This window comes from Triplophysa dalaica, chromosome 15, assembly GCF_015846415.1.
Source record: "Triplophysa dalaica isolate WHDGS20190420 chromosome 15, ASM1584641v1, whole genome shotgun sequence".
Classification (NCBI taxonomy): domain Eukaryota; kingdom Metazoa; phylum Chordata; class Actinopteri; order Cypriniformes; family Nemacheilidae; genus Triplophysa; species Triplophysa dalaica.
Genome location: NC_079556.1, coordinates 6,334,351 through 6,459,665, shown reverse-complemented (window position 1 = coordinate 6,459,665; position 125,315 = coordinate 6,334,351). Strand labels below are relative to the sequence as shown.

Genomic DNA, 125,315 nt, shown 5'->3' with positions numbered 1-125,315 from the left:
TGTTATATAAACATATGTCGGATTTCTAAAACACACAGGGGCTTTTTCCGTACAGGGATTAGTCTTAAAACAGGACTATGTGTTGGTTAGATTGGGATATTTAAGTAGTTCTTCAAAACATACATATAACAGTTAAAGGAATAGTTCACCCAAAATGGAAGATTCTGTCATCGTTTACCCACTCTCAAGCTGTTCCAGACCTATATTTTGTTGTTTTGTTGAACACAATTTAGTCATAAACATTTGGCACACACCTAAATCCAGCAAGTTACATTGAACTCAAGCTGCAAAACATTCGTAGCATGTGGAAAGTGAACCCTTGACCTTTATGTTGTGAACGAAATGCTCTTTCATTGTGTAGTTAGTAAAATTACAAAAAAAACAGCTTCAGAGTCGTGTAACCTGTCTTTGTATGAAATAATTCAGTGAGAACTTATATCTGAAAGCTTGCTACATTAAATACCGCAAAAGAATATAAACTGAAAAAGATGGTTTTCCTTTAAAAGAGAAAGATATATTCATTTAATAATTTAAATATTTCACCCTTTCCATTAAGGAATTTTATCGGTTAATACATTTCACAATGAGCGTTATCCTCTGAATGCTAATGACAACTATATCTGTCTACACCAAAGAACTGTTAACATAAAGGAACCCGAGGGGTCTGTTGACCCCTGAAACCCGCGTGTCTGTCTCTGATCCTCTGTAGCTTCTAGCGGTGGTAGAAGGTCATTCTCTTTATAAAAATCAAGCAGATGATTCGTCTTGATTATGGTGAGTGGCAGCGGGTCGCTGGAGTCCGGAAGCGTGTAACGTGCGTGTGTATTTGAAGATGTCACAGATATGAGAAGCAGGACCCCGAGGACAGGTCAAAAATATATTCACATTCTCAAATGCAGAATGACGTGGTTATAGTTAAAAGTGACCACAGCAAAAACGACGACCCATGACATAACACGTCATTAAGCAAAGGTCAAATGAATCCATTTAGTTCGGAAACACACACACAGACATGCCGTTATATGACTTAATGCGCGTTTCTTGCGTTGGAGCAAGCTGTTTTTTTCCTGCTGATTTCGACACAGTGGACTTCAATTTGTCAATTCCACTTAATTACGTTCAGTAGCTTTTTCAATGGCTTTCTCTCTCATGCGGGGAGGAAAGGTAATTACAGAGCCCAGATATGGCTGTATTGTAACACTCATTAACCTAGAGAAATGTCTGGCTGCAGGACCCAGAATGCAATGTGGACTTCCTTGGTTCTAATAAAAAAGATCTTGTACAAATGAAAATTGGCCCAAATCGTCAATTAATATAGAAAACGGGTTTCTTAAAGATTTTTTTGGCCTTTAGCATCATAAACAATCTTTTTTATATTGCAATTGGGTTTCGACTTTTCGAGTCATGAACTATATGGCTCTGAGCCACATTACAGCAGAATAGATATAGACAGAAGCAACATTAGTAGTGTCTCACATCAGTCACAACAAAGGTCAGCAGTGACGACCTCGTACCCTCAACTCCCTCAAATTAACTCAGTGAGGGCTCCACGTACTATCCACAGCTCCTGGAGACTAGGTGACTAAGCTTCATATTAAACTCAAGAGAAAAGCAACCCAAATGATTCAACCGCCTTGCCGAGGCGAAAGTGAAGCTCGGTCTTTTATCGCTGAAAACAGATACCTCATTATTTTTCATTCCCAGAACATCCATCTGCCTACTTCCTCTTGAGCTACATGATTATGGTGCGATGGCAAAATAAAGAACCATTTGTGCTTTATGAACATTTAAGATGTGTAGAACGCTTCTATTTCACAAAAAGGTTTTTTAGACTATTGAAGGTACCAGAAAAATTTAGTTTTTTAAGGAGCCTTTGATTAAATCAGCGGTTCTCAAATGGGGGTACTGCAGGGGGTACGGGAGGGAAACTGACATTTAGGATTACATAATGAAAATCAATAAATTATGATAATAGTATCTTTATATGAAATTAGGATTTCACAAAGATGCATAAAAAATAAATTAATAAAATAAGATATAATAACTGTTTGACTCTCATTTCACTAAATTTGTCTTGTCTGGTCAAGGGGTATTTGACTTGAAAAAAAAACATACAAAGGGGTACTTAAGCCAAATGTGTTTGAGAACCGCTGGACTAAATGGTATTTTGGGTAAGCAAAAATTGCCTGACAGATGATTAAATCTTATCATTTACATTTATAGAGATAAAATTTTTTTAAAACTATCAAAGCAACATTTTATTTTAATTGTTTAGTACTGCTGAACACAAAGGAAGATATCTGGAAGAATTTCAGTAACCAACCAGATCTCATCCCTCACTTAGAGCCATTGCAGGAAAAAGAAATACTATGGGAGTCAATCCGAGATCTTTCTTGGGTTCACTATTCCTTCAAACAAAATTTTAGGTTTTGCTCTCCATTCAATCTCAATGTCTAGAAGAAACAATTGAGAGATGATGGAGGTTTTTCTAATACACATCCAAACGTAAAAATCTAGTTCTTTCATTATATCTTAATTCTTAAGCTCTGCATCAATGTTTAGCAATAGTTGGGTTCAGCCTTTGAAAAAGCTGCTGGACTCATAAAACAGTATCCAAAAGGACCTCAGTGATTTATCTCAGCGAGAGTCTAATTTACCAAACTGTCAACTGGACAGCAGCTCTCAAATGATTGAAATCATTTTTCAAGGTCTCGCATCTGCAGTATTGACTGTTGCGGCTTGTTTGTAGAACAAAGGGAAGCGTGCCGCCCGTCCAACACAACAGAGCCAACACCTGCGGGGTGCAGAGAGCTGTGCTCAACACAAACAAGCCACTCCAGGGAGGCGCAGGAGAGACGCAAGGGAAAAAAACAGCTTCTAACACGCACAAAGATTAAAGGAAAAGAGCTCCTGGTAGACTGAAAGTGAACATCAATGCGCTGCCAAACTATCTCTGCTGAAAAAAGAATTCTGTTAATCTTAGTTTTAGTTTCACTGAATGCTGTTGTTTTTCTCGAATGGTATTTGTCAAGTCAAGCATCAGCATTATTATTGCTCAAACCTCCTAACACTGGTTGAAAACTTGACCGTATGTGTGTCATGGAAAAATACTTCAAATTCATCTGGCATATTGCGGGAAGGTGTTTCCTTTCTTTAAAGGTCTTTAAAGAGCGTTACGTTAAAAAAAAAATTGTTCAGCAAAGAAGCGAAAACGTTACATGTTGTCTTGTGTCAGCCACCGTAGTGCTTCAAAAGGGAGGGATGGTGTAAGGTGTTGGTTGCAATTCAAAACCTTTTTCTTCTATGGCATTGTTGAGAAGAACCTTTTGTAACATCTATTTTATAAGTGAAGGTTTGTTGTGTTTATATATACAATATGTTTCTTTCTCAATACTATCTTGCTAAAGTTTTCTTTTTGTTTCTTACTCTTAATATATATATATGTAATAAATAAAGGTGCTACAAAAGGTTCTTTATAGTGATGACTATTCAGTAAAAGAACCACTTCTTTCTTAGCTTTTTGTATTGTAAAGAACATTTTCAGATTTTGATTATTAGGGCACATGAATTTTAAAAAGAGAATGACCCACATTAATAAGCTATGCATTAGAAACAACGCAATATTCTACAAAAAACAGGAATTGTAATTTTTTATTTCCCTGCGGTTTTAAAGCGGCCCTGCAATGATGTGTCATGCACTCTGACTTCTTTACAATGTTAAACGTTCTGTCTTCTCATGATTAACATGCTCAACTTGTCAAAAAACGAGTTGGGCGCATCACATAGTATTTCTGTGCTCGACAGAGTTTTTTTCGAACACATAAAGCTGTTTTGTAACAATTTTTACTAGTTCCTCATTGGACAATTCTCCCGAAAAAGCGCTATGTGCATGTGCTTTAGTTCAGCCAACCCCTCCATCCCCGCTTGCGCCGTATGTTTTCAGAAACAATCGTAAAGCTGTATCTATCTTTTATAAATCTGATCAAACTAAATGCTCTCCGAAGATCCGAAGTATGCAATACAACTCCATAGGTACTCAAGATTAATATGGGATTGGCAGAAATAGCGTTCTATTCCCGCTTTAAAGGTTTTTATGTGGAACCATACAACCAGAAATGATTCTTATGGCATGATGTAGCACCTTCAAATAAAAGAATGGGCCAAATTTAAGAATGTACAGTCCACTACAAAGAACCTTCTTTGAAACCGAAGGGTTATGTGAATGTTCAAGGTTCTTTATGAAACCAATAAGGGTTCTTCTATGGCATCTTTCAGCAGCATCATTTTAAAGAGGTCTGGCAACATTGTTATACTCTTCATCATAATGAAAACCTCATTTGAATTTGCTATACGAGCCTCAAGCACACACCCTTACAGCAAGCAGGCATTAAGGACACACACGTAAAAGACAAGACTAATTAGTAAATGTCAAGGATTTCATGCTTGTCACAGAGCGGTTACATTAACTGCAAAACTTCACAGCTTAAACAAAACCATAACCTTCTCCTATTTAAAAGGTAAATACTCTCCAAGTGAAAATTATTTCTGTTGCATCCAGTAGATGACAACCAGATATATAGATGGGCAATAAAGGTTTTAGGAAAATGCTGAAACAAGGCTATGGGTTCAATATCCTTATGATAAATCAGAACAGAGAGGATAGATATAGCTCCCTGTACACACACTGCTCCCAGAAGAAACATCATGACCTTGGAGATCACAGCAGACTTGGGAGAATCCATCCAACTGCTGAGTGCATACCTGCGTATGAATACGCATCACTCCACGACTGCTCACGTTTATGCATCACAATCGCATTGACGCTCTGCGTTTAAATACACCAGTTCAATAATGCATAATGTTGGCATGCACAGAGCTTCATTCATTCTTTCATGTTTCTAAGCAGGATTGGTACGTATCTGACACTGTTAAGATGAGAAACGCTGCAGGAGGGAAACGATCAATATCTTTTCTAAGATGCCGAGTTTTGGATCAACTCCTCATGTGCCTGTGTTTTCTAATATATTTTGCATGGGACTTAGAGAGCTTATCTAGCTTATATGGATTTGATGGGATGAGGATTTTGTATAACGTTTTTTTGAATTATTCAGATTTGTGGAAATGTGTAAAATTGGATGTCACCGTTAAAAATAACCTTAAAGGGACACTTCACCCAAAAATGAAAATTCTGTCATCATTTACTCATCGTCAAGTTGTTCCAAATCTGTATACATCTCTTTGTTCTGATGAACACAGAGAAAGATATTTGGATGAATGCTTATAAGCAAACAGATCTTGCCTCCCATTGACTCCCATAGCAGGAAAAATTACTTTATCATTATTTTGTTCTGTTGCATCCTGCTCTTATTTGACGGAAAGGGTTAGGTACTTCTGACTACCATTGTATTTTTTCCTACTATGATAGTCAATGGGCGGAAAATCTGTCTGGCTATAAGCATTCTTCTAAATGTCTTTCTCTTTGTTCATCAGAACAACTAAATGTATACAGAACTTCTCGAATGTGAGTAAATGAAGCTGTGATTTTAATTTTTGGATGAAGTATCCCATTCATTTTCCTTAAATATGTTTTTAAGTTAATAGTACCTTCACTTCTCTTTAGATTCAGCCCCTTTTCACACTATCCTTTAGTATCTATATTGGTACACATCTGAAATGCTCATTCTTATTGCTTGGTAAAACAGTAATGATCTCTACACGTTGTGACAAACTGCTGAAGAGAGATATTAAGCGTGACATCTACACACACACACACACACACACACACACACTCACCACAATTTGCACTCTACAGACCCACATTAATGTATATTTCCAAGCAAAGTAAAACAGGTTGCATTTATTAAACTTGCACTTAAAAGCAGAGAGAGGGCAAAAATAAAACGTGCTATTGATCAGCCTGAACGAGAGCATTCAGTCACCAGATAATTTCTGAACGTCCGTTTCAGGCTTTATTATTGAAGTGTACACAAGTCTGTAGAAACCAAAGCACTGGCAGAGGGACACCAGAGGATTGTGGGTAATCAGAGTGGGTATGGGCGTGTTTGTTTTGTTCTTTTTTTTTAAATAATTCGCTTTAAGTATAACCAGTATATTCTCACTTACAACTGTCCTTGCACTTACAGCCCAAATAAAAGAAAGAAGACAAAAAAAGAGAAAACATTTGGTAAACATTCTCCACGAAAGGCAGTTCCCTTATATATACTGTGATTTTATCTTTCATTTTGTTTACATAAACAAGTTTTATAACATATCGATCAGTGGTTATTTAACAATTTGGGAAAATAAAGAAACTAAATCACAAAAAAAGTTGAGACTCTTTTACATGTAAATAAAAATAACTTTTTCGTTTCCTTTGTTTTCTTTTGGGGCGCAGGATAAAGTTCAGCGGTTCTTGTGTGGATGGGTGTTTTAAGCAATTTTCCTTTCTTTGCGTTCTCTTTGTTTCTCTGTCCTCTCGTTTTAAGCTAATACATAATTAGATTCTTACATACAAATATTGACAAAAAGATGGCTTAATCACCAAAGCCATCCAGTCTTTTCAATATCAATGGATAGTCAAAGGCGGTGGGCGGGGGTTTATGGGGAGGGATCATAGCTGGCCGTCGCTGCAGTGGGCGTCTTGGCTGTCGGTCTGCTTCTCAGCGCCTTGACTGGGCAGCTCTTTGACCATGAGCGAGGCGCCCTTCTCAGAAAACTCTTCCCCATCTGGCTCCAGGCCTTCCGGACAGGGCAGTTTCAGCAATTCCTCTCTGAGCTGAGCGGTGTGCCTCTGCAAAAATCCCCCAAAATATGTCAAATCCTTAAACAGTTGGGAAGCAACAACACAATCACCAAACGATGCATGTTTATACATTTTGACAGCTTTCTAGCGCATGTTTACATAAACCAACTAAAACAAAAAATGGCCGATTATTAAACTAGAATGTATATTTATTACCTGTTAAAGCACACAAGTTATGAAAGTATTTTTGTGCCAATAAAAATGTATACAAACTTTGAAGAAACAAACAAAAAAATACAATGAGAAAGAGGAAAAACATTCTGAAAATGAAAACAAACTCGTTTTTTTTTAATAAACTGCAAATACCAATTATTAGCTAACTAAATATGAGACAAATTTTTGGTGCACACACTAAAAGGAAACAAAAAGATAGCCGCATCAAGATTGCTCTCTAAAATCCACTCTACTGATTTCAGTATCGACTTTCTAGTCAGAGAGCTGTCAATGCAAATCTCACCAGCTAATGACAATAAAGTGCTCTTAAGTCCCCACACACAAGGTTTGTGCCAGTAAAACAAACGTAAACTTGAAAAGCGTAAACAAACAGGCTAAATATTTGCAACAGAGTTCGTTGTGTTTTTCTCCTCTCACTGTATATTTGTGTTCGTTGTGTTATCGTTCATTTTTATGGTCACAATAACAATGTCCTCCCAAAAAATAGAGAAAGCAGACTTGCTGATCCATCGAATTTGTTACAAAGGCAGAGTTAATAGCTGCAGCGCATGAATTTAAAGACACGACTTTCCAAAAGGGTTTACGGTGCTGACAGTCTAATAACACGCTGACGCACAACAAGCTGTCAGTGTGCTAAATCGACTTAATTCATCTCCTTTAAAACACCTCCGCTAAAACTATTGAAGCTCAAACAAAAATGAAAAATCCTTCAGGAGGACGTCTAGCCGCTGATCCAGATCCGTTACTTTAATGTATTTTAAAAGACCTTTATCTATAGTTTTGGCAGAATTACAGACAGAACATTCGAAACTGTGAGTATTACCTTCAGCGCAGCTGCGTGGTGAGACATGGTTCGGCCCACTCTCTTATCACTGCTGTACTGCTGAATATCACTGATCCAGCCCTCGCACTGGGCTATAATCTCTGCTCGCTTCATATAGAAGTGCCGATGAATCACCTGCCAAAAAAAACGCAACGTTAAAAAGAAAATAAATATAACTTGTGCATTGTATAGAAACTACATTTAGCTGTGGGATGATCTTTAGGATTGACACTCCAGATGAAGATACTCCAGAATTGATCATACATGAATGCTGCCCGTATGTGTTAATCAACAAACTAAGTGACGTTTATATCGACACACAGAGAAGAGTGATCTCAGACAGACACAAATTTCCTCACCGACCCTCTAGTCGGTCTCTATCTGAACGCGAGAGCTTACCAACTCCTTCATTCTGCATTTGGATCCCTTTTCTCTCCACCTACAGAACAGTTATTCAGTTGATCTTTCAACGTCATAGAGTGATGTGTCGCTGAATTTACATCTGCCGACACGAGGAGCTAAGAACCACAGTTTGATCACTCAAGTTTAACGCTCATCCACCACAGTTTGATCACTCAAGTTTAACGCTCATCCACCACAGTTTGATCACTCAAGTTTAACGCTCATCCACCACAGTTTGATCACTCAAGTTTAACGCTCATGTCTTTGTCTCTCAAAGACGTAACGCGCACTCGTCACGCTCACCTGTTGTCTTCACTAGAGCGCGTAATCCATCTACATGTCTGAGACTTGCACTTTAGCCTGATTGTAAAAGCAAGACGCTATACAGATCAAACTTCTGCGGGGAAGGCATGAGGGATTCAGGAATGAGTGCGTGTGATCGATGGTCTTGGAAGTGTTGCCATGGAAACCCCGGTGGCTGCTGCACGTCGCTCGCTGGCTCCAAGCTCACCGTCACCAATTTTATATCTCTCTTTTTCACTGTCTAGCTTCATCCATCCTTCATAAATCTATCTTCCCCTCAAACAAACAAAGGTCACCAGCGAGACATGTGACAGCATCTCCCGTGATGCTGAGATTGGGAAGAGAATAAATATAAAGGAACATATGTAATGATGTGAGAGAGAGAGGCAATGCAACTATACTTAATAGAATTCAGTACTCATGGTCATAAACGAAAGCAAGTGTGTGTGTTGTGTTTTCCTCTCCCTGCTCTGACGTCAACAGCCTTTCATTCATTACCCTGCCTGACTGCCTCTGTGTGTGTGACAGAGAGAGGGCGAGATAGCTACGTGTCTTGCCTTATATAAAATTGCATGCGTGTGAATCCGCATGGACGTGCCAAACTCTAAATGTCTGTCTGTGCGTAGGTGTGTTTTTATGTGATGATAGTTCAAAATCTGCTGCACGTGTCTGACAAATTCGATGTTCTACCTCCATGTACAATGACGTCACAATTTCCTCTCTTACGCTCAATGCTAATGTGTGTGCGACAGAGATCCCGATTCATCGCTAAACATCAGCGATCGATGAGCAGTCTGGCTCGGTTCGAACCAAACGACAGCACCGGAGCCCTTTATTCCTTTGAACGATGTTTGGTTGGCATGGAAACAGCCTGTTATATGTTCGCTTTGGGATACAGGGGTAATCTACCAGCCTCATAACTGCCTGGCGAGGATCCAAACTCACAAATACTCAAGAGCCACCGAAATGTCCACAACAGAACCAGAACGACACGGACGATGCCCGTCAGTTAGGACCTAAGTGAAGATGCTGTGGTAGAAGCTTGTGTACAGAAAGAAATGAAAAAAGATTTCATCATTTGTTCAAGCTCATGTCATTTCAAACCTGTATGACTTTCATTCTTCTGCAAAACACAAACAAAGACATTTTGAAGAACTTTGGTAACCGAAAAACATTGGCCACTATTGACGTTCATTGTTATGAGACGTTTCACAAAATATCTTCTTTTGTGTCCCACAGATAAAAGATAGCTATACACATTTTGAATAACATGAGGATGAATAAAAGATGACCGTGATTTTTATTTTGGGTGACCTGTCTAAGTATGTGGACTAGGGTTAAATTGAACTTCATAATTTGAATGTATTAATGATTAACTACCCCTTATTTTTATAAACTTGCAATTTATATCCTGATCTGGGTCCCCGGTCCATTTTCCTCTTCATGCAGGGGGAATTTGATCTAAATTGTGTTATGTGAAGAATACCCTCTGACCTCTTTAAAGCAGGGTGAAGGGTTGCGAATCTGTTCTAGCATGGCCCACTTGACGGTAGCCTGCCGGATGTTTCCATCGTACTCTCTGGAGCTCTGGGTTCCGCTCGGCGTGCCCCGGGAACGCTCGTAACCCGGCTCGTTGAAGTACGGCTCGGTTACCAGGATCAGAGACTGGATTGATACCAGCACCTAAACACACACACACACACACACACAGAACAAAGACGCAAGGAACAGTTGAGAAGGTGAAGAGCACACTGGGTCTCTTTGACCAGAGCACTCCTGTGCCCGTGCCCGTTCCATTTATTGATCGGCTGGTCGCTAACTGTAGCACTAATCAATGGAGACATTTCTATGAAGTGCTGGCAGCAGTACATGAGCACGAACTGGAGGAGACAGTGAGTGGGAGAGGGAGAGAGAGAAAGAAAGGAGGGGAGCCTGTACTTGGATCAATATTACAGGGGAAAACAGCTCCCCTGCCTATTATACAGACAGGTATGATGGAGAGAGAGAGAGAGAGAGAGAGAGAGAGAGAGGAGGGGCTCAGATGTGGGCAGATAATTACTGCAGGGAAATCGGTATGGGAATGTTGTAAATGTCTGCTGATGGTGTTTGTGCGCCTGTGTGTGTGTAAAGCAGTATGATGAAATATTCCCTGAAAATTATGAAATGAGATATTTCTGCTGCTTTAGGTCTACCAGGGAACAGCATCGGGAGAGAACCTCCACCAGACTAAAGATCGTGAGCGGGAGAGAAAAGGGAACGGATTAATGAATACAGAAAGTGACAGAATTCGACTCACCTGTAGAAAACTAGAGGTATGAGGGTTCCATTTTTCCTCGGGACGGCCGTGCCAGGTGTTCAGGATGCTTAAACACACCTGATGTGGTGGACGGGATGAGACATTACAAAGAAGAAAAACAAGAACAATGCAAAAAAATTCAGTTCAATATCAAACAAGTAACACATCTTGTAGACAGCGGATTCAGATGGTTTTCTACTAGTGAATAAAAGTCTCTCAAATCAAGTTGTGAAGTCTATGAACAGCCTTGACAATAAAGGCACAAAATTTCAGCCAAAAAAACAAACAGTACTTGTTGATCCCTAGTGCTTATTGTAAAGGAAAATATGCCAAAAAGCAAACAGGGAGCGACACGCACCTTGCCATCATTATAAAGGTTTGGATTGAAACGGACACTGTGGCCTCCTGTCGTCTCCAGATTAACCAAAGGAGGGGAGTTCGGGTAATCTTGAGGGAAGTAGACATCAAATTCAAAGCAGCCATTGGCATACGGTGTGTCTGCAGGTCCTGTTATCAACACCTGAGAAAACAAGAGGAGAAGCATCCGTTAAAACAGAGCAAATCCGCCGATCAAAGATGATAAGCCTCCCGACAGCTAAGGCTGAAGAGCGAGAACCATTTTAAATGTCTAACCCACGTCTTGACATAAAGACCGGAAATTAGAGTGAGATATGGAAAATGTTGAAGTGATACAAGCACAGACACATTTCTTTCCTGCCATAGAACGAGGGAGTAAGAAAGAGAGAGAGTAATGGCACCCAGTGAGGCAACAGTCTCCCTCCACTGCGGGCTGTAGAGCTGCACTCAGGCGTTAAGACTGTTTTGACATGACCATTCAATCGCAACACTAAACACACACACACACAGAGAGCTGTGCTCTCACACATGCAGGGTTGGTTAAATCTGGAATGCTCAGTTTACTATTAATGTCCATTAAGATTGCACAATAAAGTGCCCAAGATTCAAGAATGGGGAAGTCTTGGCCTGCTGTTAGGGATCAGTGAAGTACTTCGGCTCTACCTGTGGTGAAGCCTACAGCTGAGGCCAGACACATTGACATTTACACGTCAAAGGCAGCACTCAAAGTGTGTGAGCACTCGTGTGGTTGAGCCAATAGAAGAATAACCGGGTTTGGCTATAGGTGTTTTGTCAGTGAACGGATGTGCTTGAGAAAGTCATGGTCTGATTCTAGATTTAGTCAAAGTCTGATTCATACTAAGGGAGGGCAGGGCTTTCAATGAACCAAATAAAAAAATCGATTCACAAATTTAAAATGTAATAAGTAAATATAATATGATGTCATCAGAACAAAAAAGGCGGAAGTCAAGCTTTTTCTCTGCATCTGCATCAGGGAGAAACAGCGCATTCAATTCACCATACCCCAACTGGACGGCCAATGAGTGCAATATAGCGTTTCCCAAAACCTGTCACTGTTAAGACTTAAGAACATGATCATACTTCTGTAAATATGCAGTTTGAGAGCCAGCTCACATGCGCTGCATGAGACAAATACAGTATATTGCCAAAAGCACCTCTCTAATGTGAATGATGATTTTTTTTACCAGAGTATGTGTCATTTCGTGAAAGTGACTGCCGTTTAAGATGTGACACTAATAAATCGCTTCCATTTACTATTATACACTTGTTTTTATGTCTGACAACAGATAATGGAAATGAGGATGGCTTTATTGGGCACTCGGTTTTATTAAAATACAACATGTGAAAGTTCAAAGACTAGAAGCGAAAGTGCCATCACTAGTCTGACTGTGAGCGCAAATGCGACGTAATGACGTTTTCTGTATGCTAATTAGTACGTCAACAATTGATTCTGAATCGAATCGTGACCCTAGGAATCGATTCTGAATCGATCGTGAGGGACCAAAGGATTCCCACCCAAACACATAGTATACATACATATTTACAAAACCTGTTATTGACATTTTTATCACATAGTATGCATGAATTGTTTAAAAACCTATCTTTATTGGTTCAGAAAACCAAAAGAGTTAAGCCCCAACTCTGATAAAACACCTGAAGAGGCTATTCAGTGACTTCAGGAACAGATGCTTTAAACTTAATGTTGGGCTGCGCAGATTGTTGGGCATATTGCATGAAAGTACAGCAAGAGTTATTCAAATGCATACCGAGGAATCTGCACTTGAATCGCTCTCGTGGTACTTAAATGTCATACGCTGATAGATTTGCGCAGCGTCACATTAAGTTGAACACATCAATTCCTAAAGACACTGATTAGCTTGTTCAGGTGTTTTATATCAGAGTTCGGGCTAAACTCGGCAGGAAAATGGATCTCGTGGGCCGGAGTTGAGAACCACTGCTTTATAACATACTGCTTTATTTGATTATCAATGACTAAGCCTGACATTGGTCTACAGTTCATGTCAATCCATTTTGAAATGAAATTCTCAATCTGTTTGAGGAACTCAGGTCACACAGGACATATATTATATCTGCAATTTTTAAACTCAGGGCAAAAAAAATCACTTTTTTTACTTTGTAACACTCATGCTCCCAACTTCACAAAAGAGCACCCACCCAAAAATTAAGAATACCATGGTCTGTCTGAATACTAGAATACAAAATACTTACAATTTTACTATTTAAACATGCATGTGGTGTCTGCTGTGTTTTACATACCATGACTTGGTGATTTTCGTGCAATATTTTTTTTATCATAAAACCACAAACACCCAGCATGTTATACACTTAAATTCGTTTTGTGAGAGGAAAGTGATTGTATCACGCAGTCGATAATCCTTCCATCAACGACTGAACCCTCCTTTCTCATCATAGCATACAGAAAAAGTTTAAACTAAATAAACAAAACGCTGAACAAATTTGAGGGAAACTATAACGTTCTTTAAAGAGGTTTGCTTGTGAACGTATTTTGTAATGCGAACTTGCATTTGGTACACTTGTGTTACATTCAGCTGCTGTTCAGCAATGACACGAACTGACATAAACATGTACCGCGCATGGAAAAGTACCGCTGCATTATCTTTGAAGGACCGGTCACATTAGCGCACAGCACGCACATAATGTGTGAAGTAAAACCAAACGCTCTGTACAGTAATAAAAACAGGTCGCAACACAACAAAATTGGCATTAGCTCAAATGCTCTAAAATATATTTTTGTCGTACAGGTTAAATTTCGGGAGCATATGCAACCAATTTTGAGCCCTACAAACTGCAGTTCTATGAGCATGTGCATTAAATGCTAGTGTTTGGTTATTGTGTTGGGTCTCAATTACACACAAACAAAATTACATTTTTTTTTAAGTCAAAAAGAGTTCAGCTGTGAAAGACGTGTCTAGAGAGTGCATCCATTCTGCTTTATGATTCTCCCTAAAGGTTTCACAGTTCAGTGATTTACACATGCACACGTTTCACAAGCGCTGGTTTAACAGCATGATTTGTACATAAACTGGACAACACTAATTCTATTTCATAAATGTTTTTTGTGAATTAACCTCTGAAAGACACGAGGCGCCTGTTCGTACCTTCATGATGTCAAGGCGCTCTTCATCGCAGCGGACAAACACACTAGAGGATGAGGAGAGGGGGAGGGAGGTGGACAGCGTAACTGCTTCCTGCGCTAATCGTCGAGCGCGGGCGGCACTGTTTGCGTCGCTGGCATTCTTCACCTGAGATAGGTAGTGGTAGTTCACCTTAAACACCAGTTTAGTATCCTCATCTTCACACACCATCTCAAACGTGTCTGTGGAGAAGAGCATATACACACACACACAGTTACCAGTGATCACAGAGAAACACAATAGGACTGAAAGGTGACTCCAAAAACATCGTCTCCACTGAAGGGTGTCCTGTGTAAAACAGTGTAAACCTGCTTACAGTCACGTCAGGAGAGATAACCTCACCCGTCTGAGGTCTGACCAAATCAGTTTTGGCAGATCAAACCTTTTGTCATCAATCAGAGCAAAGAGAGACGAAGAATGAGCATAGAAAAGCTATTGTACCAGCACAGAGATTACAAAATCCATCATCTTTTGCTCGATCTCTTTGATGCTCCTTCAAATATTAGGTGCATTTTAAAGAAAAAAAACTTTCATAGCTGCATGTTATTGAACAATGTGGCACAAATGCAGAAAAAAAGAGCGGCTGGAAGGACACCTCAGGCATTTTAGAGCAAGAGTAAAACCGAAAATTGAAATTAACATCAGCAATGCGTTAACAGCGCAGACGTTTTGTGTTCCATACCAAGAGAGCATGCAGTGAAAAACCTATACCCAGAATGCACCCCAAGTCGCTTTGGATAAAATGTCTTATAAACTGTATCATATTTGCTCTCTAGATATCGGTCTTAACCCATATGATTCGATCATTGCACACAGCAGTGTAATGCAAAACTCACCAAACTGTAGTTTCTTCATGGCTGCTGTGTATTTCTCCTCCATCGAGCGTAAGATGGACTGCGGTTTGGGCCTCACTGTTGCCTTCTTACAGCTCTCTGCCATCTTCCTCTCTGACAAACAGAAGAAATAAAAATAAACTTCAAGGGGGGGTGAAAGGAGTGTGTGTGAATGTGTGTTTCACAGTAGCCTAAGGGTGCTTGGGTCATATCTTCCATTCTTCCATCTGTAAGAATCACATCCCTGTTGAGGATAAAGTCCCCTGAATGCCTGTTTGGTGCTATGCTTGCAGTTGTAAAGGAAACAGGGAGCTAGTGTTCCTGTAGGTTCAAACATTAAAGCCAAGGGTTTGATTATCTAGAACCGACTAAATGCATAAATGTAAAATGCAGACAAGCTACTTGAAGCCAAATCATACAACCAGCCACATATGTGTGACTTAAGAATAAAAAATGTGTTTGACTGAAACTTTTTCTGTTACCCATTTCAGTTTGTTATCCAGAGAAACTGTCAGACTAATGACTAAAGCCACTGGCAGGCTAGCTTCACTCCGGTGAGACATATTAAACCTGCGAATGGAGGCCGGTAGCGCAACAACACAATTAACTCTCTATATTAAGAGCTTTATGACATTTCGGATCATACCGTTCATATGCGGCGGGTGCAGATGCAAGTCCCTCCCCCGACAGCCAAATGATCCGAGCTGAAAACAATTATTCTTTGGCGACTTGCCGCACAAAATCCGTCCGACATCGACAGCTTCATTTACTCTCACCTCTGTCCGCACATTACCGGGCGCTATTGATGGCCACCAAATATTCCAAATCGATTCTGAACTACGGAAGCTGCTCTTGTCCAATCAAAGAAGGCCTGACACAGCTGTCTCCAGCACTTTTTATAGAAAGACGGAGTACTAATTAAGCAGTCAAACAGGTTGGTAAGCGCAATGTCTCACTGCTCTTATCACATGGATTTTCCTTATGGATAGTGACAGCGGAATTGATCCGCCGTACGTGGTTAACGCCCCTTTCTTCGGCTCATTCTCGAGAAGGTGAGAGCGTGAGATACCAGAGACTCTACATCACCTAGCCCACACCAGGGAATTAGCGGTGGAACAAAGGCTCTCTGGTAGGTCCCAAGTTCTCCTAGCTTTGCCCAAGTGGAACCGCCAGAGAGTCTTGTGCTTGCAAATGCTAACAACGCTACACAGTGGATTTGTCTTATCTAAAGTGCACTGAATGCCAGGCTTTGGAATTGATTGGGTCATGTCGCCTTTTCTATGGACAGTGTAGCAGAACTAAAAGTTTGTCGCAAAGTTAATTTCCCTGCTTGAGAATGCACTCCTCATGCAACGGGAGGCAGAGTTTAGCTGGCATGACTAAGGCAACTAGCTCTGATTCTCGGTGGAGTATTTTTGTGATTTAGCAGGACGTAGATTAAGTCTTGCTTCTGACAGGCGAAACTGCTCAGTTAAAGCTGACTCTCCATTTAAATTCCTCTGGAAAGAAAAAATGGGTTTATGTGGCTCTAAGAGTCTGGCTTATATGGTGCAAGGTTGGGCCGTAGAGCCATTTTTCTTTGGCTTAGTTTGTCAAAGCAAACAGTCACTCGGTGTCCCCTGTGACCCTCAGACAAGGGCAGAATCTGCATTTTTAGCCCATAAAACCCTCAACCATTCCTCTCCTGGCTGACCACTACACACCGCCACTTCTATTATGTTTGAATCCCAAAGCACACAAGAAATGATGAGATTCAGGACATTCCTGGCTTTACAAGTGATCTTATTTTAAATGGAATACATACATAATGGCGTGATATCTATCTTATATTAATAGTGTTATTAGAGTGAATGTACACAACAAGCTAAAAACTTTGATAAACTGGGTCTTGTGTTTGTGGCATCTGGGGAAACTCAAGTATCTTCTAGAAATCTTTTATTTCTTACAGTGATTACACAAACTCATGGAAACAGACACTTTTATGGATGTTCTCACCGTGATTAGCTTGTCGTAGGTTGGTGGTTGCTGCGTATACAATCTCTGCAGTCTTCTGGATGTCAGGAACCAGCAAGGTCAGGCCCTCCGGCTCAGGGTCAGATGTTTCTGTCTTCATAACCCCTTTGCTTTTGTCTTTCTTAGACCTGAGGTAAACAAAGAAACAATGACTAGAGGTCTTTAAGTTTGTCTGCATTTGAACATCGGAATTTGCTTTGCTGTCTTTTGAAACAAATTCCAAGCTGAGTTAACAGCAGAAACAGCAAAACTGCACGTCCTCCGGAGTTTGTACTGCCTCATATGTCCCCGACCCTGAAACAAACACGCACACACCGAGTTCGTCCACAGAGTGAACACGCCCGATGCATAACTGAGCGGTAGACAGTGACTTGTCCCCGAGTAAACCATTAACAAACATCCAGCTGGCGCTCGGCTAAGCATGTGCCCTCACAACATGCATCATTCATTAAGCGGGAGGCGAGAAAATGAAAATGAGGGGGGGCATGAATGTTCTGTACCTGTAGGTGAAGCAGAGGACAGTAATTATAACTGTCACGACAGACACTAGCGGTCTTACAAACATTCGGGTGGAGCTACGCATGTCTGTTTCTTTCCTGTGACTAGAAGCCCCGTTGCATTAAGCAGTCACTACACACAAAGACTAAGCCATTTTACCTACTCTAAATATCTATTCAAAATATGTCACTAAAACTTTTCTCACAGTCAGTCATTGCAAACCTGTATGAATTTTTCTCTTTATGGAGAACACATAAAATATATTTTAAAGAATTGTGGTAACCAAACGACATTAACTTGCATTGTATTGACACGAAACCACTGTGACATCTTAAAATATTCTTTGTGTTCCACAGAAGAAAAAAAGGTAGCACTTTATTTTACAGTCTGGTTTCCCATGTACACACTGTTTACTTATAAAAGTAAATTTAATAACTGGGTACTAACCCTGAACCTACCCCAAAACCTAACCTCATACCATACCAGGAACATGTACTGTAAACTAAAGTGCATGTTTTTTTAAACAACCTAAGGATGAATAATCGATGACTTAATTTTGCTTATTTATTATTATGTGTAATTCCTCTACAGAAACGCTGGTTTGGAGTGAATGTAACATTAGATGAAAAGGTGAGACAGATCGGGAACAGCCACTGTTTCTCCGGGGAGATCACAGACAGTGTCACATTGTGAAAAATCATCCAACGGCATCCATCAGTCCTTGTTTGTTTGGTGTGCTGTTGGATGGTGGTGTTAGAGAACGTGCTCACCTGAGGCGGTTGGTGTAGGTGTCCACGCAGGTCTTCATCTTGGCCAGCAACATGCCCACAGAAGTCTGACACTCCGTCCGTTCTTCATCATCCTCTTCCTCTGCAGCATCTCCTGAAAGCGGCAGAAGCAGAGGAACCAGACTGGTGCAGGTGGAGATGGCCCTCAGCAGCTCCAACAGAGCACGATACAGGGGGACGTGACGCGCCATGTCCAAAACTGCAGGAGAAAGATAGAGATAGAGAGAGAGAGACAGAGGGAGAGAGACATTATGTACCGAGACAGGACACTTATAAAAGACAAAGTCGATTACATCTCTTAAATGTTGGAAGGACAAAACGGACGATCAGACACATAAGGTTAATAACATTTTTAACTGAGATGGTTTTGGAAGCATTGTTGGCTTATAAAACGTCTCATATAATTCAATACATGGACTGTTTCACTATGGACATGTCATTGTGCATTCTCCCACACACTTGTACATCTTGGTAAGGTCAACAATTGAATGAACCACCGTTTTTGTTCAATTTGGCAGGATGTGAGGGAGACAGCGTCCGGGTTAGTGTTTTAGCCAACTGAACCACAAAGACATAAAACCCAGGACCACAAAACCAGTCATAAATAGCACAGCTGTATGTATAGCAACATCCCACAGTACATTGTACTGACAAATCATGAGGACTTAAGTAAAGACAATGTTCTATGAAGATATTTTGTAAATATATCAAAACTTTATTTTCCATTCCATTCCATTTTCTACCGCTTATCCGAACTACCTCGGGTCACGGGGAGCCTGCGCCTATCTCAGGAGTCATCGGGCATCAAGGCAGGATACACCCTGGATGGAGTGCCAACCCATCGCAGGGCACACACACTCACTCATTCACTCACGCACTCACACCCTACGGACAATTTTTTTTTCCAGAGATGCCAATCAACCTACCATGCATGTCTCTGGACCAGGGGAGGAAACCGGAGTACCCGGAGGAAACCCCCGAGGCACGGGGAGAACATGCAAACTCCACACACACAAGTCGGAAGCGGGAATCGAACCCCCAACCCTGGAGGTGTGAGGCGAACGTGCTAACCACTAAGCCACCGTGCCCCCCCAAAACTTTATTTTTGAGAGTGAATTCAGCAAAATTGTGAACAAATATGTCCGGAAAGACGGCAACAAACTTCGCTCACTGTTCTTTTTGAGGATAACAATCTCAAGCTTAGAATTTCCGCTTTTGGGTTCATCTACTCTCCAAAACGTCATAACAGCGGTAAGCCAATAGAGACCGCGTTAAAACAAACCTGTTTCTTCTTAGCAACAGCCTGCAACAGCAGATTTTCTCAACATTTGGAATTTTTTGCACCCTCAGATTCCAGATTTTCAAATAGTTGCATCTGAGCTTGGGCTGGGAGATATATCGTGGGATTCTTATGCTCTCAGTTTTTCAATGAATTACGGTTAAATGCCGCCACATCCGAAAGCCAGAGGGCGCTCTTGCGCAGAAACTCACGAATATGGGAAACGGAAGAGGAAAGTTTAGTTCCGGGAAATGCCAATGGTCATATTCTAGCGCTGTTCTTCAAACCGTTTCAGGTATTTCCTAATAATACAGCACATATATAGTGATGATGTTTGACGGGTGTTGCTTTTTCAAATGCACGTGGTATAAGACTCAATCTTGTAGTGATTTTAGATCGAGCAGTACTTCTCATCAAAGAGCGGTAGTTCAAGGAAGAGCTGAAAGATTTCAGAATCGATTTAGACATGTATAATTAGCGTGAATCGCGATATATATCGCCCAGCCCTGATCTCAGCCAAATATCTTCCTATCCTAACAAACCATACATTAATGAAAAGCTTTATTATACACATCTCAATCAAAAAAAGACCTTTATGATTAGTTTTGTGGTTCAGGGTCACAAATCTTAAAGGGAAAGTTCACCTATAAATGAAAACATTTACTCCCACTCATGTCATTGCAAACCTATTTGACTTTCTTCTAAAGAACACAAAATATATTTTTTAAATGAACGCTTGTAACCAAACAACACTGGCTCCATTGAGTTCCATTCTATGGACACAAAACCACACGGTCATTTCTCAAAATATCTTCTTTTGTGTTCCACAGAAGGAGGGTTGTGCACGACACAAGGGAGACTAAATGATGACAGAATTATGATTTTTTGGATAAACTTTCCCTTTAAGTGGTCAACAGGAGGGGCATTTTACAAACAGGCACCACATTTAAGGTTAGCCCCGCCCACACTATCATCTCATTGGTCCAAAACCCTACTCCCCACACTACATGAAACATCTACAGTAGTTTGTTCTGATGGCTGTGATTATGTGCCAGCATTTTCTCAAACAGTGTGGACAAACTGAAACTTTCAGCAGTACGATCCTGTTAAAAGCGGAGATTCAAGTCACGACAAAATATGATTAAACAGAAGCCAACATGTCTTTTTTTAATAAAGAAGATTAAGGTTAGACCCCCTTCAAATCTCTTTCGACCAGTGATCTGCAGCACGAGGGCTCTTTGTGTGTTTTTCTTGCGAGGAGAAGGAAGAGGAAAGATAATCCTTTTGTGGCACACCAGAGTCTTAAAGCAAGAACGAAGGCAGTGCGAGTAAAAAATGAGAGCGTGAGCAGGAGATTACTGAGGGTCTTCAAGCAAAACGGTATAATCAGGCTCATATTTTCAGCGTTTGATGAATGTAAGATGCAAGAACTGGTGTGTGTGTGAGCGAACGAGTCCGACGTTTGGTGCTCTCTTATATAAAATATCACAGTTTCCTTTCTTGTGAGATTCCAAGTATTTGTGTGTCTTTCCAAGAAGGAAACAGGAATCTCAAAGACATGAAAGTGGGCTATCACAGTTTCCTGTGGGCTGTCGAAAGGGTTTCATTTAAGCGAGTGGCGGCTTGGAGGACGCTGTAGATCAGAGACGGCTGTATGTGTGTGTCGTATCTTAATGTCGGTCTGCGTTCCAGATTCTCCTCGGTTCAGACCGTTTCTCCTTTACTCTCATCTCATTTACAGACTATCTGATTTACTGCACGCAAACGCTCATCTCTGGCCCTCTCTCACCCTCATCAGACATTCAGCCCCATGCCGGATTGGGTGGATGATAAACAATGTTAGTGAACACGGAGAGGACGCATACGTCAGCTCCCCAGCCCTCCGTAGACATGCACGGGGAGGACGAGACAGAAGGAGAGGAGGGGAGAACTAAAGACACGTGGAGACAAGAAAGGACGAGAAGAGAGGGGGCACGTAGGAGAAAAGGTGGAGGAGAAGGGAGGACAATAGATAAGAAAACGGAGAGAACTGGAGGGGAGGAGACACATCAGCAGAAAAAGAGAAGGAGAACAGGAAAAATCATGAGATGGGAAGCGCGGAAAAAAGGAGACACAACATGAGAAAGAGAGAGTATCTGCATGTGTAAATGTATGTGGGATTAATAATTCAGGCCCCTCTTGGGTACACACATTAGTCTGCCATCCACTTTCCGTACAAACACGCAATCTCTCTCTATTTCACTAGTCTTACATGACATCAAAATCCTCTAAGGACATGACAATATCCAATCCCTCTTCCTATAAAGAGACCGAAGGTCACTATATCTTGACTCATACCGAGCCTGGACCACAGTGCTGGTTCTTTAAATGATTCTTCATTTGTACCATAAGCCCTTCGTGAACGACCTCTCCCTCGATCCGATCACTCAGATGTCTTAAAGGAAAGATATTAGCCTCATACGGTGTGTGCCTGTGGAGATCTGGAGCCTCCTACACAGTCAAGAGGAGCAGTCTACGATAAATCTGAAATTGAGACTACTGGAGCTTAAAACAAATCAGTCTTTTCTATCGTCTTACACAGCCTTCCTGCAAAAAGAAAGTAATTGGTGTTCGAGTCTGATAGTTATAGTACGTATCATCTGCACCTCGAACCCCATCCCACAAAAAAACAGGACTTTCCCTGATGTTCGGAAGAAAATAAAAAGGTTTGATATAGTATGCAGCCATGCGCTAACAATCACATTGCAAAGCTCCCTCCCTGGTGTATGCAGAACATTTATGTAATCATTTATATTTTGGTCCCAAGACAAGGCGCTGTACTTCATTTTAATGCAGAGTACTTATGCACGTAGTCTTTGCAATTTGTTTTTGCCTGTTTGTCGTCCGCTAGGTCAAAATCATTAACCCGACGGCTAAGAAAGTAAACAAACCGCTGAACAAAGTTTAGCAATTGTAATTATTAGGAGGTTTAATGATACCTCAGCTCACGATTCCATTCAATACACGATACCGAGTTGCAGATACAATGGTACAAAATGAAACAAAATATTTAAAATTGAAATAACATTTCAAAACATTAAAGGGGATATGCAACGGTGTTTCATGCATTCTGGCTTCTTTTCAATGTTAAACGTGCCGTCTTCTCATGCTTGACATGGTCGACTTGTCAAAAAACGAATTGGACGTAGTATTTCTGTGCTCGATACACTCCCCCAGCGTTCGTATAGGTTTAGGAAAGTTTGTTTCGAACAAGAAAATCTGTTTCGTAACAACTTTTCTTAGTCCATCATTGGACGCCGAAACGTCAACCCGCCAGAGAGAGAAGAGAACTTCCACGCGTCAACCAAAGAGAGCGGGAGATGGTGCATGCGCACAGGTCAACCAGCTGGAGCAAGAGAGATGAGCACTGCGTTCGTGAAGTACAGGTGTGTTTGATTGTTTACTGTATTTCGGTGAGGAATGTTATATAAACGATGGATTTGGAGATCGTTTGAAACAGATAGATGGAGCAGTCCCAGTGCTAAAAGATGCCGGACATGAACCGCACACGGTAAGCGTGTCTATGTTTTCTTGGCAATGGGTGCACATATGCTTTAGTCACAGCAATTAAATCGCGGAATTAAAACGTATAGAACATATATTGTGGCTGTCGGGAAGAAACCTCACATCTCCAGAACCGCTACTTTTAAAATTAAATAAAAAAGTGTTTGTAAAATGTGTAAAAAGTCTTTTTTAAATACTTTTCATTGACAAACATTAAAGCCAGATAAACATGAAGGTTTCCGCCCAACAGCAACGATATGATGATACAGTCCTGTTCTTGGCTGCTCAACCAACAAGATTGAAAGAGATAAAAAAATATATATCGTTATTTTGGATTGCGATATGCAACAATATCTTTAAACCCTTGATAATTATTTTAAAACGTGCATAATATATAGTATGAACCCTTTACGAGCGGCCATTCACAAACACTTAGTTTGTTAGGAAACATGCAGTACCCACTAGAAATTTGAGCCATACACTGTGTGTGACAGATCTCCAAGCATGTGGCAGAAACTCTTTGTCACCATGACAACAAAGATCTCGAGGACAGGCGGGACAGCACACACCAGCACCAGCTCAGAAACACACGCTAGTTCTTGCCTTGTGGGCTGGTTAAAATTGAATCTGCTTATTTACAATGTGTAGAAATTCATAACTGTTTATGACACGCAGAGAAAGAGAACCAGGAAAAAAAACCTCTGCCCATGCCTGCAAGAATTGACCGCACTTTCGCTGAATTAAATCATCCTGACAGTTGTCTGATTTTAAATGCTGCTTTTGCAGAGCGCAACTGAGAGTGACACAAGAATCATGATTTCGCAATCACACTGGGCAAGAGAGTGCGTATGCATGCGTGTGTATCTTTTGCATGAGATCCGGCCTGGTGGAGCAAAGCCAAAACATGCAGCGAGAGCTCGGAGAAGCTCTCCATCAATAATGCAAAAGAATGAGGAATAAAACCAGAATTACATTGCTGCATTTCTTCCACACTTCAGCGTCTCTCTAACACACAACACTGACCACTGAATCTTACACACGCACTCAGGAGACTGATCCAATCTCCAGATACATGCACTGTAAAGAAATGTGCAGCTGATTTGATGAGTGCTAGGGATGCTGGAATGTATGTTGATCTAGATTATAGGATGTATAATAAAAAATACATATTTCATATTTCACTTTTTACAGAAAAGTTTTAGCTGAAAACTTGTATCTGTTGATAATGGGAATGTATGTCTCACAGCTAAAACATATTTTTATCCATACAATCCTTGCAACTCAAATTTAAACCACATCATGAAACTCAACATCCAACAACAAAATCATCAACTTGCCTCTTGAAATGTCTATCGTTGCTGTCCTTCTAAAACCTAGGATGTCTAAATGACCTGTTTCCAGTAAATAATATTTAAACAATTAAATACTAAAATACTCAGTTGACAACTTATTTATGCTTTTGTTAGTTACATATTCGCAAAACCCATTGACAAACATAAGCGATGATTAATAATAATGATTTATGGCAACAAAATAAAGACAGGGAGGACAGAAGGACAGCAGCGCCAGGTCTAAGTTGCACTGCTATAGATCAAGCAGTCCATCAAACAAGTCTAGTCTGACAAGACCTGAGCATCTCCATCTATTCGGCATTGTACAACCAACCCGACACCCTGGCTTCAAAATCCTCTTTAGATTCGATCCCCCTGATTTCTGACATTAAAGGTGCTGTCTGTGGCACTCAGGAGTTATTTTAAACGGGAGAAGTCAGCCAGCAGACACTCTGGTGCCCAGACTATCTAATTGTGGGCATGCCAGAACATCCTCATGAGAAAGTGGCACCCTTCCAGACGTTTATGTACAGTCGCGTTCACAAGTGTCAGGGCGAAAAGCTGTAATTTTCTGTGAAATAGTCTTGTAGCTGAGGGACGCTCACCGTTGGTGGCTGTTTATGCACGAGGATGTTTGATTGAGCCAATGGCGACCACCACAGGGCTGTAATTTTCCTTGTCAGCGGGCTGCTATAAATCCTTTAGCTAACGGAAGGATAACAAAGCGCACTCTTTTTTTTCAGCAACATTTAAAGCCACTAAATCATTCAGTGAGTTTCCCTCGACTGACGAGGATTCAGTTTCTCAAGAACTATAATGAAACCTTTTCTGTTTTTTCAAGTGAAAAAAGTGGGCAGGATTTGGGGCCGCTGACTGATCTGCAGGTTTGAAAACATTCTGGGACATCTTTTAATATACTCCTGTAAGAGTACACCATCTCTTTAACTTGATGTGAATTAAAAATGCAATCGGTATTGTGGATCAGTTTATCGTTCAGTCAAAAAATATATTTTATATTATATGTATAAATATAATATATTATCACATTTTGACAATAATATATTTCTCTCTCTCTCTCTATATATATACATATTAAATATAATTTATAATAAGTTTATATAATATATAATACGTTTTCATACCCAAACAACAAACAAAAAAATATATATAAATCAAATCAGGCACAAAAAATATACAATATACAACTGTTACAATTTAACAATTAAAATTTGTATTAAAATATTATTTAACATGTAGGGTGGTTTCCAGTAGCTCAGTGGTTAGAGCACTGCACAAGCAACACCAAAGTCATGGGTTCAATCCCAAGGATTGGACATACTTCGATACAAATGTATAGTGTCATGCAATGTAAGTCGCTTTGGATAAAAGAATCAACCAAATGCATAAATGTAAATATAAAGGTAGATCAGTTTTTCCCTTGGAAATTATTCAGATGTTCGGTGACGAAATGAAATGGAAATCATTTTAAAGGCAAAAGTCCTATTTCGATAAACATATGACAAAGAGGAGAAATATGAATTGAGAGAAAGTAAACAGTTTTTGGATTGCATGTAGATTACTTTCCCCATTTTCATTCACATCAAATCAAATAAGTTGACAGAAACCTGTTGTGCACAAAAACCTTAAAGCCAAGATCTTACACCAAACCCAACAGAAGACTAACAAAGCCAAGATAATCCCGAGACCCGGTCACTCCGTGACGTCTTCATTTTAATGACCTTTCCTGTACTCCCATTCTATTCTACACTCCTCCACTCAGATTCATTCATCCAATTTAGCTCCTGTGTGCCCACTCAGGTAAAGAGGGAGTATCTATCTTTCTCTCTCCGTAAAGGAGGGCATAATTAATTTTGACAGGCCCTCTTGACTGGCGTTTGGCATTTCGTGTGGGCACACTCGCTGTCAGAAAGAGAAGAATATAACTTCACAAAGGGCACCTGTTCAAATGAGGAAAATGCAATATATTAATACATTACAGCAGAGAAGAAACAAAAACTGAATGTTATCACTGCACACACCTATACCACAAACATCTTAATGAGACTCAAGAGATGAAACACTTGAAAAAATAAAAAAGAGAACAATAATAAGAGTTAAACCGAGCAGACAAACTCTCCACATAAAAGGATAGTTCACCAAAAAAAGAAAATTCTGTCATGAATTCCTCAATTTCAAGTTGTGCTTGAATCACTTTGCACAGCACTTTGTCCTGTTGAAAAATATTTGGATGAATGTTAGCAACAGATTATTTGGGGCACCATTGACTACTACAGTAGAAAATAATGATTGTATATATTTGTTGTACTGTTAAACACAAAAAGAGATATTCTGAAGAATTTAGGAAAACAAACAGTTCTGGGGTACCTTTGACGACAATTTTTGACTATCCCAGAAATCTCAGTTGCTAACATTCTTCTAAATATCTTTCTTTGTGTTTACCAGAACAATTGACATTGTACAGGTTTGGAACAACTTGAGGGTAAGTATCCCTTTAAAGGTAAAACTTCTTGGATGATAGCAGTGGAAATTTAGAACATGAACTTGCATCGGATGAGTTCACACACATCCATTAGAGGGTTTCCGGGCCATCACTCACTCTTTTCATTTTTTCCGTTTGATGGAGGGAGTGCGGACACATCCTGCAGGATGTTGCGGCAGGTTTGAAAAGCTTGTCAGGGCTGACCCAATTCACCACTGTCCATTTCTGTGAGTCTCCATTATACCACAAAATGCTGTTTTTCAAAGGCCCCTGTATGTACATGTAAAAAAAACCTATGCAAAACTAAAGACTGGCAATGCAGTGACATTTCAAACTTCAACTGCACAAGTAAAAATAATCCATAAAAATATTACTTAATCTTCAATATCTGTATCGGCAGATATCACTTCTCCACCTAAACATGACAATTCTGTCATGATGGGTTGGAGTATCCCTTTACATTATGTTCAAGTAAACAGAAAAAAAATATAAAGGCTAAACAAGGTCAAGAAAGGTGGGTAAAATTTGCTACATTTTTCATACATTTGATATTTTGTAAATTGTCAAGTTGACCGTTAAAAAGCGAAGACGAGTTTTTTTTAATTTCTTGTTTGTTCAACAAGGTTCCAAAATCCAGAATCATCATCATTCTTTGTAAAATTAAGGTTACAGCTCTCACTCCAGGCACATCAGCGAGCAGAAAAGTCTTAAGCTATTTAAATCAAACGCTAATAAAGGATCAATATCAGAACACACAAGCAGATCCAGGAGTCAGCACAATACGCTCCTCTCCTCGCACTGTCATTATATTACGGTCACACACACGTACAGTAATGAGATCGCTCCATAATCGCCCACTACCGGCTGTCAGCCTGATGATTATATGATCCACAGCTCCAGAGAGAGAAAATTACAAACAAACAAATGAATATAAACAACGGCTTACTGACAAGGAACTCCACTTAGAGCGGAGGGAAAAAAAGCCTGCCTATTTCTTCATGGCTTCTAACCCGGCGGGGTGAGTGTGATCCGTTTGAAATGTTGTGGCACGGCGCTGGGAGCCCGGGACCGAAGGAATTCGCCCACATGATAATTTCATTTAATTGGCCCGCGCGACAATTTTTGCACATTATGGTGACTGAAATGTGCCGATACTAATTATTGGGGGAATGATGAGGCATTCTGTCACACTTGCATAACAAAGTTAGAGTAAATTGGGGTAAAAGGGCAACAGCTTGCTAGACTCTTCAGTTCAGGCTGACTCTGGATCAGATGTCAGAGGAACACGTGCAGTATAAGCAGCTAGACCGGAAGGTGATTAAGAGACCATTTCAAAATGATTTTCGTTTTTTTTTTTACTATTTATAGGTATTTGTCCAGGTAAACTGGTCGCATTTTGCGACTATTTTAACTGCCAGTGCGCCAAGTTTTTCTTAATGGTCGCATGATTTGTATTCATTTAAAATTTATTTGTTAATGTTTTAGACACATTTTAATTAAGTTAACCTCACCCCATGACTCTACTGCACGGTGTACTGGTGCTACGTTAGCATCGTGATGCTAACGTAAAAATGATCTTTTGTACTTTAGTATTTAAAACAGTAAATTACTAAAACTCATAGACACTAGGGGTTTTGTGTCTTACTATAGTAAATATTTAAGTATATTATTTGCAACAAATTATCCAATTACTACTGTAACAACATATTCTAGTTCAAAGTAAAATACAGTTTTCTTATAGTAAATAAAAAATGTTTCATCTCAATCTGTGATTTTTGTATAGATTTGAATTATAAAAATTGGCACAGCATTGTGATACTACTTTGTATCGAGATACTTCAGCTGGTAGAGTATCGTAAGACATCTTTATGGTACAGTGACAACTCTAGTTGCATTTATTTGCGGCCAAAAGAAAAGATGCAAAGAAGACAAGTTCAGATTCACTTTTAAGTAATACATGCACATGTATTTAGGATAAGTTCAATCATTATTTTTTATGCGATATCCTTAATTTTTATTAGTTTTCATGTGCCTGGTCATGCTGTCAGCCTCTCACATTGCTGTTGGATGACTTTGTCACTCTTGAGGTTTGATTTTGTTGAACAGACACTGGACTGAAATGGCCACAATACATCTAGTAATGCGGATTAAATGAAAATTTGGAATGGTCTCTAATTTGTTCGCGGCGTATAAAACACAATCAAAGACACAGTCAAGCACCACCTCAGGAAACATCAGGAAGTGTTTTCAAGAATACAGTTCTGAAGGAGAATATCCCAGGTATGTGAGCTGTGGCATAGCTGCATGAACATGTGATGCTGATGTGGCCAAGATGATGTTTCTTGTCCTTTTCCCAAAGGTACAAGCTAAAAGCTAATAGAACTGTCAACTCCTATAACACACACATCCAACGCACACGCACAAATCAAATACAGAGACCAAAATTCAAAAGTTAACCTGAAATGGACCTGCACATTTCATAAAAAAACGATTCAGAAGTAAAAAAAATCACAAATTACAAGGTTCCATGTTGACTTTAAAATCCCACAGACAACCTACAACAACTTCCCATCAGGTAAAAAAAATTTCTTCAACTTTGACGCCTATTGACCTGCTTTAACTGTGCATTCACCTGGAGGTCAGGATTATTTCAGAATGAAACGATAAATAATTGATCCAGCTCTGCTTTGGTCCGAGGGGTGCTGGAAGTAAACCGACGTATTTATGTGGCACATAATACTGATATATGATTTTATCGGACTGGATGTGGCAGGGAAGGAGTGTAAACAGGCACTGTTCTGCCCCCCTAATGTGGACAATGAGGTTGATACTTTATTAACACACTCCAATGGACAGAAGACAAGAAAAAAGCAGAGAGCAGGAGGGAGAATCATAAAAAGCAGTGGAAAAGGAACGGTCAGATGCATGAGAGGATGAGGAGGGGAGCTCGCAGTGTATTTTATGTCCATCTTGAGCATTAACGGTGAGTAAGGAAACAAGAATCATATTCCTCAGGGGTCAGAGTGAGTCAGTGTATCGGGGCACACACACCGTGTACATGGAAGCTTGAGTTTGGAGTGCAGACAAGGATTATGGGAAATAAGATGCCACTTCAGTTTCAAAACTGTCAGAATTGAAAGTTAGTTATAAAGAAAAAAAAAATCGACATAATAAAAGTCCAGTGATAAATGTGAACGTTAGAAGTAAAACATGAAATCAATTATTTACATAAAATCTGGGCAGTTCTGAAGTTTGAGTAATTTAAAGTAGTAATTTTAGTTTGTTTCTGATGTGGAAAGTACAGGTTCAAGTCAACATCCAAATCAGAGCTGAATGTTCGTAATGCATATTCACTGTCAAGACATTGTGTGATTCCTGAAGAGCAGAAAAAACTGAATTATCAAAATAATCAAAATAAATTCAGATGTCAGTCCGATGTGAATTTTGCCACCATTTCCCCCTCAACCTCCTCTTCCTCTCCAAGCGAACCTTCCATTTAGATCCTTCACATCTCTGTCTGTAGCTCTACGTTGTTCCTGGCAATAAAGACATTTGACATGTGAGCCTCCTCAACGCCCACCCTCCCGATCTTCCTCGCTCCCTCTGTTTCCGCGGTTACCAGCCGCTCTGTTTGGTTATGCAATGCACGCTGCTCTAAGGCTCCGAGACGGGACCTACAACCACAAGGCTGCCATCGGCTACGGACAGCGAACGGCAAGGTGGGAAGCTCGCGCCGCAGGTCGCCGCTCTCGTAGCCAGCCTCAAACCGAAGGCGTTCGGCTGCATCTGTACCACTTCCACACCCACGGATAAAAGAGAACGAAAAGAAGAAGGAGCGGTAGGGTGGGGGGTGAGTGTTTGTTACAAATGCTGAGGAGCCTCAAACGCTAAGAGGGTCAGGATAGACAAGAGTCACGGGAGAGAACAAGAGTGTGTGACAGCCAGCGTGTGTGGGGGGGGAGAAAGAGGGAGGGGACGTGAGAAAGGAGGAGAAACAGAAGCGGCGAGTAATTTTCAAAAGGGGGCTTTTGGTCAAAGGAGAGAGAGAGTGAGAAAGAGAGAGAGCGGATTTCTCCAAGCCCCCTTTAACGGAAGGTGTGATTCGTTCAAGCAGAGAATGAAAAAATAAACAACGGCTGAAAGAGGACTGAACGAGCGGGGAACAAAAGGAAGGGCTTTTACGGGCTGGTGATACATAAGGAAGCTGGAATACTGACACCGAAGGAACGAGAGCAAGCCAGAGGAGAGAGAGAACCAACGAACGTACCAACGAACGAACGAGCGAAAGAGAGCGAGAGAAGGGGAGGGACGTTGGGGACCGATATTGTTGTCTGCGTAACGCACACGGCTCAAAGAGATGCTGTTGTAGACCTACTCTTTATTTCTCTTTCTCTTCACCTCTCAATTTCTTTTTCCTCCTCTTTACAATTTCGGACCGTCGGACATTTGGCCAGCTGGCCCTCATGTTGCCGCCAGCCCAGATATGCCTCTCTTGTGATGAGCCCACAGCATGCTGGATCTTCTCCCAAATCTCCCACGCCGTAGGGTAAGACATCCCTGTTTCTTTTCCTGTATTTGACCATTTCCGTCTTTCGTTCTCTCCAACTGTCCTGTATTTATATCGCCGTCTGTCTCCCGACTTTACTGAGCTCATCCACCATACGTTCCTTTCTGGAGTCGAGCTCCACGTTTGGCCCCAAGCTGCTTATAGATGTTCTTGTATCTCAGAAGCATGGACATGCATGCTCGTGTGTGACCCAATGAATGTAAAACCCTTTTAAAGTGTGCGTGTGCCCTAAAAGGTACCACGCACGCACGTCGTTTGAAAGACAGCGTTCTGCGTGGACTAGGGGGTGAGGAGAAATCATTTAGTGTGCTTGGCAGAGGCGAACAGCAAGTGAGAAGGCTTAAAACGAACAGTAAATCATCCCGAGAGTCGCCCCGTTGTAGCGGCTCCGCAGGGAAATATCATTTTCTGAGGGGGGAATCCATCACGAAGGGGGAGACATCCTCTTTTGTGTTCATTACTCCACACGCACAGCCGGGAGAGAGGAAACTCTCGAACGAACGGTTTCGAGTCTTATCCAACGAGTCACTTCATGTTTTTCACATCTCTTGTTTCTCCACAGATAAGCACCCTGGAGACAGAGGTGTGTGGTCAGAATGGGGACGACCACTGTCAGTATAGAGGAGGTTCGGGCGCAAGAGGGTAAAGAGGAGCGAGAGGAGTCCATCTTGGCCCTGCTGGGGATCATCGGCACCTTCCTGAACCTCTTCGTCATCGTGTTTGTTTACATCTACACCACCCTGTGAGGAGGAGGATCACACGGTGGAGGTGAGCATCGGGACAGAGCTATGACAGATGGGTCAATGTCTGACAGACAGGAACTTGGAAGATGACACTGGGCCGCTGTGGATGGGGAGACTGATGCTACTTTTGACCTCTGACCCCGATGCTAAACAACTCCGAGGGGCGGAATATATTAATGTGTAACATTCTGACAGGGGACTATACAACACAAATACACATCTCTGGTCGATGATTTGGGATACGACAGATCCATATACTTATAGGACTTGGTGGTCATGGGGCATGCGACATTACGCTTCCCCGGAAACGGGAAATACATTGAGCACTGCCTAGCTTTAACTACGAGGAAACACGTATACAGAAAGATACTGTTGGAAAACACAGTTTCATAGGCCAATGGAATGGCTCCTTGCATCAGGACAACTCATCCACCAATTGAAAGAAGTGTGCAACACAATGTAAGAACAGAACATTTTAAGTATGAAATATTTTTGTATTCAAATAAAAGAATGAGACAGAGAGATAATGGACCCAAACATCTGGATCTGTTGACGCGCTACTCTTTTTCATTACAATTCTTCCCTTTTTCTGTGTGTCAGAGGGATGATAAACAGACGAATATATGTGAGTTTTCTGATTAAAGGCCGTTTCTGTGAAAATGAAAAGCCTTCGTATCGACGATTACATTCTAGATGTTCTGTGTCATAGGGAATCTCTTAAATAAAATGATATTCTATCAGCTGTCTGGTGAACGATGTCAGTCGAATGTTTGTGTATGTGAAAGCATTCATATTTATAACTAGGATGTCTGTTGTTTTTCTTGTAGTATTTGAGTGCTATTTACAACATTCATAGAATGACTCGGTTGGACCAATCATATTTCTGCTGCCCATCATGTCTGCATGTGTGCACGTCGCACGTCTAGGTTTGTGTATGTGTACAAAGCTCAGCAAACTGTAAGGCGAGGCAGGTGATACAAACAACTGGAGTAGGCTTCGACGAAAGAAAGCAAAAGGGGAGGAGGAACGAGGTGTGAATGATGGTCACTAGGATTCTCTCCTTCCTTCCAGCAGTGATGGAATTGTTTTTAAGCCCTTCCAGAACACAGAGGTCAGTTTGCTGTCACATGTGATAAAAACAAGTAGAAAAGGCTTCTGGAAGCGTCATGCATGAGAATGAGGCTTCAGAATGCATTCTTCACGCATCTACACACCTAAACAATCCAAAATCTCACGCAAAGTGTGCACATGCAATTGATGTTTCGTGAGAAATAGATTGCATGTTCGTTCTCTATCTGAGAGTGTTTTGATACCATACGTCATGCCAAAATGTGCTCCAAAAACACAGCCTGCAGAAATGTTAGCAGGTCTTTATGCTTAGTCTCAGGTCCCTCAATAAATTTCAAAGCCACAGGGCACTGCTGTAATAAAGGCCTGTGCTGTAAATCAGCGTGTACCTGCAGGGCTTATCATCAAACACAAATCCCCACCATTCACCCGTATTTATGTAAACCCACTACTTCAGCTCTCAGATCAATGTTAACTCTCGTATCAGTGTAAACCCCCCACTCCAGCTCTCAGATCAGTCTAAACTCTCATCTCCAGGTCACAGACATTTTAGATTAAACACAACATGGACATTACCTCCTCACCCATGTCCAAGTCTTAAACACATGAATCAGTATTTGTTTTCATAATGCTTTAGATACGTGTGTGTCCTGTGGTCAATGCTTCCACTGATGATTCCATTACATGTGACGCAGCAGTTAAAGACATGAATCAGAAAAGCTTTGTGTGCATTTTTGCTCATCACAGAACAGACACAACACTTAACACCGAGACTGGAGTGATTCTGCCTGTCACAGTGAGGTTATTTGGATATAGAGGGAGATTATCCTTGGGAAAAAGAGAAAGTGGAGGGAGTAAGGAGCAGAGGTTGTATTAAACAAATACTTTTTTAACAGTGACGGAAAAATCTTTGACTGTCCATTTTGACAAATGAAAAATTGAAATGTGAACGAAAACTAAACCTTCTAAATGTCTTAAAGTTTAGTGCAGGGCTCCTGGAGGAGCACTGTATTTTAAAGTTTAGATCTAGCCCTATTCAAACACACCTGACCTGTATTGAGGAAGTGGAAGCGGACAGAAAGAATAAACAGAGTGCTAATTGTTGTTTACACGCAAACAAAACACACCAGCGCTTCTCCAACCCGCTCCACTTAATGACTAAACCCCGCCAGCCCTGTTTAAAAACATTAAGTAAAAGCCTCTCAGCCAGGGTCCAAAATGAACTCAAAGCACCAAATGTGTCATAAAATTGCCCACTAAAAAAGATCTGTTATTGAAATAGTAAAGATAAATGTAGGTCCTTTGCTTTTTTGATGAACGAGTTAAAATAATGAGATACTAACTTGCAAACAAGTCAGAAATGTAAACTTTTTTTCTTTTGCTGCCATTATTGATAAGTAGCAAAAAAAAAGAGACAAGCTAGGCTAGTTTTTCTGAGAAAGTGATTGAACAAGCCATACTTTTTTTAAATAGATGCAATTTACATCTCTTTTTGGTTAATTTCTTTTTTGGGGAGTAAGTACATAACAAAAATAAGTGTCAAAGTTCAATAATTGATCATTTACCAGCTTTTGGTACAAATGTCTAAATGCCTCGACTTCAATCCATTTCAAGATAACTAGCAATTTAATGTTCCAAACAGAGATGGCGGTAAATAGGTAAAAGTTACATATTGCACATTTTATACTGCCTACGAAATATGCAATCCATACCTTTAAAAATGTAAGAATTTATAGCATCATGTAATGCTTAATTTTCAACTAGGCTTTTCCATTCACTTTAATAGTAGAACATGCTTTGAGTTGATCAGCATTGCGGGGCATCTAACATCCAATAACAATCCAGAGGTGACGCTGTCCTACAACACAACACAGTTTTAAATATCTACAAATTGAAAAAAATTACCATATCATGACCCAGATATTGATATTGCATTGTATCGCCAGGTCCCTGACAGATTTCCAGCACTACCGCCCACATTCAGAAACAAACACTGAGCTCTCTGCTTTAATCTTGTACTCCGTGTAATCTGCCCCATGGCTGTTTCTTAATGCTTTTTGGAAGCAGTAGTCCATCTCCTCTAGTCTCTTCTCCCTCCTGTTCATCAGCTAGATGGGCCGTTATTATAGCAGGGGTGAGCCGAGAAGTTAATTTCCTGTTTCACTGCCACGGAGACAGGATCTCATGGCACAAAGCGCGCTCTCCTTAACACCAGGCGCACATCTCCCTCACCATCTTTAATTACTCTGTTGGTTCTCTTATGATTTACCAAAGGAGCTCCCCCTGCAGGCTGTGTGAGATGAGAGTGTGTGTGTGTGGTTGATTTAAGTCACACACATCCTCAACGTCGGGTTAAACCTCCAGCAGATATCTGAGGCTAATTACTACACTCATCGTTTTATCGGCGCTTATTTAATTAAGCCGAAAAGAAATAAACACTCACGGCGCACACACACTCAAAACAGTATGAGGGAGCGCAAACACAATACACTCTGCTGTCTGGAACTAATAAAAAAAAAACACTGTTTGTTCATGGCTCATAACAGACAGGACATTATCTTAACTCGGCTACGCAGCAAAATATAATTAACTTTAACCAAGCAGAAGTTATTTCAGACTCTCACCCAGATAACAAAGCCCTAAACTACCAAACTTCTTACAACTTAATCCTAAATAAAAAACAAGAAGATATAAATACATCAGGACAAAGACATTAAGCCCTTTTAATAATTAATATTCTGTGTTATGTAACATATGTTATGTATCCAAAGCAACTTCAACACAGCATTTTCCCAATTCAAGTTCTTTACCGGTCAAAAGTTTAGGTTTGCTTCATAAAAATGTTTCTCATGCTCTTAAAAACCTTATTAATTTCAAGGTTTATGTTTCAATGTAGGAAATTATGACTTGGAAAAATTAATGAAAAGCAGCCAATAGGAAGGAGTCCAGCGCAAATGGAAATTTCTCTAATGCAGTTTGAAGGCTTCCCAGGTTAGGACCAAAAAATGGGTTTACTCTTATTATAGAATGTGAAAAAATTAAATGAGAGATGCTAAACATTTTCGGTAGTGTATGTAATAGTATTGTGATTATTTAAAGACACATCATTTTTGTACCTGGATTTGTCACAGCAATAAACTATTTACAACATGAGTGGTACAAAAAATGTGACCAGCACCGCCAATCATTTATTATTTTAATATAAATAAAATCCTATAGTTTGTATTTAAAAAAAGTTCATGTTATTTTTCAACTATCCGGGAATGTGAATGCTGACCCAAATTTAGTTCAATGCCAATGCAAATATGAGAACAAAGTCCTGACCAAGAGAATGAGAAGTGAGAGAGAGAGATGGAGGTTACTCAGAAGTGGCAGGGGCTCCACCTGCTGTCTCCATACACAACAAAGCACATAATATGTGGCGATTATTGAAACGCATCTTTCTCTCCGACACAAACATAAACACAAATCATTGCAGATCATCTTAAACCATTTCTCTTTAAAAACAGCAGAACGATAGAATGAGAACAGAGCACAAAGTCTATGTGATGCACACATAGATGTAACAGCCATGCCTACCTGAGTCATTGCGTAAATAGGAAGACATGGCAGGGATGAGACAGGATTGGCTGAGCAGTTCCTGTAGGACAGGCGGCAGTAGGGAGCTGCTTTGACCTCTGACCTCCCCAGAGAGGGTCTCACCTGAACCCACGCATCCTGATGGGTTGATGTAGCTCGCCAAAACCTGACAATCATAGAAAAAGCATTAGACATCTACATCTAAGCAATTGCTCGATACACAAAACAAAGAAACCAACCTGTAAGAGACAGGTGACATGCTCCTCCTCCAGACGCTGTTTGGTAAGAGCCTGCTCTACATCCCAGCCTGATGCTGTGGAGCCTGTTCCAAAACCTGTTCCTTTAGCCCAGTACAGCTGCTGCTCCTCTGTGGTACCACCAACATGCCCGCTGGAGACCTGTTGCTGGAAGTCACACACACACACACACACAACCGTGAGGTTTGCATAGCCATTTACAGCCCACCATTTTGTTCAGGCTCTTGCATGGTTACATGATATAGCACGGACACAGCAATAGAAGAGGGAATGTGAAACGTTGCAAGCCAGATTGGAATCTGCCAGCATTGCGACCTAACGTGTGATGTCTACTACGCCACAGGTCTGATGTCAGTTATTTTTGCCAAACCATTTAATTCAGCAATTAAGGCAAACAAATTTGGTTTTAATAAAGGCACTGCGACATTACAGCCATGAACAACGAATTAGAAATATTCTGGAAAAATAGAGAAAGGAACAACAAAGAAAGAAAGCAGAATAAATATGTGTTGACTTCAGTTCTCTTCTCCGGCTGAGAGGAAGTGGGTTTAATATTTGCTCTGCCAATACTTCTGCCGCCCCAAGGACGCTCATTATGGCTCCGACAAGCCACTGGCCACCGTTCAAATCCCCATCCCTGAACCCAACCCATACCAAACTATAAATCCACAAAAACACACAGCCCAGCGAAGAGCATCCTTTACGCACTTGTATCTTAAACACTTACATTTCAAACATTGATTTTAATAATGAAACCAGTCTGTGAGGGCCGACCAGCTGAATATAGATTTTTATGAAAGCCGCTCGCTGGGGTATCGAGGGTCTGATGATGGTCGTTTTTTTCATTATTTTCTCATTATGATTATGCCGCAGTTGTCCTTTATGAAGAGACCTTCATTTCAGCCAAAAGAGCCTCCTCATAACCACATAATGAATAAAAGAGCCGCCCAGCTCCTCTACACCTTCCCCCATAATATAGTACTACACCTGGATGAGTGCTCGTTCTCCTGCACACACACCCACCCGTCCGCCCATCCTCATTAAGTTAAGGGTCCTGAATAAAGAGTCTTTCAGCACTCTGTATAGAGCGACTACCAGGGTCATTAATAAAATTCTGTGCCACACAATGAGAGACAAAAACATCTCCATTAAGGTCTTTACAGGAGTGTCTTTTCCTCGCTTCTGCACAATTGCTCACAAACGAACAGAACCCAAGAGGTCTATAATACCTGGAAACATCCATCTACATACATGCATAAACGTTCCTATTAATCTCAATAGCAGTTGCATGGCTGGCACCATGACTATTATTACAAACAGAGAAACCACAGAGTGCTTCAGGTAGGAACGGCAAGTCAAGTGTCATCGTTTTAAATTCAACAAAACATCCACAGTCCAGAACAGGTAAAAGAATTGTATGGGTTTTCTCTGACCTCGCTGGAGTTGGCGCTGCCGCTGGGCACTCTGGGAGCGTGGTGGCTGAGGGCAGACAGACAGGCCAGGAGGAGGTGGATGGCACCGATCTCAAGAGCCATACGTCTCAACAACAGCCCGTCGTCGGTGGTGAGCGGTGTGGAACTGAACAAGGACCGGAGCACGTGGAAAGGCAACGTGGGTAGAACATTAGCTGAGGGAGACTGCAGGATGTGACCTTGAGGAAGAGAGACGGATTAAGTGAATGGGAGAGGACCCACAGATCTAGATAAGAAAAATTTGTTTGGTTTGGAAAAACGATGTGGCCATGTAAAACCAATACAATTAACCAATAAGATAATCAATGTCAGGCATTCAGCTGACCAATCAACAGTCCAGATTCACGGAAATACCCAATTTCAGCCAATCAAAGCTCAACTACACGAATCAATGAACCAACCATGCAGAAATAAAATCAATGCTTCCTGTGGGGGAGATGTGGATTTGCCTGCAAGGCATAAATATCATAGCCATTAGAGGAGTTTGATGTTCAGCTGTTTCTCAATTAGAGGGAACTCATTTCTATTTACAATCTACAGTCCCAAATAAAGTATATTTGTAATCAACATTTTCCTTGACTTAGAGAAAAATGTCAGTAAATATATTGCAGTGAATTATGGGATTGCTCAAATTGATGCCTTAGATTTTGGCTGAAATACGATCCCATATAAGGTAGCAAAGGTGGGGTTTGAAAGACCTAGAATGTGCTTGAGGGGGAACTAAGATGTGACTCTCCACAAGCGGGAATCTACTTAATATGTATGGAGTTAAAAAAAAAAAATTAAATTGTGGCATACATAATACTTTCAGGATTTGATTTTACTTACTTCCCTCTCCATCGTCCGTGACGCCCAATACCAGTCTGAGAAGACACTGTGCGTGCTTCCTCTCCTTCAGCAGAACCTCCGCGTATCCCGGCAGCCGCAAGAACAGGCCAAACGCCGCCAGTGAATGGGCGGGAATGGGCGACATGGTCTGAACGGAGGATTTGATGGGTGGGGGCTCAGCAGCGATGGTCTCTGGCGCCTCGTAAACGAGTTCCCCAGACTGCTCGATGGTGACCCACTCGAACTGGTCGCTGTCCTTGGGCTTCTCCTGCGTGGTGGATGGCACTGCGGGGGCGCTGACCTGTACAGAACGATCCGAACGATCAGAATCCGAGTACACAAAAACCAGGAGAAATGCTGAGCTCGCGGTCACAGGACTAAAGCGTCAGCAGAATGCACGGAGAAGAGCAAAACTGTGGTGGAATACGATCTAATACAACAGAGATGTTTTGTGTTTTTTAAGTGATACACTGACCTGCTGGATGACATCTGGATACAGCATGGGAAGTCTTTCTGCGATAAGCGCCAGGCCACCCATACCTGCAAACACCTGCAGGGGCGACTGAATGGGGTTGGTCTCCAGTAGGCTGTCATCTACAGCTGCATCCAAACCCTCCTCACCCGGAGTCATCGGTTCATCATCCTGACACCCACTCAGCATCTCACAGTGATCTATAAGAAACGAGACAACGTAAAACGGATGAGAATTTAGTCCCAGAAAAGAAGCGCATCATTCAATCTGGTGCCAATAAAGTCTTAAAACGCCGAGCTGTAAATAAAATGTTCTTAATTGTTCACATCATAAACTATGATGTCCAATAGGGCAGTAATGCTCAACAGCTCATATCTGTTATCGTAAATCAGATTTTTTTTTCTTCACTGAGATCTATGGGGAAAAAGTGAAGGAGCCTTGGGAAATATCGTCTCCAAAATGTTTGTGAATGTCGTCAAAGTAATAAAACAGCACTAACAAATACAAAAAAAATTGTTTATAAATATTCTTATGCAGAAAGGAATTTTAAACCAATAACACAGTGGGCGGGATCCAATTAAGATCAGTGTGATGCATTACAATCTGTCAAACCGTGACACTGCAAGACATTTCTAGCCAAAAATATCATCGTCCTGCTCAGTGCTGCTGTCTCTGTGAAACTCAACAAGACAGAGAAAAATGTGAGACAGATAAAGAATAAGTGTTTGCAGACTGTTTGTGGATTTAAGCTCTAGGGGCGAGTGAAAGACATTCTTGTGTTCTTTTAAACTACTGTTGTTATTTCAGTTCTGTATTTGGGTTCGCATCAGAGGCTTAGCTTTAGGGATGAGATCCAAGATCTTCCCGTGACTGATGTAGAGATGCAAGGATACAGAGGATGGATGTGAAACTCGGCAGCCAAAAACTCTTGCCACAGAGATAAACAAAGGAGCTTTGTTTTCTTTTTTAAAGCACGCTTTGTTGAGTGCTGAAGAATGGGTTCGATATTGGTTTTGTGGCACACCTGCAGGTCTTAAGGCCTAATCACACCAAGGATGAAAACTATAAGGACCAAACTTATTGCCAGCAGGACGATTTCCCCAGACAAGAAGTTCAGAACACCACCTGTGCTTGGAACATCACGCATAAATGTCCTCGACTGAGATATGAACAGATTCCAGGCAGAGACAAAAAAATATCCCTAGGTTAGTGAGCATCACATCAGCTTCTTGACAGAGGGGTGTAGGATTTAAAAAGTGCATGTGGAAAAAAGCTGAATTTCTCAGGGTACGGCAACAAGCTAAGGCAGCCAATTTGCCAGAGGGGGTCAGGGTGGATCAGTCAACAAACTGAAAGATTCTAACTGATGCCAGACTCTACGGGAGCCATCGTACATGGGTTGATGCAAGACCGCATACCGAGCCAAACAAACAAACAACACAGTCTGATCAGCTATAACAAAAACACAAAACATTCTATCCAGAGCAAAAGGAAAAAAGCGGTAAAGCTTCGTACCCAGATGTCAAAGTTTGAAGGCTGAATAACACGCTAAGAGCATCAATTCTCCAGTGTCCAGTCATGTTTCTGGCCACACAGAAAGTAAAGTACTGTTACACGGTTCTACACGAGATGCATGTGGCGTTTCATAACGCTAAACTGTATATGACACACCTTCGTTGACAGGCAGCCTATTTCTATCTATGCCACACTGCAGAGCTAATACAACTGCTTAATTTTCCTTCTCTGTCTAAAGTAAAATGATTACTTTTGGAATATTTGAGGCCTTTTTCAAAAAATCCCTTGACTTCGTTGCACCAGGTTACGACACTACTGTCACAGGTGACATTCAGCACTGTGCTGGGTTTTCAGATTCATCGGAGCTAACATCATCAGCTTTTGCAGGAAGTGTGCATTGTAAAGCATATGAACACACACTCCACATTGTTCGTACCGACAGGCCAAAAACATTGCAGTATCGGCTATCCAGAAAGGAAAGGGCGGTTAGAAGGGGGATGTCAGTGTCAGTACGGGCGTTTTTCCTCCTTGGAAAACATGAACACAACACTGACAGAGCAAAGCAAAGTCGTTTGACAACTGACGATGCAGGACACTCAGAGGGAAATGTGTGTGGGCACATGCAAGCACAAAAAAAAGCACGGCCAATCAGGTTATTCTTCCCTGGGCTGACAGATGTGGGGGAGGAGAGCTAAAAACAGCATAAGAGCATTGGGTGGGAACGTATTAAAGGTCCATAGCTGCATCATTACTGAATGCCAGTTTAAAGATACAAACTTCTAAAAAATATGAGCAAGACAATGACTGGAAAACAGTTGTTTGGTAAATAATAAGGAATCTACTGTTAATGTTTTAATTTTAGGGTTTTAAGGGTACATATAATCAAGTTTCATTTATTCCTGTGCACCATACCTTTCTCTGTACGAAGTCTTTTGAAGGAATCGGTTTTGGAGAGCCCGGGGTCTGAGATCACCTTTGACCCCAGTTTGACCGTTAGGTCAATGGAGCGGTATCCCTGAGGAAGTTTACGCTCGTACAGTAGCGTCAGCAGCTGGGCCAAGGTCATCTCCGGCGGCAACGGCTGACCTGGAAGAAAACAGTTAAGAGTTTGAACCAAAGTTGAAAAGAAAGTAGAGTTGGATGCAAAACAGACCGATTTTATATGACACATAAATTAGTTTGTACTAAAACGGCACATTTGCAATCCTATGACAGGAGAAAGAAAGAAACGTAGAAAGAACCGATAAAAAAAGAAACGTAGAAAGAAAAAGAAACATAGAAATAAAGAAAGAAACGCAGAAAGTAAGAAAGGTAGAAAGAAAAGTAGAAAGAAACAAACAAACGTAAAAAAAGAAACAAAAAAAGAAAGAAATGTAGAAAGAGAGAAACAAACGTAAAAAAAAGAAACAAAAAAAAGAAAGAAACGTAGAAATAGAGAAACGTAGAAAGAAAAAAACTTAAAAAAAGAAACTTAAAAAAAGAAAGAAACGTAGAAAGAAAGAAACGTAGAAAGAAAGAAACAAACGTAAAAAAAGAAACATAAAAAAAGAAAGAAACCTAGAAATAAAGAAACGTAGAAAGAAGAAAGAAACATAAAAGGAAAGAAACGTAGAAATAAAGTAGAAATTTAGAAAAAAAGAGAGAAAGAAACGCAGAAAGAAAGAAACGCAGAAAGAAAGAAAGGTAGAACAAAACGCAGAAAGAAAGAAAAGAAGAAAGAAATGTAGAAAGAAACAAACAAACGTAAAAAAAAGAAACAAAAAAAGAAAGAAACGTAGAAAGAGAGAAACAAACGTAAAAAAGTAACAAAAAAAAGAAAGAAACGTAGAAATAGAGAAACATAGAAAGAAAGAAACAAACGTAAAAAAAGAAACATAAAAAAGAAAGAAACGTAGAAAGAAAGAAACGTAGAAAGAAAGAAACGTAGAAAGAAGAAAGAAACATAGAAGGAAAGAAACGTAGAAATAAAGTAGAAATGTAGAAAAAGAGAGAGAAAGAAACGCAGAAAGAAAGAAACGCAGAAAGAAAGAAAAGTAGAAAGAAAGAAAAGTAGAAAGAAAGAAACGTAAAAAAAAACATTGAAAAAGAAAGAAACGTAGAAAGAAAGATACGTAGAAAGAAAGAAACAAACGTAAAAAAAGAAACATAAAAAAGAAAGAAACGTAGAAAGAAAGAAACGTAGAAAGAGACAAACAAACATAGAAAAAGAAACATAAAAAAGAAAGAAACGTAGAAAGAAAGAAACGTAGAAACAACCAAACAATCGTAAAAAAAGAAAGAAACGTAGAAAAAAAGAAACGTAGAAAGAAAGAACATAGAAAGAAAGAAACGTAGAAAGAAAGAAAGAAAGAAAGAAATGTTAATTGTCATTCATTAGACTCTGTGCGTTTCAGTGAGGTGATCTGGGGGGAGGACAGGGACAGACAGTGATGTGACCTCTAATCACACATCCTCATCTGTATGGATGTGTGTGGGATGAGAGATGAGAGTACGGGACGGCCGTGAGGACTGGACAGAATACAAGAGAGAGTGATAGAGGGAGACTGTGTGTGTACCCGGCAGTAGTTTGTGACAGAGGTGGAAGACAGGCACGCTGATGGTTTTGGCAGACGGATCGACTCCCGAGGAAGCTGCCAGCTTGTCGCTGAGGACACGCCCTCGTCGAGACGGGGGACGAGGAGGGGTGGACAAGGCCCTTTTTGACTGAGACTTGAGACCTGAGACAAAGAAAGTATGTGATTAGTAGCTGCTGTTAGCGATTTTATGATTGGTTCTTTAGCATGTTGTTGCTGGGTTGCGTACTGGCAAATTAAAAACACTTACGAACCCTAAACTAGTGGTGTCTTGGAATACATAAACCTAGTATGTGCAATAATATTAAAGGCATGAATATGCGAGTCCATAACGGTGAGGGGGCGGAATTATGCAGTACCTGAGGCAACAACAACACTGTAGTTATCCTGGAAACCATTATCAGCCTTCATCTTTTCTTTCTCCTCATGGTTTTTCTTCTCTTTATCCTCCTTCTGTTCATTGATCAGTTTGGCTGTGATGCTGGGTGTATCTGAAGGGTTACAAATCTCAAGATCTTTAAGTTATTCCATAACGTGTGTGCGTGTGCGCTTGCCCGCAGATTTAAAAAATACATTGTCCTTTAGAGACACATATCCTTGGCTGTACATGTCATCTCAACTGATCATCTGAATTATTGATGGTAAAGATAATATGCCTGTAAGGACATCACATCCATAAAAATAACAAGTGATATGTGTCCAGCGAGGGTCTTCAATCAGTGAAAGTGTGACGTTAGCATGAGAACGGCTCTGTGACGATCAACAGCAGGGCCTGCTGGGATATCTCATACAAGCACTGTGTGTGTCTCCGCATCGGCTGAAGACTATATCTGCCACATTCAAGGTCTCTGGAGACAAACCATTCATCATGCAAACATGCACACATGCACGCTGATGGCCGTACCACACGCATTTAAGCCCTAAATGCTTTATGCACCGAGACCTTGAGAGTCTGCAGGAAACGCTACATGTGATGGACCTAAAAGACCACTGCATTATGGCCTAAATGATGGACAACGTGAAGATGTTTTAAAATCTAGTGAATTAAGTAGGATCGCAAGTCAAATTCTAACGCAGCATTGCGTTTCATTTGCAATCCCAGAATGATTTGGAAAATGTCGGAAGAGGTAAAATAATTCTGACTCAATATTTGTAACCAAAAAGAAGATCTGTCACTTCTGAAGTTCCATGACAGTTTGGATGCTGCCTAAAAACGTAGCCGTCTATGCATGCAGCGTGGCAGTTTACAAGGTTTTAAATCAAAGAATGTACAGCTATTCAACACGTCTTCATACCTGAGACACGATCCAATACTTCAGACAGTGTGGTCGAAATGGGCAGATGCAGTTTGCGGAACTTGTGGCCTGCTCCGTACATCGGATGCTGAATCACATGACTGGTGGCGTTAATCCTCCCTTTATACAGCTGAACCAAAGACAAGAAGACAAATAAAGGCGAGGTCACAGAACTCTTAGCATGAATCTAATATTCTGTCTGGTACGCTTGTGTCTGCAGAGAACAACAACAAACTGGATGCAACCAAACAGAAAACAAATAAATTCCTCTCTAGATCAACATGAGATTTTAAACGTTGACTTGACATTCTCGGAAACACGATTATGGTTATCTTTTGAGTACACTACAGCGCTAAAACAAACTTGACATGAAGAGTTTTACATTCGAAAATGCTGTTGCCGTAAAAGATATTGCAGCGTGTAAAAGTGTATCCTTATGTTTATCCCTGAAGATTCCTGCCCCTGTTATTGATATGGGCGGTCCAGACATCAGACGTCTCATTCCCCTTGAAGGTGGAGTTGAAGGAGGAAATATGAAGACCAATCGCATGGCGCTCCCAGCAGATCTAATTGTAAACAATAAATTTTAAGAGCTCCTCTGTCCGGTCTCTCTGTAAAAGAGCCATGATTAATCGGAGTTGAAATGCACGGCGTCCCTCTATAATTTACTGGGGAAATGACCTGCTGAACGACTCGCCGGCTAAAAAAAGATGCCTTACGTCTTTACGATTTGGCCTTGTTCCGGTTTGGCAGGCTGAGGAGAGTCATAACTCTACATGTCATCTTAGGGATAAGCTGGATATGTCCTCCAACATTTAGACTACGTTAAAGAGGAAAGATGTGCTTTGTGCTTCTGTGCACTAAACAGGTTTCCCCAAACATTTTATCGCTCTATGACACTGCCGTGACCAACAAAACTCGGCAAACAAGCCAACATTGAAAGTTTTGAGGGACATTAAAAAGAAGGAGTGAAACATTACGAGCTTTAAGTAGTTTAAACGTTTAAATTTGGGGAAGAATCAGTTTGAAGACACAATATCTGATTCATTTATCTGATTCTACTTGCGATTGACATTAATGTGAGGTTTATGTGGGCCCCCTAGTGGCAGGCTAGAGTATGAATTCACTGAGGTAGCGGAGGATAAAATCCCCCTGAGATGATGTAAAGGTCAGGTGCATTTTCTCTGTAAGTAAGAGGCATTTCTGAGCTTTACAGCAACAGTCATAAATGATTTAACACACTAACCAAGCAAAATCACTTCTATATAAATGTAAAGGTGAATTTTTAATGCATGTACCGGACAGGGAGACTGGAGGAAGACGGTCACTTTCTCGTCCTCCAGCATGAGCTGCAGGAAGAGACGACGTATAAATCCAGAGATGTTCCCTGAGACCGGAACGTTCCCTCGCTGAGGAGCCGACTGGAACAGCTCACAAAGAACCTTTCCAAACAGAAACAAATAATTCTGGTTGAGGCAACGGTCCTCAAAAGAACACTTCAAAAAAAAGTATTTTTCATAAAAGCATGCATGAAAATATTTCATAGCTGTACATAAGAAAACAGACATGTTTATTTCTTCATTTCCAATTATAATGTTTTCAAAAATGACTATTAAGAATTCATTTTTATATATCGGAACCATAGGTCAACATTCACATTTAAAAAAACGATATCAGATAACAAAAAAATCCCAGTTCACACTATATATATTCATGCAATCATCAAAAGCACTGAAGAGTTTTCGGTCTTTTTCCAATTTGTTTTTATGTTTTGACACCTTATGTCACATAAACATAAATTCTTGAGGTGTTCCTGTCAACAGATGTTTTTGTCTATAAACAATACCAGTCAAAAAAATTCATACCTGTGCCATAAGCCTCTGGTTGTTTGGATGGCAGGAGATGCACTGTAAAAAGAAAGCAACAGTGGCGTTCTCGATAGCGGTCCTCTGCTGGGTGGTGAGTCCACTGCTACAGCTTGCTGAACCCAGAGAGAAGGACGCCCCTGAGGTGTGAGATGGGGCGCTGGCATGTGAGGTGCTAGGTGATGGCCCTTGCCCCGCACTGGTGCCACTGCTGGTGTGAGAAGCCCCACTGGCACTGGAGTGACACAGAAGAAACAGCAGCGCCGTCCAGAGCGGGTTAACCTCTGGCCCGCCCAGCCAGTCCTTCATGGTGTGACTATTTCCTACTTCCGTTAAGAACCGCAAAACAGGTGCTGCCAGCTCAGGAGACAGCGGTGGCCTGTTTGATGTTGCAGATGAGGTTTGGTTGTGTGTGTGCGAGCGTCTCTCGGTCTGCCCGGAAAATCCAGAAGGCAAGGGTAGGTTGCCGTTGACTAGAAGACTGCAACAAAGATCAGCTAAGCCGCGAACCAGCAGAGAAGGCAAACCGGAATCCAACAGCTGCTGAATGGCACTGGGCGACTGAGATGCGGCAGCCAGGGTCACCAGCTGGCACTCTGAAAGGGTGATGGGCACGGTTATGGGAGTACGGGCATGTTTGGAGTCATCCGTAAGAGATGCGGCACTGTTTAGATCGTGCTGCTTCTTCCCGTCGTCTGTCATCGCCATGCGGCGCTGTGCGTTTGTCTGGTCAGCAGGGGGCGCCACAATGCCCATCCAGGACATGAGAAGAGAAAAGTAACTGGGGTGGATGTGACACATGGAACACAGCAAACTGTCAACTGCCTTCTTTAAAACCAAGTTAGAGGGCAACGACATGGACCAGTTGTACAACAACCTGTGAAAGACAGAAAGATAAAAAATAAATAAAAAATAGATGCAAGACCTATCTTTAATATTTTTTGTTTACGGATAACAGATTTCCCTTTGGCTGACAGGGTATTATTTTCCCCATGTGATATTATATCACTTTTTTTCCAAAGTATACACACCTGAAAAGAATACAACTTGAAAGATCTGGTAAAAAACAAGAGCGAAATATGTTCTCTCTCCAACAAGAGAACATCAAAACACACCGCAGGCGTAAACACACCCTCATCCAAAACTCTCACTATTTAAAGAGAAACATTTTGCGCTGTAAAGAGAATGTGTAGACTCACTCAAACAGCTCTCTGTTTAGCAGCCCGGGCAGGTCGTAGTCCACAGGCAGCTCGTAACTGTGCCATAAGACAGATGCCACGCAGTGCAGGTGTGATGGGGACGGCATGAGCAAGCCGTACTCTCGTGAGGGTGGAGCGCTCGGACCCGCGTATCCTGATGGAGAGCTCTGTTTCATTGCCGCCATGCGTGAAGAGTCGTACACCCACTGCAGCAGAGTCTGGATTCTACAATACACAAAAAATCAACATCTTAACAATGAGCTGACCCATGTTTGCACTTCCTGTATAGGTAGTAAGGCCTAAAAATTCTTGGTCCAAATTAAACTCAATTGACCAATTATGTACAGAATTAAGATATCTTCCACATCTATTTTAGGGATCAAACTGATCTTGGAAAAGTACTGTAAATGAGCTCTTTTAAGCCAACTGCAGCTTTTTGAGTTCTGGAGGAAAGCGCTAACCTGTCTTTAGTGCCAGGGTCCTGAGTGGTGCCCAGCTGGTAGAGGATGTCTATAGTTGAGTCTGATGACAGGCCATTTAACCTCCCGAAGAGCAGTGGACTGTTCAGATCTAAAATGGAAGCATTGCAACCAATCAGATTCAAAGGACGTCACACAAAAAAAGACAGACCAATCAGATGAAAAGAAGCACATGGTTAGAGGTTCCTGATTTGTAGAGAAATAAGTGGCGTAAGAGTGTGTGGGTCCTTACTGGCTAGGTCGGTGCCGGATGCGGCACAGTTGCGCAACAAGATGTCGATGAGTTTGAGGCCTATGCGTGTGGACTGCAGGCCTATCTTCACCAGCACGGCTTCGATGTTGGGCGAGTGCATTCCGCAATATGGTGACATGAGGAGGGCGGCGCAAGTCTGCAGGAGGTTCGCTGTGGGAGCAGCGGCGCTGGCCATCATGGCCTCCAGATCAGACACGTGAGTCAGGCAGTGGTGCAACAACCGCAGCCAACCAATGCTGAGAGAGCGAGAGAACAATGATATCATAATTTATGCATTCTTAAAGAAATCCAACTTTACACTACCACCATATTTAACAAAAGGCCAATTACCATACCTGGTTTTGGAGACCTGGTCTTCAGAGGGCAGGAAGGGGTTGTTCACAGTAGCTGAGGAAGTGTTTCCAAAAGCAGTCAGGCCCAGTAGCTTAATCTGTGAGAGACCGAGTGTGCTGGCGTCCCGCGGCCGGTGCAGTCGCAGACACACGGCAGATGCCACCTCTGCCTTTACCAGCTGGAACTTTATGTAGGTGAGACCGCTGGTGATGACTGGAGTCGACAGGGGGAGCATATTCACACCGTCTGCACTGATCTCAACAGACACCGAGGATGGGCATGCTGGGAAGGAGAGATATGAACATTTAATAGGTATAATACATAAAGCTTTATACTACTTTACTTTTGAGTGCCACGTGTCTAAAATAACACATTCTTAAAGATACAGTAAATAAAAATAGTGGACCAATTAGATTGCAATGTGATTGCTACCCAGAATACATGCAGACTTACTGGCGAGAGATGCCAGGTGTGGTTGTATGTGAATCTCTTTGAGTAGAACGGCAGCAGGTAGATGTATGGTGAGGTCACACCAGGCCTCCTCTGGAAGGAAGATGTACGACCAAGCGGCAGAACGAGCCCGTCGATGTGGAGGAGTCGCCTGCAAAAGCACTTCGGCCGGCTGCGCCGTGGGACTACTGGAGTTGATGGTGCCTGTGGGAAGCCAAAAACGTCTTTCTTAAAATAAATAATTTTAGCATAGTGTATATGTAAATAAATCACTGTCGTGTATAAGAAACAGTGTTTGTGACTTCAAGTAAAGTGTGTCTGTTGTACCAAGAGGGGCAAAGTTGTGCAGTCCCTCTGCGTTGTCTGGTTCTGAGGTCAGCACTCGTGCTTTCAGACTACCATCTGCTGCTTTGCCGGGACCGGAGTCTAGAAACTTCATGATGGTGGACACCATGCTACGGGCGGTGTTTACGATGGCTCGGGTGCTGGTGACCATGTTATTACAGATGAGCTGCACACCACCTAAAAACACAGAATTCAAATATATACACAAATCTGCAACACAGAGCACAAACAACATGCTAAAGGGCTTTGGATGTAAGTGTTTGCATACCCATGTCGTGGAAGGCTTTTAAGGCCTCGCTGGTGTCAAGCACTCTCAGAATAAACCACAACAAAGGCTCGGAAAGCTGGCATGTGGACAGAGATCCCTGTAGAATAAACACACAACTCATTAGAGACACACAGTACATGACTGTGATTTGATGTAGTCGGTCAGATAGGATTTTAAAGAAACCATTTTTACCTGTCGGCCCATGTAGCCACAGGCCATGTATGTGAGTATAGGCTGCAGCATGACCTGGACCGATGTGGCTCTTTTACTCAGAGTGGTCAAGATGGTAAAGAGCCCATCGCCCACTGAAATGGCATCCAACCCACCATGAAAGTTCTCGTGTTTGGTTAGATGGAGTCCACTAGCGCCTTTATGACAATGAAAATATACAAACAAATGAATGAATGCATGAAATTCAATAGCATATACATTATTACACTGAAGTGCTATTTGCTTAAAATACAACTGCTACTAAAATAATTATTTTCTCACAACCATTGATATTTCATTTATGATTCTGGCAAATGCATCCAAAGCGACAAAGCACAATGGCCTACCTGCTATAGCTACAGGAAAACTTAAGAAAAATGAATGTAAGATTTGTGTACCGATAATCATAGCCATGGCGCTGCTGTTGCATTGTCCCAAAGCAGACAAGATCTGACTCATGATCTGCTGATTGGCCAAAACCAGGTCTGCCACACCCACTGCCGGTCCCTGATGCTGCGCCGCACCTGCAGCTCCGCCCTCTTTGCTTCCACACACCTTCTCTTCATCCGAGACGCTGTCTGTGCCTCCGCTCGCTGGAGGCAACCTCCCACTAAACTCACGATCTCCCGACAGCGGGAGCATCACCAGGGCGTTGACCAGCTTTAGAAGGTCAAACATCAGCTGGTCACGGGTGGTCTCGCCGCACACAGCCTTGGCATCACCTGGACGGATGATATTCGCGAACAGGCCCCCGAAACAGGCACGGGCGCCTACAGAACTGTCTGAACCACTGCGCGAGACCACCTTCTCTGAACACGTGATGTAGTGGTGAACCAGGAACGTGATGGACTCGATGACGGCCAGGATGGTGGTCACAGAAACAACTTCGAAGTTTTGCTCCAGAGTGAATTCTAGAAGCTTCACCTGGGCGTCTAATGGACCCTGACCGGACTGGAAAGGACCCCTAAAGAAAGAGAAGACGGTAAATGTTTAATCGCCCTCGTGTCTATATAACATAATTAGGTGAATTCAGATTATTACTTTACAAAAATGCTTTTCAGATCACATAAAAAATATGGACACGCATAATGTTAAGTACCTTTCAGTGGACAAGATGTGCAACAGCTTGAGAAGGAATTCGCTGAACATCTGGGGACATGTTGAAGACAGGTGCACCTGCAACCTGGTTAAGAATTCCTGCAAGGCTTGTGTGGCAGTGGGGCCAACCTGGACAAAACAAGACGCCACAGAAGAATGTGTGAGTGTAAGAAAGACTTTTTACAAACACGTGTGTGTGTTTCAAGAGGTTGACATGATACCTGTGAGCTGTGCTGGCTGGTGCCGTGTGGGTTTCCTCCAGACAAGAAGCGCACAAGCACGTGCACGAGCGTGGGGTCAGACACCATCTGCTGGGCCGAGCTCTCCTGTACACCCATCCCACTGTTAGAGGCTACAGGTAAAACACACATACACAAGGTGGTCATTGAAAGCGCAGGTATTCATAAAGTGGGTCACCAGACTGTTCGCGTTTATAATTAGCCTTCAGTGAGGCGACACGTTCAGATCTGCTGAGCTGGTGGGATTTCTCTGAAGAAACAGTTTTGCACATACATGGGAACGCAGGAACTAGAAATCCCCCACAACCAAAACTCAAAGACAGATACTCACCGCTGGCAGGCATGTTGGTCATAAGCGTGAGACTATGCAGGACGAGACACCATGTTCTTAGAGAGGTGTTTGGGTACCAGGCCAGCACTGACAGGAAGCTGCTGATGGAGGCTGACAAAGACAACAAAAACAAACATTACAAATGCACAAACCAACGTCAGCAAACCACAAAACAGACCACTGAGATTTGAGGGAAGGGAGAATCAAATTGTTCAGGGAAATACACATGGACCAATCATTGTTTACATTTAGCACTAACATTTTTCAAAACAAGCATAATAATACATTTTTTGGAGCCCTGAACCTTTACAAACTCTTTGTCATCAACTTTAAATTTAGCAAAATTTAGCAAAAAAAGCAAAACAGCGCAAAGCTTGGGTCACTGTTCACTGGTGAATAATCTCACCCTGGTTAAGGGGGATCGTGGGTGCTCTGCTGGCATTAAAGAGGAAGATATCGGAGCCGCTCTCCTCCGACCCTCCGGAGCAAGAACTCAAACTAAGTGTCAACCACAGCTGCAGCAAAGACTCCAACTGAAGAGACATTGTGCAAACAAAAAAACAAAGAAAGAGATGGTGAGATCAAGTCAAATACGGCTTTCAATGCCAAAGATAACATAATTTCCGAAACAAACATGTACCTGGACGTGGTGGACTTGCAGCAAGGAGAAGAGCTTGTTGAAGCAGGTGCTCAGCATTGGAATGGAAGATGGTTGAACCATCAAAGCGCTACTGGGGGGAGAGCTTTGGAACCCTCCACGCAAGAGAGAATCGTCTGTCCCATTTGCAGACTGAGCCACTGTGATAAAGAAAACGTTAAGTTTTATCAAAATCAACATCAGTGAGGTAAAATGATTTCACCGCAGGCTTCTTTTGTGTACCTGAAGGAGATGAGGATGTTAACGCCTGCAGTATGGCATCTGCCTCCAGTGTGGCCATCATCTTCAACATAAGCTCCGCCTGTTGTTCTAGCCCAACCTCTAGCCGAGCATCCAGAGCTGTGGTAGACATTAAAACATTTTTGCACTCTAAATTCAGCATTTATTTTATTCCTCTATCTTCTGATGTTTCTCACCTTGTGACACAGATACAGAGAGGCTCTGAGATCCAGGTTTCTCTGCGGTGGCAGCTGCGGGGGGTTTGGACACAGGTATGCCCACACCCCCAGTGTAGGGGTTATAACTGTATGAACCATAGTCAGTACCCCAGTAATCATACCAGGTACTGCTGATAGGCTACAAGGGAGAGATGAAAAGAGAAACAACAACAACAAAAGAAACCTCAGACACACATCTCTGAGAGTCATGCAAACCAAATATAAGAATGAATGTATACGAGTAGTAGATACTAAAAACAATCAGGTTTTTACTGTATGTTTGGTGGGATACACAGGATGCATGCAGAGCAAAGAAGATAAGACAAGAAGAGAGAAGAGAGATTCATACCTTGAAAACCTTGGCGGCGAGTGGATCTTTTTCCAAATCAATATCTAAAGGATCAATATCAACATCCATCAAGTCTTGTAGCAAGTCAAAGTCTATGTCTTTATCTTTTTCCAAAGATGACAGTGGTGGAGCACCTTTGGGCAACGAAAAAACCTTCAATATTGCAACAGCAGCGTACCAAGAGAAGCAACTACACAGACAGCCTTCTTCAGGCTGTCAAACTCCTCTTAGACGGACAGGGCATCCAAACAGTGGATCGTTGACCCATTCTGAATATATTTTTCAAAGTTTTGTCCTATAACTTTTCTTAAATAAATTTAACGTGATGAGAAAACAACCAGCTGCTTTAAGTTGGTCAAAGACTTCAACTATAATTTTAGAGAAACTTCAAAGAGTCAGATAATCTACACTGTTTTAACCCCTTGTCAACTGCATTGTACCACCATTACTCTTTCTCAAATATGTTAAAACAAAGTAAAACACAAAACATTCACGTAACACAAAAACATGCATCAAAAAGAAAAAAAACATTATAATAAAAGAAAAGTGAGGGTCCATGTGAGGCGACGTGCTATTCAGGCGGAGTTACCAACGCACTTTGGAACACAGAGGATGTCCCGGGTGTACCTGCGATGATATCGGGTCCTAGGGGCTCATCAATGGTCTCCACAAGGGGGATGGGGGTCGGCTGGGGAAGAGAGTCATCCGAATCCACCACAGAGGAAGAAGCGGCCCCAGCTTCATCTGCTCCCGCCCCGTCCATACCATCCACACACAATGGAGACAACAGCTCTCCTGCAAACACACAGCTTTGGTCACCAAACTCAGTCAAAACTAAAAAGTTGTTTAGAAATCTCCAGAACATTCATACTGACCTGAGAGGATGTCCTGCAGCATGCATGTGAGAGAGTACTGGGCCCAGGCTCCGCCCCAAGAGATGTCCCCACGGTTGAAGTCTGTCCCAACCAGTAACAGAAGTAATCTCTCCAGCTGCTGCTCTGAAACCACCTCACACAGGTGGATTGTGGGTCGAGTGGCGTTCGCTATCCTGGCCAACACCTGAAAGAGATGCATTTAAGAACATCATTTATGTCTTTCTTGAGCAGATGAGCCCCCAAAACTGAAAAGGTGAAAAACTGCACCTTGCAGACAAAAAGCAGCAAGTCTGCATGGCAGGTGAAGTCCATGGAGAGGAGGAAGAGAGCGAGCTTCTGCACAACACAGATACAGCGCTCGTGAGATAACGTGAAAGGCAGAAGCTCCACTTCAGGGGTCTCTTTCGCCGCAGACGCCTCTGAGTCCAGGGTGGAGCGCGGCCATTCGGCCGTCCGTCTCAACCGGATCAGATCCTTAAAGTGCTTTGTGCAAAACAGAACCACGTGGTTAACAACATGAACACTTTGTGTGTCGACTATGTACTGCAAATGTATTGTTATGCAAATGTTCAATGCAATTTATGTTTACAAGATGAGTTATTCTTGAAAGTCTCACCTTGGAAGTGGCTTGTTTGAGTTTGGCCTGTTCCACCAGCAACTTGTAGGAGGAACCTTTGTTGCTCTGAATTTTTTCTTTCTCGATTTGCTCGACTAAAGCTTTCTGTTTGGCTTTCAATAAATTCAGCTGCTGCAGTAAAGACAGAATTGATTAACATCCCAATACAACTTATTTCAGAATTCAAGCTGGTTTCAACCATGTTGCCCTGTGTTAATAAGAAAGTTTGTGCGAGACACATGTACCTGTTTGTGGTGGACCAGCTGTTTGCGAATCTTGCGTGAGTACAGTCGATCTAAACTGCTGTTGCTGCCTTTGGCCGATCTGTTTGGGTTCTGGGACTGCAGGCTGTTGTTTATGAAGCTCCACTGGTTCCCTGGTGTTATTGATAAAAGGAAGATACGCTGAAGCTAAATGCATTCTCTACAGTCTGCATTTAAAAGCAATTTGATTTCTTGGCTCTCATGCTTGTCCAGATAATTTCACAACTTTCTCCTGTCAAAGATTTTCTTTGGAGTTTCTTTCACCACTTTTACCTGTGAAGGATCTCTCCCTGTCTTTACTACCCAGAGGTTTCTTAGCTGCGGTGGCTTCATCTTCCACGCTGGCCACATAGTCGAGCAGTCGAGAAACCAGCATGACCACCCAACTGATCATGGGAATATCCAAAACCCCTATAAACACACAAAAGAAAACGTGTGTTACACACATCACATCAAAAATATCTCTTATACTCACAATACTAACTGAATTGCACACAAAAATGCAAATAAAAATACACACCATCTGTCCTGCGATGTGGTGCTGCAGTAGTCTGTTGCAGAGGTGACAAAAGTGAGTCGAGGAGGTTTAACAAACCCTCCAAAACACCACTGTTACTCAGAGATCTTTGGCCAATACAGGACAGCAGCATAAAGACTCTGAAGAAAATAAACAGGGGACCAAAGCTTAAGTGTAAGCTAAGAGGTATTGTTATCCTTCTGAAACCTCAAAGAAAATCTTGTAATCAGTATTGAATAGTGAGAGGGGTCTGTTGTTACCTGTCCTGAGGGAAAATGAGCAACTGCTCAGAGTTGTAAAGCTCCTGAAGGACGTTGGAAAGGAACTGACCCCACCATCTCTCCCCTCCGCAGAGCTGAACCAGCAGCAGCCCGGCATGCAAGCGGATCTTAGGAGTTCCGCTGATACACAGCTGCTTAAAGAGCTCTTCACATGCCTGGGCGTGAAAAGTGTTCTGCAACACTGAGGGCACAGAGTGACCTAAGAGAGAGATGGAAATAACATTACTCATTAATCATTAATAAAATTAATCATCTTACATCATTTACATTTACATTTACATTTACATTTAGGCATTTGGCAGACGCTTTTATCCAAAGCGACTTACATTGCTTTATCCTATACATTTTACATAGGTATTTGCAATCCCCTGGGATCGAACCCACAACCTTGCGTTGTTAACATCAGTTAACATCAGTGTTGATGCACTGTACCTGTCCCTTAAATGTCAGACTGAATAGTGAAAAGTAGGCTATTATGTCAACGGTCGATATTTTCCCCCCACCCACATGACCTTAAGGGAAATTAAGTTGCTATGTACTGATAAAATTATGACAAACATTTTCTTAGAATGATGTGAAAGGTTATTTAATGGTGCCATAGAATGGGAACTGTATTTACCTAGGCATAGATGAATAATAAAAGCTGTGTACATGGAAATGACATATTGCGAGCCGCAAACACTATTGTTTCCTCCTTGTGTAAATCGTGTGCATGCAAAAGACAACTGAAAAAGAAGCCAATCCCAACATAACACCGACTTTGACGTTACAGTCAGGATGTACGTCCCCAATGTTGCATTAACCCGCCCATGTTCTACGCCAGCTGGATCATCCGAAGATCCACAGGTATTGTGAGTAGGGTTGGGCGATGTTTACCAAATTGGCATCAGACTATGTCTACAGTGAAACCTCCTGATGGACGTTTTTGTCTTCTTTAAACAAGCTGCCACGATATGCACTGGGCAATTACCAAGTCAGGTGTGTGTCATCTGTACTGTGCAAGCTTCTCAGTTTTATACAACGCAAGCTGCGCAGATACACATCTTCTTTATACAATTATATAGTTAGGCGGGTCCGCGCAAGCTGAGTGTCTTCGTTAAACAGCGTGGGCTGCACCGGTATAAAGTCTGGCGCATCTGATCAGTACCATGCATGTTTATATGCCCCTTAAGCCTTATTTATGTTTGTTAACAATGCAATTTGAAGCACAGGGCAGTGAGAGTCATGTGACAAAAGTGAAACGGACAATTTTCAAACCTTGGACAATATCAAGCAGACTTCGCTCAGCGTTTTGATACTGATTTACGAAGGGGGCAATTCCGACTATTTTCCCATTAGAACCTCTGCCGCAAGCAGTAAGCCGTGATCTTATCCACTTCTTTAATTTCATGCCTGACAGTAGCGATCTGTTTGCTGTGTAAACTAGTGGCATGAGTCGGCACAGAGAAACAGCAAATCAGAGCAGAGCTCAACATTAATATTAATGACCCTTCCAAATAAGGTATTTTCAGACTTTTTCATTCTAGGGACAAATCCTGGGGATGTTAAACCGTTTCTGGATCATTTAGGCGCTTAATAAAGCCACATATCTTCTATGTAGATATCAGAGAACAATTTCACATATTGTATCAATTAATTCTTTGCCACCTTTTAAAAAGTGCTCAGACTCACCATTACAGCTGTGCAACAGGCTGAGTAGTGTATCTAACAGGTATCTGATGATGGTTCTGAGCTGCTCTGTTGAGGAGTTCTGGACCAGTTCTCTGGGTTCATAGATCTTTGGCAGGTGTTTACGGGTGGCCCCCAGTGAGACACGCAACCTTTGCACTGCATGATGGGACAGGTTGAGCTGTAACTGCAGCTGAATGCAGTCTTGATAGGCAGAGAACACACGTGAATCCTCTTCTACAGCTTTGTCAGGCTTACGAAGGAAGTACTGTGCGTTATTGGCGCTGTTGAGAGGCGGCAGGTCGATGTTCTGGAGCAGCGTCTCAAGGCGATGACAGGCAAGATTATATCTGCACAGAGATTCGCATGTTTGACCCAGTATATATTCAGACTTTTATACATCGAGACTGTGACACATACAGCTCACTGACCTGCATTGAATGTCTTCCTGGAGGGCCACCATCATAGACAGATGTTGGTCTAGATCTGGCTGGCTAGCAGCCTCATTCTCACCCCTCAGTGGGTCATGCATTAGCTTCAGTTCACTCTCCCACGGTAGGATGTAGGTGTGGCCGTAGTAGAATCCCAATGGGATTTTAGCCCGGGCATTAGTGCTGCCGTATCGCCCAATCACAGTGATCTAGAGGAGGGGCGTAGAGTAAGTCACATTGGAGGTGGTTATTAGAATCTTTGTGCTTAACGTTACAGAATGCAGATCGTAATTTCTTTATTATAAATTCATAATAAATGTATGTTGTTAACCTTCATGAATCTGCAGACTGGTGGGGGCAGGAGGTCATGTAGAATCAGGGAATGTGTGCTGATATCTGTGGCGACCACGAGTCGCCTCCCATCCACTTCCTCCCCAAGAGTCCAGATATCAATGGAAAGGGAGGCCAAGTCAGCACAGGTGGGAATCAGAGCATCCGTCAGCAACACCGGCCTTCCAAAATCTAGGGTTACGAAGCGCCTTGCACCTACGAGGGAGGAGAATCCTGACTTTACTTTAAAGAATACAAAACAGTAGGATGTTTATAGTGTTTTATGCTAAACATTTAGTACTCTGGAATGAGTTTTCTACATACCTGAATGCATTCGCTCTATTATAATGGACTGGTGTGGTGGAGGCTGTAGAAAGTGAGAGGCTTGTGAGATTGCCAACACCAGGCCACTTCCTAAGGGGTTCTACAATAAGGCACACAAGAAATTTAAGATCTAGCTTTCTGTGTTTACCAACAACACTTGTTAGATTAACACAACCCATAGGTTTAAAGTGACATTAACACAACTGCACAACACACCTGTTTGGCTTTCTGTGTGTTTTTATTATGGGCTGAAAGGTTCACAGGTGGAGGGTCAATGACAGACCCGGGGAAGAGCTGAGCCAGTTCCACGCTTATGGCTGCCGAAACGGCTTCGTTTGGTGGGGTGAGAGGGGGCGTCATGAACAGTGGGGTGGTTTTAGGGGTGGGAGGGATGACGTCTGAGGGGTGGATAAAGAAGCCTGGGCCAGACGACTGGTTGGACGGCACTGAGTTAACGACACCGGATGCTGAGGTAGCCGCGGTTGTCTGGTGGAGTTTGGCCTCAAGCTTGGCCTTCTATTTCACAAAAAAATCTGAATACACACTCTCTTTCTACAAGTACTACATGTATTCATTTGTTATTTTAAGTGTCCAACACAATGTAACTTTAGCTACCTGCTGCTGTAGTTTCAGAAGCTGCTGTTGTTTCTCCTGAAGAACTTGCAGCTGCTGTTCGGCAGACACCATGGCGTGAGACAGTGACTGCAGGGCAACCTGTGCAGCAGAGCTCAGGGCCGTGGATGCCTCACCAACAGTTCCCGCAGAAAGCCCGGCCACCGTGGGTGTTACACCAAAAGTGCTCACTGCACAAAAAGTTAAACACAAAAAGATCTAAGTCGATTCTTTTTTCAACCAAAACATTACTTAATGTGACTGAATAATGTATAAATCATAGAAGAGAGGAAGTGGAAAAAGGGATATATACCAGTGAACATACTTGCATCATCCCTCTCAACTCTGGTACCGTCGCTGGTGGAGACGCAAGTAAAGTGCAGGGGTTCGACCTCCAACAGGCCGGTCAGAGCTGTGAAACTGCCCTCTGCCGCCCCGCTATTATTCACCTTACCATTACCTGATTTTTGACACACAAACAGAGCATTTAAGATATCTGTGATAGTGTTTTAATAGTTTGATCGTAAAAGTCTGTGAGAGAAGAATGTATGAATGCACCTGAGAGAATGTCGGACAGGTCGATCTCGTCTGACTGGACACCGATGCTGCTGTTGAAGGTGTTCTTACAGGAAGACCCACTCATCTCCAGGTCAAACAGCACCGGGTCAAATGGAGACCCGTACAGACCATATCTGAATGAAAGATGCATGGATACAGGAAAATGAACAATTGCCAAGTCGTTGAATGCAAGCACAAATTTGCCAGGAGTGACTTGCAAACCTGCAACATTATGCTAAATGCAACAGATGTGAAATGAAAGTCAGTTTTAGTTAACTGATGAGTTTATGAAAGACAGTAAGCTGACCTGGTCTGCAACAGTGCCTCTAGTGGAGTCAGGCGGTCCTGCAGCTGGTGAGAGACAGCTGTGAGCAGAGATGCGCAAGCAGTACTGCACCCAGCCAAGTCCTCATCTTTCACATAATTTAACAGGACAAAGTACCAGAAGACTGATCCTGTGAGGCAGATATAGAGAATTTTCAATTTGTCAATTTTATCATTCAAAATCTCAAAAATCTCAAACTACTAAAACACCATAAAAATTACCTCCAGTGGCTGCAGCAGGCAAGTAAGGCATGTTATCCAGAAGAGCTTTAAACAGAGCCTGACCAAAGCCTTGGTGACCGGGATCTCCTTTACCGGTACTGAAACACCAAACACCCATTTAACATAATAATTGTGACAGCAGTCTACTTCATTTGTTAGTCCATGACACAAATTATCCAAAAAGATGAGATAAATATTAAGAGATGTCGCAAACCCACCTTATACAAAGTGCAAGAAAGCGAGAGCATTTATGAGCTATACTGCGCCCAGCCTCAAAAAAACACGTCCTGATGATATCCGTCAACCGTCTCCTGGTTTTGGTCAGAAGCCCCTCTTTCCCCTCTCTTAAACTGAAGGACAACATAATGATAAAAATGAATAAAAATAGGCCAATGATGACAAAGCTTATCAAAACAAACTCCACGTCTACCGTACCTGCAGGGTCCGTTCGAGTAGACCCCCGCCAGCCAGCAGAGGATGTCCAAAATGAGACTCTGACAGTGTTCTGAGTTCTGTCCTTCATCTCCACCCTTACACAAACCTCTTAGCAGCTTATCATGAAGCTCAGGAAACTGAAGCATCGCGCAGCGTTGCACTCTGGGAAATATAAACAGACCGTATGGTAACTTTATGGACTAGCTCTGATATTTCAAGGACAGAGAGAGGGTAATCTCGTGTAAACAAGACGGAATATACTTGAAACCTGTTTCTCTTACCTTTCTTTGGGTATAGATGTTTTCCTAAACCTCCTGATTGTGACAGACACTTCCTGGAGTAAGTCACAGCCCCGCAAGTTATCTGGCTTTTTGAGGGCAGCCTGAGGATCTGATTTAGATGTGGAAGCCTTTTCCTGAAGAATCGAGATTATAAATACCAGACGTCATCATTACTTAATGTAATGCTGCTATACAGCCAATAGAGGGCTGTATTGCAGAAAGACAGCTAACCAACCACCAATCAAAACAAAAGTATCAGTGCTTAAACAAGAATTCATGTTTAAAAGCATTATTGAGTTAAATGAGACAAGCAGACAAATTACAATCCAATGCATTTTTAACAACGATGCAGAAGATGAGATTTTTCTGGTACCTTGTTGGCTTGGGACCTCTGCAGTAGAGACGAGAGTGAATGAGCTTTACTGTTATGAGGTTTGACTGATGGCATCCGTACCACTGGTCTCAAGCTCTCATCCAGAGCCTTATCACTCACTGCTTTGATGTGCACCAAGAATGATCGATACTTGCCTCCCGCCATGCCTGAAGACAGAGACAGTATGTATAAGACTCTTGATGGGTGTGTAGTAATGATTCCTATAAATGGTCTCGCAGACGAACCCTTAAGGAGTTTGGGGCTGGTAAGGCTCAGCATTCCTGCATGCCCAGAGAGATCCAGTCCGCTGGACAGCCACACCGGCCCACACAGGATATCGTCCTTATGTTCCTGCAGGAAGGGACACAGTCTGGATCCTGAAAGAGAATGAAAGGTCTCAAAGAATGAATGATTGAATAAATATCAGATATAATGCTGGTATTACAGGTGACCATTTTCATGTTAGGTTAGAAAAAAATCTTACCTGGTGACTCTTCAATGTCCATGAACTGGATGTCCTCTCCAAAATCGTGCAGGTGCGGCTGTCCGTTCTTCTCTCCGTTTGAGTTGAGGACATGAGACAAAGGGAAGACAATGTGCCTGTCCACTGGCGTCTCTGCAAATATATGATTACAAAGGAAACAAATCGACACAAATAATCAGATCACACCTGACAGAATCAATAACACAACAACATAATCATTTGGGGCTTTGCTGAACTAAGACTAAACTGGATTCCAAGATTCAATTTTTTTTTCCTGAACTCACCGTTGACTTTGCCCAGGCCTGGTGACTTGTTCTTCAGCAGTGTGATCTGGATCTGAGGGATGTTTGTAATACTGCTGTTCAGCACAAACTTGAAGTCCACATGTCCTACCATGCAGGTCTTGGGAAGGACCAGCTCAAAAACATGCTCGTCCCAGCTGGAGCTAAGAGACAGAGATTTATTAGCACTGTATTGCCTATATACACAAACACCAAAAGTGCAGGAACAAAATTAATAGTGCATTTGGGGGTAGACAAACTAACCAGGTCTTTAAAGTACTCACGAAAAGTGAAGGACTAAAATTCTATAACTGTAGAAATGGTTTGAGTGTACCTGTCGCTCTGTAGCTTCCATGTGCGGGTATGTTGAGCCGCGTCGCCGTGATGCTGCTGGTGGAGGTGCTGCGGGTGACGTCGTTGTTGCTGCTCCTGCTGTACCTCCACCCAGCAAGGGGGCACTGTGGCTGAGAAGCGTGGCGTCAGAGTTTCAAACCGGGTTAGTTCCACGAGAGATGAAAGAGTCGGTACTGTCAATGGCTGGTCCACCAGGAGGTCAACTCCTACATACACAAACAGTTTACTGTACTGTGAATACAGGTGACAGAACATATTTGAAACCAAACAAATTCGCTACTATAGAGGCTGTGTGATTTACTCAGAAAGACAAACACACCATATCATCGATTAAGAGAAGACACAAAGAACACACACACACACAAAATTTACTGCGTATATCTATCTTACTACCCATTTCAAATCTACTCACCCATGCAAAGTGGTGTGAAAATAGCACATGGTTATTTAAACCATAATAGGTTGAGTGACTTATCTTAAGGTAACTATCCTTTTATGGCTTTAATGTAAATTCAGTAGAAGTAGCTGATTAGGCAAATAAACAAAACCCTTTTGTTGATCATCTGCATAGTGATACTTGCGCTTAACCGAAGCACCCATGTGTCAATCACTCACCTGTGATACCCGGGCTCGAGGGATTTGATGTGGGTTTTGCCCCGTCCAGTAGTTGCTCCGCCCTATTAGACAGGGGTCCGTCGACAAAAATGTCGCCGTCATCAATATCATCACATACACCTCCAATTTGAAGGAAATGAAGCTCTCCACCTTCAGAAAGACAAGAACCCCCACACACTTATGAGTCCAAGCACTTTACCTTCAGAGCAATAAACTCTCCACTTTTAATAAAGAAACAAACCCTGTTTCATGACTGACCTTGAACAAGACTCAATTTCAGGCAAAACAACTTGCAGTAGATGAGAATTTGAAGTGTTTACACCGCATAGATAAATATCAATATGATATGGAACTTCTAGATTGTTCTTTGTGGTCGCCAAGCCTACCCCTAAAGTCTCTATACCCGGCTAATTTCAGGAATTAAGTTCTGAAACCAGTACTTCCCTGATAGCACACATACATCATGGAGACGTCTATTGGAAGTCTGCATTTACATATACAAGACGTATTTATTTAAAGTTTGTTAATCTGCAAGACATCTATTAGATGTCTCCTGTCAGATGGCATAAAGAGTTCCAGAAGATGACTGTAGGATGTTTATGATATAGAATGTATGTAAAACTGGCTTTTCTAAGACGTTTTAACACGGCAGATGTTTTCCAAATCCCCAGGGCTGGGTTTCCCGAAACCTTCGTATCACTACGTTGTTATTATGAATATATCACTCTTAAGGTATAGTTTAAGAATGACGTTGAGTTACAAAGGTTTCGGGAAACCCAGCCCAGATCTTTAGCAGACATCTTACAAACGTACCCATGCTGTCTGGGTTGCAACTAACGGAGCGAAAAATTTGGAATAAAACAACAAAATCTCCTATAACTATTTAAAATGCTAACCACCACCGAGGTGGCCAAAAAACGACACGCGCAAAGTCAACAGGTAAATCCCGCTTACATTAGCGTTCTGTATTTTATGTATTGTAACAGTTTAAACACTGTTCTGTAACATGGTTTCAGCCAGTCAACATACTTGCATTGCTGATATGTTTATTTGTCTAGGTAAGACCCTGATCCGGAGAAGGAGCAAATTTCATCCCCCTCCACATGCGTCCTAAACTAAAATTGTTCCCACATTATGAACACGACAACTAGAAATACAAAATGGTTCCTGCCTTGTGAAAGCCCACTATGCTATTCTAGTCAACATATATGGCTAAAGTTTAATGTAGATATTTATTATTTTTAAGGTTTTCTTGATGGGTTTAAAAAGTAATATCAGACCTCTCCATAACAAGCCGCGTGGTTTCCAAAACTATGTTGAGGCAGAAAAGAAAAAGAAACTAAACAACATCTGCAAATGACCAGGATGGAATTCCCCCTTCTCCAACTAGTAAATGCAACCACAAAAACGCAACCACACATGCAGTGTATTTGTGAATAAACTGAACAGCTGTAATTAACAGAACAGAGCAAAAGACACAATCCCCAAAAAGACCTGAGTTTAGCCTTACATCTAACAAACATCAGTAAACCATATAAACTTAAACAAAGCCTTACCTGCTTTCACAAAGTGGTATGAAGAAGATTTTAGCGAATAATGTCTTCCCCACTGACTACACAACGACTCAAATGGACAGTTCTTATATCTGTAATCTAATGTTGGGAGGTGAGGAATGTAGAGTTGAGCTGATAAATGTATGCCTCCTTTTTTAATATCCTGAAGGGGATTCTATGGTTTCAAACACTAGTAAAAAATAAACAACAACTGAAACTAAAACTGTGATTAAATTACATGTTGGTAGTTTAGCAAACCAACAGCAAAAGCCAAACACCTGCCAACAATCCCAGAGTCCCCAGGGCACAACTATATGATGTCACTAACAAGAGAGTGATAATGGTAAGCCCAATGTAATGAGAACGTTATTGGTTACCGTGCTGATGAGGTACAGTATGTGAGGGTGGCAAGCTAAACCGAAGAAACATTGAAACCTCAAAGAAACACATGTGAAAGTATCACGCTTTAACAGTTACACTGTAAAGGTATAAAAGTCAATGCACCTTCTTAAGCCAACTGAAAAAATTGACGTAAATAAAAATGCTTATATTAAATTTAATTTCTGAGTTCGACCTGAACAGATCCTTAAGTGCCCACCTTTTGTGCAGGCACACAGGCGGTCGGTGCCTGAGCAGTAGGTTACAGAGACAAAGGGGTCCAACTCTTCTGTCCCTTCCTTCTTGGGTGGCTCCACCTTGGCCAGCACCTCAAGGGTGGACAAGTCCAGAATCATGATGTACCCTGCCTGTGTGGTCACCACTAGGTGCCCAAGTCCAGTGACCTCTCCTCTTTTATCTTTCCCAACAGCTGATCCAACACTTGGTCCAGCTGCCGCAATGGATGAAGTCGTCCCCGAGCCATTTTTGAGCCCTGAGGGCGTAGTCGACTCAGATGTCTCCTCTCCATCATCCTCTCTGCCATCCAGCACGTCTGGCGGCAGGAGAAGGAGCGATGTGACAGCATCCCGGGGGTCACGGATCTGCTGCACCTTCACCGGTTCCTCCTCCAAGGTCACGATGCGGGTGGAGTAGTTCAACTTGTAGAGTGCAAGGTATCCGCCACCACCACTGCCCCCGAGAGGCCTGGAAGTATGGGGGTGTTGCTGGTCATGGGGAGGCAGGATAAGGGGGGTCTGTGGAGGGGAGGTGCCCGAGTGGGCGTCGTGTCCGTTGGCCAACGTCTGTCCCTTGCGATGTCCGCAGAGGGCCGAGTGCAGACGGTTTAGGGTATTTAACACCTCCACCTGATTGATTGCGCTAAGCGACTCAACAGTGCACGGCTGAAGTCCGACTAACAAGTGCAAACCATCGCTGCAAGGTGTAATGGAGTCCACATACAGGTTCTCATCCTCCAAGGCTTTGGGTAACCGCAAACACTGGACTAGAGAACCCGGTCGCGGAGCCAACGAGCTCCACTTTTCCCCATCTAGCGGCCCGAGTCCGGCTGCTGCGTCAGCAAACTGCTGTATGTATGTAATGGGAGGGTCCTGCAGCAGAAGCTGTTCGTGTGTGTCAAACTCCATCTCGATGATCTGCGGGACGGTAAAACCTTCTTCGTGAAGACCTTTGCTCATCAAGTTGTTCATCTGGGTGAAAACCTTCCCTGAGGACTTCTCGTCTGCTTCTTTAATGCTGTACAGGAGTATTACAGGCATAGTCCTATGCACAGGTACGGCTGGTGGTGGGTTGGGGGTACCCAAGTCTATGGGGGGATTACAGGACTCGATCTCCATGGGACCCTGGTCTAGAGTAAGTCCCTCTTGGGCAGCATTCCTTACTGGGCTATCCATAGACCGGCGAGATGTAGGGTGGCCTAGTGGAGAACTAGCCGCTGACCGGTAGCTTAGCAGTCCTCCGGCCAGCAGGCAAGGGAAGGGAATGTTGTGGTGTTCGGCTGTCCTGTCCTTGTCGGCCTTAGGGGGGCCCAGTGAATAAGGAGGGTTGGCGCCCAGCTCCTCTAGGTCTTTAACCGTGTCCTCCAGCACACTGGCCACCACCTCCCACTGCAACTTCTCAGGCTGCTGAAGGACACTGAGGGCTGTAACTCCCAGACTCACCTCCATTGTCTCTTTCTGACCCAGCGGGCCTGTGCGAAAGAAAAAAAAAAGTTTATTTCCGATGCCTGGCCAAGAGCCTGGTTATAGGTGTTATAGGATGTTATAGGGTTCAACTTAACAATAGACTAAGAAAGAAATAAAGAAGTCATCTTACCAGTGAACGACTCTGATCTCGATGGCTCTTCACTATCAGAATCCTCTATCTGGTCATCACTGATGACAAAAAGATAGCGAATGTTCAATATAACAAAACAGAGCTTCCTACAACAATATTCAAAGTGATTTTGATTTCAGAACCTGTCCCCTTCTAGTTTGGGTAAGTCAGAGCAGCAAGTGGCCTCCTCAAGCCAGGAGAGCGTGGGTCTGTGTGATTCTGTGCCTGTGATGCTCTGCTGTTCACTGCCGGAAAGAATCAGCTGTCTCAGGATGGCTGGATCGTATGGGTTTACGTCAAACTTTAAATGCACCTGCACAGGTGAGAGGTTTGGGATTATTGTACGCCATCTCCATGACTACTGATGGCTTTATTATATCTCAAATAGCTGGACCTACCTTCATGAGCTTGGAAACGTCCCATATGCAAATTTTCCCCCTTTTGGTTGCTGTAGCAAGAAAATGAGGGCAGCTACCGAATCCGTAGCACATGATCTTATCCGACCCATCTGGGCTGGGGAACTGGGCAGGGCTGGTGGCCAAGGTGACAGAGAGCGGAACATTTTGGGTGTGCTCTCCTTTTACGAACGGACAGTTGGGCGAATGGCGCTCATGCTCGGACCTAAGGGGCAGAAACGAGGAAATGGGAAGGTTAACAGCAATAGGTTGAGAGTCCTCTTTATAGTTGCCTGGGAAATGTCAGTAATGTTTATTATATTTTAACGTAAAGCTTTTGGTGACAGTTTTTATTTCTTCTGTATGATATAGAAATTTGTTTTAATGGAAACTAGCTCACCAGGGCTCATCTGTAGGTTCCCAGCACACCAAACATACGCTGCAAGTAAAGCACATGGCCCGATCATCACCTGTGGTTGCAGGCTGGAAGAAGAAGTGGACAAAACATTTTAACACAACTGAGGGAATGAAGATTTGTTGAAGCATATATTTGCCCTTTCGGGGTTCTATGGCAAATAGTTCACCCAAGTTCTGACATCAATTATTCACCATCTCATTTAAAACATAAATGTCTCTTTCTTCTTTGGATATTTTGTTTTGTGTCCATCAAAGTCAATGGGGGCCAGTATTGTTTGGTTACTAACATTGAATGTTCTTTCAAATATCTTCTTCTATGTTCTGCAGAAGAGAGTCATATAGGTTTCTCACAGGGCTCTCAAGTTTTATCAAAAGTTTGGAGTGAGATCAGGAGAACAGCATTGTCCTGTTATGTGAGTAGACTCTCAAAGTTTCAACAGCGGCACTCTATTCACTCAAGGCTTCTAGCAGTTCCATTATACTACTGTTCAAATTGACCAGATCAAATACATTTTTTACAAATTGGTAAATCTGATAAAAGATAGACAAACAAATAAAAATGTTTAATCATCTGTGGGTGAGTAAATTATGAATTTTCATTTTTGAGTTGACTGTCCCTGATGTCTTTGACACAGAGGAGCATATGATCACATCATAAATATAAAAAACAGGCACATTTAAGATTTAAAGATTTGTTTCTCATGACATGAAGGCGAGTAGACAAACTATTTTTTTGGGGGGGGTAACCCATTCTTTTAAAAAGTCTGCACAGAAACATAGAAACTTGGAATCATAACTTATCGCGTTTAATAGTATATTTCATTTTGCATGGGACATCGCATTTTCATTCACAACACAGAGGCCACTGTTCTTCACTTGCTCTGTACGGTTGGCATGACAACTGTGAACATGGGTGAGAGGAGTAGTGTGGTCTCCTTGGTTACCAACGCAGCTCAACCCTTTCTGGCTTGCACGGCATGTCAGGGAGATGCAATGCACTTTTGTGTCAAAGCATCCTGGGGAATTCCCATAATCCCATTAAACGTAAAACCGAAAATGAAAGCAAATTTAAATCATAATCCAAGACCACATGACAGTCATTTCAAAGACTAAAAGAGGGTAGGGTCCTGGATTTAAGCTGCTTCACATTGTAATAAAGCGATGACCCTTACCAAAATAAAATACCAAGAGAATAATCATGAGAAAATTCAGACACTTAAAATGTGAATTTATTGCCATGGTGGCATGATACAAACCTGGTGATAAAAGCCCGCTTGAGACATTGGATCAGGCTGAGCCCACCTGTAGGTGGAATGAGGCCAGGATGTGAATGTTTCCCTCCTGTTAGCTTCACTGTACATCAAAGACCTGTAAATATTAAACATAAACATTTAAGCCAAGAACAGACTTGAAATACATATGTACACCAAAACACAATACAAATCTAAGTAGATGTAAGCAGAGCAGGTGTCGAAGATGTTCCTGCAAAAACATCATATCCCGAAGTCTCCATGATTTCCGGTCTGGTGCCAAACAAACTGTGCGGACGAGTAACCTTCTGCAGTCCAAATGCTTAAGGTTAGGTATTTAAACCGCTAACCTTGAGTAACTTTAAAGTGAACTTTAAAGTGAAAGTAAGTTTCTGAACGCAGTTACTGTCAAAAAGAAATAACCAGAAACTATTGGTTACTTGCATAACCCCGTTTCTCTGATAGCATTAGGTGAAGTGTCTCACTATGGAATATGTCCCTTACGCTTATCCTCAGAAGCCTTATTACATTACGCACATCACCTATTGGCTGGCAGACATGACGCTTGTGCCCGAGGAATGGCTACCTACGTTGTATAAGTAGTGCTACACAGTTCCATTTCGTCATTCAAAACAAGCACACCTCTTACTCGCTTCGCACAGCAAGGAGGGTAATGTGGTGAGACACCTCAATGAATGCTATCAGAGAACCTGGGTTACGCAAGTATAAGTTTCAGTGTCTCAGTATGGGATATCCTAACTCCCGTATTGCCAGATAGCCTGTTTCGAACTTGCCTGCCAACCAAAATACAGTCAGGGCTGAATGAGTGAGGACTCAAGATCCCACACTCAGCACAGCATTCGCAAATGACTGCGTTGTTACATCCAGTTTATAAAACCTAGTGAACGTGTGCGGAGATGACCAGCTCATCCTGGACAAATGTCCTGGATAGTGAGTCCTTTAAAGAGAGCCCATGAAGTTGACATCCCCCTAGTCGAGTGCGCACTTAAGTCTGATGGGATAACAAGACCTTTACTGGAATACACCAAAGAAATGGAATCCACTATCCACTGTGATAACCGTAGTTTCGTTATCGGCTTCCCTGTAAGCCGTTTAGCCCAAGATACAAACAGCTGATCACTCAATAGGAACCCTGTGGTCCTCTGTGTAAATTCACAAAGCACGCACTGGGCATGGAGTATTCAACTTTTGCTGATCCAAACATGGAAGACGGTGGAGGATAAAATGCCCTCAGCTCAAGGGGAACAATAGAATTAATAATTTTGGGCATAAACGCGGGCTGTGGTTTCAAAAAAACACCTGCATCCCCCCGCATAAACTGTATACATGCAGTTTACACAGAAAGTGTGTGAATTTCACTTACACACTTCGCTTGAGCCAGAGCCCAACAGCAGCGCAGTTTTAAACGTTAATATTTTTGCGTCAACTATGTCGAGTGGCTAAAATGGAGCCCCTGAAAGGGCATCTAGTACCAGGTCTAAAAAGCGGTCTTGACATGGGCAAAGCACGACACGCACCCTTCATAAAATGAAAGAGGGAATCTCGTAATCCTTCTAAGCGGAGAGAAGAAAGTCAGATTGTCCCTCATCCTCAAAGTCAAGCAAATCCTCCTCCTCTTCGTCCATACTAGGCATGTTAGGGAAGGGATCGCAAGCATGGAGCTGTTCATCCCAGGATAGAGTCGCCTTGGTGGGCAGCTCCAAAGGAATCCTGCAGGGTGACAGCTGGAGCAAAGCTAGCTGACATGAGGGGATCCTGGTTGATAGGCTAGCTTGAAGTGCTAAGGCTCTACAGAGGCTCTCCAAAGTGAAGCGTGCGCAGTGCTCGGAGGAGCCAGGAGTAGTGTTGTCACGATATCAAACTTTGGTACCAGTCGATACAAAATGTGACGATACTTGGGTTTCCCGCTTTCATTTTGAGCGCTGTTGAACAGATTATGAAAGACCTCTGATTGCCCATTGTGTTTCCAAGCTCATCGGGTATGTCTTTAAATGTCTCCTATCCGAGTGCTTGTGTAACCAAACCCGGAAGCGTGTGAAAAAATTATCATTATCATCACACTCAATCATTGGATGCTTAGAAATCCTGCAAAAAGCTGCAGTACTAATTGGAGGATTTTAAACGAAAAGTGGCTGGGTGACAAGAAGATTGTAGACCAGTCTAACACAGGCGTGGAGGCCGTTGATGGTTATCCGAAAATAAAAAAGGCTTCTGGTGTGAAACAAGAAGAGGTTTTTGAATGACGAAATGACGCTATGTTGCGCTACTTATTCTACAGTGAAAGCCACTTCTCAGGCACATGTCTGGCAGCCAATAGGAGCTGGCGTAAAGTAATAGGGCTTCTGGGGAATACGTGGAAGGGGCGTATCCCAAAGTGAGACATCGAAACGCATGCTTGAAAGAGAACTGTAGTTACCTGTCTACCGATCGCCCAGGTCCGACACCCAGTTCTGGCCTGCCACTCGGTAAGAGGTAGGAGAGTCTGTCCATGACTGAAGAGGCGACAGAGAGGGCTGCCACATTCTGATTTAACTTCTTCAGCTCATTCACGATGGCATTTGTGATTCCCTTCAACGCGTGATAAGGGAGATGAAAGGTCACTGTTGCCCACTGCAGAAAGATTGATAGTGTTAGAGCGACAGCTTATATATAGACTTTTAAATACAAAAAATAGACTTTTAAAACATTATCATTGTCTCTTCTGCCACAAAAAAACAATAATATTGATGACCCATCCTATTTTTGACCAATCAAATAATATCTAGAATGAAAATCTAGCAGACAAATCATGATTCCCGTGTATGACGCAAACTAAAAGCTATTTATTATATTTAAGAACATTTTTAAATGTGTATATCCTGTTTCAATAGAAAATAACAAAGGATATTGTATTCTCATTTCTATAGCACCACACATATAATGAGAACAGACAGACAAGCAATTTCTTGCAGAAATACCAGGCCTGTTTTTCATATAGCCTGCCAAGACTTTCTTATTTCAGGCCAAACTGCATGTCTAAACAAGCTCCTTCACAACCATCCTGGCCTATCTGAACCTCCACTTCCATTGAAACCTAGACAAATCTCAGATGCTCGCTCAAACGGTGAAAACATAAAAAGTGCAGTCGGTGTTCCCTCTACGAGTCTGGAATGTTCCAGAAGCCAGTGGTAGCCGAGTGAGAAATCCATCACTGGAGCTGACGCATTGTTATAGGAGTGATAGATGGATGTCCGCCAAATTAGGAAAAAAGGGGCTTAGAGGAGTAAACAAGAGAATGTTACCCGTACATTCAATTAAGCACATGGGACAGATTGCCTATACTTGGGCGATTTTTCCGATTTTTTTCGATAAATTCGAATTTATGTTTTAACACGATTAAATTTTTGTTACATCGAGACATCGAGATTTAAAAAAAAGGTTTATCACGCACATCCAATTAGATACGTTGAAAATACTTGTCAATCCACCTGATCGCGTCTCAACCGCTCACTCCGAAATCAGTAACATAGAAGTTAACGGCTAACATCATGGAGACGCCTGGCTCTTCGCATCAGGATGAGCTTGTATCAAAGAAAGGTAGTAATGTTACTTCAGTGATTTGGAAATGGTTTGGATTTGACAGGTCAGACGTGAAACAAACTTTGGTCAAATGCAAGATATGTCGAAAGTCAGTTACAACCGGCAGTGGCCGCACAACTAATTTGTTTCAGCATTTGCGACAGAGACATCAGGCTGAATGGCTCGAATGCACAAAATTAAGAGATGAAAACAACACAGCAAAACGTCAGGTTTCATTAGCGGCATCATTTTCCAACGCCATTCCATATAATAAAAAGTCACACCGATGGCAAGAAATAACAAATGCTGTGGCATTTCATGTCGCAAAGGACACGGTGTGGAGAAGCAAGGGTTTTTAAAGATGCTACACGACGTTGATCCAAGATACAAGTTACCGAGCCGCAAACATTTTACAGAAGCCGCAATTCCCCGAATGTACACTGAAACACGCGAAAAAGTGTCGGAACAGCTTTTTAACGCATCTTTCTTTTGCAAAGTTGTACTTCTACACCTTCTTGACCACTGTAAAGTACACTGAAAAAACAACTAGCCACAATATAGAAATGTTTCAAAATACAAAAACTTTCCTTATTTATGTTTTTTCTAAATTACTAATAAAGAGAATGTTATTTAAGTACTTTATTGTTGTAGTTATGTTTTAAGTTGACTAGTTAAGCAAATACGAAAAAATCAAAATAGAAATCGTGAATCGGTCAAATGTTCTGAAAAAATCTAGATTAGATTTTTTGCTAAATGGCCGAGCCCTACTTGTAACCTACAGAAAAACTGCATGAACAGGACTGCAGCAATACGCTGATGGCATAGAGGACACAGGGGAGAAACGTGACATCTTTTTTTTCACTTAACTGCAGATGCCCATTTATATGAAGTCGTATAGTGGTGATCTTCAAGGACTCGCGCATAGGTGGGGAAAACAGATCATAAATCAGCATTTAAATATAAATAAAGGAGCTGTAGTCACTCAGTTTGAAGCTCTTGTTTTTTTATGTGATCTGTAAATACTCTGTACAAGCGACTGATAAAATAGTTTGGCGATTGAAGTCTAAAGACATCTCTGTCCTCTGTAAGCGTGCTTGCATTGCAAACTGTAAATTTGAGTCTTTGATCACATTTCTGTTACAGCAGGGCTGCTGATCGGAGTACTGCAGTACCGCTGTTCAATACAGTGTGTGTGGATCACAGTCACAGTGAGGATGTCTCTCATGAATAATCTATAAGGAGTAATGCTACATGACTCGACGATTCTTGATTGTTAATTTTCACACACAAATCAGATTGCGTTACCTCAACAAACATGTTATAAAACAACACTGGAAAAGGTGATTATAAACTTTGTCTTTGTGAGGTGCACAGAATTAAGGGAAAATTCAACTGAAAGAAGCTCTGCAGCTCTGAAACATAAAGCCAAATCCAAGTGCAGCACAACAACGAACAGATGGGTAATACTACAGCGGGTGTGTGGGAAAGAGAGAAGGACCTGTGGTTAAAAACACTCTTGAGAATTTTTGTTCTTTGAGAGCATTTGAATACACTGCACACAAATACAAAGCAAAGGAGCAGACCCTTTTTCTGTGAATGTTCCAAACGCATTCTCCTACATTCTGTGAAATTTATGAATGATGCATCCTCACCTTTGCCACTTTGTGATTGGCTGCCGTCTCATGTGAGGTTTTCTCCAGGCCTTCCTTAAGCTGTGCCAGAAAGAGATCGTAGCCATCCATATAAGAAACATCCACCTTCTCCAGACAAGCATATAACATCTGCTGAGCCTACGGGGAAATACAGGAACATTGTGTCACACTTATCGTCTAGTCAAACCTGAATGACACAGAATACAAGAATGCATTAATCTAAATTCACAAGGGTAAACTCATATTAGTGAACTTTAACACATCAGTCCATAAACTTCAAAGCAACTGCTGTGATATTGATGTCATCAGCTTTGAGTTAGCTTGTGTGCTTGTCAAATGCTGTAGTTGAGGTGCAATGTCATTTGATTCCTTCAAGCTTACTGTAGATCAATACCACAAAAGCAATGGTGCAAGGAACAGATCTTATGGGACCAAACCACACCACAAACAGACAGTGTGAAAACTTTACTACGCTGACATACTTCCCAAATTTATGCTTAATGAGACCTAACGGTTGACATAGTTGAATCTTACTTCATCTAAAAAACAAAATCGCAACCTCTTTTTGAAACATCAAACTATAGGTTAATTCACTCACGTTGAGGTGCGGTGTGTAATTTTTAGAGGATCTATTGACAGAAATGCAATAATATACAAATAACTATATCTTCAGAGGTGTTTAAAGTTACAAAATGAAGCGTTATGTTTTCATTAGCTTCAAATTAGATATTTCTATCTAAATACACTGTGCGTCCTCTTACATTGACTTCACTATGTTGTTTCTACAGTAGCTCTTAAGGGACAGACTGGTTTACGAAAGCATGTTTTGTAAATGTTATCTTCTGCAGAGAAGCAAAAAAGTGATGACATCTTAGACCTGTGTCAGCCGCTGTAGTGCTTTGAAAGGAAGGGGTTGAATGAGCCGTTGCAATTCACAACCTCACCGCTAGATGCCGCTAAATTTCATACCCTTACACACAGGTAACGTTAAAGAGACGTCATATGATCACCCCACTTTTTCTGTGTTTAAGTGCTATAATAGGGTCCGGGTGCATCTGGCAACCCAGAAAACATGAACAAATAAGAACCCAGAAAAAGTTAGTTTTGGTGTGCCATTCGATTCGCTGCAAGCATGTGAGAAATCGAGCGGTTTAGATTTCGCTCCGGTTGTGATGTCCAAGGTGGATTTTATTATAATGTTACCGCCCCTTATTCTACACAGTTCCACCAACAGGGGCGAACACTGCAGGTTCGTTATGAAAGTCTCTAAACATTCGTGCTTAGGCAGAAAAATCATTCACAGCTTACTAGTTATGCTTTCAAGAGGTGTGTGTAACAGTTAACGTTATAACTTGTCAACACCAAGCGTTTAAATCTACGTTATTCCTCTAAGATCTCAGGTGCGCAATCTGTGGATTTTAGGCAAGCATAGTCGCACAACGTTAGTGCAGTTTGCTGTGACAGATTTTTTTTGTCTCCGGACGAATGATTTTATACTTTTAAGACGAAACTAACCACAGAGGAATGCAGGAAACATAATTTAGCAAAGCGGTTGCCATGGCAATACTACGCGTGTGTTGTGTTTACAAGCTGCACGGAAGGGGGGTGGGGTGCGCTGTAACTCATTATCATTTAAAGAGACATGCACCAAAACGGATTGCTGTCAGCAGAGCTGTTTTTGACGAGGCAAGAAGGGTTTTGTTTACAGAGTGTTTTTAAGCATAATATGTTTCAGACATTTCATGAAGACCCTAATAAATCATACCAACTTGATGAAAGTGGTCGTATGATGTCTCCTTTAAATAAGTTGAGGTAAAATGACATCTAATGGGTAAAAACAAACACAACAGCTCAAATACAAAATCTTAATTTATGAGCACACTGTTGCACATTGGAGTAAAGCAAGGAGACAGTTTTGAACACAGTTTTTATGTACTTTCTCAATAATAGATTTTTAATACTTTGAACCAAATGTGATTTAAAGCTTTGAAAGCTTTGCCTTTCATAACCAACTTTTCATAAGCAAATACTATAAAAAAACAAATTGCTATAGCACATCAGAATTAATGTATGTTTTTATTAGTCAGGACAATTCATCTTAAATTAGACCACAGGCAATAAATATAGAAAGTATTGGAAAAAGGAGACTTAAGTTCTGAAATGACTGATAAACAAATAAATAAAATTAACAGATTTAATATAACAAATATACTGTGTATCAGTGTACCACAGTAATGGATTTGAAGTTGAGTTTACAAAACAATGCTATCGATAACACCTCGAGCCATCCGAGCATTCAAGCTATTCAATACTGTAGGAAGTAACTCATAAAAATGGCATGAAAGCAATGTCGCTGCTGACAAGAGTGGAGGTGAAACACCTTCCCAAACTATAACAGATGATCAAGTGATGTAGTGTCTGTGAAACAAGGGACAGTTCACCCAAAAATGAAAATTCTTTCATCATTTATTCACCATCAGATTGTGCCAAACCTGAATAAATGTCTTTGTTCTGACACAAAGATATTTGAATGTCAGTTACCAAACAGATCTCATCCTCCGTTAACTGCCATAGTAGGGAAAATAAACGCTACGGGAGTCAATGGGGGATGATATCTGTTTGTTTACTACTTATCCTGCCAAATATCTTCCTTTGTGTTCAGCAGAACAACCTGAGGGTGAGTGAATGATGATAGAATTTTCATTTTGGGGTGAACTGTCCCTTTAAGATGAGATTCATTACACAAAGCTGGAAGCATGAGGGGCAGAACATTCGCCTACCCTCATGCTCTGTCTCATCCTCGTAAGTGTTAGCTGAATACTACTAAAATAATCCTAGCAAAAAAACATGGTCAAATGTATTTTAGAACTGAGATGATGTTTAAACTACAGCTCTCATATTTCACTGTACAAGTGTATGGACGGTCTTAAACAAAATGTGATGTCACATGACTGAGGCACCATAGTCTGGGACGGAAGAAGTTATAGCTCATGACCAAGCAGAATAGATTCAGCTCCTGTGAGGAAGAGGCCTTCCTTAAGCAGGCCTGTATTGGGCCTGCTTAAGTATTACCACAGGCAAGTGAAGGTGTCAGTTAAAATGAATTTGATGCAAAAGGATAGTTGTTTTTGTGTTGTTATATCTAGTCAATTGTCTCAAAACTAATCCAAAATGCTTCCTTTTGATGTTTTACACGGTATTGGCCACACCCGACGCTTTGGGACGGGTCCTTTTCAAGGCAACATGGCAAAATGAATCAGTAACAAAACATTTGGATTCAATTTTACAGTGTCTCGGGTTGGTCTCAGCATCAGTCTACAATACCCATCAGACCACTGGTTCACACACACACATACACATACACACACACATACACATACACACACACACATACACACACACACACATACATACACACACACATACACACACATACACACACTCACTCACTCACTCACACACACACACACCCACCCACACCCACACCCACACCAGTGTATGTAAACAGGGAGTGGTGTCAATTTGGAGATTTGTTTTCAGAGTGTGTCCTAAAATACAATGGACCAGTCTGTCTACATAGCACTCTTTGTCAAACTGGTTATGCGATCGTAGCATCAACAGGCTTTTTCAAGCATCTAGTAGTCGCCCGGTTGTCACATACACCACATTAGCAACAGCATGACGTTAATTTTCTTCATTCAGAGAATCATGGTAACACAGCACCACACTGACAAAAGGTTGACATAATCTGTGATCACATGAAAGATGAAAAGTTGACATGAATGAAAGCTCAATCAACAAACACTAGTAGTTGCCGACCGAACTGCAAATAAAAATGTAACCCCTGGGTAACAGACTACTAAATTAAGTGCTGAGGCAGATCAGTTTTACCATTAATATGTGGAAGGTAGTAGTTTGATGTGAAGAATCTATTCAAGATCAGCAATGTTTCAATATTTAACCACATTTAAGCCTTGCGTCTTTGTAATTTACTTTACAAGTTTTGGACTCTACAGCACTTGGATAGTTCACCCTGAAATGAAAATCTTTCATAAATTACTATTCATCATGTAATTTCAAACCAGTATGATTTTTTTCTGCAGAAGGGATAAATAAGATATTTTAAAAACACTTGTAACCAAACATTGGCCCCAACTGACATCCATTATAAATACAAAATGCTGAGAAATTTATATTTTTAAATATAATCTTTTATGTCTCACAGAGAAAAGGGTCATACAAGTTTTGAACAACATGGCTTGTTAAATAACATCACATACTTTAGGGTGTGAACTATCCCTTTAGATGTTTGCTTTATGTTTCATGGTGCAAGCAAATCATGACTTTGACCTGATTTTGAGAGACGTGAAGAGGAAAACCCCATCATCAATTATTGACAGATAAAGGGTCAAGTGATGTACCGCAACTTACAATTATCAAGAGAAGACCTCATTGTGTAAAGTATGGACTTAGATATTTATGCATCTATATGGTGCTGTATTAAATCATTGTTTCCAATAGGATTTTGACAGACTTGTGGCACTGGTGACGTCACGAGCTGATTAGCATATTTGTGACGTCATCACATCGTGTAACTGTTAGCATTTCTTTTGACAAGAAAAAGTTGACCAAAGTGCTGTATAAGTGTATATAAAGTGTTGCTGTATAATGAATGCTTCTTTGATTTTAAATGCAAGTGACATTTGGGCAGGCCGCCCAAGTAAATGCATTGTTTGGGAAACGCTGCAAGTACTGGTTCTATAAGCATATGCAGAGTTTCTTACCTCGGTTACGGGCAGCTCCAGCTGCACCATGTCTGCTGGCTTAGACACAGGAGCCTGAAGGGCCGTGTCCAGAAGAAGAATCCCATTTAAGTCCTTCCTGCAGCCAACTGCATAATCGTCCACAAACAGCACCTTATCCACAGATGGGAAGTACTGACACCTCACCCGGCCCCCAGGTTTAGCTATCATAGCCCAAGAGAAAGAAAAAAACAATCATTAGTGCTCTGTAGCAATTTTTGTTGGGAACTAATCAATACTTAGATCCCTTTAAAACCAATTAACACGTTCAAGGGATATTTCAGAGGAATAACACAATTTCTCCATGTTTTACTCACCCTCAAAGCATCCTGACTGAAAATAACTTTCTACTTTAAGAATATTGCTGTCGGAGATATAATAACACATATAATTTTTCTTACGGTAGAATGGGGGGCAATTTTTACAAGCTCCAAAAAGTAAATCCATCGATCAAAGAACTGCTCAACACGGCTCCATGGTCTTACTCTAAACAAAGGTCTTCGGAAGCAAATCGATGCGTTTGAGTAAGAGAAATATCCATATTGAGACCCCAATTAACGTTAATGTTTAGCTTCCGTTGTTCCTCAGCTGCGCGTGTCATATTCAGTCAGGATGCCTTGAAGGTAGGCTTGTTGCTACAGTCGGTGTCACCTGTGATACATGGTGTTCACACGCCTACTGATTACATCTCTTGACCACCACGGCACCGACCCCCACATCATGTGAGGAGAGTGAAGTGCTAACTGACAAGAAGATGGATGAGGCTTTTCTGGCAATGAACCTGTAGTAGAATTTGTAAGCAATGTTTTCAAGACCTGGTTAAGGTTTAGTTTTCTTTTTGTTCTAATTTTCTAAAGCCGATGATTGCCATTTATTTAACATAAACATTTTTCTCCTCGTATTCCTTTCATATTTATTTAACATAAAAATAAATTGTTACATATTCCTTCTTATTTATTTATTTTTACATAAAAGTATTCCCTTCTTATGTATTTATTTACTTATTTATTTGTTGCACAATGTGTGCCATGATTACTCGTTTTGTCAATATACACACTTTATCTAACCAGGGCTCTAGATTAAGTTTTCCCACTTTCTCAGTTGGTCGTACCAATTTACCATTTGGTCGCACCCTTTTTTATAGTAATCATAAAGACCTTGGATAATGACCTCAGTTGATGAATAGTTCTGTTCATTTGTCACTCTGTCTTTTGAAATAGTCGGCTATATACCACTTCATATTTGTGCTTTAACACTTGTGAGCCCAATAAATCCAAAATAAATGCAAAGAAACTTTGTATTTGTTATTTTATACAGTTGTTATTATTTAGTTTTATATTCAAGTTATATATTGGCTATGAAATGATCTGACATAAAAATATTCTGTCACTCTTCACAATCCTCCTTTATTTCCCTCTATGCAAAAAGTTGTGATTTTGCCACTGGCCTTCTCTGTTTTTACCACATAAAATTAAATCAAATTAGCTAGCGCAAACTCAAAAGTAACTTAGAACTAAATTATTATATAGGAACTGTACTACACATTGTCATAAATAAACTTTACATACTTAATCTTACTCACCACTCTTGTTAGGGTGTACTCGCATTTAGCCCGGTTGCTTTCAACTGTGCCCGAGCTCGATTGTACTCAATTTTTTACAGTGACCGCTTAATCTCAGGGAGGAATTTTAAACAGTCGCATAATTTATGTCATGATTTCTGTTCTTTGCTCCACCGCGATTTGCGCTCACACTACATGTGTAACACGCCCGAGCCTGATCGCACCGTGAGCGATAACACTAGTCAAATTAACCGGGCTTTGGGGGTCAAACGTGCTCGGGCTCAGTTCAGATTGCCTAGTGAGATTACACCATTAAATGGTCCAAGCACGATGTGTTTTGAGTGACTGATTTGGTTCAGACAGTGAGTATCGTGGGTTCAGTGTTTGATATATCGTTTCAACAAAATTAATTGGTTCAAATGAGTCATTACGTCATGAATCGGACATTAGCGGTCATTGACGCACTGTTCGTTTTTCACAGCTGTTAGGACATCGCAAAAAGATTGAAGTTAACAAGGAAAACACTTCACTGGATAGGATTTTTCCTTTATGTAGTCAGGTGCATTTCCGGAACACTCGTCAGGCAACATGTTTTTGAGCACATTCACACTCAGCTGCAATTCAGGTATAAATATTCTCTAAAATGTGTGACGAGAAAATTGGATTCTGTTGCTTTTGATTAAAGTGTGAGGGAGAATGACAGTTCAGAAACAGAAACCGAGGTGTTCTACTTCATTAAGCACTGCACAGAACGATCAGAATATGACATCAATGTTCCATGAGAGCATTTTAAAAACATATGGAGCACTCTGCCCCGCGATGCTTTTATGCTCTTTGGTCTGCGCAACACCGAATGAAGTCAAACACACACTTTAGTTTGGAGAAAGAGGGAGTTCACAAGCTCTCTCCTCGCTCTTTCCTGCACTAATCACAAGCGTGTCAAAAATCACATTTAATGTTAACATAAATCTTTGGTAGGGCAAAACAAATTTTATGCACCAATGTTATAGAGTGAAATTTTACCTCGCACTTTACAAAAAAAAACTGTCACATTTGCAAGCATTTTTGTAGCAGTCTAGAGCCCTGCTAACCTAAATGTTTTTTATTTTTGTTTTTTATTTATTTTTTGCTTGATGTGTGAGTTGATTATTCATTTTGCAAGGTCTGTGTTTAATATAAGCAAATGTAATTGTACTTTTTTATTCTTTTGTGTGTTTTTATTAAGAAAGATATTAATTCAATCAAATGCATTTCCCAAATTGCAGCTATTTTAAAACAAAGTCAAATGCATCATGCGCAGGGCACCGCTCCACAGCAAACCCCCCACCCCCGGGGTCACCGGTACAACCGGTGTTTTTACATGTCTGTGGGAAAACTTCATCACCACAACATCCCTACTTGAGGGAGAGTAAAACATGGGGAAATTTTGTTTGCCTCTGAAATATCCCTTTAAACAAGCAGTACATAACGAAATGCAGATGAAAAACAAACAGACAACATAATAAGTTCATAAAAAAATCCATGTTTAAAACAACTGCAAGTTGACATCATAAATGTATGCGAATAAATAGCTTGTTCTGGGCTACACCCTCGTTTTAACAAATCAGAAATGATGGGGGGGAAAAAAGAGAAAAAGGTCAACAGCTATGGGAATGTCAATGTTCTGTTCGCTTTTACTCTGTAAGATGAACAAAGCACATCCCTTAACAAGGACGCAGGTGAGAATACGCATGCAAAATAGGACTAAAATATGATGTGTGGACAGATCAAGATGAAAATCATGACAACAGACTTTATACTTGTTTTTAAATGTAATAAGCAAGTTGTTAAGGACACACAGATGTAAATAACTTCTTGTCTGTCTTATATAACCTTCCTCTGCATGCTAAGCGATTACTACATGCATTTAGTCTATTTCAAATCTTTAATTCCCTTATGATGAAAGCACAAATTTTATTTACATTTTAAACAGCCATCACACATTTTCAGGGAAGAACATTCCAATACAAGCAATAACGTCTAAACAAGTGCGAATCAACTGTTCCTAAGAGGCATCTCTCTGTGCCAACATCTGCCAAATTGCAATTCCAAACAAATAATATTATCAAAGATATACGAGACCCCATAAACTCAACCATCACAATTTTTGTTTTAAATTGTGCTTAAAACACTCCCAACAAAATATTTAGGATATTCAATAAGGAAATATCATATTAAATATAGAGAACATCCTTTTATAGGTCAGGGAAACAGAAAGTTACATAAGCATTTGTTTACATGTTCTCATTACTACACACTTGACAGGAGACCTTCAAGGAGTTTACCCGAAATATTTCATTTGGGGCCAAGACTTAGACAGTTTAACAGGCTGTTTTAAAAGCATAGATTATGACAAAGTACATTTATAATTTATTGAGATGCAGACGTTGTTAATAAAATGTTCTTATAAATTGGAGACCCAGTAAACCTTAGGCTGGAATACTCCATAACCCGTTTGTATTACTGAACAGCACTGCTCCAGGAATAAGTCTAATGGAGCATACTCGTGAAGCATTTAAAACATGAAAAAATATAAAACGCAAAGTCACACTGTGCAGTTTTGTCAGCACCAAAGTTCAATATGTCCTGTTTAACAACAAAACGACACAACTCGTCTTAAAACTAATCGAAAACCTAAATGACCGTGTTGTGTGTTACGTTAAAGTCAGCTGTCATCTGTTGACCTAAACATGAGCGTTTTACTTATCTGTAGCAGGCTAGGCTAACGCTATGCTAACGTTAGCATAATTACCTAAACCTCTGTCAAATGATATTGGACAAAAGCGATCAATCAATTGTTCATACATATTTTTACAACATATCTTAACACTCAGTAGTAATCACTGACATGTATTCAAACGTTGTTTGTCACTGACGCCAAGTAATAAAAACACACACGGCCGCATTTATAGAGTGTTAGCTCGTGTTTGCTAATGTTTGAATAAGCTTTAGTGCCGCTTTGCTATTAAAATCAGAACCGCTTTTAGTTTTAGTCTAGGTTTCACTTATCTCATAAACACTTGATGTACTGGTGTTAATGATAACCAAGCACTACATGCATGCATGTATGTATTTAAACGGTGTATTCATGAACAAAGTCGCAATTTGAAATGTTTGCACTGTGATCAGGCAGCCCCAGAAGGCCCTAAACAGTGAGGCTCTGAGAGGGAGGTAACGTTATCATATCAACAACAACACTTCGTAGTAGTCTTAAGAATCAATGTTTGTAGAGTAATTTTTTCCTATACTTAGGTGACCAAGACTTATGGACCATTCTCTAACAAATGTGTCTATAACAAATCACTGGTCCATCAAGAGGCCGGGGAGTGAAAGATCAATCCTTATACAATCCTGTGTCAGAAAGATCCCCACACTCATCTGTCAAGGGATCTTGTTAATAAGGGTTTATTCTCAAACTCTCCCCCAACAGATGTCCAAATAGTGAGGTGTCATTCTTAAACACATCGCCATCTGACTGTCCAGAAATTAAATATATAATCTACTACCACAGTCTCAGAATTGGGTGATAAATTTGACACTGAGCCCTAACAGGAGTTTCTCTCACCTCCTCCATTAAAGGCGGTAGGAGTAAGAGGTCCCCACGCTCCTCCTCTATGATGAGGGCCAGCTCTTGTATCACTTCTACGTTCTGGCTATCTGACACAGTCCGGGCCTTTTAAAATCTCTCAAAACCAGCCGGCAGCAAAACTCACCATGCAAAGCTGAGGCCTGTAAAATAGCCCCGGAGGTGCCGTCGATGACTTTGATGCTGCCCCGGCTGGTGACAGCCAGGATAACGTTAAGGGCCGGGTGGTAAGACAGGCTCCGCAGGCCCTGCTCGTCGCAGCGAAGGCAGCCGTCCCTCAGTACGACCCAGTCCGGCGAACCTGGCGAGGCCGCCGCCGCCGCCGCCATCTTCCTGCTATCTTCCCTTCCTGCCTACCCTCCTCTTTCAGTAGTTCCTCCGTGGACGCGACTCGACGAGAAAACGTTAACGCTGAATTCTGTTGTACCGCTGCGCTTCCACTGCGGACTGTAAACCTCCTCCCGATACCGCAGGAGCAGCGATTCACCATCAGCGGAGCGGAAACCAGCGGCTCCTTCTGCTTAGACACTCTGCGGGGAAACGGAACTGGCGTAGTTACAGTGTCACGGCCCGCCGAGCCTCTAAGGGCGCTGTTTCACTATCCGACAGATAGACAAATGACTAACTCATCCTTATTTTTTTCCACCAAGCATTATATAATTTTAACTATCGGGAATATTTTGGATCTAAAAAAATCTAACATTAAGATGTCGTAAAATTAGCATGATCAAAGTAGTCACCTCGTTCCTTGAACCAGCTTCCTGAGGCCTGAGAGGCCTTCTAAACAGTGTTGAATTAGTTCACAATTATCCTAGGCTCTTATTGGCCTATATTTCTAATTCCTAAATCATACATTTTGTGTATGATCTTGGCGATTGTAGTATAATTTATACACTACTTTTTGTTAAGATTTTGATATTTACAAAGACAAAAAAATTTGCATTAAATTTAAAGGTCTTTTGACCCGAGAACAAGTATTGAGCACTAGGTAAATAGGGTACATTTTTATTTTGAATTGATTTCTGAGAAATACTTTGAAAAAAAATCAACACCCAAAACACTAAAGTGACCTAAAACTTTAAACAGTAGTATAGATGTACGGAAATGATGACCAATTTTTGTTTGTACAAAGTAAGACCATTCATTGTTGTGTGCAATAAAATTGAATGCAAATCTATATGTTATTTAATTTTATAAATCTTTGCTAGAATGTTTTTTTCAAGAAAACCCAATATTTCTTAAAAATAAATACTGAGTAATTTGTAAAGTTTTCATTCCTGCACTATTTTCCATGAAGCACTTATGTTTAGTTGCTTAAAAACAAAACACCCCTGCTCTCCTATAACTTTATATACATTTTTTTAAGGCATCAGTAACAAAACTGTGATCATGAATGTTGCATTAACCTATTAATCACACAACTTGTATAATTATTTAAGCAGTCAACAACCTTAATTAGATTAAACACAATTTACAGGGTGCAAATACAGTGTCAATAGCTTTTAATTAGATTTTTGAATCTTATAACAAGTTCCAGACTCAATTATATTACAAGTAACATATTTTTGCATTTTACACATCACCAGGTAGGAAGTTGTTTTAAATTGCATGTTCTACAAATAAAAATGTCTTCCTTTTGGCTACATAAATAAAATACACCACAGCCATATAAAACAAATCAAGGCACCCATTCTTTAAAGACATTTTAAGGCCAGCTATACTGCCTTTATACTTTTCTGTTTGGAAAGCATTACAACCTAAAACTGAGAAAATTAAGAATTCTGTGTTGGGCCGTTGGGTAACACTTTTAACAAAAAAAACCTATTTACCTTCAGCTAGTACAATCATAAATGTTTGCAACATTAGGTTTATCAACACATGAGTTGTGTGCCGAGTTACATGACTATCATGATTCCACTATTAAAAATGTGGAAAAATCTCTTGTTTGCGACATGTTGTCCCGTTGGGCTCTAGAATTCTGTGGCAGAGGGATCTGTGAAAACAGGGCTTCCACAGTAAAAGTTGCAGCTTTTTATTGTGTACAAAATTAATGGAAGCAGTTAAATACACTAATGTCTGTACACTTTCCCCACAGTATATAGGACTTGAAACAGGGTAAAAGAACGTAAAAAGAAAAAGCTAACTCCTCTTCGGTCTTCATGGGAAATCCCTGCTGTGTATCTCCTCACAGTCAATGTCCAAGCCCATGAGCCAATCAAAACCTGAGGTCAAATCAGACTCCAGTATACAGCGACAGGAAGTAGATGTACAAAAGGAAGATGGGATATATGAGGAGGGGTTTCTTTGTTTTGAATTCATCACCCACAAGTAAAGAGGCCGCACTGTAAGCAGCCCAGAACACTCCAAAAAGCTAGAAAACAAGGAACACAAAGAAACAAACGGTGTTAACCTTATTTTTGTGAGGCTATACAATGTATTTTTATATCACTATTTTCATTTCCATGGTTTATGTTCTCACTTTAATGAGCGTCGAGACAACATCAAAACCACCAATGACCAGGAGAAGAGGAGCTATTACAATGAGTGGGAGCAAAGAGTATCCAATCACTCCAAGGACTTGCCCATAAGACACCTATTTACAAACATGATAACATAAATTTAGAGGAAATTCCCTTTGACCCGATTAAACGCATGAATTGTCCGACACACATCAGGTTATTTATACCTCTCCACCAAGCACTCTTGCAAGAAGGAAAATCGTCAGAGATCCAAATATCCAGATAGTAATAATCCACGAAACAACCTAAATGGACAAATCGGAACACCTGTTATATACCTTAATATAAATCATGCAAATATTTGCTGTTTTTTGGCCAAATAACATCCAGACAAGAAAGTAATTTACTCACCCTGAACTGTCCGTATATGGAGATCATAGAGAAGAGCAGTACAACGGCCAAGGGACCCCAGAAATCAGGGTTATCCCTCACTACCTGTCTGTTGAATCCCAGTGAGGGCATGGGCATCAGCACACATCTGATTTTGTAGTATATGTCCTTTAGATCAATGTCCAACTCCTCCCTGCACAAACAGTCAAGTGATTAACACATCACAATGCTTTAATCTGAACACAACCAAACGAATAACAAACAACAACAATCAGTGATTTTGAAAGCGAAGGTTTCAGCAGCCCTGAAGACCCTAAAAACATACAGGAGCGGTTTAGTGTCCTCAGAGTCATCATCTTCCACCTCCAGCAACCAGCCATAACCCCTCTGTCTAAGAAAAGTGGTGGCATAGGGGTCCTTGGTCGAATCAGGGCCCATATTCAGGGTGATGTCGGGGGCATCAATGGTACCGCTGAGTTCTAAACAGAAAAGTGTATTAGATTAATAGGGTTTGTGTTTGATTTAAGAAGCTAACATCCTTCCCCCTCGAGTCCACAAAACAAAAACTAACGTTACGTCATGATTCTTCATGGGGCTACATTGTCACACCCCTTACTACGCGATGTGCATATTAATGTATGTGTACATACATCAAATAAAATCATACGCCTACATGGTAGATAAGATATGTCTGAATGTTTTTGGGCCTTTCGTACCTTCAGCGTCTGTCGATGAAACGAAGGTAAAATCTCCGTTGGTGGGAGAGAACTGCATGATTGACAGCGATCAAAGCTCAGACTTCAATCAGAATCACACACACCACCGCCGATCGGACACCTTCACACCATTGCCACGTTTAGCGATTCCTTCCGATCTGTTTTCGTTCAGTACTGCTGGCTCAAAACAGTCATGGAGGAGGAAGCAGGAAGTGCAGAAAAAAACAGACGACACGTCAAATCCTGGAGCAGAGGGGAAGGGGCAAGCTCGCGCTCCACCCAGCGCCTGAAACAAACAATATGCTTTTAGCAGTATTATCTTTGTCCACTGTTTCATCTTTTAATCTATGTGTAGACCAAATATAACTGTCATCACCGCTTATTGGTTTATAAATATGATTATCATTGTTTATTACAGTGGCAAAATATATAGGATAAGTTTCTAACTGTGACGTTTATTCGAATGTCAGTGAAAATATCTATGTACATTTATTTTAGTAATATAGCTGAATTAAATAGTTTACTTTAATTTAATTTAATTATTAATATTTGTTTGTTTTATCGATTTTTATTTGAATATTTTTGCTTTTTCTTCACAGTTGATAAATACTGGCTAATTTTAATGCAGCTTTGCTATGACAAAATATATAGATATTAAAGAACAATAAATATAATAAATAATAAAAAAGAAGAAAAATAATAATAAATGTACGAATGTATGCGAGTCGCGGGATGTGGGCGTGTTCTCTCCGCCTCTTGAACAGTTCGGCTCTGTGATTGGCTGTCCATGTCAATCTGACCTATAGGGTTCTTGGGTAGTGACGTCGTTTTTTGCCGCTAAAGTCGAAGGTTGTGCAAACTAGTCAGATGCTAAATATCGACGGAAAGCTCTTGGTAAGTGATCATTAAACTTATAGATACTTTAAATTACATGTGACATTATACATTCTTAATGTTTGATTTTGTCATGTGTTTTTTTCACCCGTTGCTGTGGCATAGTTATAAGTGTTGGTGGTATGTGTTTTGCTTCGGAGGGATTTGGCGGTTAAAGTAGCACGCAAAGCTGGAATAAAACAGGAGAATGTATTTACATACCAGTACAATACGCAAAATTTACTTTATAAACAGTTATATGTTTGTCTTTTACAGTCGTCTTCGTATAATAAAGAATTAAATCCATTCTTATGAAGATGTGTTTAAGGGGATCGTGTAACGTTATGCATCTATGTGCATTTGTCCATTCTCCATAAATCCATGTCAATGGTCTCAGATGAATAAAGGGTATTTATTTGAATTGGATAGGGAAACACAGACTGGACTCCAGCATTAACCGTCATCTTAGAGACGTCTGTTCTTCCAGACCGACAATATGGGCATTCAAGGCCTGTTGCAGTTTATCAAAGATGCTGGGGAGCCTATGAATGTGAAAAAGTATAAGGGGCAGACAGTAGCTGTGGACACATACTGCTGGCTCCATAAAGGAGCTTTTTCATGTGCTGAGAAACTTGCAAAAGGGGAACCAACGGATCAGTGAGTTGTCTCAATAATTTGCATGCATTGCATATAATTGCACACATATTCTGTATGCCAGTATACTTATGCATAAAATTATGATCACTTCCACATTTAGCAGGACATTTTAGAGAAATAGAGCACTATTAAATAATACAAATGAAACTCAACTCAACTTTATTTATATAGCGCTTTTTACAATTTTCATTGTTACAAAGCAGCTGTACATGAGACACACTGAATACAAGAAAAACAACTAAAGGCATATACCTGTAAAAACAAGAAAAATGTGAAAACAACAAAAGACAGACATACAAATGCTCCACACACAATATGCATACATACTTACACACATTGACATAGACGCACGCACACACGCAAACACACAAGCACAGTGAAAGCATACATTTGAGATAAAGGAAAGAGAACCACAGGTCAAACATTAAACGGACTATAAATTCAAACAATAGGAGTTTTGATTTTATATATATATATATATATATATTAAATGAATTAACTTCCAAACAGTATTGCAGGTTGCTGTAATTTTGTATTTCTGCGTGTGTCCCACACAGGTATGTGTCCTACTGTATGAAGTTTGTGGAAATGCTTCTTTCTTTTGGCGTTAAGCCCATCTTGGTGTTTGATGGGCGTAACCTGCCTTCTAAAAAAGAGGTGGAGAAAGCCAGACGAGAGTAAGAACAGAAATTTATTTTTTAAAACATTTGTATGAGATATACATTACAGTAGTAAATTGAAAAGGGGATTATTTCATGTGTGTTGTCACTTCCAGGCGTCGACAGGCGAATCTGCAGAAAGGCAAACAGCTGCTGCGGGAGGGGAAGGTATCAGAGGCCAGAGACTGTTTTACTCGCTGTGTTAATATCACTCCATCCATGGCACATGATGTCATCAAGGTAAATCCATTGCACGCCCCTTGATAAATGAACATGATGTCTTTAAAGTAATCATTATTTGTCTTGGAGTCTGTTATTGCAGCAATTTGTGTTTAGGAAACAGAGAAAGGTATAATTATGTGGCAATATTCCACTTTTATCATGACTTTTGATATCTTCAGTTATTTGTGGTTACAGATGATCAGAGAGGTTTCGGGCATTTGCATCTTCCAGTATCTCATATGTGTGATTTCCCTGGTTTTTAGGCTGCCAGGACGCGTGGAGTGGATTGTGTTGTTGCACCTTATGAAGCTGATGCCCAGTTAGCTTTCCTGAACAAATTAGGTATCGCTCAGGCAGTGATCACAGAGGACTCTGACCTGCTTGCATTTGGCTGCAAAAAGGTACACATGCTTCTAAATCAGGACAAAAATATCAAATCAATATGCAAAGATTGATTGGTGGCTTTGTACTGTATTGCTAATCACAAGATTTAGACCTCAATATTTTGTAGAATCATTCTTTGCTTGACAAAACCTCTGAATCCTTGGGGTCATGCTGACCGTGAATGGCTGTACTTGTGTTTTGTTGTTTTTTCATTCTGTGCTTGTCAATGTTCAATAAATGTTTAATCTAAGCATTTAGAGTTGCATAATATTTTTTAACATGTTTCGTTCAGGTGATTTTAAAGATGGATAAACAGGGTAATGGTCTGGAGATCGACCAGTGTCATCTCGGCCGCTGCAAGTCGCTAGGCAACATCTTCACAGAGGAGAAGTTTCGTTACATGTGCATCCTTTCTGGCTGTGACTACCTGCCCTCCCTGTATGGCATTGGTCTGGGAAAGGCATGCAAGCTTCTCAGGATAGCCAATAATCCAGATATTTTGAAGGTAGGAATATTTGACTAAAGGGGAAAACGGGAGTTGTGTAGACTTACACAACATTAAGCAAATCATAAAGCAAACAGATTAAAACTTGTGATTGGTTGGTACTGTACACACACACACAAAACTTCTGGTTATGATCATGTGCCAAAAAGCTTTTTGTTTATACTTAGATACTACCTTATAATTTCACACCCCAATGCACAAATGCAGTTGCTTGTCCCATCTGTTTACATGCAAACTTTTCAGTGAGGTATTTATGTATCTATAAAGGATAGAGCTTTCTAGATGGAATTAAGCTTCTAGATTACCTAAAATTAGCTTTTTCTGTAAAATGAAAATGTGTAGAGAATAGAAATCAAGTGTTTTTGCATGTTTAATGCTAAACATACAGGTGATAAAGAAGATCGGTCAGTACTTGAAGATGGAGATCACTGTGCCTGATGAGTATATTGAGGGTTTCACCAAAGCCAACAACACATTTCTGTACCAGCTTGTCTTTGACCCCTTGAAGAGGAAGGTGGTTCCGCTGAACCCTTACCCAGATCACATCGACCCCACCTCCCTTAGCTATGCAGGAACGTATCCTTTACATCATAAACCAAGCAAACAGGATGCTCCTACCATACAGATTTAGTTCATTAATGTTAACCTTGCATAACCTTGTCATGTGAAGGTTGTTACAAAGCTTTATATTTTGATTTTGAACTTCAATGGATTCAAACTAACTTAACCAATTGAATGCAGTAATGTAGGAGATGAGAAAGGATTGGAAATGGCTCTTGGAAATATGGACATCAACACGATGCAAAGGATAGACAACTTCAACCCTGATTCACCCCAGGCTTTGGTAACCTGAAATCTTTTATCTGTATTTCTATTAAGTTTATTTCAAAGCAAAATACATGGGATTTACCCCTCCTCTCTTACCTCCAGCCCACTAAAGCTGCCCGTAGTAGTGGGTGGAACAGCAGACGTGACAACTGTGGCCTGTTGCAGAAGAGTATTTGGAGCAAGAAATATGAACCGGGCGGCACCAAGCCACAGAGTCCCACCAGTCCCAAAAGACCCCCACCTACTCGGGGCAAAGAGAAGATTGTCAGCGTACAGAGTCTAAAACTGCCGAAGAGGGAGTCACGGGTGAAAAGACCCCGTGAAGGTAGGCAGTCCTGAACACCCTAATTAATACACAATATTGTGTCTAATAGAGTCAAGTGGGACTATTTTTTGATATTTGGAAAACATAAAAATAGGACACAGTTTAAAGGGACAGTTCACCCAAAAATCTGTCATCATTTACTTACCCATGAGTTGCTTCAAATCTGTATAAATGTATTTGTTCTGATGAACACAGAGAACGATATTTGGATGAGTGCTTGTAACCAAACAGGAAAGGTAGGAAATATTACAATTGTAGTCAAAAGTGTCCCATAACTGTTTGCTGTCCTACATTCTCCAAACCAGTTTTTCCTACTATGGTAGTCAATGGTGGCCAAGAACTGTTTGGCTACAAGCATTCTTCCAAATATCTTTCTCTGTGTATATCATAACCAAATGTATATAGATTAGAAACAACCTGAGGATTGCTAAATGATCACGGAATTTACATTTTTGGCTGAACTGTTCCTTTAAGTGATCATCAGAAACATTATCAGAAACAATCATTGCTTTTGGCAATGACTGATCGTCAGAAAACGGATCATTGCTTTTGGAAAATGTGTACATGTTGTCGACGCATGTTAGCATATATTCCACTGATTTATTAATAAAGTAAGACATCATCATATCTAAACAATGCAAATAGTGTGACATTGTGAGATAAATATTTGGTTTTCTATAAGACTCCAGTGTCTCTGTGGACGACCTGTTGGGGCAGTACTCAGCTGATGTAAAGAGGCACCGTCCTGAAACTCCACCCACCAGTGACTCACCCATCTCTAAGGAGAAGGGAAGTGTCAACACAGCTGAACTGCACAGGCCTCGAAACCGCTTTGCAACGCTGTTGCAGTGGAGGAACCAATCAGAGGAAGGCACTGGAGAACAGGGCACACGCAGCAGGTAGAAGAGCATCATGGGGAAAAACAGACAGCTATTCCATTCGTCTATTGCTCATCTAGAGATCTCAGTGTTCCCCCACCCCCAAAATCTCAATTTAACCCCAACTCGCTTATCTGTTCATCTTCATCAGGTTCTTCTGTCGTGGTGAATCAACTGTCGTAGAGACACAAGAAGCCTCTATAAAACAAGATTCACCTCATCCTGCAGAGTCTACAGAGAACTCACAATCTGGTGACAGACTGTCCTTGTGTGAGGACCCCGACACTGAGGAACAACAGGCCAGAGATGATCAAGTCAAAGATGAGCTAGCAAGCCCCTCTCACTCTGACAGACCTGCCAGCCTGGGTCTGGGGGTCTTTAGCTGGTCAGGAAAAACCGGAGAACTCAATAAAGCTACTACTCATACAGCCTCGATCGCCACAGATAGACTTGCCTCAAAATCTACACCTTCCGGGTTGTCCAGCCTACAGCAGTTCCAACGAAAGAAGGGCAGCTTCTCCTGGAAAGGATCTGGGAAGCGTTCTCTTTCATCTTCTCCTGTAGAGGGCACTAAAGATTCAGAGACGTCCCCTGATTCGCCTCCATCTCAGGACAGTGCATATTTCTCTCAGTCCAGCATCGCCTCCACTAGTGTTGAGGAAGACATCAATGATAGGGTGAGGAAATGCGCCTAATGTTATTGTTTTATGCTTTCATTTTCGGCGTTAATCACTCCTTATTCATTATTTTAATAATACGAATTTTTAATAAAGGAAAAGTTCAGCCAAATTCTGTTATCACTTATTTACCCTCCTGTGGTTCAAAACATACAGCACTTTCTTTCATCTGTGGAACACAAAAGAAGATAGTTTAAGAAATGTCTCAGTGGTTTTGTGTCCATGCAATGGAAGTCAATTTGGGAGCAATGTTGTTCGGTTATCAAAATTCTTCAAAATATATTCTTTTGTGTTCTGCAGAAGGGAGAAAGGCATACAGGTTTGAAATGACATGAGAATGAGTAAATGATGAATCTGTTTTCATTTTTGGGTGAACTGTTCCTTTAAATTGTGTGACTTTTTGAAAAACGTATACTTGTGCTTTTCTGACTGATCAAAAAGACATAATGGATGAATAAAACACAGACTTGCACTGAAGGAAGCAGTATATCTAGAGACCAGAATATCATATAAACTGCTTTTTGAGGAGGCGTGTTCTTTTGACATGGGCTAGTAAGCAACCACCTAAAACACCCACAACCTAGCAACACGCCCACATTGAGTTCTGCACCTCTTGCATTTCACAGTCACCTTCTTTGTTTTCCTTTTCCTTTTTGTTTATTTTTATTTTCTTTGTAGGAAAAGGAGAGAGATTCAGATTGTTCCAACAGCCCAAGCAGTTCTCCCACAGATAAGTCAAAACCTCAGAATCGAACAAAGGCACGTCCATCTCATTATGATCGTCTCAAAATACCTAAAACCACTGCACCATGACATTCCATTTCATGACACCTTACACCTAGAGGGGAAATAAAATGGCGATATGCCATTTCAATCTGGTTTATTTATATAAATATTTATAAATGTATTCTTCTCCACCCTCAGTCTGACTCTTCACCTGTTCTGTAGGTTTCAGGCTTGTCCCGGAAGCAGCCTTGTGGGCAGGGTAAAGGCGGGAAAATTGAGACTTCTGCCCCTGCCAGGCCCAGCGGCCTGAGAAAGAAACCAAGCGTGAAGAAAAACACAGTCAACAACGAGAACAGCCCAGGCTTGCAAGCCACCATCAGCGGCCTCTGGGGGGCATTCAGTTACAAAAAGTAAGTCTGTGTGTTCAGTACTCAGTTATGTAAATAAGTGATTCCTCCCTGAAGGTGACAAACCCCACACAGTGTCCATATAAACTACTATTGTTTGGTTGGCAGTATCGTGTGTGGCCAGCTGGTGCAGTGTTTTAACACTATTTACTAAAGATTCAAATAGCTTTGGCATGGTAAAATGTACAATCTCAGGGGATAGGAACATAAAATATACATTGACAAAGAGAGTGGACAAATAGGAGTGGTGTAGTTGCTTGGTTATCTGCACAAGAGAGGTGTAACTAATTGTTTAGGTAAAGGGAGAGAGACTGTTGTAATTTAGAGAAGGGTGGTGTCTGACAAACTCATTCTCACTTCTGTAATGGGCGGAAAGAGCTGAATAATAAGTCAATACAGCGTGAAGGGGAGGGGTCTAATCAACATTTGAATTAAACATGAAAAAGTCTGTTAAAGGCTGGAGTGAAACTAGAAAAAAAATATTCTGGCTAGTTCTCTCTCTTTGTCATTATGTAATTCTACCCAAAGCGGAAGTGTACTAGGATAGGTACTATAGTACACCCCCAAAATGAAAATTTTCCACTCATTCTCACTCATTTTGTTTCTAACCTAGGCTGTATGGCTTACTTTTTAGGTGGAGCACAAAATAGACATGTTGAAAATGTTGACACTGCTGTTTTTAGATACGCTGAAAGCATATGGTGACCAGGGCCTGTTATTTCTAAAAAGACAGAAAATCACCATAAAAGAATTTGTAAAACTTGTGAACTATATTCCAAAACTTCTGAAGCCGCATGCCACAGAACCTAAAAAAACAGACTATAGATTAAGCACTTACAGTGATAGTTCACCCAAAAATGACAATTCTGCTTGAAACATTTACTGTTAACAGAATGTTTACAAGATTGGACCCCGTTGATTTTGACAGCGTGGACACAAAGCCATCTGAGACATTTCTCAAAATATCTTCTTTTGTGTTCCAGAGAAGAAAGAATCAGCCAGGTTTTCACCAACATGAAGTCAACATAAATGATGAGAGAATTGTAATTTTTTGGTGAACTATGCCTTGAAATGTACTAAATGAAGTGCAAATGTGTCATTCATCTTTTCCCCATGTTTTGATTATGAGACACAAGGAACCAACAGCGCTTCTGCCCATGTTGTTCCCATTTATTATTTCTTTGGTCAGTCTGCTTTTTTCATTCTACAAGATATTATCTTTTGTGTTCCACAGAGGGTAAACTATCTACAGTTTTAAGATAAAAAAAAATGATCCTCCAATGAATGTCATTTTTTGTGATGGCGATATGTTTTTATATGGATGTATAAAATTAATGGTGTGTCAATGTGTCTTTAAGGGACAATCCAAAAATATGCACATCCCGGAAAGGAGAGCCGATGTCTCCAGTCAGAGATAATGTGATGACGGAACCAGCTGAATCAGATAAAGGGATTTTAAACATCAGTGAATGATGCCTTACTTTTTAACCATTCATACTCTGTTAAGAGTAACACAAGCTTTGAAACGAGCCTCTCAAACATACTGTGTATGTTCATGTATTTGTACAATAAATCAAATAAAATGTTTTAGTATTAAACATTCTGTTTTGTTTGTTATTTCCCCCAAATTTTACTTGATGGACAGTTGGGAGTTTGAGCTTAAAAAAAAACTTTCTGTTCAACAGTCTGGCACTGGTCTCAGAATAAAATGTATGGCATGTGATTGTTCAGTCAACCAGCTGAAACTGAAGTTTTAGATATTGGAATTAGAGTTTAGCTGAATTCCAAATGAATAGGTGGTGTGTGGGTTGAGCAGCATTAAGTTATGTCAGGTATGCATGTGCAGGTGACAGCTATATTTCTCCTTCTCCTTTACGCTCTTTGTTGTCGGTTCAGCTTCACAAAAATGCATGTGCTCATTTTGAGGAACATGCATTGTTTATTCTTATCAGAAAAAGGATGACTCTCTATTCCTTGAATGTGTTAAGCGCTTTTGTCACGTTCCTTCGATGCTTTCGGTGCAACTAATTCACTCGTGTCAGATAGTGTACCCATGTAAATGCCATCAGCAGAATAAAAAAAATGATAACATCACCTCCTTGTGAGATAGGAACCTGGACATTAAAGTTGGAATATTTTCTTTGCAACATTTTGCATTCTCGTAAGAAAAGTGCCTACATTGCTAATAGTTTCAATAAGCAGATGCTCTTATACAAAGCAGCTATTACTAGGACAATTCCAATGCATAAACCTATAATTAAGTGTCACCATTGATAAACCAATTCATTGGGTTTATCGCTGTATGTCTGCATTTCAAGTGACCTGGCCTTGTGCAAATGCTCTAAGTTACGAATACCTGTAGGAAAATGTGGAGATGTGGCATTCCTGCAGTCACTCTGTTCAATCTCTACCACACCTTAGTTTACAGGGGTACAATTCAGCACCAGCTACAGATGATTAAATGGCCAGGCATGTTAAGGGAACGATTGAAACTAAGTGGAATGTTGCACGTGTTCAGAAGCATATAGACAAAAGCCCCGATTTCCTTTTTGCATGTATAAATCATACATTGTTAGAAAAAGGTTTTAATGCTTTGACTGTCATGGTACCCTTTAAAAAGGTTGAAATTGGTTAATAAAAAAAAGTCTTATAATCTAATTCTAAGATATTTCAATCTTGGCCTTACTTTAAATATGAAATAAATTAATGTTATATTTTGTCAGAATGTAACTAAATCGCAAAAAAATATTTCAGCCAGTTTTTCACTTACAGGGTTAAATTCGGTAAAGATATCTAACATTTGGAATCACGTGTATCTTTTGAGGCACTAAAGTGCCCTTTTGTATTTTTTTTCTGACAGTGTACCAGTATTATTTATACAGACCTTTAAGTCCTTTGTATTATTGTGCCGTGAGTCATATGTCAGTCATGTGTATCAGTTTAGACAGCTTGGGACATACAAGAATTACAGTTACAAGAAATACAGACAAGGCTGTTGCTATAGTTGTATAGTAAAATTGTATACTGTATGTGCAGATTTGCAATGTCTATACCTAGTAAGAGTTGTATCTATACTCTCTTATAATACACATCTTCAACTACTTTTTTTAGTTTGAGAGATCTGATTTTTTATACACTGAATAAATGATTTCCTGTGGCTCAGTGGTTGGAGCGTGGCACTAGCAATGCCAAGGTATTGGGTTCGATCCCTAGGGATTAAACGTAGTCAGAAACAAATGTATAATACAATGCAATGTAAGTCGCTTTGGATAAAAGCATCTGCCAAAATTCGTAAATGTATTTTCATCATTTTAGATTCATTATTTTATTTATTGATTTGATGATGTGCATTTATGTATTCACACTCACAGCTATTCGCTTTAATAACTGTGTTTCTTAAAACAATAGCAGTTTGTAGTAACCTGATCAACAGCATTTGAAACATTCAGCAGTTTGTCGGTGGTAGTTATTGCAATCTGAAAAATGTGTTTTTCACATTTCGAACGCATTGCATTTGCTCACCTACATAGTGCTACAGTGAGAGCATCCAACACAAAGATTTTAAGAATCTGTGATTCACCTGACCAAACTTAGTAAAGTTCCTTCACCTGTTTCTCTGTGCAGTGAGTCAAGCAACATTCTCTACACGACTATAAAGTTCAATGACAGACTTTTTAGAGGAGAGGTCTTATTATGTTTACCACTGAGGGAGCTCCTTTGTTTGTAGGTTACTGGTGACTGTATTTCATTAGAGAGACACAATGAAGCAGGCAAGTTCATACCTGAAGCCCAGACATCGAGACTTAGATGTAACGCAAATAAATAAGTCAAAGATTCAACTCCAAAGTTCTCCCTTAAGGCAAAGGCACTGCTCTTGCCGGAGACATGTTGCAACAAATGCACAAGCTCAATGCCACAGTCAATCTTCATCTGTTAGCCTCTGTTATGTACACAAGGTGCTTTTCTCTTTAAACCCTTTTTGTCGAGGTTCTGTAATATATCTGTGATTCATGGCAGGGCAGTCAATAGGAGATTTGCTCTGCAAACAGTGAAAAGTAGGCAAATAATCACATGGAGCAATGCTTATTGCATTAAATACACAACCTGGCTCCCGTATTCTGAAGCCATCAATTACTATAACCGCATTTTGTAGTAAACCATTTGTGCAGAACTGTAAACACATACAACTCAAGAACTCGGACTAAAGCGACTCGCTATTTTGAAGATTTGCGGTTTGTTTTCCGAAAAGATGTATGGAGTAATTTTGTAAATAAGAAACACTTAAGTGCAGAGAGACTATATATTGGGGTGAGCTCAGAGTGTTGGTTTAATGTGTGGTGATGTTCGGATGATTTAGCTTTGCATAGTTACTCAACACTTCATGACTTTTTTATTATTTGAGTATATACTTTTGGCAATAAACATATGGATCAATACGGTCTCACAGGAATCACAAACTGTAATTTATTAATTCGTATTCATGGACACGAATTTCCCCCTTTTTTGGTCACCCACCATGACTTTCAATCTAATGTATTTTAATACGCGGTATTTTTCAAACGTATAATTATATATTAACACAATCTGATGGGAATTCATAACTATTTTACAAGGTGGCTCATTCGTGTCAATTCCTATTCTTGTTCTGTTATGCTTTGACTTTGCCTCTGTTATGTTAGACTTATGCGCGGAGGTTGGGTAGCCATTTATAATTGTTTTGCGACCTCGTGAAACCCGTTGTTTTTGTGTGCAAATTTACTTTGCTGCTAAAAGTTTTGGGTTTGGGACGGGTTGAGGTGTTGGTTATCTCCTAATATTTATGACTTTGATATCAAGTTATAGATATAAATGTACACACACACTCGATCTGTGTATTAAAAGTCGTGCTGAGTGACACGAAAGAGTTTGCATTGACTGACATGAAAAAGGGGGAATTTGTTGCCTATATGCCACGATCCGCCGTGACACTAGGTTGGATGGATAAACATTATCAAGCTTACTTGCCATTAATAAAAATATTGGACACAAAAGGTTGACCTGAAATTTTAAACTGCATGTTTCATGATGACTTCCAGTACCCGGATGATCGGTTTGTTATTAGTTTTAGCAGTTGTTATCATGCGTTACCATACCTGTCATGACTGACCAATCAGAATCAAATCTTCAAAAGAGTTATTTAATAAATGTTTAATGCTAAAATATACTGTATTAGCTTGTGTTCTGTGTAAATCCTCTGTCAGTCAAATGACAGAAACGACTGAACTTGACCTTGTTGTTTAAACCTGTGAAAATATTCTGCATTCCTGCACAGATTCTTACATCAGAACTGAATGACTAATAACATTGCCTTCCAAATTTCTTATTACTTAGAAATGAGGATTTTATTACAGTTCATAAACTAAAACTATTACATTAAAACGAAGTACAGTACAGGAATGACAGCTCCTTTCATAAAAAGGAGAAAACTTACATTCATGGTCAAAACTTTCTGATCTGTTTTATTAGAAGACTTTTCTCCAACTTTCAATATTTTTCTTTGAAACGAATGTATAGTATAATACAATGTAAGTCGCTTTGGATAAAAGCATCTGCCGAATGTGTACCGTAAATGTATTCAGCAAGACCATTTTCCAGTTGAACGTTTGAGGGTTATTATGATCTAATATGGCAAAACTGCTCAGTCTCGTTTGTGGGTGTTGCATTAGAAAACTATGGTGACTGACAGCTAACTTGCTGAAGTACTGAAACCTTCCTACGTCTATGTATTCATATGTGTTAAAATTACTTAAGGGCGTGTGGAACATAAAGCCAAACCTAGGCAAATACAAATCAAAGAACTCAAGTATTTCATTGTTGATATTAGTTAATCATAAGATATTACGTTTCTAAGGTTATCACCTGGCCAATGGTACCTAACAATATTGGTTTCAAGACTACCAGTTATTACCAGTTAACCAGTAAGTTTTTTTACTTTTGCAATAATATTGATTGAATATTTCATTATTATCTTGACAAACTATCATTTCTGCCTTCTAGTGAGTTGGAGAGCAGTGTTGTCTTAGTTTTGTTGTAATGCTTTTGCATTTTTTTTATTTTCCATTTCGTATGTGGCCTATTTCAATTTGAGATTTTTCAGTATGTTTGCTTTCATGCCAAACATAACATGCTAATTTAAAAGTACTAAATGTTATGAACACACTTTTATAACAAAAAAAATGTGCTTCCAATTTAGTTGGTAATGTTATAAGGCTAGGTATTTTGTTGTTGTTTTTATTTTAAAGAAAATCTTACTTAGTTTTCGTTACTCAACACTGAGAGTTTATTGTGATAGCATAAACTGAGCAGACTGAACTACATTAGCATCATTTTAGTTTCACACTGACATAATGTAAAAATGAATTCTTGTTAGTATTTTATCTGAAAAACACTTGCACGGCCCAACTTTCTTTATACTGAATGAATCTTTAAAATCATGTTTTAAATATAAATTTTGTTTTTAGAAAGGAAAGTTTTATCAAATGTCTGACCATGTGTTGCTTGAGCATTGCTAGAAGACATGTTTTAAAAGATAATATTACTGTATCTACAGTACATGTTAACTTTAAATCAGTCACTTTCAGACTTTGCCCTGTGTCTTTTGTAGTTTCGGTGTGTTGCTGTGTGTGGTTGGCAGGGAAGTCATGTTGGTGCTGTAGAACCTGTCTGGTGGCTCTTCGTGCATTTATCTGACAGAAACCTCATGACAGTGATCTTGCATGACACAGTCACATTCATTTGGAGTTAAGAGGTGACAACATCAGCAGCCGTGGATGCACTCTCTTGAACATAAACAGGTAGGTGGGTTACGCTCAGATTTTTACATGTGCTTGTGTGATCATCAGAAATACTAGTATAATGCAAACATCGATTTATCAAACGTGGGATTTTTCCCGTCTGATTTCCAGTGGGATTAGTTGTCTCTGCTTCGGATGAGAATTGATGAATTAAATCAATTAATCTGCAAAACCCAATTGTTTCAAATGCGGCTTTGTAGATATTATTTTGGCTGTTGTCTTTGTTGTCATAAATCTGAGGAAGTTGTAGTGAATGTTTATTTAAAGCATTCAAAAAATACAAACGATAGAAGCTTTATAAAATATTTTTTATATAATAGTTCAATCTGTAGATAATGCTCTCATACTCTGTGATTTTGCAGGATATTAAAAATGATTTAATTGCTATATGATCATCATTTCAACTGCTTTACAACTTTCAGTACTTTGTTTACGGACAAACATGTGGGAATTTATTGCGTTCTGTACGGAAAAAGTTGTGGGGTTGAGTTATTGTGGTGGGAATGCAAATATATGTAATGATTCTGTTGCAGATTAAACTCATGGCTGTATTGAGCAGAGAATAATCAATACATTTTGATAAATGTTGACCCTGGATTTATGAAAAAAAGAGAAATATGGTCAAGAGACTATTAAACAGGGGTGGGGGGAGATCCAGCATTTATCTGGTCATCTTTCTTTTATCCAGACAAACTGGTTTTCCTCATTTTTTAAAGTCCATCCATTCCATAAGCATTCCGTAGATACAAACCACCTGCCCACAGACACACACTGTGGTTAAGATGCAAATTTTTTGTTAAATGTGTTAAGCGTTAGATCCTGTAGTTTACACATATATAGGCTATCTTCTTTTTTAAATACTTGCAAGTAAATTCAGGCAAATTTGAAAACTTAGATTTTCTTCCAAAAGTGGCCCATACAGCAAGTGACCCAGGCCTTTGACCTTAGATGTATATTGTCTTTGTATAGCGATCAAGTAATGTGGTTTGTCAAACAAAATGAATTAGTCTATTCTTATATTGTTTTTCTTGTAAAAAACACGCAAATAACAATAAATATTTAATCCTGGTGAATAAACAGCTACCACACTCACAGGCTATACCATCTGAAAATGGAGATGGTTCCTGACATTTTCCTAACACTTCCTTCCAAAAATTAGATTGTTACAGGCCTCAAATGATCACCAGTCTTTCTTCACATCTATATATAACTAAATATGCACCAATTCTAAAGCCATGTGAGGAAAGTGATGCTACTTTACTCACAGTCTGTGTCATGTAGTACATAATGCAATACAGATGGAACAAATGTATAAAATAGTGTGGGAGGGATTTAAACAGACAGTGATGAGGTGAACACACACGTATCTGTATGTCCATTTATAGAGGACCAATGAATTGCTTTTGTTTTGAAGCTGCAGGGGATTCTATGCTGTTTTGTGGTCTACAACTGTCTGTAGCCTCAAATTACGAAGAATTCTGACTCATTCTGATTAGTCACAGTTTTTCTTTGTATGTTCCTCATAATAAAGTAATGTTTTGTTATGTGACAGTAAATTTGCGAGCCCACAATTTTGACTGGAATGAATGACTGTCTAAATGTTTGTTCCCTTGTTTTCACAGATCATCTGGTTTTCATGACATTTCCAGTGCTTAAAGTAAAAAAATGATGGTATGTGCTCTCTTATCACAATTTAGTAACATTTGACACATTTACTGTTTTTTTACCGTATATACATTAACATATATTATATTAAAAGAATATAAATATTGTATGATATCACTGTAACATTTCTTGTACATGTGCAGAATGATAAAAGTCAGGTTTTGGATGTCATGCAGGAAGGAGGCGTTGCCGTCACAGGCATGAGAAATCCAGCGATTAATCTGAGCGAAGGTACAATCCTATTTCAAATGAAATTTAAAGGCTGAATGTTATAAGAGAGAACATTATTTGGAAAACTATCTTTGTACTAGTGATTTAAATCTGGTATCATGAGGACACACAACTGCAGTTTGGACGTCCAATTTGTCTGACACTAGCTAACAAGCTAATGCTAACAAACCTTCGATTAAAATTAACTAGCAGACAATAAACTAATCTGAATACTACATAATGATAGAAAAATGATGTTTTAATCCCTAAATTACTTAATAGCAGATCAGGAATCATATAGCCAAAATGGCTCCTTAACTGAACCTGAACCATTAAAGAACCTTTAATTTGGAGAATGTATGTCCCAGTTTCAAAGACAAAGCTAAAGCCAGGTCTATGTTTTTGTTAAATAAGCATATTTTAATTTCTTCTATAAAAATGCAATAGAAAAAAAACATTTGTGTGCATTTTGAGTCGCAATACGGGCAATGACATACAGTATTTTGAACAGTTTAAACATTCATTTTGGTCTGGTGCTATTCTTTCATAATGAACCCTGGCATGTGTTGTAAAACTCTTGTTTAATAATTTCTTTTCGAAAATATGTTTTATTGTCTATAATCTGTAGTCTATTTAATGGTTCTTCTAGGTGAGCAGTTTGTTACTGCCACCGTTCATCTTGATCATCTGAGTAAAGATGAAGTACTGAAGCTGATCAAAATCATTGAGCCTTATGACAAGAACCTTGAACTTAAGACTTCAGCAGATCTGAAAGCAGAACTGGTAAGAACATTGAAAATATAACAAATTAACTAAATCAAGAGCAGAATACCTTTTAATTTCATCGTTTTTGTTTATTCTTTTCTTCCTCTATCTAGTCTCTTGCCGATCTTCGATTGAACAGTGAACTTCCACAGGCAGGACTTCATGCACCAAGACTCAATGGAGGAATAAATGGCCCGAACCTCAAGGGTGGAATCACGGTCCCCACAGTAAATGGAGAAATGCCAAATATTGAGCTAAATAAATCCACAACTAACTTCGGTACTCCAAAGTTCGAAATGCCAACCTTTGACTTCTCTGACCCAAAGCTCAAAGGTTCAGGTATAGATGGCACAATAAAAGCACCAGATGTCAATTTCTCCGCTCCTCATCTAAACACCCCAGATGTTTCTGTCAATGTGGACAAACCTGAATTCAATGCCAAAACCCCAAGATTTAAGAAGCCCAACTTCCATCTACATACCAAAAAACCAAAGGTGGGCGGTGATGTGAATTTATCCACCCCAGACTTGAGTGCTGACCTAAAAACCCCTGATCTGAGTCTGTCATCCCCAAAGATTAATGGTGAACTCAACTCCCCTGATATAGATCTGACCCTGCCCAAGACTGACCTCAGTGGATCAGGTCTGGACATTGAAACACCAAAAGGCAACATTGACACTCCCTCTGGCAAGTTCAAATTCCCCAAATTTAAGAAAACCAAAACAGCAAAAGTGAAATTACCAGATGTGAATGTTGATACAGATATCGATACACCAAATCTCGCCCTTTCCACCCCAAAGGTGAATGCAGATGTCAGAGCGCCAAATGTTGACATTGATCTGCCAAAAGCCAATCTTGACACTCCCGGTGTAGATATTGAATCTCCTAACATGGATTTAGATCCTCCATCTAGCAAAATAAAGTGGCCAACATTTAAGAAACCCACGTTTGGGCATAAAGTTAAAGCACCAGATGTTGACTTGGATGCAAACGTCTCAACACCTGATCTGAGTCTTTCGGCACCGAAGATTAAAGGAGGAATCAATGCCCCAGATGCAGATGTGACTTTCCCAAGAGCTGACATAAAGACCCCTAATGTTGATTTAAAAGCACCCGATGTGGACATTCATGCTTCATCTGGAAAGCCTAAATTCCATACTCTTAAATTTCCAAAGTTTGGCAAATCAAAGGTGAAGGTTCCACATCTAGATGCAAGCCTACAGACACCAGACTTGGATTTATCGGCTCCTGATGTAGACATAAAAGTGCCAAAAGCTACACTCGATGGTCAGAATCTAGATGTCAAGGCACCAAACCTTAACCTCTCTGCACCAAACATCAAGAGGGATATCACCACACCAGGCCTGGACTTTAAAACTCCAAACCTTGATTTGGATGCTCCAGATGTTGATATAGAAGCACCCGATGTGGACATTCATGCTTCATCTGGAAAGCCTAAATTCCATACTCTTAAATTTCCAAAGTTTGGCAAATCAAAGGTGAAGGTTCCAGATCTTGATGCAAGCCTACAGACACCAGACTTGGACTTATCGGCTCCTGATGTAGACATAAAAGTGCCAAAAGCTACACTAGACGGTCCGAATCTAGATGTCAAGGCACCAAACCTTAACCTCTCTGCACCAAACATCAAGAGTAATATTACCACACCAGGCCTGGACTTTAAAACTCCAAACCTTGATGTGGATGCTCCAGATGTTGATATAGAAGCTCCGTCTGCAAAGTTGAAGAAACCCAACTTTAAGATGCCTAAAATAAACCTCTCTGGGACAAAAGTGAAAGGGCCAAATGCAGACCTCAATGCACAATTAAAAGGACCAAATGTTGACGTCTCTGTCCCTGATGTTAATGTGAAAGCACCTAAAGCAGATCTCCAAGGGCCTGAACTAGAGCTAAAAACTCCAGATCTCAATCTGTCAGCACCCAAAATGATGGGAAAAATTAGCACTCCGGATTTGGATCTGGACTTGCCAGAGTCTAATTTGAAAACTCCAAATGTAGATCTGCAAGCATCAGCTCCAGAGCTAGATTTAAGTTCTCCAAAAGCAGACATCGATGCCCCTTCCACCAAAGTTAAATTTCCTCATTTGAAACTGCCCAAATTTGGTCTCACTGGATCTCGGGTAAAAGCACCGAAAGTAGATGTACCTGATCTAGACGTGAACATGCCTACAGGAAAACTCGAGGGACCTGATCTAGATATGAAAGCACCGGATCTCAGCCTTTCCACACCAAAGGTTAAAGGTGACATATCTTCTCCCTCCTTAGATGTTGATTTGCCAAAAGGTGACTTAAAAGCTCCACGTGCAAACATTGGTGGAAGTCTAAAATCACCAGATCTAAATCTCTCTGCCCCAAATGTAGATCTTAACTTGCCTAAAGTAGAGCTGGAAGGACCTGATGCAGACCTGAAAGTCCCAGATGTCGACATAAATGCCCCTTCTGGAAAATTTAAGATACCACATTTTAAGATGCCAAGACTGAATCTTTCTGGATCCAAAGTAAAAGGCCCAGAGCTGGATGCTAATGCAGATTTTGATGTCTCCGTTCCCAAACTCGAAGGACAATTAAACGCCCCTGGTGTTGACCTGAAACTACCCAAAGGTAATGTCAGTGTGCCTGACATAAACGCATCTTTACCACAAGCTGACGCAAGTATTCCTGATCTAGACATCAGATACCCAGACATACAGTCTCCGTCTGGCAAGCTTAAACTGATCACCACTGGCATTGACCTAAATGCAGAAGCTCCCGATCTCAACCTCTCCGCTCCCACTATTGATGCAGATGTCAAAGTTCCAGATCCTGATGTAAAGCTTCCCACAGCAGATGTTGACATTAATGCCCCCAAAGGAAAGCTGAAAATCCCAACAATCAAACATTTTAACTTATCTGGCCCAAAAGTCAAATCTCCTGATGTTGACCTTTCTGCTGACGTAAGTGGACCAGATCTAAACTTATCAGCACCTACGGTTGGCACTCCTGACGTTGACGTGAATCTACCCAACGCTACGGTTGATGTTCCAAGTGTGAACGCTGATATCGACAGTTCCAAACGTAGGGTCAAATGGCCCTTCAAATGGGGCAAATCCTCAGAATCCCAAAATGGCGAGATAAACATTGACGCACCAGAAGTCGATACTCCCACTGCAGAAATTAAACTTCCAAAAAATATGCCTGTGTTCAAGACCCACAGGCTACCCGAAAGCTGCATTGACAGCTTGTTGCAAGAACGCAATGGAGCAATTGACCTCGACAGTGAGCCTTCCAAAGAACTAACTGACGCCATGGCCTCGCTCAAGACAAATTTGAGGTCTTCATCTCCGTCTGCTGGGGTCAATGGAAAGACAGCTGCTATAGACATCCGAGAAAGGCTGAGGTTTGCTAATCTACGTCCCTCAAAGTCTGATTTTGACATAATCCTATCTTCAGAAACAGACAGCCCTATAAAAGTGAATAGAGGAACTTTTAAAGTTGCAAAGCCTGTTGCAGAAAAGGACTATCCGGTAGTGGAGTCTACTAGCAAGGAAGATGATGAAAATGACAAGCTTTCCCTAGGCTTGAACAATATGCTTTGTTTGTCAACGGATTAAAAGTTTATAAAAGTCTTAACACAGGTATTAACCGCATTATCCACCCACCCCACCCTGATTTAGTTAATGCACATGTAAAAAAAACTGTCCAGCTGTTAACTAAAGAATGGGATATTGATGAATTGGTAATGTTGAGAAATGCATTGATGGTACAGCATTAGTGAATCTATAAGAGATGTAATTATTTTTGTATGAGTGCAGGTATATTGATTATTGTATAAAGTTCTCCTCAAATGAGATGATTGTATTACCTTATCAAAATGAAGGAAAATATGCCGAGCCTATAATTCTGATTATATTTCTTCTGTTTTACATGTATTAATCTAATATATAGTCTTTTGTTTACACTACATTCCTATTTTATATATACATTAATATATATATGTATAATAGGACGTCCAGTTTTTATACCTAAACATCACATTTAAGTCGTGCTTGATATCTGTTTCATGTCTAATGAAGTCTGTGACCTCTGATATAATTTTGCATGAGCAATAATCTCCTTTTAATAAAGTTAGTTATGAACAAAGCATGGCTTATTTATTCTAAACCTCAGAATTGTGTTGCCACATGATCTAAATATGAATTATATTTGAAGTCACCATGAAACGGAAGTTCCGTATCGTGGCGTATATCTGAGTGAAATGGCTTCTGAAATCTGAAAAAAAATGTAGGCCGGGGCTTAATTTTGCCTTGGAGGGCCACAGAGGCCTGGCCATTAGACCGTCCCAATACTTAAGAACACAAGAACGCATGAAAGTACCTGGAAGTGTTCACAATATCAAGGATGCATTGTATGTCCCAGAAGTCACCGTGGCGCGTCCATCCAAGTTCGTTCTTCTGAGGCTGCCTCGCAAGACCAGTCTTCAAAAGAACATAAGTCGGTTCTTTGAGTTCTTGGAATTGAGAAACGGTCATTGTCTTCAGAGTTGTATAAAGACCTTACTTAGTGTTGTTTTTTATACCTTAGAATGAGCTATTTCTATCTAAATACACCACGTGTCCCCTTGCATGAATATTGCCATATTGCTTCAACAGTAGCCCTAAATAAACAAACTGCTCTACAGACTGTTTCATAAATACGTTATCTCCTCCAGCAAAGAAACGGAACGACATTATCGGTGTCAGCCACCATATTGTTTCGAAAGGGAGGGGTGGAATGAACCATTGGTTGCAATTCGCCATCTCGCCACTAGATGCTGCTATGTTTTATACACTGGACCTTTAAGGAAAAGTATTTGAAACTATAGATATGCTTTACGATATGTATTCAGATACAGCATGTTTTATTGTTAAACAAAGAAAAGCCCCGATGCAAACAAACAGATATGGCTTTCTTTAACTTTCTGACACAGAGAATCAAAAACTGCTGTACAGGGCAGAATACCCAAGCAAAATGTTTTAAAGGAGTCTGTTCAAAAAAGGTGATGTGCTCTCAACCTACACCTGTACTTGTAGATAATGTTGAACCATAATTTTGAAAGCCCAACCATGAATTTTAAAACCATCATGTGTTTAAAAAAAACTTTGAAATGCATTGGTTAGTGCAGTTTTACAGCTCTTGGACCACTTCTTTCCCAGAGACACTGGAGATATCAGCACATTTAAGTTTAAGTGCCATTCTTACCAAATATCATGCTGCAGTACAATGGGGCAATTAACATAGATGGACACGATGGTGTGAACTATATATGAAATTATGTTTCTGGCCACTTAAAGAACCCCTAATAACCATTAAATCAGCCAATTACCAAACCATTAAATCCACCAAATCACATGAATTCTCATAATAGCTATTTCATGACATATTGCAATGTCAAAAAATTCTACAGTACATCACATTAAGAGTGATCCCAGATGAAATGGACATGATTACTGAACATTAAATATAGCAAATCTCTATGTCATCTCTGCGGCCATGTAACTTTGTGATGTATTCAATGATGTACAGGAGCAGACATGACCACATGAATAAAATTATCTCAAAACATTTTTGGATCTTGAGTACGACTCAACACCACAAAGAGTAACACTTCATGAAACAACTAATAACTCCATAGGTAAAGATGACTCAATAAAAATAAATTAAATACCATACAAGTATAGCACATACTGATGTGTTGCTTGATCACTCCATATATTTGTTAAACATCGCTCCAACCTTGTTGGACATGATTTATCATGAAACCATTATCTGCTTTATTTAGATATCGGGGGTATTCCAGAAAGCAACTCAACCGCCTCGGAGTAAGCCTGTAAACACATCACAGATAAGGTGTGATGTAATTGTAACCTTTTTTTTCATACATTAGCTTTATGTTTTAAGTGCTATTTATTCGATGGAATTGTTGTTTTTGTCACATCATGTGTAATCATACCGGATTCCGCCCCCTTTTTTTATGTTTTTTTAAAGACTTTTAGGCGTCCGTTTCCGTTTAGAACATCTTTCTGTGTTCACCGTAAACTCTCTTCCATGTCACTTCTGACTGCATTAACCGTGAATCGGTTTCCTTGAACCAAGTTCGATATCCCGGTATGTTAACCCTGCATTCTGAAATACCCCTAGCAATAAAACATCCAGTTTACAACCCTGTAAACCCAATTTTTGCTGGACCACTCATCAGTGGTGCGTGTTCTGACTCACTCTGTGATTCAAGGAACACTTTTCCCTGTAGAAGTCTAGTTACAGTTTTCACTAATCCCAGCTAATGGGCTTTTTGCCAGCGCGAGGGCCAGTCGTTCTCCATCCATCTCTGGAGCAGTCTGAGCACGTCGATGCGCTGGTAGGTCTGGCAGAGTTCGGTGAGCTCTGTGACAAGTTTCTGGTTGTAACGCATGAGGAACTCTTGCGTGGGACTGTGATAGGTGGAGCCGTGTGAGCGCTGCTCTAGAAGCGTGAGCTCGTCGTAGCTCATCCCCCAGCGGCTTGCGAAGTTCTTCCAGTTTTTGACGGTGCAGTGAGCCGGGTCCAGCTTCAACCGCAAGGTGTACAGAAGGTCTTCGTCGTTCATCAGGTCGCTTATTTTGGGTGGAGGGGCAGAACGAGAACACTCCTTACAGGGCCTATGGTCTTTACTGAAGTCTAGAGAGCGGAAAAAAAAGCAAAGCAGTCGCATATAATGTCAAAGAGAATGATGCAGGGATAATAAAAATGAGCAACCATTTAGTCTGCATTAGTGGTAAATACCTGATGAAACAGAAGCTGACGGTGAAAAATCACTCCCATCATTTTCCACAGGCTGTGGATAAAGAGTGATATTTAAGTTACATAAACTAAATTATAAACTAAATTCTTAAACAATAAGCGAATCCATCACTTTAATAAAAACGGAACTGAGATCTGACATATCAAAAGGGAATAGCCCAAAGGAGTGGAATCATATGTCTTTTACACTGGCATTTACACAATAACCACATTTTTCCTAAGCAACCCACATCTCACAACCGCTCAAGAAGCAGTACGACACAACCTGTGGTGTACATCTATAAATACACGCCCTGTCATAAATATGTACGTGACATCCGCAAGCGCTGTTGGAACTCAACCGGACCTAACTCACTCAATATGTAAAGGAATGATGTCAGACCACTCAAAGATCACATGACTCACATGTTGTATCCTGTGCGGAGATGAAGTCAGGTAACCAGCGGGAAAGGAGCTGAGCTGGAGTGTCACAGGATCTGTAGTGAAGCAGAGATCAGAATCGATCAAAAGATCTGCTGTTTGCTATCCAAACTTTGTCTTTGTGTCCTCTCAAATACAACTATATGGAAAGTGTGGAGGCTGACCAAAAGGTCACTATTCTCAATACCTGAGCATCATCGAAATGATCGAATGCTAAACTGACAGGAAATACATTTTTAGGGGAAGGTATACAGATGTCTAGGCGGCTGAATAAACCACATGAATAAATCAATAACTAGAATTAAACAAATTGCATCATTTGAGACGAAAACAAACACTCTAGACATCAATCACTACCACTATAAACAGTCAGCAACATAATAAAATGACGAAAAATACCTCTCATATCTTGTGGATCAGTGACCTGAACAGGGTAATTCGATCTCAGCGACTGAAAACCATTAATAAGCACAGGTGAGATTAAACATCACACACATGTGTATCAGTGACAGAAGACAATACAGCTTTGTTTCTCATTCTACGTGCAGAGGCAGATTTAAGAGAGGATGGGCAAACTGTGCGACCAGGAGGAAAAGAGAATCTTTCAGACACATAGACAAATGAGCAGAGGTCGTGCTAGAACAAACATCTGAGAATTATCAGAAGGCTTTATAGAACACAATGCATTTCAATGCCCCCCCCCCTCTCCCACTAGAAAGAATTTATATCAACAGTATTTTCATATCATTTATGAAAATCGTCCAACAGATGTAATCTGGGCTGTTTGATTGCTGAATTAAAGGAATCAAGGTTTACAACTCATGTAGTGTGTCATAACAACACAAAGTCTATAGCAGTCACACGTTCCTGTATGAGAAGAGACAACATACCATCTCTGTAACAAAGGTGCTGGGGTCAGTGTCCTCTACTGGTTCAGAACCCACTCTTCCTATGAAAAAAACCCAAAAAGATATCAACTATCAGTATCGTTGGAAACAACACGTCACAGTGGCATGCTAGAAATAATCTAACTGATAGAAAGCAACTTGTTTTGATCTAGCATTAATAGAGGTGTGAAGTACAAAGTTAAATACATATATAGGCGCATGTAATAGGCAAATACGGTGAAGTTGTTTTGTTATACATAAAATGTTTGATGATTGTTTCAAACCTGTATACACTTCTTGGTTTTGCAGAACACACAGGAAGAAATTTCGAAGAATGTCAGATCTCACCCAACCAAATGGTACCTGCCATAGTAGGGAAGATAAATACTATGGGAGTAAATTGTGGGGGGGGGGTGAGATTTGACAATCTTCCAGATATCTTCCCGTGTGTTCAGCAGAACAAATAAATGTATACAGGTTTTTCATGAATTTTCATTTTTGGGTGAAGTATCCCTTTAACACAATTTAATTTAATATGGAGATTTGGGGATGTGCAAACATTTACCAATTCACATGAACAAATATAATTGTTGACTGTGGAACTAAAAATGATTTATTATTATTTTCCAGACACAAATACATTGTACAGGGCTTAAAGGAACAGTTCGCCGCAAAATGAAAATTCTGTCTTCATTTACTCCCTCAAATTGTTCCAAATCTGTACAAATTAAACTGTATAAATTGACTATAAATAATCAATGGTGGCCAAGAACTTACGTTTGATTAAAGCATTCTTACAAATATCTTTCTCTGTGTTCATCACAACAAATAAGTTTATACAGATTTGGAACAACTCTTTAGTAAATGATGACAGAATTTTTATTTTTGGGTTAACTGTCCCTTTAAGACTAGACCTCGATGTTAGAGCTGTCTAAACTGAAAACAGCTTGTAGTACAGACATATCTTAAAAAACATCAGAGCTACTGTTTGAAAAATGCAAACAGGTCATGTTTTTATGTAAGGCATGTTTGTATAAACTACTTAAATGTTGTAATTTAACTCCTTGAAATCTAGACAAGTCCGGGTGTCTGGGAAAGCACCCCTTAACTTTTAAATTCAATCAAACTGGCTTTACAAATCATTACAACATACTATTTTAAAACAATACACTTTGTTATTTTAACGTAATGAGTTAACGTAATGTAAATTGTTAAAATATATATTGATGTGACATTTGGATCACATCATTTATAGTCTATAATAAAATAAAGACACAAAAAAATGCATGCTATTTTACACAGGTACCAGACACAAAGGATGTGCAGGGATTCTGCGTTCACTTCAATATGATTGTCTGCTTCGAAACCATGTGTATTATGAAAAGGGCTGTTGAAAATAAAAGCAAAAGTTCTCAAATAAACTTCCTTCCTCAGTGTTCGTATGACAACGGAAACGGAGGAGAAAAAATTAAAAAAAGGCTAAGTCACAATGACTAAGAAGGAAGTGAGAGATTCTGTATGCGTGTGTGTTTTGCAACTCTGTGTGTGTTGTAAACTGATATTATAAAATGTTTCACTTGATTTAAGGGGCTGAAATATCTGTAAGGGTACTAAAGCATGTACAATTAGACATTTTTGCTAAATGATTGTAGCTCAAATGTCAACGTAAAAAGCTTGTCGACATGAAGATATAAACACTTTTATTATACATTTCATTATCATAATTCTTTAATTATCAAGATGAATAATCTTAAAACCTGACCACACAAGATGAATTACTTAGATTGAAACACAGGACATGTTAACCAAGGATCAGTAACCAAGTTTATTCTAGTAACACACATGATGTCAGAAGCATCAGACATCATCAGTGTGAGATAAATAAAAAGTTTGTCACCTCAGATTTGATAGACAAACATGAATGACGGTTATATAACCTCATCCAAAGCAGCCAGCCCTTATGAAAAAACGATAATATTTGCGTTTACATTTATACCCTGGTATCGAACCCACGACCTTGCGTTGTTAACGCGATGCTCTTACCACTGACCTACAGGAAAGCGTTTTATTTATTTATTTAGAGTTTATTATAAATTATTTATTTACTTTTTTTAGTTCACATTTATGCATTTGGAACGGCATTTATGCATTTAACCAAAACTGCTTAAATTGTATTATACTATACATTTGTGTCTAAGTATGTCCAGTCCCTGCGTTCGAACCCATCACCTTGGCGTTGCTAGTGCCATTGAGCTACAGGAAATTGATGTGCCCTCATAATTGGTAACCAGGAACATGAAGCTTCCCCTCCAAACAACATCTACAATACTCTCTACATGGCGTACATCTCGGCCTCGTGGATGGATGTCCAATGGCGTCCAATAACTAATGATCCAATCACTTCAATGAGCCAAATCAAGTTCTGCTGCTCTCCGTTATTTTTCTCATTCCAGAAGCAGTTATTATTAAAAATTTCACAATATGCAAGCTTTCTTTATTAGCAGCTTTAACATCTGCACAATGCATGGCATCTTTAACATTATAATGCAACTCTTAATATGATTTCTAACGTAAAAAGTAATGCTCACAGAGTTTTCACTAGCTGTCAATCATAAGCAGGTCTTCCAGGAAACTTAGTTACATGTGGTTTCAAGTGGCAAACCTGTGTGAAAAAAAGGATGTGAGCCTCACTCTCTTACACTCACAAACACAGTGACAACCCTAACTACTTCACATGAAAGGTATACAGCATTTACAGGTTTTAAGAGATTCTTCCGTGAAGATAACTTTCCTTCATTAAAACAGAACTTGAATTCTCTGTAATGCGGTATGAAATAAAGGGTAATGCCTAAGAAACCCCATCAACTAATAAAGCGACTGAATGTAGGCCGTCAGATGCCCCTTTTCTCACATTGACTAACACAAGAACAGACCGGGAAAATCTTGTGCATGCAAACGTCACACATTTTAAACTCTGATACAAACCCTAAATAGAAAAGAGCACCTAGCCCCGCAAGTTGATGTTATCTAGACAATAAAAAAAACTATTTCATTAAAAGCAATTTTGCTTCTCGTATCATACTTCTATCTATTTTACATAACCACTGAAAATGATAACATAAACAGTTACTTTTAGAGCTGACAAAACTCTTGCTATGTGTTATTGTAATGTCTACTGGATTCTAGAATGACAGAGAAATGAACTTTACGTCCCCGGACAACTAATGTGGCAACATTATACAGAGAATAATCAGCACTTGCTTCATTCAGAACTGTAGACGAATCCAAACCTGTGCAGCCTGAATCCATTCATGACTGTTTCTGCTTAGCAAGGGAATGCAGAGAGCATGTACCTGCATGCGCAGCATGAACTTGAAGAGATAAAATGTAAACCACATCATAATGTAGCCCTGCAGGGCAAAACCCTTCTGCATGGATCTTCTGCATGCATGGCCACCCATATGCCAGCAAAGCTAGACACAAAAACTGCAATAGGCTTTAAACTTTTCAAATAACTACAAGTCAAAAAAACGAGACGTTTTATAATGCAACAAAGTAACAAAGTTACAATGCATCCACATGAAGCTAACAAGTGCCAAAAGTCAACCTGGATATGCATTATGGAACTGTTATTTAAAAGTTTTATTATTTAAATATAAACAGACCCAGTACTTTTCATCCGTGTTTCTCATCAACAGTCTTTAGTAAATTAAAAGTAAACACAAACAAAGCTTATTCATTGCCAAAGATATACAAACAAAGGTTTATTTATTCCAAAAGACATGCAAAGTAAATGACGAATCAAACTATACCCAAAAAAAGCACGTTCAAGTAGGTTTAACTTACCATACGGCTCACTATACGCCTTCAAACTAGTCATGTTCTCAAAGATTGTTCCGTACATAGGAGAATATGGACTGTGTCCTTTACACAAGCCGGGAAATGTTGTTTGAAGTCGGCGTTTTAACTCTCCTTCACCTTTGTGCGCTTCTCTGCACAGATGCCCAGACAGATCCACTCCAACCGGCCAAATCTTACTTTTCTTACAGAGTAAATAAAAAATAGATAAACATTTACATGTCGGGTTCCACTTTACGCACACGCGATTGCTGACGCACCTCTAGAGCTAATAGTGAGCGGAACGCATCGAGATCTCAGCTCCCACACAAGGAAATTGCGTAGATGCCCGATCAGCATAGGATAGAGATAAGATCATTTGACCTCATACGTATGAACTGAAAATACCCCGTTGTAAATGTGTTAAGTTATTAAGTTGTTAAGTGTAGGGCTATTATTATTGATAATAGTAATAACATGTATAATAATCATGTATGCGGTCATACAAAACGTATCACCTACAAAAGGTATGTATGGGATTTATTTCTTTATTTCTAAGCGAACATAACTAAATAAAGTCAACAGTATGCTTTCACTTAATGTTAATATTGTTCAAAAATATTACTATTTTTCACGTCATGAAACGATACAGCTGACCTATTACAACAAGCTGCAGTTTCAGTCAGTTAAATATATCCGCCAGTAAACTGTGACCAAATATGTGTGTAATCCAGTGACTGCAATGACAATTTGTCCGAGTCTTTTACTTTAGTTGCTTTTCTAAAACAACCACTGAGGGCCGCTAAAGCCACACGGTTGAACACCTTCTGTACTTTTCTGCACATGTTTTGTTGCAACATGAGCTATGTGCATTTTAAGTAAGCTATATATGTCACACTTTTTAGTTCAGTGATCAATGTACCTTTTCAATGAAGTCGGGAAATATTGTTTGTAAGCACAAGCCTAACGTATGTTCTACAAACCTATAAAGTATGGTCTATAAAAAGCTATTGAACTGCCTTTGGTATGTAGCCTTGCATTTGTTTGTGTTATGTTGTTCACTTGTTTGCACAAAATCTGTGGGAAAAATGTGATTATATTGAGTTGGAAAAAAGAAGCAACGTACAAAATGACTGCTGGTCGAAAAACGCATACTGCTCGTGAGAGTAGACATTTGAGTCAAAACCTTACACTTTTGGCTAAGATATAGCCTGTATGACAACTCATTTGTAACAGTCTAGAATAGTGTTCTATTTACAGAGCAGTGACAGCATAGAACAGTGTTCCACTCATAGAACTGACAAGTCCACAGTAGTGTTTTACTTATAGAATCCTGACAGCATAGAATAGTGTTCCACTCATATAATGACAGTTCATGACAGAGCAGTGACAACATAGTGTTCCACTCATAGAATACGGACAGTGCAGAATAGTGTTATACTTGTAGAACACTGACAGCGTTGAGTAGTGTTCTACTTACAGTGCAGTGACAGCATAGAACTGTGTTCCTCTCATAGAACTGACAAGTCCACAGTAGTGTTTCACTTATAGAATCCTGACAGCATAGAATAGTGTTCCACTCATATAATGACAGTTCACGACAGAGCAGTGACAACATAGTGTTCCACTCATAGAATACAGACAGTGCAGAATAGTGTTATACTTGTAGAACACTCACAGCGTTGAGTAGTGTTCTACTTACAGTGCCGTGACAGCATAGAACAGTGTTCCACTCATATAATGACAGAATAGTGTTCTACTTACAGTGCAGTGACAGCATAGAACAGTGTTCCTCTCATAGAACTGACAAGTCCACAGTAGTGTTTTACTTATAGAATAGTGTTCCTCTCATATAATGACAGTTCACGACAGAGCAGTGACAACATAGTGTTCCACTCATAGAATACGGACAGTGCAGAATAGTGTTATACTTGTAGAACACTCACAGCGTTGAGTAGTGTTCTACTTACAGTGCCGTGACAGCATAGAACAGTGTTCCACTCATATAATGACAGAATAGTGTTCTACTTACAGTGCAGTGACAGCATAGAACAGTGTTCCTCTCATAGAACTGACAAGTCCACAGTAGTGTTTTACTTATAGAATCCTGACAGCATAGAATAGTGTTCCACTCATATAATGACAGTTCACGACAGAGCAGTGACAACATAGTGTTCCACTCATAGAATACGGACAGTGCAGAATAGTGTTATACTTGTAGAACACTCACAGCGTTGAGTAGTGTTCTACTTACAGTGCCGTGACAGCATAGAACAGTGTTCCACTCATATAATGACAGAATAGTGTTCTACTTACAGTGCAGTGACAGCATAGAACAGTGTTCCTCTCATAGAACTGACAAGTCCACAGTAGTGTTTTACTTATAGAATCCTGACAGCATAGAATAGTGTTCCACTCATATAATGACAGTTCACGACAGAGCAGTGACAACATAGTGTTCCACTCATAGAATACGGACAGTGCAGAATAGTGTTATACTTGTAGAACACTCACAGCGTTGAGTAGTGTTCTACTTACAGTGCCGTGACAGCATAGAACAGTGTTCCACTCATATAATGACAGAATAGTGTTCTACTTACAGTGCAGTGACAGCATAGAACAGTGTTCCTCTCATAGAACAGACAAGTCCACAGTAGTGTTTTACTTATAGAATCCTGACAGCATAGAATAGTGTTCCACTCATATAATGACAGTTCACGACAGAGCAGTGACAACATAGTGTTCCACTCATAGAATACGGACAGTGCAGAATAGTGTTATACTTGTAGAACACTGACAGCGTTGAGTAGTGTTCTACTTACAGTGCAGTGACAGCATAGAACAGTGTTCCTCTCATAGAGCTGACAAGTCCACAGTAGTGTTTCACTTATAGAATCCTGACAGCATAGAATAGTGTTCCACTCATATAATGACAGTTCACGACAGAGCACTGACAACATAGTGTTCCACTCATAGAATACGGACAGTGCAGAATAGTGTTATACTTGTAGAACACTGACAGCGTTGAGTAGTGTTCTACTTACAGTGCCGTGACAGCATAGAACAGTGTTCCACTCATAGAACTGACAAGTCCACAGTAGTGTTTTACTTATAGAATCCTGACAGCATAGAATAGTGTTCCACTCATATAATGACAGTTCACGACAGAGCAGTGACAACATAGTGTTCCACTCATAGAATACAGACAGTGCAGAATAGTGTTATACTTGTAGAACACTCACAGCGTTGAGTAGTGTTCTACTTACAGTGCCGTGACAGCATAGAACAGTGTTCCACTCATATAATGACAGAATAGTGTTCTACTTACAGTGCAGTGACAGCATAGAACAGTGTTCCACTCATAGAACTGACAAGTCCACAGTAGTGTTTTACTTATAGAATCCTGACAGCATAGAATAGTGTTCCTCTCATATAATGACAGTTCACGACAGAGCACTGACAACATAGTGTTCCACTCATAGAATACGGACAGTGCAGAATAGTGTTATACTTGTAGAACACTGACAGCGTTGAGTAGTGTTCTACTTACAGTGCAGTGACAGCATAGAACAGTGTTCCTCTCATAGAACTGACAAGTCCACAGTAGTGTTTTACTTATAGAATCCTGACAGCATAGAATAGTGTTCCTCTCATATAATGACAGTTCACGACAGAGCACTGACAACATAGTGTTCCACTCATAGAATACGGACAGTGCAGAATAGTGTTATACTTGTAGAACACTGACAGCGTTGAGTAGTGTTCTACTTACAGTGCCGTGACAGCATAGAACAGTGTTCCACTCATAGAACTGACAAGTCCACAGTAGTGTTTTACTTATAGAATCCTGACAGCATAGAATAGTGTTCCACTCATATAATGACAGTTCACGACAGAGCACTGACAACCTAGTGTTCCACTCATAGAATACAGACAGTGCAGAATAGTGTTATACTTGTAGAACACTCACAGCGTTGAGTAGTGTTCTACTTACAGTGCCGTGACAGCATAGAACAGTGTTCCACTCATATAATGACAGAATAGTGTTCTACTTACAGTGCAGTGACAGCATAGAACAGTGTTCCACTCATAGAACTGACAAGTCCACAGTAGTGTTTTACTTATAGAATCCTGACAGCATAGAATAGTGTTCCTCTCATATAATGACAGTTCACGACAGAGCACTGACAACATAGTGTTCCACTCATAGAATACGGACAGTGCAGAATAGTGTTATACTTGTAGAACACTGACAGCGTTGAGTAGTGTTCTACTTACAGTGCAGTGACAGCATAGAACAGTGTTCCTCTCATAGAACTGACAAGTCCACAGTAGTGTTTCACTTATAGAATCCTGACAGCATAGAATAGTGTTCCACTCATATAATGACAGTTCACGACAGAGCACTGACAACATAGTGTTCCACTCATAGAATACGGACAGTGCAGAATAGTGTTATACTTGTAGAACACTGACAGCGTTGAGTAGTGTTCTACTTACAGTGCCGTGACAGCATAGAACAGTGTTCCACTCATAGAACTGACAAGTCCACAGTAGTGTTTTACTTATAGAATCCTGACAGCATAGAATAGTGTTCCACTCATATAATGACAGTTCACGACAGAGCACTGACAACATAGTGTTCCACTCATAGAATACAGACAGTGCAGAATAGTGTTATACTTGTAGAACACTCACAGCGTTGAGTAGTGTTCTACTTACAGTGCCGTGACAGCATAGAACAGTGTTCCACTCATATAATGACAGAATAGTGTTCTACTTACAGTGCAGTGACAGCATAGAACAGTGTTCCACTCATAGAACTGACAAGTCCACAGTAGTGTTTTACTTATAGAATCCTGACAGCATAGAATAGTGTTCCTCTCATATAATGACAGTTCACGACAGAGCACTGACAACATAGTGTTCCACTCATAGAATACGGACAGTGCAGAATAGTGTTATACTTGTAGAACACTGACAGCGTTGAGTAGTGTTCTACTTACAGTGCAGTGACAGCATAGAACAGTGTTCCTCTCATAGAACTGACAAGTCCACAGTAGTGTTTCACTTATAGAATCCTGACAGCATAGAATAGTGTTCCACTCATATAATGACAGTTCACGACAGAGCACTGACAACATAGTGTTCCACTCATAGAATACGGACAGTGCAGAATAGTGTTATACTTGTAGAACACTGACAGCGTTGAGTAGTGTTCTACTTACAGTGCCGTGACAGCATAGAACAGTGTTCCACTCATAGAACTGACAAGTCCACAGTAGTGTTTTACTTATAGAATCCTGACAGCATAGAATAGTGTTCCTCTCATATAATGACAGTTCACGACAGAGCACTGACAACATAGTGTTGTTATACTTGTAGAACACTGACAGCGTTGAGTAGTGTTCTACTTACAGTGCCGTGACAGCATAGAACAGTGTTCCACTCATAGAACTGACAAGTCCACAGTAGTGTTTCACTTATAGAATCCTGACAGCATAGAATAGTGTTCCTCTCATATAATGACAGAATAGTGTTCTACTTACAGTGCAGTGACAGCATAGAACAGTGTTCCTCTCATATAATGACAGAATAGTGTTCTACTTACAGTGCAGTGACAGCATAGAACATTGTTCCCCTCATAGAACTGACAAGTCCACAGTAGTGTTTCACTTATAGAATCCTGACAGCATAGAATAGTGTTCCTCTCATATAATGACAGTTCACGACAGAGCAGTGACAACATATTGTTCCACTCATACAATACGGACAGTGCAGAATAGTGTTTTATTTGTAGAACACTGACAGGGTTTAATAGAGTTCTACTTACAGTGCCGTGACAGCATAGAACAGTGTTCCACTCATAGAACTGACAAGTCCACAGTAGTGTTTTACTTATAGAATCCTGACAGCATAGAATAGTGTTCCACTCATATAATGACAGTTCACGACAGAGCAGAATAGTTTTCCACTTGAAGAATACTGAGTGTGCCCAGTTGTGTTCTACTTATGGAATACAGTTTAGTGTACAGTACTTGTAGAATGCTGACAGCGCTGAGTAGTGTTTGTAGAACACTAGCAGCGTTCAGTAGTGTTCAACTTATAGCACAACATACTTGAAGAATACTGAGTGTGCAGAATTTTGTTAGAGTAATGGCAGCATTGGAGAGTGATCTGCCTGTAGAACACTGACAGTGCAAAACAGTGTTCTATCCGTAGAACACTTACGGTGTGCAGCGGCGTTCTACTTCTAGAATACTGACAGCACAGCATAGTGTTCTACTTATAAAACACTGACAGAACAGAATAGAGTTCTTATGGAACAGTGACAGTATTCTACATACATCATAGTGTTCTTCTTACACTGTAGTGTGACAGTAAAAAATAGTGTTCCACTTATATAATTCTGACAATGCAGAATAGTGTTCCACTTACAGAACAGCGACATCAGCAGTGGAAGCATATGTGATCTACTTACAGACCAGTGACAGCACATAAGTTATCTTGCTTGTGGAAAACTGACAGTGCACAATAATATCCTACTTCTAGAATAGTGACAGTGCAGAATAGTGATTGACTTGAAGAATAATGACAGCACCTGAAGGCACCAGACAAATATAGTATAATATAATATATGTGTCTTCTGAGCTTCATTTAACACTATTATCAGAGGTATGAAGAGATGAGAAGAGAGAAACAGATCCCAGCACTGATAAACATCACCTCTCTCATCCTCGTTTTGACACAGTTTTCATATTTAATCTCTTTTATCCCGTATTCTCCGTAAATGTTAATGTTGGCTTCACTTCACTGGGGCAAAGTATTAGATGTATCCATGTAGAAAGAGAACATTAATACACTTTTCGGAAAGCACCGAGCAGAATAATTAGCTCCTCGATACATACTAAATGCTCCATTGTTTAAAATGGCAGGTCATGGCATGATATACAGCCCTGCGTCTGCATCTTTTATTCTGATATGGTCCGTTTAACAACAGAGGGTTCGAGTAGAGGGGCATCATAAATGAAAGGCTGCTAGATTGTTAATCACGTTGCAATAAAATGCTGCACAAATAATTACTGAACAAAGAAGATATCTCAATAATGTCTTAGTGATGTCTTACTCACGTGTGTTTTCTTAATCAATTTTAATACGTCTGACCTAAGTTGCACACAAATTAAATAAAATGTAAAATAATTATAAATACAATAATCATTTACGACTTGATTGGTGAAGAAACCATTTTGCAAATCTACAGAAGGACAGTAAAATAATAAATGTCAGTGATTAAAGAAGGGGAAATTTTAAATAATTATAGGTGAACAATTGAAATCAAAGGCTTCATGTTGTAATGAATGGGACTAATGACAATATTATGTTAAGAGACACAGAATTGCTTAATTTGTTTTATTTTAGCCTTTTGTAAAAAAAAAAAAGACTGTGAGAGTACATTATGAAGTGTAGATTATGCATTGAAATCAGAAATTAGTGTATTTTAATAAGGGATGATTATTGGACAATTACATTACATAAGTGGTGCATTTAAAGGGACACTTCATCCAAAAATTTCTTTCATCATTTACTCACCTTCAAGTTGTTCTAAATCTGTAGAAATCTCTTTGTTTTGATGGACAAAGAAAAAGATATTTGGAAGAATGCTTATAACCAAACAGATCTTGTCCCCCATCGACTCCCATAGAAAATGTTATTTATTTATCTTTTTTTTTTGTTCTGTTGAACACAAAAGACGACATTTTAAAGAACATAGGACAGCAAACAGTTCTGGGGCACTTTTGACTACCATTGTACTTTTCCCTACTATGTTGTCACTGGGGAGCAAAATCTAGTTATACGAATTCCTCCAAAAATCTTTCTACGTGTTCATCAGAACAAAGAAATTTAAACAAATTTGGAACAACTTGAAAGTGAGTAAATGATGACGGAATTTTATTTTTTTGGGTGAAGTATCCCTTTAAAGACGTTTTTCCAGTTTAAAGGGGTCATATGGCGTGAAAACCTGTGTCTCGCTTTTAAGAGCGATGAGCTTTGTAAAAAATCTGTGTGTTTCAGAGAGGCAGGCAAAGAGGAGATACAAACATGCACAGTGTGTGGAAATACAGCTTAAATTGTCTATATGCATTCCATTACAGCTAAAACAAATGATAATATTCAGCAACCATGTAACCCTGTAGCCCAAGACTGGTTGCCCACTGAAGCTAACAGGGCTGAGCCTGGTCAGTACCTAGATGGGAGACCGCCTGG

General features: G+C 40.4%; 5 protein-coding genes across 7 annotated transcripts; 2 read left to right on the top strand and 3 right to left on the bottom strand.

Annotated features, from left to right (window-relative positions):
* Window positions 1–5,842: 5,842 nt before the first annotated feature.
* Window positions 5,843–85,464, bottom strand: birc6 (baculoviral IAP repeat containing 6). The gene is made up of 74 exons (XM_056768720.1): window positions 85,039–85,464; window positions 79,708–79,889; window positions 74,924–75,061; window positions 72,130–72,323; window positions 69,699–69,810; window positions 68,426–68,508; window positions 68,029–68,251; window positions 67,774–67,943; window positions 67,631–67,689; window positions 66,018–67,505; window positions 63,867–64,016; window positions 63,232–63,457; window positions 62,901–63,061; window positions 62,617–62,748; window positions 62,378–62,509; window positions 62,133–62,299; window positions 61,760–61,893; window positions 61,479–61,640; window positions 61,262–61,393; window positions 61,044–61,141; window positions 60,805–60,952; window positions 60,498–60,631; window positions 60,265–60,399; window positions 59,943–60,130; window positions 59,544–59,843; window positions 59,328–59,427; window positions 59,005–59,219; window positions 58,674–58,882; window positions 58,246–58,592; window positions 56,554–56,773; window positions 56,297–56,433; window positions 56,050–56,187; window positions 55,759–55,889; window positions 55,514–55,645; window positions 55,165–55,380; window positions 54,898–55,081; window positions 54,650–54,817; window positions 54,023–54,156; window positions 53,653–53,812; window positions 53,459–53,575; window positions 53,219–53,376; window positions 52,985–53,111; window positions 52,579–52,689; window positions 52,230–52,360; window positions 52,010–52,137; window positions 51,309–51,874; window positions 50,893–51,068; window positions 50,701–50,797; window positions 50,415–50,609; window positions 50,091–50,291; window positions 49,640–49,919; window positions 49,284–49,540; window positions 49,034–49,142; window positions 48,573–48,797; window positions 47,374–48,250; window positions 46,807–46,950; window positions 45,509–45,638; window positions 44,573–44,704; window positions 44,196–44,357; window positions 42,553–42,726; window positions 40,129–40,325; window positions 39,654–39,954; window positions 38,787–39,004; window positions 37,336–37,500; window positions 37,097–37,262; window positions 18,469–18,685; window positions 17,183–17,328; window positions 15,191–15,301; window positions 14,319–14,536; window positions 11,159–11,320; window positions 10,801–10,878; window positions 9,999–10,187; window positions 7,800–7,934; window positions 5,843–6,790 (listed from the first exon to the last, which is right to left on the bottom strand). The coding sequence occupies exons 1-74, from the start codon at window positions 85,238–85,240 to the stop codon at window positions 6,611–6,613; spliced, it is 14,721 nt and encodes a 4,906-aa protein (XP_056624698.1). The 5' UTR covers window positions 85,241–85,464; the 3' UTR covers window positions 5,843–6,610.
* A 932-nt stretch (window positions 85,465–86,396) lies between these two features.
* yipf4 (Yip1 domain family, member 4) lies at window positions 86,397–88,701 on the bottom strand. Its single transcript, XM_056768677.1, has 6 exons — window positions 88,477–88,701; window positions 88,086–88,239; window positions 87,782–87,953; window positions 87,598–87,675; window positions 87,391–87,504; window positions 86,397–87,282 (listed from the first exon to the last, which is right to left on the bottom strand). The coding sequence occupies exons 1-6, from the start codon at window positions 88,532–88,534 to the stop codon at window positions 87,145–87,147; spliced, it is 714 nt and encodes a 237-aa protein (XP_056624655.1). The 5' UTR covers window positions 88,535–88,701; the 3' UTR covers window positions 86,397–87,144.
* A 602-nt stretch (window positions 88,702–89,303) lies between these two features.
* Window positions 89,304–97,142, top strand: exo1 (exonuclease 1). Its single transcript, XM_056768675.1, has 14 exons — window positions 89,304–89,370; window positions 89,779–90,006; window positions 90,564–90,683; window positions 90,782–90,905; window positions 91,151–91,288; window positions 91,564–91,776; window positions 92,165–92,352; window positions 92,518–92,620; window positions 92,707–92,929; window positions 93,612–93,828; window positions 93,959–94,484; window positions 95,163–95,243; window positions 95,433–95,620; window positions 96,976–97,142. Exons 2-14 carry the CDS (start codon window positions 89,846–89,848, stop codon window positions 97,088–97,090), a joined length of 2,397 nt encoding a protein of 798 aa, XP_056624653.1. The 5' UTR covers window positions 89,304–89,370; window positions 89,779–89,845; the 3' UTR covers window positions 97,091–97,142.
* Window positions 97,143–101,423: 4,281 nt separating this feature from the next.
* Window positions 101,424–109,224, top strand: si:ch211-125o16.4 (neuroblast differentiation-associated protein AHNAK). 2 transcript variants are annotated; one of them, XM_056767907.1, is made up of 6 exons: window positions 101,424–101,574; window positions 102,261–102,450; window positions 104,073–104,121; window positions 104,292–104,346; window positions 104,975–105,108; window positions 105,204–109,224. In XM_056767907.1, the coding sequence occupies exons 3-6, from the start codon at window positions 104,116–104,118 to the stop codon at window positions 108,699–108,701; spliced, it is 3,693 nt and encodes a 1,230-aa protein (XP_056623885.1). In that variant the 5' UTR covers window positions 101,424–101,574; window positions 102,261–102,450; window positions 104,073–104,115; the 3' UTR covers window positions 108,702–109,224. The 2 variants fall into 2 exon arrangements, with proteins under 2 accessions (XP_056623885.1, XP_056623884.1); XM_056767906.1 differs by having other exon boundaries at window positions 104,259–104,346.
* A 752-nt stretch (window positions 109,225–109,976) lies between these two features.
* Window positions 109,977–117,363, bottom strand: edaradd (EDAR-associated death domain). 2 transcript variants are annotated; one of them, XM_056768016.1, is made up of 7 exons: window positions 117,060–117,363; window positions 115,802–115,875; window positions 113,217–113,275; window positions 112,726–112,777; window positions 112,312–112,382; window positions 111,889–111,940; window positions 109,977–111,783 (listed from the first exon to the last, which is right to left on the bottom strand). In XM_056768016.1, exons 3-7 carry the CDS (start codon window positions 113,217–113,219, stop codon window positions 111,407–111,409), a joined length of 555 nt encoding a protein of 184 aa, XP_056623994.1. In that variant the 5' UTR covers window positions 113,220–113,275; window positions 115,802–115,875; window positions 117,060–117,363; the 3' UTR covers window positions 109,977–111,406. The 2 variants fall into 2 exon arrangements, with proteins under 2 accessions (XP_056623994.1, XP_056623993.1); XM_056768015.1 differs by lacking the exon at window positions 115,802–115,875.
* Between the last annotated feature and the right edge of the window lie 7,952 nt (window positions 117,364–125,315).

Bases quoted from the DNA above. Each gene is read 5' to 3' on its own strand.
- si:ch211-125o16.4 (XM_056767906.1), top strand. The intron at 104,347-104,974 runs GTACAATCCTAT...TGGTTCTTCTAG, and splicing joins AGCGATTAATCTGAGCGAAG to GTGAGCAGTTTGTTACTGCC. The intron at 105,109-105,203 runs GTAAGAACATTG...TCCTCTATCTAG, and splicing joins CAGATCTGAAAGCAGAACTG to TCTCTTGCCGATCTTCGATT.
- yipf4 (XM_056768677.1), bottom strand. From the start codon at position 88,534: ATGCAGTTCTCTCCCACCAACGGAGATTTTACCTTCGTTTCATCGACA. The intron at 87,676-87,781 runs GTGAGTAAATTA...TTGTCCATTTAG, and splicing joins CCATATACGGACAGTTCAGG to GTTGTTTCGTGGATTATTAC. The intron at 87,505-87,597 runs GTATAAATAACC...GTTTGTAAATAG, and splicing joins CAAGAGTGCTTGGTGGAGAG to GTGTCTTATGGGCAAGTCCT.
- edaradd (XM_056768015.1), bottom strand. From the start codon at position 117,117: ATGTACGGAACAATCTTTGAGAACATGACTAGTTTGAAGGCGTATAGT. The intron at 113,276-117,059 runs GTAAGTTAAACC...TTTTTTTCATAG, and splicing joins GGCGTATAGTGAGCCGTATG to GAAGAGTGGGTTCTGAACCA. The intron at 112,778-113,216 runs GTATGTTGTCTC...AATGGTTTTCAG, and splicing joins GCACCTTTGTTACAGAGATG to TCGCTGAGATCGAATTACCC.
- exo1 (XM_056768675.1), top strand. From the start codon at position 89,846: ATGGGCATTCAAGGCCTGTTGCAGTTTATCAAAGATGCTGGGGAGCCT. The intron at 90,906-91,150 runs GTAAATCCATTG...CCTGGTTTTTAG, and splicing joins TGGCACATGATGTCATCAAG to GCTGCCAGGACGCGTGGAGT. The intron at 93,829-93,958 runs GTAGAAGAGCAT...CATCTTCATCAG, and splicing joins GAACAGGGCACACGCAGCAG to GTTCTTCTGTCGTGGTGAAT.
- birc6 (XM_056768720.1), bottom strand. From the start codon at position 85,240: ATGGCGGCGGCGGCGGCGGCCTCGCCAGGTTCGCCGGACTGGGTCGTA. The intron at 50,292-50,414 runs GTACAACAGACA...GGCTTCCCACAG, and splicing joins GCACAACTTTGCCCCTCTTG to GCACCATCAACTCCAGTAGT. The intron at 49,541-49,639 runs GTATGGTAATTG...TCGCTCTCTCAG, and splicing joins GACCAGGTCTCCAAAACCAG to CATTGGTTGGCTGCGGTTGT.